General features: G+C 38.3%; 4 protein-coding genes across 7 annotated transcripts; 1 reads left to right on the plus strand and 3 right to left on the minus strand.

Moving 5' to 3' along the window:
• Positions 1-1,684: 1,684 nt before the first annotated feature.
• On the minus strand, positions 1,685-73,469 carry dtx1 (deltex 1, E3 ubiquitin ligase). Of its 2 annotated transcripts, none has more exons than XM_038283382.1 (9): positions 72,931-73,469; positions 32,925-33,669; positions 17,187-17,248; positions 16,845-16,976; positions 8,002-8,063; positions 7,700-7,858; positions 5,853-6,014; positions 4,945-5,034; positions 1,685-3,354 (listed from the first exon to the last, which is right to left on the minus strand). In XM_038283382.1, exons 1-9 carry the CDS (start codon positions 73,187-73,189, stop codon positions 3,130-3,132), a joined length of 1,896 nt encoding a protein of 631 aa, XP_038139310.1. In that variant the 5' UTR covers positions 73,190-73,469; the 3' UTR covers positions 1,685-3,129. The 2 variants fall into 2 exon arrangements, with proteins under 2 accessions (XP_038139310.1, XP_038139301.1); XM_038283373.1 differs by having other exon boundaries at positions 16,845-17,006.
• Positions 73,470-84,726: 11,257 nt separating this feature from the next.
• slc20a1a (solute carrier family 20 member 1a) lies at positions 84,727-96,580 on the minus strand. 2 transcript variants are annotated; one of them, XM_038283403.1, is made up of 12 exons: positions 96,456-96,580; positions 94,499-94,625; positions 94,019-94,386; positions 93,795-93,935; positions 93,616-93,701; positions 90,057-90,153; positions 89,068-89,187; positions 87,867-88,061; positions 87,264-87,735; positions 87,005-87,190; positions 86,832-86,916; positions 84,727-85,398 (listed from the first exon to the last, which is right to left on the minus strand). In XM_038283403.1, the coding sequence occupies exons 3-12, from the start codon at positions 94,365-94,367 to the stop codon at positions 85,243-85,245; spliced, it is 1,887 nt and encodes a 628-aa protein (XP_038139331.1). In that variant the 5' UTR covers positions 94,368-94,386; positions 94,499-94,625; positions 96,456-96,580; the 3' UTR covers positions 84,727-85,242. The 2 variants fall into 2 exon arrangements, with proteins under 2 accessions (XP_038139331.1, XP_038139322.1); XM_038283394.1 differs by having other exon boundaries at positions 94,019-94,389.
• Positions 96,581-104,727: 8,147 nt separating this feature from the next.
• On the minus strand, positions 104,728-108,867 carry vgll4l (vestigial like 4 like). Its single transcript, XM_038283415.1, has 5 exons — positions 108,698-108,867; positions 107,131-107,254; positions 106,801-107,044; positions 106,164-106,245; positions 104,728-106,015 (listed from the first exon to the last, which is right to left on the minus strand). Exons 1-5 carry the CDS (start codon positions 108,762-108,764, stop codon positions 105,726-105,728), a joined length of 807 nt encoding a protein of 268 aa, XP_038139343.1. The 5' UTR covers positions 108,765-108,867; the 3' UTR covers positions 104,728-105,725.
• Positions 108,868-114,131: 5,264 nt separating this feature from the next.
• On the plus strand, positions 114,132-129,848 carry syn1 (synapsin I). 2 transcript variants are annotated; one of them, XM_038283425.1, is made up of 14 exons: positions 114,132-114,398; positions 114,607-115,072; positions 116,657-116,714; positions 118,805-118,896; positions 118,983-119,139; positions 119,225-119,314; positions 121,542-121,604; positions 121,698-121,840; positions 121,941-122,015; positions 122,102-122,204; positions 122,611-122,760; positions 124,018-124,087; positions 124,199-124,688; positions 129,182-129,425. In XM_038283425.1, the coding sequence occupies exons 2-14, from the start codon at positions 114,744-114,746 to the stop codon at positions 129,315-129,317; spliced, it is 1,956 nt and encodes a 651-aa protein (XP_038139353.1). In that variant the 5' UTR covers positions 114,132-114,398; positions 114,607-114,743; the 3' UTR covers positions 129,318-129,425. The 2 variants fall into 2 exon arrangements, with proteins under 2 accessions (XP_038139353.1, XP_038139362.1); XM_038283434.1 differs by having other exon boundaries at positions 114,133-114,398; positions 129,220-129,848.
• Positions 129,849-144,179: the final 14,331 nt, after the last annotated feature.

Below are 144,179 nucleotides of genomic sequence, written 5' to 3' on the forward strand. Positions count from 1 at the left end.
TGTAAAGCCAGCTGTTCTGTAACAGCATTAGAGGTTTGTTGGGGAACAGTAGAGTACACCCAAACTTTTGCAGTGGGGCACTGATCAATCTGCCATCCTCTGCACAAATTTAAGACATGATTGGTCAGCTAAACAGACAGGCTGGGCAAGGAGTCATGGTAACTGGAGAACTAGCAGAGATCCAATGTTCAGAAGAAAGAAAATGTTCCCGGAAAAATGAGTCTGGCCTTTCTGGAAGTGACATGAGGCGAACCAATAAGAGATTCTCAAGATGGTCTGTTTAAAGTTTGTCATGTATTGAAATATATTTTGTTTTTTGTGTTATGAGCTTGATCCAAGTGCAAATCTGCAACATATGTTTAACTGAACTAGGTGACCCGTTTCAGGATGTGGGAGTCGTTTCTCCGCTGTTGATGAAACAAAGCTGCAGCACCAGTTGATGCTTCTGAGAACCACTAGTTTTTAACATAACCCCCACTAATAGGAAACGTAAAAAAAAAAAAAAGGCTTTGTTAGAACAGACCCATTTATGCACAATCTGTGGCAGTGAGTTTTTTTTCTCCTGATGCATTAGATTTAATTAAAGCAACACTGTGTAACTTTTAGGCACTGGGGGGGGGGGATCTGTAACTTCAAGGTTAGGCACCCCTGAAAAAAACTGGCAGCCCTGACAGGGGTCTGCAACCTTTCAAATCCAAACAACAATTTTGCCAAATGTCAGACAGAGTAAAGGTCGTTTAGAGTCACAAATATTTTCTAAACATTTATTAAAACCAGACTTGTTAAATATGTGACATAGAAAACCTGTTGCCAAACAACCAACAATTTATTTGTATATTTAGCTTCAACAATAAGGAAAAAATTAAACTTTTCATAAAGATAAAGCATCTAAAAACACTATTTCTGACTCTTTCAATGCAAATTTGTTGTGAGAATGTAATCAACAATTCTTATAAATAGATAAAAAGGTTCTTAGACAGGAAGTTGTTCTCATACTGCATTAGCTGCTAATTTAGATAATTTTAAGCCACTAATAAAAGCCATTACGAAAGTTATAAAGAGCCACTTGTGCCTCTGGGGCAGCAGGTTGAGAAGCCATGGAGTTTAGGGATGCACGATATTGGGATTTTGGCCGATATCCGATATTTTAAAACTCATGTAGCCGGTAACCGATATCGATATTAAAGCTGGAAAAAAATAAGTAGTCATTGAAAATAGCAGTTTTGTTATCCATTTCTGACACTTTGAAAAATAATATACTCAAATATATTTTCATATGCTGATATCAAATTGATTTTTAAAAACGCGGTATCGATCTATTTTACTTTCAAAATCTCGTGAAATTTCATCGTTCTGTTACAAACTCGTGATATTTGCAAATTCTTGTGAGATTTTTTTAGTAAAATAGATCGATACCGCGTCAATATATCAACATATAAAAATATGGCAAAATTTCGTGAATTTTCGGGGGATTTCGTAACATAACGATGACATATAGCAATATTTCATTAGTAAAAGAGATTGATATGGTGTTTTTAAATGGCAATATATCAGCATATGAAGATATTGTGATATTTTAATGTATCAATATTTTTTCCCTCGTCGTTAGAAGTTTTTAAGTCTGTAAAAAATAAGTTTTTGAGGAAGAAGAAGAAGTAGTATTTTTAATTTTTTTTTAGACTTTAGAAACTCAGAAGCTGATCAAATATCGGGTTAAATATCGGTGGGGTGGCTGATGTCCGATATTCAGTTTTAAGGCCGATACAGGCTGATACCGATAGGGGGCCGATTATATCGTGCATCCCTAACGGAGTTACTTGTAAAATCAACATTTAGCAGTCCAAAATAAATTCTCATCAGAGAACCAAAGATATGTTTGATCAGGTAAGTGTCATATGTTTTGTTGCAACTTTCAGCTTAGCTTAAAAGGGAGCTCAGGCTCATGTAAAGCGGTGCTCTGGATCACATGACTCATTGGGCAAGATATCCTACCCTCTCATATTACATGGGGGAGTTTTTAAAAATGGCAGCATGCATCAATACCCTCCAAGTGCGCTGATGCATGTCTAATTTGTCTTAAAGGAGCTAATGCTTGGGTCAAAAGTTACAAAGTGTTGCTTTTACATCACCATGAACACAGCATCGGCAAAGGGAAACAAGGTGGTGATACCCATCATGCTGTGGGTATGAAATTTCCCCATAAAAAGTCCCCACAGAAAATGTATACGATCATGGCAGAGATTTTTCTAGGATAAAAACTTAAAAAGGCCTTAAAGACTTTCAATAAATCTGTATTTTAATGTGTTAGGGTGGCCTAGTCAAAGTCAGAGTAATATCCATTGAAGAAAAACTGCCAACAAAAGTATTTCAATGATTTGACTGATGCTCAATGCGTAAAGTTGGTAAAAATATACCTCAGAGATTTATAGAATTTCCCAAAAAAATGTCTGTTGTTAATAAGTTGTTCAAAAACATCCTAAAAACCTTTATTTCTCCCATTAAACCAACTCTGACTTCTTTGAGTGAGTGCATCACATAAAAGCCTGAAAGAAAAAAAATACTCAGTTTGATGTTACTAGTAGACAAAGGGGTGTGAATACTTTTGTAGGTGTTGGATTTGTAACAGGGCAATTATTAATTGTAAAATAAAAATGTCACAGTAAAATGATCCCATATGCTAACAACTGATCCTCTGTCTCTTCACCCTGTCGAAGCACTTTGCTCATCATCCATAATGCAGCATTAGTCGGGATCATGCATTCAAGAGCTTCACCTTTAAATGATGTCTGATCTGGACCCTGACTATTCAACGCTGAATGTTTAGAGGTTTTCATTTAAAAAGGAGATGACACAAAATGCAGCTTGCAACATGAGTATAAAATGACCCTCACATCCTCATCCCTGTCAGAAGGAGAGGGCGCTCATCGTGGACTCAAGGCATAGATCAAGAGACAGCTGGGTGGAGATCAAACACAAATCAGAACCATTGGCTTCTGCTTCTATTGCTCTCATTCAGCCACTTCTGAAGAATGTTTCAGCTTGTTAGTGATTAAGGAGTTGTGGCTGATCATGCACTCTATTCACTGAAGGATGCTGGACTTAGTTGCTGGTTGCAAGTCTGGCTGGCCATCAGTCCTTCAGATTGTCTTCTCCCACACCCTGAGCCGACAGCTCCGTCAAGACATTGTCCAAGTAATTGGGGTCAGGATAGCCGTGGCCGGTCAGGTTGGAGCCAAACTCTGTCTTGTGGTGAATCTCGTTCCACACGACCGTATCGGACTCTCCTGTGGTGCTGGATGTGCCAATGGTGAAGATAAGGCGCCGGTCCCAAGCCATGATGAGCAGCTTTAGGACCTGGAGATTAAGAAAAGAGAGGAACAGTTGTTTAAATCATTTACTGGACAAAAACGGTAAGAAAACACTGGGTGGAGAATGAAAGATTAACTTAGTAATCATCTGAAGACTGAAATTAGACCACTTTATGCTCTAAAGATATTAACTGCAGCGTGAATAAAAGACTGAATGAAAAGCAGTTTATTTCAATTTTGACAGACAACAATAAAAAAGTCAACTTCAAACAAATAAACAACCAAATACACACAAAAAAAAAGACTGGTTAACAAACTACATTCATCTGAACATAAATAGAAACAAAACCCTCCAACCAAATAAACCTGTCGGCATATACAGCAAGAGAACTGACATTGATTAATATAAATAGTCTGAAAAGGGGTATGAAGAAGTAAAACTTATTTTTCATACCCCGTCTCCCTCTAAACTTCTGTGTTTTTTATCCAATATTCACACAAAAAAGATGCAAGAGCAACCACTAATAAATGAAAAATATATACATTTTTTAATTAATTAACATATTGGGCATAAAAACCACCTTTCATTATTTTTCAGTACTAATGAGGTTTAAAACATAAGTCAGGGAAACCACTAAAGTTGTAAGAAGCTTAGAAAGAAAATTAATTTCCCAAAGAGTTAGATTGGCTGTTAAATTAAGGTACAACAACATGGAGTTAAACTATAAAAATAATGGTAATTTCTTTCTCACTTATTGCATATTTTACAATTTTTGTTTCTTTCATACCTTTTGAGATGTGAGAGGAAGATGTCTGCATGAGACAATCATGTTCTACCTTCTGTGGTCATATTTGGTGTTCATTCAGATTACTAAATTCAAGAGTTTGATGTGAGCAGATAACTGGAAGCTTAACATATTACATAACTGATTTTCTAATCCCTTTTAGATTCAAATTCTCTCTGTTGATTGATTTTAAATCAAGTAATTTTCTTAAAAACAAAACAACACATTTTAATTTATTTATTCTATCTAGCTATCACCTCACTTTTCAGGGAAAACAGCTTGAATTACTCTTAGTAAAGCCAATCAGGCTAATTCTGCTAAGCTATAGGATGCTAAAGAAAGTTTAAATGCTAGACCCACACATTACTGTGAAAATGCAAAAAAAAACTAAGAGCACAGCTGTGTCTAAATTTATTCATTCACAGAAATGCTTTCTGAGGACAGCAGTTGCAGTAGATCAATACCTGATACACAACAACATCAAACACATAATTTGAAAATTAAATATTAGACATAATGTTGGATATTGCAGTTGCTTATCTTTTCTTAATGTACGGTATTATTAAGATGCACATGTAATAATTTGCACAATACATCTTAAAATAACTAAAACACAAATTTTCTGCAATTCTAACGTGTAAGATTCTATTTATAGATTCCAATTAATTTGGAGAGAGACTCTCCTGTAAAAACTTTTGAAGCATTCAGAAATAGTTTGAAACCAAATATCCTAAAATCTGCATTGGTACATCAGTGACTTGTAAAAGTGTTGATTGAATATTGATCACAAAGTGTCCTAGGTGCATCTCTGCACAGCTTGTTTGCTTCCTGCGACTGAACATGGAGCTCACCCTCCTGCCTTTCTCGTTGTCGGGGAGGTAGCAGTGTCGAGGGAAGCCTCTGGCACTGAACTTCTTGCCCGGGTTGGGGTGCTCATTTGTCTGTCGGAAAAAAACACAGAACAAAAACAAAGCATTTTTAAACACCGTCTTTAGATCAAATACAGCTGAACCGTTCTGGAAATGTCCACAGCACCCACAGGACAAGCTTTATAATGAACACTATTTAGAAGAACCATTGAGAGAAATTATATAGCAACTAGACTAATCAATTATCCTGTTTCAGGAAGGATCCTGATGAGGACAAAAATATGATGAAGTCTGATTGACTATAACTGTATCACCCAAAGATGCTCCCCTAAACTTGATTATATTCATATTTGGAGAATTTAATTGTTCTTTTCTTACTAATTTCTTTTGACAATGATGCTGCTGTTATACAAAATATATTTTGCAGCAGCTGACCGTCAAGTTCTACATCCATTAAAAGCTAACGAGCTGCAGAAAGCAGAGTGAGGAACAAAGGGCACTAAGCAGCGTCACTGCTAGTGATGAATTGTGCTGCTATGCTGACCAGCGTGATCATGACCTCAGGTATTCTGACCCTGGGGAGACTAGAGCTTCTCTGTTGGTGGAAAAAAGGTCATTTTATTGTCTACATTCATGCTAATCTCAGCAGTCAGGATAATATATGTTTTCAGCTCTGAGTAAGACTGTACAGGGCCAAAAGATAACCCCCACCCACAGTCTGAGACTGCTGTGTCTGTCTTGACAGCAAACTTCACCCTTTAAGTATCAGTCTGTGGAAATTAAGCAGATAAGCAGATCTAGAGAGCCCAGAGGTTTAGATGGGGAGGCGCAGTGGATCGATGCAGAGACAGATGGCTGTGGTGGATTTGGTGAAATGAGACGGATCTCACCTGGATCCCAGCGGGGATGTCATACACGATGCGGATGGTTTTGCAGTCTGAGTAGCCGGGCAGAGAGTGAGGGATGACGTGATACTCCATCTTCCCAGGCGGCTGGGTGCCTGTTTTCTCCCCATAGATGGATTTGCATGTTGGACACTGCAGACTTCCATCCTGCTTAAAAAAACAACAACAAATAAATAAACCCAAACAAGTGGATCATGTTAATTACACAGTCACAAAACAATGGCTGCCACTAGCGCCACATTTAACGACTGAAACTAAACTATTAAAACAGCCAAGCACTCAAAATTATATTTCTGATGGAAAAAAACAAAATCACTAAGTCTGTATTTACAGTTGGCTTATTTTGTTTGGTTTGAGAGAGGATGGCATGGCATCATACAGCTGGACTTGTCTTTTTTTTTTTTTTTTCATTTTGCACCCCCTCCCCCACCTGTTGCTGAACAGTGTGTGTAAGAAGACTACTCCACTTACAGCTAAGCTGACTGAGCCTGTCTGACTACAGGCTGGGTACCAGAGCAAGTGGGTGAACTAATTATTCAGTTTATATCAGTGGATTATATTCAACACATGAACCAACATTTTACACTTTAAGCATCTTTACATGGAAAACTACAACCAAATTCCAGTGATAACAGCCTGAAAGGATGACTTGCAGATTTACTTTTCTAACCATTTTTCAGACTCTTAAACTAATTTTAATATCATACAAACATAGAGAATAAACACAAAATGCCTTTTTGGAACCGGGCCATTCATTAATCTTCTACTGCACTCAGTTTAATGTTCCATGCTAAAAATCATACATCATTTCCTGATAGTTATGGTAATAAAATGGCCCCAAAATGAGTTGGTAAATTTCTCATTTTCAACATCATCATAAAAAAACATGTTTGCACAAAAAGAAAACATCTCAGCTCTGCTAAACCCTCCAATCAATGAATTCATTTTACTTTTCTATCAGAATGTGATAATAGATCTAAAGTTTAATTGGAATAAATCCATTACTGTGTTTACAGCTAGTTTATTGTACAAATATATGAAAAACAATATCATTAACTAAATTCAAGAACACTGTCAGGAAGACTTTCCTTTAAGAAATACACTTTTAGCATTACTGCCTTCATGCAGTAGAGGTAAGAAATGTCTCAATAAACAAAATAGAAAAAAACACTTTGTGTCGTCTTTTGTTATCTTTTAGCCTACTTCGTGTTGTTAGACTGGTTCTTTTGGAGAGTTTTCGCTTCTAGAAGTCTTGTTAAAATAAACAAACAAAATTCATTATTTAAAAGCTGTTTTTCTTTATTTCTTGGGTCATTAAGTATTTTTATAACAGTGCTCTACAAAAGAAGAGACCCTTAATATACCTTTATAATATTTTTTTTTAAAACGAAGGGCCAAAAACCAGTGAATCCATGTTGATGGTTTGGAGCTTTGATAGACTAAGTACTTAGCATATCTAAATAATAATTTGTGAAAGCCATTTTAAATGTTGTGATACAAAACTGTCCACTTGCTGCTTGTTAGCTGCACATATATTTCTAGATTAAATTAGAAAATCAGATCATAGCTTGCTGAATGTCTTTCATCTGCAAAAGTAAGAGCAACGTTAGCATTTTTAGAGTCAAATTGAAGTAGCGTAGTTTACAGTGCTTTAATTAAACCCCAAGGTGACAGGACTGATCTGATGGGAGTACTTTAGATCCCTCCTGCAGGTTCGAGGCCTGATCATTTACCAGTGTCAGGAGTTCTAGTCAAGCTGTAAGATATCGGAAGGTTTTATGCGAGCCCGGAGCGACATCATAACAACGTCTGGCTGTCAAGCTTTTACCCACCTTATTGCCATTGTTGTACATGGCCACCAGGCACAGCAGATGGTACATGTGACCACATTTGCCAAGTTTGCCCACCAGCTCTGGCTTGATGCCTTTGTGCTGCAGGACGCCTTCATAGCCCGACGACATCGCCAGCCTCTCCATGCAGATGGTGCAGTCCTGGAACAGCCAAGCAGAGATACTTCAGCTGCCATGACTGTGAATGTCTGAGTCTTTCACACCCAGTTAGGATGCTGAATAGTAACAGATTGCATCTGTTGGTGAATACAAAACTTTTTCAGCTTTTTCGTTCCAGTCCTTACCTCATCTGGCAGGACTTTGATCTTTTCTGTGTATCTTCGAACCACATCTTCTGGGTTTTTCCCTGGTTATGAAACAAAAAAGAAATAGATGATCATCAAAGAACATTAGTCGATACTTAAAGCCTTTAGATAAGTTTAGTGTTATTGCAGTTACATGTAATCTTGTTAAAAAAGTATTTTCTTTTTAATAAGCAAAAACATAATTATTGGAGTACAAATTTCCCAATAGACTATATCTATGCTAAAATAAAAAATGGGTTATGTTATGAAGTTTGTCTATTGATAGAGTGCGGTATGATATAGAGAAAACAGGGAATTGTTAAGTTATCACTTATGTCGACCTTTACCAATAAAATATATTTTGAACTATCTTTCGTTCAAGGATTCAAATAATTTATATTTCCATTTCCCAGGTTAAGGTGGGAGGAAATCTGTTACCATGTTCCCAGAAGAGCTAAATAAAATGTATTTAAAATGGTTATCATTGGAATTTCATCCCCATTCTGCATGACTTTTAGTTACCAGAAAAATACATCGGACATTAAAGGGACTTTTAGAGTCTATCTGAATATGCAAAGAGGGAATGCTGAACACTTGAAAGCTCAGTATAACATGGCTTTAAGGTTTTTTTTCTTAGCAATTAATCAAAAGTTCATAACTACATTTTTTTTAATCAAAACAATACTTGTGAGTGCCTAGAATAAACATAAAATTTTACTGAATAAAAAGAAGTCCTGTTTATTAATAAATATGTTATATGTTTTGGTGGGTCCAAAATACATTTAAATATTTACTTCTAGTTGGCATCCAAACATCGATATGAAAGGATTTCACATAAATAAGACCAGTAGGATGAAGTCACATATCATAACTCAGATGTTGCTAGATCCTAGTAGCTCAGTAATGGAGGTGAGAAATCGCTTCTTCACAAACATACAAAACATGGGTGAATATTGGTGAGGCTTCTGGTAGGATTAATATATTTATTAATGATGTGTGAGTCTGTTACACCCTAATATTACCTGGCTGTTATTTGTCAGAACAAATGTTTTCCCAAGTAGTTTATTTAATTAGGACAGTTCCTCTGTCCTGCAATACAGTTATCATCTTCATTATGTACGTGGCAAAGATTTGGAAATGGAATGGGAGCGTTCTTGATCTAAGAACATAGTGGAATATTTCGATAAGGCTGGGGCCTTGTATGTCTCCTCATCTGCAAAGGTGTATGATGTAATGATGTGATGATGTGTCAGACTGGAGTTGTATAAAAAGTTTCTTTAACTGTGAATGGTGGCCACTTCACGAGATGTGAGCCCGGCGGGTAGGTGCTGCCTTCTGTTAGCCTCGTGAGACCATTCTGATCTCGCGAGCTTTCAAGATTTCATTCGCTAATCAGTCTGGAGACTCTCTGTTAAAGAAAATGTGGAGCCGTTCACCAAACGAACGTCCAATCAGCGTTGGCTTTGAGGGGGGTTGAGGTGTGACGCAACGAGAAGCGCGACAGTTAAGTCTAAAGAACATGGTGGCTTCAGCCGATGAAACTAGCGTTAGCGTGGCTATCGAGCAAGTTTTATCGGAATTACAGAGTATTTCTTCACTGAAAGAAGAGCAAAACACTGCTCTGGAGGCTTTTCTAAGAGGAAAAGATGTTTTTGCTCTTGTCCTGACTGGTTTCGGCAAGAGTTTGATCTATCAATTGGCTCCTCTTCGTCGTCGCTCTGTTAGTACGTCATATGCTTCGTTGATCTGATTGGTTTATTTGGCCCGTCTATCACCAACATAGGCCAATCAGCTAACCAGTATTTTCGCCCCTTCCCAAAATTACTTCTACGGAAGGTTTCCAGATGGATATGCGGAGCAAATCCATCTGGCGGAGTCAGGTTAGCCTTCTGTAACCCTAAGCAACTTCTCTGGTCTGAGTAAGATTATAATTTTATCAAAATCTGTTGTTATGTCTCATAGGGTTGTCACGATACTAAACTTTTCAACTCGATACCGATACTAAGTAAAATATTCGATACTCAATGTCATTTTCGTTACCAGAAGGATAAAAACAAAGACTCCAAAATTCAACAGAAATTTTTTCATTAATAAACAAAATACAATAAATAGATAAATAAATACAATAAACAGTATTTTGAGGTTGTATGCTGTGCACAATATTAAGCAAGCTTGATAAAAAACTTACAAGATTAAAATTAAGTGTTCCTTCCATGGCTATGCTTTGCACACATAACAATGACACTAGCCAAACCGGTTAAAAAACAAAAATAATTCTTAGCAGCTGCACCTGTTACAGAAAAAAGTCTGAAACCGAAAAGTGCACAGAATAATTCAATCACACAGTGTTCTGAAAGTGCATTTTCCTCTAATCAGCGCATAAGATGAATGACTGTTTAGGTGCCACTGGTGGTAGCACTGTATTGATACTTTTGAAAATTAGTATTGTATCCGGATACAACGTTTCAGTATCGATACTTTTTTGAGTATCGACACTTTTGACAACCCTAATGTCTCATGGTTATTTATACATAATTAGGTGTTATTTAAAGAGTTTGTCCAGAGTGATACAAAAATCCAAACATTTTGCTAAATTTCTCTTGGTCATCTGCAGCTAGGTTGGTCTTACTGTATCTTCAGCTTCTCTATCAGGTTCCCTTCTAGACTTAGGTCTGAGAGCCTCATGGAATAGGTTCATTTCAATTCTGTTTAACCATTTGCGTTTACTTTGCACCATGTAGCAAATCAATATCCTGATATGATGATATTACAAGACTCAATGAATCTTATCCTAATAAGGCTGAGGCTAAAAATGACACAGCTACTGTACATTTTAAATAATCTTTTTCAAAGATTTGAAAGATACAAGACACTAATCAGTGACAGACTCTTCTGTTGACCCATATCATTCTAAAAAATGTCAATAGTCCTATGTCTTCAGTATGAGGTACCAAACAGGGACCAGGGCCAGTTTTACAGTGGCATTGGCCCCTGCCTATCCCCATCTAGAACCACACAGGTCTATTATCACAATGCTTAATGTCTTTCCCACCAACTATTTTCTCCACTTTTCCTTCTATGAAAGAATATGAAATTATTTGTTAAAGTTTTTATATCTTAAAAGAGAACGCTAATACAAGTGTAACACAATGAAATGTAAACTTATCTTTATGATAAGAATATATGAACATGCATATGTGCTTTACGAGTGTTACTGCACATGCATTAGTGTTGAAGAAGAAAAGGTCACCTTCAAAAGGGCACATAACAAACAGCCATTCCATACACTTGATAATCCATGTGTGCAACCAGGCTAGCATGGCTGAGAGCGCACACTCAGCTTACACCCCTAATACGCTTATAGGCAACCTCTCTACCCCATGAGGCTTTGTTTGTTGATTTGAGGCCCAGCCAGTGAGCAAAAGCAGCGGCAGCAGTTGAAAGGGACCGAAAAGCTACGGTGCAGCGGAAGCAAGGAATAGGGAGAGAAAACAGAAAGAGGAGAAAGATATACTGTGGGTCCATGCATAAAGGATATTACACAACTGGGACGGCTTAATTAGTCAGATTAGAAACCTTCCAGACTTTTTTCTTCCCTGCTCTGAGTGAGAATAATGAAGCTTATCTCAAGGCCGCCACCTAGTTTACATAGGTTATATGATTACACAAAGGGTGGGAAATCTATGAAAAATTACCTACTTTCCATCCTAAAAAATAACCTTCACAACATCTTTTATTTTCAATATTATCAGTGGTAACCTAGATTAGTGTTGCAAAGTGGTAGAGTAATAATAGGGACTGAGAAGGCAAATATTAAAGAATAAACTAGGGATGCACGATATAATCGGCCCCCTATCGGTATCGGCCTGTATCGGCCTTAAAACTGAATATCGGACATCGGCCACCCCACCGATATTTAACCCGATATTTGATCAGCTTCTGAGTTTCTAAAGTCTAAAAAAAAAAAAAAAAAAAAAAAATACTACTTCTTCTTCTTCCTCAAAAAAATCTTTTTTACAGACTTAAAAACTTCTAAAGACGAGGGAAAAAATATTGATACATTAAAATATCACAATATCTTCATATGCTGATATATTGCCATTTAAAAAAAAACCATATCAATCTCTTTTACTAATGAAATATTGCTATATGTCATCGTTATGCTACAAAATCCCCCGAAAATCCATGAAATTTTGCCATATTTTTATATGTTGATATATTGATGCGGTATCGATCTATTTTACTAACAAAATCTCACAAGAATTTGCAAAATATCACGAGAGTTTGTAACAGAACGATCAAATAGATCGATACCGCGTTTTTAAAAATCAATTTGATATCAGCATATGAAAATATATTTGAGTATATTATTTTTCAAAGTGTCAGAAATGGATAACAAAACTGCTATTTTCAATGACTACTTATTTTTGTCCAGCTTTAACATCGCTATCGACATCGGTTATCGGCTACATGAGTTTTAAAATATCGGCATATCGGATATCAGCCAAAATCCCAATATCGTGCATCCCTAGAATAAACAGATCAACAAGACGTTCTAGATTGTTTGTTGCATGGAATATTACTTTGATGTCTTCTTTGTGAACTGTTGCAAAGGTGGCATTCATGATGACCGAAACGCAAAAGTTAGCTTCTAGCATTAAGATAAATAGAGGAGGGTTGGTCTGTACAAGCAGCTGAAGAACAAAAAAAAATAAATTTCCCAGCTTTAAAAAAATCTGTCAACCCTTTGATTTTTATTCAATAAGGAAATTTAAATGGAAATGAACTTTTTTTTTATATTACTGCTGGTATTTTGACTCAATTATCCACAGCACAGGGGGCTTGGGTGTAATTAAAGGCAATAACGATTCCTAAGTTGTGCTGATAGCCTGAGGAAACACTGACAATAAATCAGCATGCACAGAAGCAGGTTACCTCTCTCAAGGGAGACAGCTCTTATTAATACATCTGTGTGTTGCCGGCTATATTATGCCAAGTTTTCTGCCTGTTAAAATGCTCTATACTATCCAGTTCCTATATATCTGATCATTAATCAGACACCTCAATCCTATTATAGCTTCTTTTTCAGCATCGGCTCTTGTCTGACCTAAAATCTGTCTGTAGCTGCCAGTACAGCATGTAGTTTGTGCTTCAGCCACAAACACACACAGCTTGAAATTTGGCAGAAGGCACTTCTGTGTTATAGGGATCTTGCAGATCTGGCAAGACTCCAGCTGCCTTGCAAGGTTATGTAATGGATCTCCAGACTGAAGAAAATATCTGGTTATAAAATTGTCTGTTTTTTGTTATTGAAATACCCCTAGAGGTAACATTACATTTACAAGTAACTTCTGTTTTGATTTGGGTTTATTTATCTGGGACCACTTAGACTTGGATCCTAATAAAGAGAATTGATAAACTCTCACTTCTTCCTCAACCTTCTATCAGACACTGAGTGCCGGAAGGTTTTGGGTCAAAGCTGCCTGATATTTAGAATTGTTCAGAATAAAACCAACTAGACTAGACTTAGACTTAGACTTCTTTATTTGTCATTTTGTATGCACAGGGTGCATACAGAACGAAATTGCGTTACATACAGCTTATGAACGTTGCATTGATATTTCACAATGGCACGAGTTATAGAAAAATACAAAAAGTGCAGCAGTGGTCAAAGTGTGAACAGTGCAGAGGATAAGAGACAGTGTGCAAGTTGCAGTGGTTCAGTGCAAAATGGCATTTGTGCAAAAAATGCGTTATTGAAAAATACAATGAGATGAACAATTTAAAGGGCTAAAAGTTAAAAGTTCAGCAGCATTTGATGCCCGATAATGTGCAATAGGTGCAGAGTTCGGATTGTGGATCAAAGGTTCAACAGTCTGATGGCAGTGGGGAAGAAGCTGTTGCACAACCTGGTGGATCTGCAGCGGATGCTGCGGAACCTCTTTCCAGAGGGCAGCAGGGAGAACAGTCCATGGTGGGGGTGTGAGGGGTCTTTGATGATATTACGGGCTCGGGACACACAGCGCTGTGATGAAATGTCCTTAATGGAGGGAAGAGGAGCCCCAATGATTCCTTCCGCTGTCCTCACCACCCTCCTCACATTCTTCCAGTCAGAAGCTCTGCAGCCTCCACACCACAGAGAGAGACAGCTGGTCAGAACGCTCTCTATGGTGCTTCTGTAGAAGGTTGTGAGGATGGGCGGGGGCAGGCGGGCTCTCCTCATCCTCCGCAGAAAGTACAAGCGCTTCTGTGCCCTCTTCACTAGAGATGAAGTGTTTACAGTCCAGGTGAGGTTGTCCGTGATGTGCACCCCCAGGAACTTTGTGCTGCTGACCACCTCCACAGCTGAGCTGTTGATGAGCAGTGGAGCATGGTGGGGGCGGTTTTTCCTGAAGTCGACGATGATCTCCTTCGTCTTCTCCACGTTCAGGATCAGACTGTTTTCACTGCACCAGTCCACCAGCTGCTCCACCTCCTCTCTGTAGTCCCGGTCGTTGTCGTCCCTGATGAGGCCCACCACCGTGGTGTCGTCCGCAAACTTCACGATGTAGTGTAGCTATAGTTGGATAAAAGTGATGCTGAGAATGATACTGCCACCACCATGTTTCACTGTGGGTCTCTTGGCCCAAATGGTTTTGGAAATGTTTAAAAATCTAATAACTGATGATCTTCTTTACTTTAACAATGTTAATGTAATGTTATGGTTGGTTTATATTCCAACCCCGACGGATAACTTTTTGCAATGAGAGGATTAAGATCTTTTGTAAACAACACAGAGACTATTACAGGTGATGGTCATAAAATTAGAATATCATGAAAAAGTAGATTGATTTCAGTAATTCCATTTAAAAAGTGAAACTTGTATATTATATTCATACATTACATACAAACTCATATATTTCAGATGTTTATTTTGTTTAATTTTGATGATTACAAATGACAACAAATGAAAATCTCAAATTCATCATATCAGAAAATTAGAATATTACTGAAGACCAATAAAAACAAAGGATTTATAGAAATGTTGGCCAACTGAAAAGTATGAACATGAAAAGTATGAGCATGTACAGCACTCAGTATTTAGTTGGGCCTCCTTTGGCCTGTATTACTGCAGCAATGCGGCGTGGCATGGAGTCGATCAGTCTGTGGCACTGCTCAGGTGTTATGATAGCCAAGGTTGCTCTAATAGTGGCTTTTAGCTCTTCTGAATTGTTGGGTCTGGTGTATTGCATCTTCTTCTTCACAATACCCCATAGATTTTCTATGGGGTTAAGGTCAGGAGAGTTTGCTGGCCAATTAAGAACAGGGATACCATGGTCCTTCAACCAGGTACTGGTAGCTTTGGCACTGTGTGCAGGTGCCAAGTCCTGTTGGAAAATGAAATCTGCATCTCCAAAAAGTTGATCAGCTGCAGGAAGCATGAAGTGCTCTAAAACTTCCTGGTATGTGGCTGCGTTGACCCTGGACCTCAGAAAACACAATGGACCAACACCAGCAGATGACATGGCACCCCAAACCATCACTGACTGTGGAAACTTTACACTGGACTTCAAGCAACGTGGATGAAGTGCCTCTCTTCTTTTCCTCCAGACTCTGGGACCTTGATTTCCAAAGGAAATGCAAAATTTACTTTCATCAGAGAACATGACTTTGGACCACTCACCAGCAGTCCAGTCCTGTTTCTCTTTAGCCCAGGCAAGACGCTTCTGACGCTGTCTGTGGTTCAAGAGTGGCTTGACACAAGGAATGCGACAGCAGAAACCCATGTCTTTCATACGTCTGTGTGTGGTGGTTCTTGAAGCACTCACTCCAGCTGCAGTCCACTCTTTGTGAATCTCCCCCACATTTTTGAATGGGTTTTGTTTCACAATCCTCTCCAGGGTGCGGTTATCTCTCTTGCTTGTACACTTTTTTCGACCACATCTTTTCCTTCCCTTCGCCTCTCTATTAATGTGCTTGGACACTGAGCTCTGTGAACAGCCAGCCTCTTTAGCGATGACCTTTTGTGTCTTGCCCTCCTTGTGCAAGGTGTCGATGGTCGTCTTTTGGACAACTGTCAAGTCAGCAGTCTTCCCCATGATTGTGTAGCCTATAGAACTAGACTGAAAGACCATTTAAAGGCTTTTGCAGGTGGTTTGAGTTAATTAGCTGATTAGAGTGTGGCACCAGGGGCCATCAATTTTGAACCTTTTCACAATATTCTAATTTTCTGATATGATGAATTTGAGATTTTCATTTGTTGTCATTTGTAATCATCAAAATTAAACAAAATAAACATCTGAAATATATGAGTTTGTATGTAATGTATGAATATAATATACAAGTTTCACTTTTTAAATGGAATTACTGAAATCAATCTACTTTTTCATGATATTCTAATTTTATGACCAGCACCTGTATTTCAAATTAGAGATAAAATTGAGCAAATGTTATTTAAATCTGACATGGACAGCTGGGTTATTTTTCAGGTTATTCAGATCTGCTATAACTCACAGCCATTATGAACTCATGAAGAGTGAATGCTCACACTGAAAAAGAAGGAATTAGGCATTAAAATTTGATTATAATAAATAGGTTTGTTCCATGCAGATCCTGCATGAAAACTTTCAACAGTTTATATGAGAGGATGGGATGAAGGATAAACAACAGATTCCTAGACAGCTGATGCAGAAACACTGTGCTAAACTTGGCAGGACACTCTCAGCCGAGTGTCAGTAGCTCTGCTACTTTTTTCCCCACACATTGCTAGCAAACTAAAAAAATCCCAAATTGGTGCAACCTTAAATCATTTGCCTTCATGAGACAACCCCCACCCCCCACCCCTCCTCTTCTCTCAGACTCACCTCTCTTCAGATGCTTCTTCTTGGTTTTGCGCCGCATGCCATTGATCCCTGGCACAGGCTTCATGTCGCTCTTGTTGATGGGTGGCGGGTGCAGTATAGGCTTTGGAGCTCGAGTCAGGCAAACCGGCAGACCTGCAGCGCACATCAGGATACCTGTCATACCTGATACATATGTACACACGTAAACACAGAGAAGAGTGGAAGAAGAACAGTGATAGTCAATCATTTTCTTCTGAACGATTATCTATAGATAGCAAATTAGGGTAGAAATTATACATTTTAGTGAAAATACCTTAACTAGCTTGTTCTGTATTATATGCCTTAAGAGCAGTAATTTCTAACCTGCTAGTGCTGGATGCACAGGTCCAGAGCCAGTCAGGTTTTTCACTGGTAAAGCAGGAACACTAGAGGGGGGAAGATATATAAAGAAAAAAAATAAGTTGCAAAAATGAATAATCTTGCTTATAGTAAATGGACCAGATAGAGCAAAACAGAAAAAAATAGAAAGTAACAAACTGTTCTCCTCTGCAACCCACTATGATTACTGAAGTTAAAATGTCATGCTCTTCAGCAGACAGAGCTGAAATGTGTTGAGGCGACTTGACCCATGTACAAAGCACTGCAGCAGGGCCTGATTCCTGATGACATTTGGAAAGCTTGGACTTTGTGGCGAACACAGACAACAGTTCACTTACACACATTTCAAAGAGCGGACAAAAGCCAGCTGTGTATTAATAGCACAGCATCCAGTGGCTCTTTACGGGGGGGAGGGACACCTTCATACAAACAGCATCACCCTGCAGAGCAGAGCTCAGGAACTTCAATCAGCTCTTCTGATACAAAACACAACTCTGTGCAGCAGAACAACTGATGCCAGAGCTTCAAACAATAAACGCCTCTTGAAGATTTGATAACCTCTGAGTACATTAAGAGATTTTTATTATAACCATTCAAACTTTAGAATAAAAGTCTCACAAAACCTGATTCAAATGTGAAACAATTACACACAGCTATACCAAAAAAGCTATTTTCAAAAATCTCACTTTAAAAAAGAGCCAACCCCCAAAGCTCCTTTTTTGGCCAAGAAAGCACAACCATGGTACATTGTAATTTGAACATTGTTTACTAAACAAGATGCAGAGAATTTTAAGCGGAATCTGGAACCGGTTCTGCAGTCACATAAATTTTTTTTATACTATTTCCTAAATTGTAATACCATTTTTTACTGGTAATACAATATAGGAGAAATTATAGTAGTATACTTCATGTGGCCTCTTTTTGTTTTATTCCAATGTTTTCATTTAGAAATGTTTCCAAAGCAAATAAAGTGTTAATAATTCTCTAATAATGCTATATGTGTCGCTGTAAGTTTTTTACACTATAGTAATTGTATTAGGGGCCTCTCTGGGCCCCTATCAGTCATGGGTCCCTACATTTCTCCTTATTCTTCCCCTTTTAGGTACTAATGTGTACTATACCTTGTAATTATTGACAGGCTGCATTCATAGTGATCAACTATCATTTGTTTTAAAGCAACACTGAATAATTTTTAGTCACTAGCAGCACTAGATCTGGAACTTCTAGTTTAAGACTCCCTCAAAGACACCGGTAACACTGCACTGTCGCAAAATTAAACAGTCTCCCATCCTGTTTTTTAATCTAATAGCAGACCACTTTTGACCAGCAGACTGACAAGTCATAGAGTTTCTTGTAAAGACAAGGATATATTTACCCCTCTGGATTAAATTCCTGCATCAGAGAACCAAAAATATGTCGGATTAGATTAGTGTTATGTCTCATTTTATGCCTAGAAAAAACGTTTACTTTAGCTTTGATGCTTAGTAGAAGGTCAGACTGACATAAGGGGGCACTCTGCGCCAAATTCCTCATTCAGTGGCGAATCCAACCATCTGAAGTTTCATAGAGAAGTCTTTTAAAGAAGGGCTCTGATAGCTACCTATTGCTGTAAATGTATCTACAAAACTGGGATCAAAATTTGCGCAGTTTTGCTTTAAAGTTAATGAATTTAATGTTTGTGTGGTCCAACACAACAACAAAGAAAAGGTAAAAACATCTTTTGAACCAACATTTATCGAGGTAGAAAAATCCTGTTTTGCAAGCAATACAATATATTTTTTGGATTTAGGACGGTTGTTACCTGACTCACCACATTCTGGTTACAAAAGAGGACCAGAGACGGTGGAGGCATACAAAGGAAAGAGTTGGCTTTCTCACGTTAACAAAACCTCTATTGTGAGGTCACAGCTATATATTGTAGGGTAACAAGGGGCAGGGTTAGGTGAAAATTAGTGTAGGCCCCACTAGGTCCACACTGACCTGACCTCCAGGTTTTGTGAGCTGGATAGACAGTCATGATGCCCATTGATCTCAGTGAATCTTACATTCCAAAGTTTTTTAACCATAAACAGGCCTTTGAATCTTGATACCATTCGACCATGGACTGTCTGAGAGCATTAGCCCTCCAGTTCTCCAGGAGAGCATAAATTCCCATCAGCAGTCTGCTTTGATAGAAGTAAAAGCCTTTGTTCCTGTGCCAGGGCATGACCTTGAGTGAGTTTAATGCAAAAAAAAAAAAAAAAAGCTAGACCCAAGGCCTGGATGATAAGCTCCTACTGTATTGCACCTCTGTATCAGATCAATAGGAGAAGACTTCAGTTTCAGATTTCTATCCCATTACAACCACAAATTTTAATGCATTTATTTCGGATTTTACAATTAAAGTTTAAATCTAAACCGTGATATAAAAATGAAACCGCACAAGTAAGAAAAAGAACCTCACAAAATACAGCATGGTTACCAAAATGGCATGCTCAAATTAAATCATATTAAGTATGTAAGATAGTCAGGTTACAGGACACCAACAGAGTGTATGTCTCTCTCCATCCTCGAGAAAACCATTTATGGAAAAAAAAGGGAAACACTTTGTATATCTTAGCACGAATTCAAATATAGAGGTTTGTTCAAGGTTAACAACAAACAACATCCTGAAAAACAAAGAAAAGAAAACACACCTGGAACAAAGATTTAGATGCATTTCAATTAGGGTTAGAAACTAACAGCAACAACCATAGCTATTGCAATTATCCAATCATTCATTTACATGACACATGTTATGCATGCAATTAATTTAATACGAACCCGAGAGCAGCATAATATAACCATGTGCACTACCGCAATCTGTATTCAATTACTCAGGTCTTTTTTTAGGACCTGAATGTCTGGCAAAAAAAAAAAGAAAAAATGAATTTCAAAAGTTTAATTTTAGAATTAAAAGTAAAAAGCGCGTTCACGAGTCTACGGAAACCGCGGCAGACCAAACCAGACGAAAGTGCGCATTCAGCTCGGCAAAGAACTCATGCTCTTCCTCAACACTGAAGTCCTCAGACATTTTTCTTTCGTTGTTTCTTTCTTTGGACAGGTAAACAGCACATTTCTTCTTCTACGCTTGCAGAGCAGACGCTGAATGCGCACTTTCGTCTGGTTTGGTCTGCCGCGGTTTCCGTAGACTCGTGAACGCGCTTTTAGGAAATCCTATACACTACTGTTTATGCTCTAAAAACATTCTAAATGACTTCGTTTCGAGTAAATTCTGGATGCTACCCACTCAGGACACTTGGAATACATTGGACGAGCAGTATGGAGGAATATTGACACGTTTTATGTGGACTTTTATGGACCTTTCTGCCTCGGGCGCCACAGACCTCTGACCTTTGAATGTCAGCAGACAGCAAGAAGCCTCCCAGATCTCCAGATGCATTTGAGATATCAAAAAAGTACTCCAGAGTGTTGTTCAGCATGGGGGTGAGTAGAAAATGAAGGCTAATCATGTTCTGGGTGTACTATTCCTTTAAGGTGTAGGTGGACAGCAAAGTCTTGTCCAGACAACGTAGCCCATTTGTGTTGAGCAATGCGTCTGTGGACTGTCGGGCTTACTACATCACAGTCAGTTGCGCTCATTGGTCAGAGCGTTGGCCAATAGGCACAGAGAGCGGCTTGAAAAACAACTGGTTGTTCTCATCAGCAATCTTCTGATGTCTCATTCATCGGGGCCAGACTAAATAGCACATTTCATCTCCCTGTTAGTTTGGTTTACAAGGCTGAGTTCAGTTTCACATGATGAAATACATTTTCATTTAGTTTTAAAATACAGTTTAAATTAGGTAAAATCCACTTTTAAACCAATATATTTAGGTTAAAATTTTGCATATACAGATTCACTATGGGCAATTCAAATTCAGTTTTTGTATTATTAAAATTTCTGATGGCACGAGTTTCTGCAAAAAGGAACTGGGCATTTCTCAGGGCAGGTGTATAGAGGTAAAAGTGTTGGCAAACCTGAAAGAAAATCTGTTAAAAGGCAGCAAAAGACTAAAAGCATGGTTTATGCTCGTCTGCGAGGGGAAGTTACGTAATTTTCTGCGTCCAAACACCCGTGCAGACAGAATTTCCACACCGCGCACCTAGGAGAACTTATAACTACGCGGACAGATCCGTGTCTGAAAACATGGCGAGCAAGCAGCAGCTCCTATTGGCGCAGGTTCAAAAAATGCAAACATAGGCCTCCCATGATTTAGCCCATAAATATCACCACTGTCAATAGATTGTGGAAAAATTCCAAACGTAAACCCAATTTAAAATCTGCAACGAGAACTGAAAAATAAATACATATGCAGACATTTTTAGAATGGTGATATCAATTTACTTAAAATTTACAGCTATAAACTACTTTGTGTTGATCTTTTAGAGGAAATCTCCCCCAATACAGTGAAGCTACTTTGTAAAAAAAAGAAAAAAAGAAAAAAAAAAGGTCTTTAGAACCATAAATGTCAGGATGCAGCAGCAGAGGAGCGCTTTGAGACCGTGAGATTTTATAACAGGGAGTGATTTCACACCTTAAACCGCAACAGAGGGATTAACATCTGCGCTCAACTACAGTGTGCGTGTGGTGAAAAAAAAACCAGCCCAAAACATCAAGTCGATACTTCACGACATGCAGCCGCCCTTCACTCAATAAAAGTATCAGCTTGATTGAGAGCTCAGCCATGTTTGTTTCAGTGCGGTGGAAAATGTGCCGGGTAAAGGAAGGACAGACTAGCAGTAAATTTCCTTGGTAAGGTCGATGATGTAAAGCAACAAATAAACAACAAAGCAACAAAAAAAATGCTTCTGCCCAGTAGAACATTTCCTCCATCGCTTCAACACACCTACAAGGAAACCAAATGAAAACACATTGGACAGCATGCCTCAGTTTATGAGTGCATGTATAATTCATGGTGTCCAAGGAGCACCGTGATCAAACGGATAATTTACACCAGAGGAAGGAATGGGACAGCACACCAAAGGAACCTTTAGGAGCATGTGCTGCTCATACATTTTGTTCCAGCTCAAAGCCCAGAGTGCAGAAGATTTATCAAGCATTGGAAACACAGCTCAGCTTTTGATGGAAATGCTGTTTCATCTTATAGTTTTTCCAGTTCTAGTAAGGACGATGCCCATCATAATAAATGCATCAATAAAACAACAGATTAGTTCTATCTCCTAAAGACGGGGGGGAAATGCCCTTAACATCGTTTATTTTCAACCTCTGCAAGGATTTATTCTGAACTTGTAAACTATTTCTCATCCATCATAAGATATTGAACAATTTATGTTTGATATAACCCATCAATCATTTATAGAAACTGTTCTTCTACAAAAGCTGAATCTTAAATCAGCCAAGCTGCCAGCAGCTGCAATCCTTCATGTCACTCTGCTCCTTTTCCCTCACCTGTTTACTTTATATAAACAAGTGTCCACCTCTGGAGGCAGTGACCCTGTCCATCACAGCTGCACCTGAAGTTATCCTCTCAGACAGGAAAAATGGTGCCTGGACCTGCATGACTTACAGTTTTTAACTGTAAAGTTTTTGTATTTACTTATATGCTCCTTTAAAAGCAACCAAGAAGCAGTGGGACTTTTTTAAAACTATCTTTTGCATCTGCAGCCTGCTTCATGTCAGCAGTAGATTCACAAAGCAAACAAAAACATGCCCTGTAAAATCTATAAGATGCAACCTTAGATAAGATTTGTACTGGTTTGTAAGGCAGGCAGCAGTTTTTCCCCCCTTCAACCACAAACCGTTGCAGAGGTCATAGAAGAAGCAGAGAATAATATTTCCTTGATGAAAGCAACAGGCCCTGATAAGTCAATGAACCAAAGAATCTCGTTTGAAGACGTTTTATAATATGCAGCTGCCGTTTCCAAACGAAGAAAATGAAACTAAATAACTGTGGTCTAAGGTGGAAATGCACCAGACTGCCAAATTATAGTATTTTATTGTCATATGGACTGATCTGATTGGAATAAAGAAGCATTAGGCTTCAAGATATTATTAGTGTCTTTTTTTTATTATTAATTAATAGAAATGTTTTCTATAATCGAAGCTGTTATTTTTATAATTCGCTTTACAAAGGGATCCTTTTAAAGTTATGGAAGGAGTGAGTCAGGTATAATAAACGTCTAAGACCAAATTTATCAAAACTCTCTGTGGTTTCTCATGCATAGAAGAGAATGAAGCAAAACTGTATTAGCATCCCCTTTTTTACATTATTTATTAATACATTTTTTTATATTTTACATAAATCTGAAACAATATTCTGAGTTTGATTACAGATATCTCCAAACCTTTTTTCTTTTCAGGATTTTCAGGAACTTCTTTCAGGATTATTTCTGCACTGCTTATATCTCCCAACTTGCTCTGTATGCTGTTTGTACTTCCCCTAACGAAAAAATATGGTGGCTACTGTCTTAATTTTGTTTCTCATTGCATTTGGGCTTGTATCCATCTTTAAAACCCTATCTTTTGAACCCTAGCCATAATAAAAATACAGATGAATTTATTGAAATGATATATAGTCTCGGGTTTTATCCGATGATCACAAAACCTACCAGGATTACCCAGCACAGTTCAACATTAATAGATAATATTTTTTACAATGATTCGGAAGACACTACTATGAGTGGTTTACTCGTATGTGACATAACTGACCACCTACCAGTTTTTGCAGCAATAGATGGTGAGAATGTTATAGAGCAAAATGAATATTGTATATATATAAGAAAAAAAATCAGAACAATTAATTGCAGACTTAAGAGAGGATTTACTAAGACAAAATTGGAGTGAGGTTTATGAAGAAGAAAACGTAGATAATGCATATAGCATATTTCTTAATAAATTCAGTATGTTGTATGACAAGCATTGCCCATTAAAAAGAATAACTATGAAAATAAATAAAAAAGAAAATGTATGGATGTCAAAGGGGCTTATTAATGCTTGCAAAAAGAAAAATGTGCTATATAAGGAATATATTAAGGCGAAAACAATCGATGCTGAAAACAGGTATAAAAAATATAAAAATAAACTCACAAGTATTCTAAGAAGCTGCAGAAAAAAATATTTTAGCTCCAAATTGGAAAAGAACAAGGATAACACAAAAGGATTATGGGCAGTTTTAAATACAATTATTAAAAAAGGGAAGAAAGCACATTCTTATCCAAATTACTTTATCCATGAGAATACAACAATAACTGATACTAAATGTATTGCTAATGAATTTAACAAGTTTTTTGTAAATGTGGGTTCCACTTTGGCGGATGAAATCAAAGATGATGATGAGACAGAAGCTGAAGCTATTAAAAATGTGGAAATAAATAAAAATTCAATGTTTTTGAATGCAATAGAAGAGGAAGAGATATTAAAAATTGTGCATGAACTTAAGCCAAAAACCTCTGCAGATTCTAATAATATTGACATGGAATCTATAAAAAATTGATAAGAGTAATTGTAAAACCACTGAGGTATGTGTTTAATTTATCCTTCCAAACTGGAGTATTTCCACAAGAAATGAAAACTGCCAAAGTGGTTCCACTATATAAAGCTGGCGAAAAAAATTGTTTTACAAATTACCGTCCTGTGAGCATTTTATCACAATTTTCAAAGATCTTGGAGAAGTTATTTATTAAAAGATTGAATAGTTTCATTGACAAACATGATCTATTAGCAGAGAGTCAGTATGGTTTTAGGGTAGGTAGATCTACATCATTAGCTCTACTTGATTTGGTAGAAGAAATTACAGAATGTGTGGATAATAAGAAATGTGCCATAGGTGTATTTTTGGATTTTAGTAAAGCATTTGACACCATTAAACATAACTTACTCATCAAAAAAATGGAGCGATATGGAATTAGAGGCATAGTGTTATCATGGATTAAAAGCTATATGGATCACAGAAAGCAGTTTGTTCAATTAAATGAAATAAGATCAGACCTACTAGAAATAAAGAGTGGGGTACCGCAAGGCTCGGTGCTGGGACCGATTTTGTTTTTAATGTATACAAATGACTTGAACAACATCCTGAACATGAAAATTGTATCATTTGCAGATGATACAAATGTATTTGCATCTGGTGAAAATCTTAAACAGATACTTGCATTAGTCACACAAGAATTAATGAAAATAAAGAGATGGTGTAATATAAATAAACTATCGTTAAATTTGAAAAAAACTAAGTTCATGATATTTGGAAACATTTAAAAAAGTAGTGAAATAAAGTTAAGTATTGATGATGTACAATTAGGATTAGTTGATGAAATAAAATTTTTAGGTGTCATTTTAGATAATAAAATTAGTTGGAAGGGACATATACAGCACATCCGGTCAAAGCTGGCCAGATGTTTGGCTGTTATAAATAAAGCCCGGCATCTTCTGACCAAACAAGCTTTAAACACATTAGATTTCTCATTGTTTCAGCCCTATTTAACCTATTGTGTTGAAGTGTGGGGCCACACTTACAAAACAAACATTCAACCACTGATTATTATGCAGAAGAAAGCAATACGAGTAACGAATAACAAACATTATAGAGATCACACTCACTGCTTATTCCTAGATTCAAGAGTTCTTAAATTTGTAGACCTGATCGATTTCAAAACTGCTCAAATTCTTTATAAAGCAAGAAATAAATTACTTCCTGCACACATACAAAAATTGTTTACAGATAGAGATGGAAAATATAATCTAAGAGGAAAATTACATTTCAAAACTAAGTGTGTTCGAACAACAAAAAGAACCTTCAGTTTATCAGTTAGTGGAGTGAAGCTCTGGAACAGCTTGCCTGAAAACATTAAACATTGTAAAAGCATCCAGCAATTCAAAAAACAATATAAGAAAAGTATTTTTGATGAATACAAAAAAGAATAATACACAAAAAGTTATACTGTTTGTCTTACTGTAATCGTCCTTTACCACCATGACTTATGTAACTGAGGGGTAGGGTTTAATAAGCTTATGCTTCATCCTGCTCCTTTTTGAAACATACTGTATGTTTAGGTAGCATTCTATGCAAACATTGTAAAATCATGTCATGTTTCAAAATAAATGAAATGAAATGAAAAATGAAAAAAAAAAAAAAAAAGAAAAAAAAAAAAGAATACAAGTAAAAAGGTGCACCTTGGCTGAAAAGCACTTATCCAAGTGAAGAGGGATTTATAACAGTTAAGAGAACTTATAAAATGAGGAGAAATTACTTTGCAAAGAGAGAATGAACATCTTCTGTGTCATCACCTTTTTCTAATGTACCTTTTTATTTTCTCTTCGGGGTTAAAACTACAGTATAACCTACTCTCAGGAAATGGAAGATATTTCAGTAACAGTTAAAAGTACAGGTCTTTGAGCATGGGATCATTGTTGAGTTAGCTTTTTTGCCTCACTTTACCGATTTTGAATGGAGTTTCAAACAGGCGGGTCTAAAATGCATCACTGCTTGATTTAAAATGAAAGTTTGTCACAAAGGATGGATTAAAATAAAGGAAAGTTTTCAACAAAAAAAAAAAACAAGCCAATGAACCAAAATGTATTGTTATAATTTGCTGTACAAGTTGCTTAGATTTGAACAGATTGTTGAATTAAATCAAGTCTAGTTCTTATCCATTTTTAGTTTTAAAAATAAATCCTTTAAGAATCCCATTTAAAATGCACCTAATAAATCCAAATCTAACAATTCCCACACTTAATGATCAAAAGGCTGTTTGACTGCGTACGATACCACGCATCATGTTGTGAACAGGCGCAGAGCTTTAGCGTTTCCTCTGTAATTATGCTGCTGTGGCATTTCAGGGAACGTTGGGTAAACCACATAAAACCTTTTCACCATTGTATTTTTTAAGCTGCTAAAACAACTTACTTCACTTCCTGACTTGTATTCACCTCTGATTTTCTGTCACCGCATTCCCACTTTACAGGATCAGAAAATAATGTATCAGTTAGCCCAAAGAGCATTACACAGGATTGTAATTTTAAGGCCTTTTGTTTTGGTGGTCATTCAAAATAAATGCATTTAAATGGCAACGTCAATAGCTTCATTGCTGGTGTTTTAATGTCACATTAATTAAAGTCCCTGGCAGGGGGCAGGGTATATAGGTCGTTTTCTCTGTTCTTTACAGTGTGGTCCGTTCTCTCCTGAGGGATTCTTCAGCTTTCTTTCAGGGTCTAATTGGATTTCATCCTTCATTAGACAAACTGCATTAAGCCAGGTTAAAAAAAAAAATGCTGACAAAGATCTAAAATCCACTCATCTGCTTATCATGCACTATAAAATTATGGATCTAATTTAATCAAATACAGTATTGATGCAGGAAGCAGCAGGTAGAGACAGACCCTTTTTTCTGCAGCAATCAAGTTGGCTGTGCAAAGATGCATGTCACAGTGCAACTCACACAGCGTGAACGAGAGAAACACTGACACCAGCAAATTCAAAATTGCATCAGTTTGGCCCACATAAGCTCTCATGGTTTATTTATTTTCTATAATACTAATTTTCATGCTAGTAGGGAGCATCAGAACAAAGCTCTATGGAAAATAATAATCTGTGCACACATTTGAAGACCTTCAGGTCAGCTTCCAGACAAGCCTTTCTATCTTTAGGACCTCCTGAGCAAAACCAACCTGTTGTTTAATATATATTTTTTTGCTTTTCAGTAAAATTAGAGGCTTTCTCTCTTTGTTGTGCTTATTTTCTCATCAAAAGAACAAAGCTGACACAGAACCTGAATCTGTTAAACAAAAGAGGAAGTGGTTTGCCCTAAGTGATAAGTGAAAAAAACAAACAAAAAAAACAAACAAAAAACAGATCGTGTGAACCAGCTTGACTGCTCATGCTACCACAAAGCAACCGATTTCTGCTGTTTTTGCTTTTCTTTTTTCTGTTAAACTTCAACGTTTAAAAGTAACACAAGCCTGTCTGAAACCAATAACCTGTTTGACAACATGAAGTAGGGCGAAATATCTAAAAACAAAAACAGTCCATCATGTTCACAGGCCTGATAATCAAATACACACCTTGTTTTGTTTGTTTATTAATGGGATCCTCATGAGCGCAACAAGCTGTCACTATTCTTCCTGGAGTCCGAAAACAGAAAAAAATTTGAATAAAAATACGGATAAAAACTTGTGATCGAGCATTGTTTACAATTTTATAAAAAAAAATTCCACTTTCAAAGAATTAAAGCACTTTTTATACATTTTCTATTTTCTTTGACGCTCATTCCATTGTAATACAGAATTGAATATTTTGGTTTTTATTTCCTGTACTATTTTGTCTATTAATGTTTTCCATGCATGCATTGCTCTGTACATAAACATGCTCTTAACACTTTTGTTTTTGCTTTTGGTAAATTCAGCTGGAAAAATGTTGGAAATCTTTGGAACGCCAGGGAAAGATGCTGAGTCATTATGTACATATAGAGAGAAAATGGGAAGTTGAAAAAGTACCATTCCATCATCTCCGTCTAAAGCACATTTTGAAGGACCACATCAGAAAACCTTGATGAAACAGCCAAAATTACTGTAGGAAAAAGTTTTTAAGCATGCTTGAGGTGGTTTTCAGCTTTTGCAAATAAAGGGTTAATGCACAAAACAGGAAATGGGAACTATTTTTGTTTAATCAGCTCTGATGAGATTTTACCTCACATGACTGATCAGCTGTTTCTGCTGTCACCAGATATTCCTATTGCACATGTAAAAATGGCTGGAAGCAACATCAAGATGCACCACAGGAAGAACAACTTCCCAACTGTAACACATTCATTAAGACTTTCCTCGATTACTGATCTGTGGTCAGTGCTGGATTGCAGCCTCCAACTCCTGTTTATTAAAGCCAGGTTGAACGACATATAATGAAGTAACGTTTTGCGATTCTTGGTTAATTTGCTTTAGACCAAATAGAAAGACTGCAAATTCGCATATCCTTCTTTTAGAGCTTTAATAATCCACTTAAAATTTCCATTTCAATTGGATGGAAACGGGGCCCCTTAGTGAAAACCTCTGCAGGCCAAAGTGAACAAATGATCATCCCTCGTTTGCCAAAAGAAGGTCTTTCCTGTGAAGGTGTGTATTATGGTACATTTCAGACCTATTTCACAAAACCAACATAAGGAATTAAGTCTGGATTTCTTGGTCCAATTAAGCCAAAACTCCATTGACCCCTTAACCTCTCAAAACCTAAGGGGTCTGTTTGAAAACGACCCGCTTTAAAGCGTTTACAATTAATAACTCAGAACGCATGAAAATTGCACTGGTAAAATGTTTACCAGTATTGACATGTTAGAAATCGTTGGAAAGCTTAGATTCTCCACAATTCATCCACCAAGTTCATTTTATGGAAATAGCGAGCACCAAAGCACAATTAAGAGATATAACAAGATGTCAAAATATACCATGACATGACAAAGCAGCCACAACAAGCAGGCATGTCTTTATTACTGCCGTTCAAAAAATACCTATTTTCGAGAATAAAAAAGACCTATTTTCGAGAATAAAAAACAACTTTGAGTCGTGTTTGAACTGATGCAGCTTAGGCTGTGTTTTACTCACCCCATTTGCATGTATACATTCAGAAACTAGAAGGTGTAAGCTTTGAAATAATGTATCAAACGTAATTTGGGCTTACAGTTACTAAGTTATTTGCTTTTCCATTTGGGTATGCAAAATAGCTGAGAGTTTCCCCAAATGAGGTGGATGTTAAGAGGTTTTAATAACCACAGTCATTCTGTACAGCTAGACTCCTCCCAACCAGACTAACAGCCAGTGTAATTCAATCCCGCCGCCTTATCCGCTCAGTCAGAGGTGCCACTGATCAGAAAACAATGAGTTCTGTCAGTTAATCCGTTATTTTATGTGCAGGTTATGGTATTATTTTTTTTTAACAAACAACACTGAAAACCACAATAAATATTGTTACATAGTCATATACCTTCATTGTTTTACCGCTATCGTAGTAGCCTATACCACTAAGTTTATAATTTCCTACGTTGAGACTGTTCAATGCATTTTGCACATAAATGTTCCAAGTTTGATAGAACAGCTTTATAATATATAATAGACTACTGCTGTGTTGAAGGGGTAAGAGAAATACCTATGTTTAAAATTTTCTCCACAAGTAAATCCACGACCTGTGCAGATGTGTTCTTAAACAAAGAATACAAGGAGTAAAATGATTATTTTTTAAAATTCATTAAGGGTAAAGAATGCATCTTTTATTCCAGTATTAACAGATTCTGAGTCACCACCACTGAAGCATACTTGTCAGACGTTGGCTGTCCAGTTTTAATGGAAACCAATGGGTTTGCACAAACCAGCAGATGGTGCCACCTCTAATATTTGTGCGTGTGAGATTGATTCTTACAGCACCCAACCCCCATCCTCTTTACAACCTCTGACCAGTTGTTTTATGACATGCTGAATAAAAATCAATACGTAAACTGCAGCTGCCACCGTCAGTCATGCCAACATTTATGACAGTGTTCTCTTACAAAAAAAAAAAAAAAATGCATATAAAGATTATTGTAGTCATTTGTTTTAATGAAGATGATATAAAGGTATGTTTAAAAGTAGCACGGCTGCCTTTTTGCTACCAAAGCAGCAAATGTAACTTGTATAAACAAACCACAGTGTGCCAAATACCTTTCCTGCACCCAACAACAGTTAAATTAGGGCGTAGGCGAGTGAAAGAAATCTGATGTTTTAGGTTCTGTGTGGGTTCCCCTGTTATCTGTGTGTAGCACACACTTGTGGGAACGTGCGCTGGGAGTTTGTGTTTCACCCTGTGCCTGCGTGTGATTGCAAGCTCTCATGTCCTGCTGCGCGTATGTTAACCACACTCATCCTGTACGTCGAGCCACTCGCCTGGGAACCGATCTGCTCCGCCTCACGCTCAATACCACCCCCACCCCCATCTGTCTTCTCTCTCTCTCTATCACTGTGGATCTCACTATTTCTGAGCTGTGAGGTGAAGAATTTACATTTCACCTACAACTCTGCACGACTGAGCTTTAAGTAAGTTCTGAAAGTATGTTAGAGATGGAAGCACTCCCTCAGTGTTTAAGTGACCTGAATCAGCCAGCAGAAAGTGAAAGTATTTGAGCCCACAATGTTGACAGGATTTTATTCAGCCAAGAACTTTGTGTACCCCCCCCCCCCCCACACACACACACACACACAAAGAATAAAACTGAGTTAATAATAAGAGAGAGTTTAGTGTTATGGACATTGAATATCAGACATGGCATAAGAAAGTTTTGTTTTTCAATAAATCACAGAGGCTGAAACCAGCACTGAGTAGAGAGCAGCTCCTCTAAGTAATATTACCGAACCTAATATTCAATTTAATTCAACTCAATTTATTTATATACCACCAATTCACAACACATTTCATCTCAAGGCACTTTACAGAGAGAATTCAACCAGATCATCCAGTCAAATTGATTCAAAGTTTTCTATCTAAGGAAAACCTGCAGATTGCATCGACTCATTGACTCGAAAGCAATCCCTCACATCAAGCATGCTTGTAGCTACATCTTAGTTCAGCATTTTAGGGGCAAGTAGATCTTCCTCATTACCTCAAAAAATCAGCTTTGCTTTACATTCCTTTTATGGCTCAAGGTACATTACCTCTGTGGATTGTTTCTAAGCTTTATTTTTTCAAAATAAAAAATTTATAGTAATTTTTATCTTAAATATCAAGTTTTAATGCAACATTGCTAAAAGAAAACAAAATGGAAAAATACAGATTATGAAAATTAGTTCAGGGTAAACCGTAGTCTCTTTTTCTAGTTTCTAAACATGGTTCTGTTGTTATATTTATCATGGCAAACCTACTGCAATATGGCAGATGGCAATGTATCAGTTTTTTCAGGCATTTAGTCAAAAGGCGCTTCTATTTCTCAATGTTTTGGTTCATTGTGATGGGAAAAAAAATGGGATCAGGGATGAGTACCTCTTAGAACGTGAACAAACATCCTTTTACTTGATTCTTTCTCTCTGAACTGCACTGAGGTCAGCACCATGCTGGCGCTCTGATTTTCCCTTGATCCATTATTCATTCTTCCCCACTGGAGCTCTGCCTTCATGGCAAACAGGCTTCCAAAGCTACACCAGAGCCTTCTTCACACTTTACCCATCAGACAGTTTGTGTACATCCCCAACAAAACAATGGACCATCAAACAAAGATGCTAATAAAAACACACTGACATTCTCCTCCACAACATGCAGTGTCAGACTCCTTAGCTTCCAAGCGACTTAACAACCAGAGCGGACCCTGATAGCAACAAATTAGTTCAAAGCAGAATGATCTAGAAAAGCTGCAGTATTTCACGCCTACTGGGGCCAACATAAGCTCATTATGGAGCAGACACACACGCAGGCAAGGGGAGGAAGGACTCTGGCGTACAGAAAACACGACTAAGCTGAAGGTTTTTTTATTCTTCTACAGATCCATTGATCAGCATGTAAAAGAATGGTCATAAATCAGCAGAGGAGGAAGAGAAAAGAATAAGAGAACTACAGAAGAATCTGACAGATTCAGCGTAAAGCTTTGTGAGGCAAACATGCTTTTCATTTTTTTTATTTTTTTTATATCCAATCAATGTTCAAGTTTTGCCGAGGTTCAGCTGAATCTGAGCTTTGTGCTGAGGCAGTAAGACATACTTTAGATGATCTGAACAAGTGAACAAGCAAACATCATTACCCGGGTGGGATGGCTCCTCGAGTGGTCCCCATGGAAATTCGCTGGGTACCTGGCCGGTTCAGATTGTTCTGTCCATTGATGGTGAGCGCGTGGTGACCGTGGGAGGATGAAAGTGATGGCATTACCGGAGAACAGGGGAAGTTGGCAGAAAGCGGCGACTGCACCTGTTCAGCTTTAGGCTGCCCATTTCCCACACTTATGTTATTGTGGTTGGTGCCTGAAGAGCCGGACGTTGGGGACCACAGGGAGGTTCCAGCAAAGGTGTTGCTCTGCCGCACTCCGCTAAGGGTTCCCGTGGTGCCTGAGTTGCCAGTCGTTCCTCCATAGAGCTTTCGCCGCTGAGAGGCTAAAATGGCATTAGAGGCCGCTCTTGTACTGTTCACCAAGATGCACTGCTGGCATGAACAAGGTTGACCAGAGCTTGCGCCCACAGGCCATGACTGGGACTTGGGAATGGAGCCCATGATGAGTGGGTACGCAAGGTCCATTCGTCTACGAAGGCGCCGCTTGCGCTGACTCTGCCGGTTGGTCTGGCACATGCTATTGAAATCGATGAGGTAGCAGAAGCCCAAAGAGGTCAGGTCCAGCCAAGGGTGCTGCTTCTCATAGGCGTTCTGGATGGTCACACAGATCTCCATGTCATACGGTGTCCATGAGCCATTGTCGTTCTCCCACTCCCAAACCACACCTTTCCCTGGGGCTGATGACGGGTCGTAAAAGTTCCTCTGCACAGGCCTCATGGTGCCTACAGGGAAAGAACAGCAAGAAATACAGTATGAAAAGCTTGCTTAACTGTTAAATATAAAGGTTAAGACTGTCGCTTTAACATTTCAGTTTTTAGTTATTTACTTCTTCAATTAACGTGCTTCTCTGAAAGGTGATGCTGTTTCATTGTTTATTTTTCTTTTGAAACAATGTGAGGGGAGTGTCAGGGTTCAGCTGGAGTACAGGTAGAGAGAAGATCCGCTTGTCACATATTTTGTTTTGGTCTACAGATGGTGTACAATTACCTCCCTATTTATAAAATGTTGTGTTTTACTCAACTAAAGCAGATTTAAAAAAATATGAATGTTTAGAGCACACCATACACTGAAGGAACAGAGGGCCAACATTTGTCTGCTGCCCCGAGGGGAGTTCTATTAGTGGTGGACAAACTGATTAAATTCTTTACTCTCATAAAGCTGCCACTTCATGTATAAGTGTGAGCGTGGCCTTAGAGAAAAATAGACGTCATAACTGAAATCCCAACACCACAAATTTGCACTTTTTTCTGCATCACGTCACTGTGGAAGGGGACTTTGGGACGGGGCGGCTTTGTACCCCTGCCGATGGGCACTCACTCCCACCTCCATTATAACACAATTACCATAGTCCCACAGGAAATCAGGATACCTCAGCCTATCCATCTACGCACCACACATGAGCAAAGGTATTCAGGCAATCCTGCAGAAAGAGTCACCTCTTTCCTCCACTGGTTAATTTAACAGCTAAATGCACAGTCCTGCACAAGGGGAGAGTCTCAGCAGTAATGGAGTAACGAGAGTGTTTTTGCAGAAAGAATTAGTTTATGCCTAACATGGGTGAAGGAGGGCAGCGGCACACCACATCAGCAGAAACACTGACTCTGACCTTGACTGGGTCCCAGTCTGTTGCAAAAAAATTTCGGTTTCCTGGCTAATTTCAGTCTGAGCTGTGTGCTCACAGATGACTAGTCAGCCAGCTGCCTGCATCTCTCACAGCTTCAACAAGTCATCCATGTACAAATATCTAGGCGAGCAGCACCAATGCATGAACATCACTTACTGTTTTATTTTCTTTTTCTCAGAAGAAAAGCAAAATTAACAATCCCCTGTAAAACATTTCAAACTGACCCCCCCAAAAATAATAACTTAAAAGTCACGGCCTACTGTCTGTAGAAGAGGAAGGCTCTGTAATGTTCCTGTTCCTCTCTGTGGCTTTTTTTTTTTACAGATGTATTGCATGCAAAATGGCAAGTATGGCTGTGAGCTTGTAGCAAAAACAAAGAGCTGAACAGGTGTTGTGCAAATGTCCTTAATAAGAGAACAGGTGCAGGTGTTTATTCCCCGAGACAATGACAGATTTAATCATTTTGAAATTCTGTTTAGGCTTCAGCTCAACTAAAAGAAATGCATAATATCCACATGACCATATTATGTGGTTGATTTATAATGTGCAACATTTTCTCTGTGCTCTTAAAAACAGGAAGCAAAGAGCTTTGGTTTGCATCTACGTACTTAAATATATAAATTCAAGGATTTTAAAGAAGTATTTGCACCACTCTGTCTGTCACGGTTCCTAAATGATTAAGCAAAGAAATTAAAAAGTTAGAAGTGGGGCATATTTTAAATTATGGATTGTCTCTGTTTCAAGAGACATGGTCAAAACCTTACATCCTCAAAAGTCAAAATCTGGCTAAATATTTGAACACTGGTCCTGTGTAAACCAGTAGACCTATTTTTAATTAACTGGTTTACCGGCACAAGCCAATTACTTCAGGATAGGTGATAAATCTTGAGCTTTTTTCCAGTGAAAGATTAGTGCAAATTCTTGTCACACGAAGCAGCATAATTGCAGATCCTTCCCTTCCAACAACTGCTCCTAACAAGCTCAATATATTGATCACATCCCTGCTCTTATATATCAGCATTTTCATTTGTGTTGTAGTCTTTTGATGTTTTTTGTTCAACACACACTTATACCTGCACATCCTTCTCAGTTGCACATTTTATTCGATTCACGTATGACAGGGTCAATCAATTTAAAGTCTTTTTTTTTCTAACTTTAAACTTTTCCAGTAATTTCTACCGATAGACCAGAATTTACCCATTGTGTTACAGGTTATTGTTTTTTGATTGATTGCCCTCAACATCCTTAACTTTGCACCATTGGTGATTGTCCGATGATTTGCTGTTGAAGGCAATTTAATGGTTGCAGAGTTTCTTAAATCCTTGAACTTTTTATTTTCGATAACATTTTTATATCAACACATACATATGTCAACCCTTATCACATCTCACAATTCACATCTTAATTTCTGATTTTTATAGATCATTTTAGACCTTTCACTTACATCAGGCATACAGGCTGTCTATTCCAGCTCCGCTAACAGTTATCCAGGGGTTATTGATGGAAAAAATAACAAAAAGAAACCCCAAAAACGACAAATAAAGATACATTTCCTTCAGATAGACATTAGCCCCATTAAGAATCCTTTTTTTTTTTTTTTTTTTTTTACAAACTTTATTAGTCAACCTTTTCTTAATCCAGTAAATACTGTTTTTTCCCAGTTTGTTTTAAATTTACCTAGACCTATTGAGAATTATTAGGTGCAGTGCTAAAAAGACAGGTTCTACTGAAAACCAACAACTTTGCAAAGAGGAAAAATCTGAGCCATAAGTGTTTAGCTGTTATTATACAATCAGATTTTTTTTTTTTTGCCTTGTTTTGGCAAATATTATGAAACTGCAAATGGTCCCCAGGCAGGACTTTGGACACCTCCTCTGCTCTAGGACATCCAGTTTTCTTCTCTTTAAATTGGTCTGTGTGCTTTAAGTTACTAAAAATTCTTCCACCTCTTTTGGACTATGAATAAGAAAAAGCAAACTTGAAGAGAGCGGCTCTCATTGTGATCAGAACTGCCAAATAATGATTGATATTAATTATAAAGATTATACAAAGGTCTTACATAATGCTTCTGACAAATGATGAGGGAAAGACGTTTGGCTACACACGGCTTGGCAGCCAATCAGGAGCCCAAAATGTCATAGAAAATAGTTAATTTAGAAAATATTACACTTGTTACAGTTTATTTATTTAAAAAATACAAAGTTTACAACACATTGATCTATACAGTGAACTCAGTGTGGTGGAAAAATAAGCTGACAAAGGAAAGCAGAGCCACTGTATATTAAACACAAGCTTAACCACATCTTCCTATGATTGTTATTTTGGTTATATCCTTTGCCTCTCCCCAACACAAATAAATATATTTTTGATTTTTTTTTTTCCTGCACAAGAAAGAAGCAAAAACAAAATCCTGCAAATTTGTTTTATTCTTTGTTAGAGAGAGAAACATCTAGCAGTACCTTTCAGCCCTTTAGATCACTGGCTGTTTAAACAGCCATACCTGTGGAGCACTGATTAAACATATCCAGCAGTTGTACAAACACTCCAGGGCTTAGATATAAATTCATTAATCAGGCATGAAAACTATTAAAAGGCAGCAGGAGACTTCACCTGTATTCTAATAAAACAAAAAGTATGTGAAAGAATGAAAGACTAGAGAGGGAGTCCACAAATAATAAGCAGGCAGAGCTTTGGGTGGAGGATCAAATTATATAAAATCATAAATGATCAATATGTGTTGATGACAGGCATGACGATTCCAGTTGTGCTAATTCAACGATTGCCCATTGTGGTTCTTGTTATTCCCTTTTTTGAACAAGGTCTACTTTTCATCTTTTATCTTCATATATGGTTTAGCTTGAAAACATTTATTTTATGCAGCACCAAAATGTTGTTGTTATTACAGTCTGACGGTTAGAACCAAGCAAAAACATTTATTAAATGTCAGCTATATTTTACTTTAATCAACATTGACTTTTAGCCACTATGGACCACTAGACTAATAACTTTAGTGCCCCTGAAATTGAAGCAGTCTCCCTCCATGTTTTGGAATCTGATAGCAGACCACTTTGGACAAGCAGATTGAGAAGTCATTGAGTTCCTTGTAAAGACAAGGCTACATTCACCCCTCTAGATTACATCTTACATCAGATACCCAAAAATATACCTGATCAAGTGCTATTTTCATTTTGTTGCTTAACAAGAACTTTAAGCTTAGATTTGTCTCATGTTTACCGGGAGAACAGACTGTTGTAAAACCAATGCTCTAGGTCATATAACTCAGTAAAAAATCTTATCTGACTCTTTGAAGTTAGAGAGGCAAGTTTTTAAGAAGAACAGCCTGCACTGAGCATTGATAGAAATGATGTTATACCTCAAACTAAGCAAATACTTGGGTCACAAGCTATGTGATATAGCTTTAAAGGGCATTGCTAATACTTTCTCAATCAAAGTAATTAATTTGCAAAACATTATACATCCACAAAACATCTAGCGAGCTCCAGAGTAAAGGTATTAATTTTATTGAAAAAACTAATACAGTAACTAGACAAATGTCATTGACAGATTGAAGGGCCAAAACATAGAAAAATGTACTTCCAGTTGGAATGCTAATGTTGGTACTAAAGGATTCCGCACCAGTAGAAATATTTATAAAATGTTGAATCTACTTCTACTAAGGCTGAAGTAGATTAAATAATACTACTCCAGCGTTAATATCTAGGTGTTCTTTATTGTATGTCTCGTGCCTTGTGTGTTGGTTGTGCTGTTCTTTTGACATCTCTTTGCAGGGGATGAAGCAGACTGAAAATGTTTTATCATTATTTCCCTTTTATCTCCATTTTCTTTCATCTTTTCTCCTTTTTTTCTGTTTTTCCTCTTCTGTTCTACTTACATTGCAGTGCCCATATAATCTGTAAAACTCCTTGCATAATTATAAGAAAGCAATTTATATGCATGAAACCATTGGAACACTATGGCAATAGCCGTACTGCTCCACTTGTAAAAGTAAAATTTGTTGGGCTCTTTTTGGCATTAAGACAATTATTCTTATTGCCACATTGCCAGACAGGACTCTGTTAGAAAAAAAAAAAGATAAAGGAAGTTGAAGTGACTTGGAGCGCAGGAGTTGCCAGCTACTATTAGTTTCTTGAAACAGCTGAAAAATGGCTTATCTGTGTTACATTTCTCAGATTCAAGCCTAATTACAAAAAAAGAAGCACGAGGGTCAACATTGTTCACCTAACCAAGGATTTGGGTGTTGCTCCCAATTTTAGCAAGCAAAGGGGCTTGCAAGCCATGCAGAGGTTTGGTTCCCCACATCCTTCTGGACATGCAAGATCAATTTTAGCATTAGCATACCTGTCAACAGACTGGCAGAAAGTGCAATTGAAGGGGAAATGAGGAGGTAAACTTGTAGGAATCTTCTTCAAGTCGGAAACATGACAAAAAACAATTTATCAAGTAATTACATAATTTTCCATGTTTGGAAAATTGTGATAAAGTAGTGATTTGGATTTCATTAAAAACACATCTGTTGCAATATTGGTACCATAATCACCTATCTATCAGTTGGTATTGGTAGAAATTTAATGTAGAAAGAAAGAACATACACAAACGACACAGCAACACTGATCGACCATGTCATAAACCACAGAGTGATGCTAAGAGAGGCTGAACTGAGACCTATCTCAGCACATTTACAGAGGCGTCACTCATTTTGACATTCTGTCAAGAATATGAGTAAACCCATTTCTGCCTCCAGTACTGTAATCAGGAACTTTCTACATCAGCACTTTCACCTGTAACATTTTACACGAGGTTGATCTACATGGGATAGAGGACTGAGAAGTGCCAAGGTGAGCAATTCTAATCGTGGTTCACCAGTTAGAAAAGCCTAACTAGTCCCTGGTTAGGCCTTTAAAAGTTTTCTCAAATAATGCCAGTAGAGGCAAATGCATGGAAAAAGAAATATATTTTAGTACTGCCTCTACATATCTCTCATAAATTGATTATGAAGAAAATCAAAGTGTTAAAGAGGATTCAGGTTGATTACAAGAGATCAGAAAGAGCTTATAGTTTTATGATTTCTTTTTCATTAGAGAATTTTTATTACATCAGCATTTATGTTAATTACATGGGAAAACACAATTTTTTTGCAAAATGGTTCTGATGAAATCATCCAATCTGTAAAAGATGATACTTAAAAATGGCTACTGATAAGGAACATTGGCTAATATACAGTTTACATAATGCTACCTTATAGAGTCAGTAATAGGACCTTATATACTTCCTCTAAGTAAAAAATAATTCATAAACATGCATCCACAACTTGGCTGGTCATTGCTCTTGAAACATTTTCAGTGTGATAAGTGCAAACTTAAAAATGCAATCATGCGATTGTGATGATGTGTTAGGAGAAAGAGTTTTTAAGCAGCTAACATGAAGGCTGAACTAAATACAGCTGTTTACACTTTCAAAAGTCTTTGATAATCTTACAAAATTCACATCTAAGACGTAAAGGTCTGCATTCTATAGGTAAGAAAGTGCAAATTTAACAAATCCCAAAAGTGAGAGTTAAGACGTACTCGGATGTATCTATTGTCATGTTTATGTAACCCAGGCATAAAAAACCTGGTTTAACTAATAGATTCGATTTATGTTAAATGATTTCTCCATAAAAATTATTATTATTATTTTGATCACATTTTCATTTCTTTTTGTAGTTGATTTTTTGTTTCATTATTATTTTTTCATTTTTATATTAAGAAAATCACTTGAAAATGTCATGTAACGTCACTCAGCTTAACCAAGCAGAGTTGATGGACATATGTAGCAGCCAATAAAATTTCACATTCAGCCACTGTGTCTGCGCGCTACCTACCTACTTCCTTTTCCGTCTGAAGCCGAGCACAGAAAGACCACTCAAAAGTTCTTTAAAAAAAAACGTAATGAGTACAGGAGTTAAATAAGTCCAGTGCCATTTTGGACTAGAGAAGATAAGTGCTGCAACGGCAGCGGACAAGCCTTTTGACCGCGCTGGGATTGAGCTGTGACATCACACTGCTGCAGTGTATATGCAAATCGGTCAAGTCTTTTGATGTATGGTCAAGATCTGTGGAGAAGAATCTGTAAGATGGCGAGCCAACCCGATAGAGCCGTGGAACCAGAGTCTACACACACTTGCAACGAGCAGATGGACCATCTGCTGTGGTAGGACTGTATCAAGCAACCTGCATGGATACTTGTTGAACTCAGAGACAGGATTAAGGAGTGCACTCCATTAGACAGACTCATTTACCAATTAAAAGGGAACAAACCCTAGGGTAAACACAGACAATGTTGATTCAAAAGGTGCCTTTCTGTTTAGATTTTTTTCTTTTGTATGCCAATATCTGTAATTACCTTTTATGTCGACAAGTTCTACTAAACTACAGTTCATATTTGAAACCCTTTCGTGTGTGTGCTTTTATTATGGCTGTTTGAGTCGAATTCAGTTAATTCAGTCGAGCTCTGTTCGGACCTAGTTTAATAAAACATTCGATAACTCATAGGTGGGTTTACATTTACATCTTACTGGAAGGCAGTCTAAAAACTGCTGATATGAGAGTTTTAGTGGGAGATACAAGAGGCCACAATAACACAGCAGTCCCAGGGCCATATGTGGAAAGTTTAATCCACAAAAATTCATTTTGAAACTTCTGCCACCTATTATATCCGGTAGTTTAGTGCTATGTAAACACAGCACTTCCCCCCACCCAACTAAAAATTCTGCTGATGTTCTCCCAGTGACCCCTCCTGCTCTTCCTAACAGGAAACCGAGCAAGAGTGGCCACTTCCTGTCTGACCTTCTGTGCCTTCGGCAGCCATCTTTCCTGTCTGACTTATCTCTCTCACGCTCGTGATGTCCTCCAGCCATCCTAGCCCCCCCAACAAGAGCACCGTCTTCCTCCACATGAGGGATGGCTGTGTGATGTATTGCTACAATCAAACCTCGCCACAGGACTTTCACCCGACTGTCACACCACACCAGGCGGGTTCAAGCTAGGCTCAATTGGCCTTTCACATCTTAGCTGGAGCAGAAAAAAGAAGCCATTCCAGTTCTCATTCTTAATAGCTTTGTTTTTGCCTGCAAGTGAGGGAATTAGTCTTTGAAAGGCAAGGACACGCATCATTAAATTGCAACATCCTTGACTGCCCTTAGAAGTACTACTGCAGGGGAAGTAAACAGCTTGGGAAAATGATACTTTAAAGATGATAATATTGGATGCTTTTACATCAGATGTACAATTACTGCTCATTCTGAGAGTGAATATGCAGCCTGGACTCAGGAGGTCATTCATGCTTAAAGCAGAAATCCGATTCTCCTTTTCTTCCACAGTTCCTCCACATTTATCTTAGCAATATCAATTGCAGTTTTAAAAGCAGGTCCACATGTGAACTACTGTACTTTTCCTTTCCCTGAGAACAGCACCAGACTCTTCCTTCTGTACTCATCATCTGCTGCTGATACCAGCTTTTCCCCGTTCAGTCTACTCTGGATCCCGACCAAGGCTGTCACGCTGAGCCATTCCTCACATTTTCCACTCCGTCACTCCCTGGACCCCATCCCGCTCTCACACATACAACGCTCAGCCTTTGGACAGAGATGAGAGATCTCCGTCACATAGAACATCACCTTATATCCATTGCTCTGGGCCGCTCTAATGCTGCTGCACATGGATCAAGCTCTACCATAAATCCTTATAATTGACAAACCTCTCCCACGTCCCCGCGTTCCCGTTGATCGTATTAAAACAGTCTGCTGCATTTTCCAATGAACTACAAGCAGGGTTAATGACAGGTTCAGCATCATACTGTATGTCTCAACAGTTTTTATAATGATAACTGAAGTAAGAAAATGTTAGCATTAAACAGCTTTTACAAGTCCACAAAGGACGAAGAAAACTCTTTAATTCAACTGGTGCAAAATGTGTAAGCTTTTCAGAATTTATTGCATTTAGGTATAAAATAAATTGTGTCAGTACTAAACATTTCATGGTCAATAATAATTGGCAATGTGGAAAAAATTGTGCACAATTTCAGGCTCGCCATGGAAATCAAATAACATGGTGGGTGCATGCCGACATTCAGTGGACAAAAGTTACCAGCCAAAAGTTGTCAGTTGGAGGTATCAACTTTGATTTAGGGTTAAATCATTTTGCCAAAAATTAAAACTACATTGTTTTTGCAGAGATTTTTATGTACATTTTTCTCTGCACCATCCAAAAGCATGTAGATGTTTCACTCCAGGGTTTCCTTGTTTTGATGACCTTGAAATCTTCCCTGTTCAGAGTCCATTGTTGCAGGACTTTACAGTTACTGTTGCCTAGAATGGTGCTTACTTTTAGCTTGCTTCCATGCATGGTTCTGCACACTATGTGCAACTCTCCTCCCCTCTGTGAGGCGAAAAGCCCACTTTAAGTATATTACTGCTGCTCACACGGCAAGATAATCATGATGATTTCTGCCCTGATGTCCCCCTTCCAAGAAGCCCCGATTTTCAGGGAGATAATCCTGCCATGTGTGTTTTTTTATTTAAAGGGTGATGGGTCTGTTCTGAATGTTGGGGATGCTCCAAACATTTTTCAATAAAATCTAAGAGATGAATATTGTGGCCTATGGCTGCTTTTCAGAGGATGCTTTTCCCTCTTAGTTCTTCAAAATAACACAAATTAATGATGCAGAAAAAGACATTTACACCATTTCATACTACTACTACAGTTTAGGGGAATACCTTCCTGTTCCAATGTCACTGGACACTAGTGCACAAAGCAAGGTCTATTAGAAGATTGATGAGCAAGTTTTGCTGAGGATGAACTTGACCTCAACTGAAAAGGACACCTTTGAGAGTCATTAAGGTTGGAAAGTGTGAGCCAGGCCCTTTAATCCAACATTACTGCCCAATTTCACTAATGTGTTTCAAAAAGAATAGTCAAATTCTCATAACCAACAATTCAAATGGCCACCACTCCCCTCTCAGGGGAATGGCGGCCTAGTGGTTAGGGCATAGAGCATGGAATCCTGAGGTTCTGAGTTCGAGCACCACTCCCATAGCCTGCCACTCTTGGTCCCTGAGCAAGACGCTTAACCCCTGAATGCTTCCCGGGCGCCGCACAATGGCAGCCCACTGCTCCCCAAAGGGATTGTTTAAATGCAGAGGTAAAGAGGGGAGTGGCTGCCTAGTGGTTAGGGCATAGGGCTTGGAATTCTGAGGTGGTGAGTTCAAAACCCACTTCCACACACTCTGGGTTTCTGAGCAAGACCATACTCCACCAAAAGCTGCATTACAAACTCTAGACATTTGATTTGCTAGCAGCTAGCTGTATTACCTTCCAGGGAGCCTTCTAACCTAGTACCACACATACTAATATGTTTAAGCTTTCTTTATAAAATTATGACAAACTTTATTTCAATAAGAGTTTAAACACCACTGTGTATTTGTTTTTTTTCTGATCTGTTGATCACAGTAAACGGCAAAAATAGGACAAAGCATTCCCTTAAAAAAAAAAAAGATCTAAGTCTTATGCCAGGTGTTCGTTTTAACAGCTAACAACCACTTCCACAGTGCATGACCTAGAACTCACCGAATGTTAGTAAATGTCTTGTTTGACTTTTCCCACATATGTAGCATAAAGTCACATTTTCACTTGCCCTGTTCTCCCAAGTGCGTACATAGTAGCTATTTGGATGAGTTTCACAAACTTTGAACTTAGTCAAGAGTATTAAGTGACGTATTTCACATGAAGTTAAATTATTTTTGTAAATACAATATTTTATTTTGAATGATGGTTGTTGTGAATTTATTCCATATTTGTGAAAGGTTCACTTTTTGAAAATGATTTCAGCTCGAATCCCCATTTCCTAACACATTATGTTTTATGTACATATTAACACATTATGCTGGACTTGTTTAGAGAACAGCACATGACAGTTCCAAACATTGGATAACACAATGTGTAAAATTGCACAACATTATTAAATCGTCCCGTTGGTGAGCATTGGATGTACTACAGTGTACTTCATGAGTTTGGTCTCTGGCTTGCAGCATCTCATCAGAGTTCTCTTTTGCATTACATAAAGAGATCAGACGTCAACAACTAGAAAGCAAAAATACCTAATGACTCTTAAAAACCTTGAAGCCTGAAAAAGGAACAAACAGACTCTTTCGCAATGGGCACATACCACAGCAGACAGGATAAAAAACCTTAACATGGCAGTGTTGGTGGTTAAGCAAGACAAGTGCAAACCAACGAAACAAATAAAATGGATTGCCCTTTAATTTACTGCTTTCAGTAAGGTTATGTTATGAAACATGTAAATCAGATAATCTGAATTTGTCTATAATTCAAGACACTATAAAAAAAATTAGTAGTAATGCAGAACTATATTTTTGTGTTTAACTGTACTGAGGTATAATATATTTATTATTTATTATTGTGTTTTAGCTCTATCTCAGGGCTTGAAAAAGATGTGTTTTAAATAAGACATTTTGCCATCTTTGTTTACACCTGAGAATTAAGGTCTGCTCCACTGAGAACTTTTTAATTCCTTTTGTCATAGAGTTTACCACTGAACAAACAGTGAGCAGTCTTATATAATAACATAGTACTTGCAGTCCGACTACACATTTTTGGAAAGAAACCAAATATAAATCGGAAAAGTGAAAAGGACATGAAACTGAAAATAGGACAAGCAGCCAGAGAGGAACAATCGAGTCAAAATTTAGGTCCGACATTGAATTGGAACATAGAGTTTCTATCATCTGCACATAAAGTCCAATGAAGAGTCAGGTTTCATATTAAGGTTATAAAAGCTGAGCTCATCCTGGGTTTTTATGAGCTTATCCTTTATTAAAAACAATGTCAGCTAAATAACTGCTGTGGATTATTTTTGATTACCTTTTAATGAAATGAACAGATACAGAAAAAACAAATTAGATAACTATTTTGTGTTGCTACTATTTCCAAAACTAAGCTTTGCTATAAAATTTATGTTATTTTTTGTTTAGTTTTTTACTTCGCATTCAGTTTAATAAATGCTCTTAAGAGATTATCTTTCTCCTCAAAATATCCCCTTTAGGAATTAACACTAAAATTCTAATGATCCCCATTATGATGCTTCAATGCACCGTTGAGGAGTATCTAAGCCACACTGGCAACAACTCCATGACTCACTACTGGCAACCACTCGGGGTTGCTTGTATCATAACATGATTTGCCCCACAAGTTCGTTCTAGTGTGAGTCAAGGAAAGTTAACTTTTGACCTGTAAACTATTATTGTTCAGAAAATCCCCCAAGTACTTCTGTAAGAATAACACACACACTATCACAGTATTGTCAAGCGGAAGGGAAATGGAACATGTTATTGAAGTGATTTAGCAAATAAAAGCTGAAAAGTGAAGAAAAAAAACAAACATTTGTAATTATTTTGTTAAAACCAACCTTGCACTGCAGTTTCCCAACCGGATCTTTGAGATCCATCTCCAGTGCTAGACTCGTTGGTAAGCATTTGAATGCATTCTGTTTGCAAATCTTGCAACTATGAAAGGGATCTAGGTCTAAACTTTAACTTGGCCATTTAAAGACACATATAAGCTCTAAAATCAACCTTTCCTCTCTAGGCCTGACTGTGTGTGGAGGGACACTGTCTACCTATAAGGTGAACCTTTAAAGTAGTTTAATGCCTCAAACAGGTTTTTGTTCTGTTTTTTTTTTTTCCTTGCACTTAATCTTAAGCTTAATCATCCTTTCAACTTTTGCCACCCTCTCTGGCCCTATCTTTGCACCATTATATGAAAGTGAAATGTATTATTTTCCACCTTTTTAATACTGGCCAAAAGGTATAGTGTAGTTGTTAACTATAGCCAACAAGAGCAACTCTTAAATGAAGGTCAGATTTGTGGAAGGGGAGATTTGTGGAGTTCTGTACTAATGGTTGGGCTGACCTCCTTTTATCCCACTTGAACTCTTCCAAAGGTACTGGTTGTCTCTTGGGCGCTTCTATATTTAAAGGGAAAATGAAACATTCAACCAAAGTAACTTAATTCACGAGATTGTTTCTTACTATTATCAATAATTATATTACAAATGTAAGCTTTGTTTTATACTTTTCTGCAAGGGTGCCGCCATGTTGTACTACCTCAAACGGTGATGTCAAGGGGTTGATCAACGCTAGATCTAGCAATTGTATACATTGGATATACTAATGATAGATCACAACTATAAAACATTTAAAACATTTGGTATGATGGAAGAGGAAAGAACACTAAAGCATCTAAATCACATTGGTTCTGCTTTTGGAGCCCATTCACCGTGTAATTCGAGCCATAGGAAGGAGAGTGTTTTGGAGCCAGGGTTCTGACTATCCCTGCTACCCCACCAATGTAGAGATTATGACATCAATATTCAAAGTACTGCAACATGGCAGCAACTCAAAAAAATAAAATATAAATAAATAAATAGATATGATGACAAGGAAAGGACTCAGAGAGTGCAGAACTCCACCAAGCATTAAACTCTACCTCAAGTTTGACTTACATCTATAGCCAAAACTTGGCCATTATCTGCATCATTACCAAATTTAAATGGATTGTTCCTTTGATGAGGTGCACCAAGGCCATTTCTTGGCCCCGATACTGATACCTGATACCTGGCGGTGCAGTATAAGCTAATACAATACAATACTAATACCATCTGTATGAAATTGATGTGTGTGTGTATATATGAAGAATTGTATATACTTGGATGTAAAAAAAAATACCCTCATGGCTTTTTCAAGCTGATGCCTACCTTTGTGAAGGAGGAAAAAGACTAATACAAATTTAATCCAGTAGAACTTTTTATTGCCTACCTGTAATGCATGACAATAGTTGAATAAACTTTTGGCCCTCAGAATGGTATCAGTGCCCTATTTGTCGATACTCACCGATACCCCAATACTGATATCGGTATCGGTGCAACACTACATAAAACCCATTCATAATTTTTACATTGATTCTGCTAATAAACCAACAATGTTCCCTTTTCTTGTGTTTTTGTCTTCAGTAAAATACTTCTAGACTTTATGAGTTCAATTCTGAGACTGTCAATAGTGCTGCCACCCTTTGGTTTAGAGAGGAACTGCTTGTTCAGCCAAATATCCGTATCTCACAATGTTAGAGAATCTTAAAAATAAAATTGAATGGATTGTGCTTGCAGCTCTAATAAACATTTTATTATACTCCATCCATAAATTTTCCAGTTATCCTGTACAAAGACAGACAGATACACATACAAACTCTCCTAAAAACATAACATCCTTCTTAGAGGTATCAACAGCTGCACAATATATTAAACTATAATGAACAAACATTGCACTCGCAATACTGTGACTCTGATATCTCTGTAGTACTCTGAGTCATTATATACCAATGCAAACCTACTTTTCTTTTATAGTTGTGCCAATGAAACAATGTAAACAGAAGAGCGAAAGTTTTGAACCATAAAATTTCAACACTATTCGTGAGCATGTGAAACTTGCTGGCAAGTACATTTACCGGCCCATAAATTTTGCATCCCTGGCTGTACAACTCTATCATCTGAGTGATCATTAGTGAGGTAATGCCAAGGTGTTTGACCTCTGTTGCCTTTACTTTTCCTCAAAGACAAAAAACTGTTTTTACATTTATGCGTTTTGTTTAATGGCATCGTCTTTGACATCGTACTCATATGTATAACAAGAACATATATGGAGCTTCTGCACTAAATATGGACTAATAGAACAAAGACATCAGCTTACATTAGATGATTACATCCTGCTAGATTGACAGTTTCAAAATCACTAAACTGTACAGTCAGGTGATCAAATGAAATTAATTTAGGGTAATGAAATAAAAGGGGGCCAATATACTAGTGTGAAAAAATAATCTGATTTGTATTTATAAAAACATTTTAGATAAGATATAATCTCCCAGCAGCTTCCAATAATGCACTACTTTGTGTTGGTTGTACACCAGTTTCTTTAGTAACAAAAAACATTTTGCCACAGTACCCACTTTAGGGGTGACAGTGACATTGGATGTAGGGGTTTGCCCTGAAATCGAAGGATTAACGGTTTAAGCCTCCGACTTTCATTGTCGTTGTGTCCTTGGGCAAGACACATCACCTGCATTGTTTACTGATGGTGGTCAGAGGGCCCGGTGGCGCCAGTGTATGGCAGCCCTGCTTCTGTCAGTGAGCCCCAGGGCAGCTGTGGCTACAATGTAGCTTGCCACCATCAGTGTATGAGTGTGTGTGTGAATGGGTGAATGAATGTAGTGTAAAGCGCTGTCTCCTGACCTGAAAAAAGGTGCTATATAAGTACATACCATTTACCATTTACCATTTAAACACTGAAAAACAATTTCTAGCAAACATTTAGTGGATAAATGATGATGATCAAATGAGCCATAGGTAGAAGAAAATCTCTGTTTAATAAAATGGGTGTAAAATCTAGGTGCAGAGAAAAAAAAAGTAAATTATTTGCATTATTCCCAACCCTCATGATTTTCTTCATATAAATAGCAAATGCATGATTAATATGTTAATACATTCTTCAGAATGGAGGACAATAAATCATTAAAGCATGTTTGATGTTTTCACATATCTCCCTGGAGCACATCTTTAAAAAAGAAGACTTTCATCTCAGGAAATAGGGGCCTTCGCAAACAATAAACCCAAGGTGGTCATTAGGGCTGAAGGTGAACATTTTCCTTGGCCAAACAATGCCACAAACGGTTATAAAAAATGAGATATTACCTGGATATGATGACAGGGGATTTCCTATATTTAAATTAGTGTATTGCAGAGCCTTTAAAAGTGAAATATCTTTCCCAATTTAAACATCTGTTGTCATACCTGTACAGCAAAGTCCCGGAGATCCGTAAAAGCATTATCTGCTCATTAGGCAGCGTGCAGAGATCAGAGAACACCCTAATGAGCGTGAAAAGCTGGTATTAAGCTGTGTTAGCAGAACTGGTTCCTAATATCTAAGTACTTCAGCCGCTCTTACAAAAAAGAGAGAAAACTAAACCTTTTTATATCCTGATTCATTGGTTTCATTTTTCCAGGATGCACCTACTCGTAGTCTATAGTCATGAACAGTGACTCGGATTTTCTGAAGCATCTTAATATCTGTGTCTGCAAAAGTGATGGATGAATAAAAGTGTCTGCAGATGAAGGAGAAAGGAGGGAGGAGAGGAAGAGGGGAAAGGTCAGAAGGGAAAAGGCTGAAAGGGATGGAATGGAGATGGAACATGGCCTGGAGACAGAAAAAATAAAATAAGTACAAAAGAAGAAGGGAAGAAGAATCTGATGAGAGATGCTTATCAGCCGACCATGGGTGTGCTGGGGGTAGGGACCTCTTCAAAAGTAAACACTGCAGTAAAAATTCGACCAACTTACAGTTTCGCTGCAAGTAAGACAAAGTGGTCAAGAAAAGCAAACTGACTCCCACAGCAACCGTTCTCTTCCTCAGCACACCCAGCTCTCCTACACCCTGGCAAGGGGAGCTGAAAAGATTGTGTGCTTATGCAGCATTTACACTGAGGCTACGCTAAAAGTGAGTGGATAAAAGTAAAAAAAAAAAAAACTTCACAAAATTAAGTTAGAGGCCTGTCCACCTGCCAGCTCCCGCACTGCAGCAGCCGCAGACCCTGAGACAACCTTTACTATGTAACAACGCTGCGGCCGTCCTCGACTGAGGACTTTTTGACTCTCTCTTGGTAACTTGCAGCCTGCTGTATGAGCAAAACATGAGAAGTGTTACATTGAAGTGGCCGAGCTTTGGCACTAAACTTCCTCCCTCTCACACCACTTCAGCTCTGCTGTGTCCAGCGGGAACCTTGTTAGCGCTGTCAAGTTGTTGGGACAAAGAAAACAGGAGACACAACTCCAGGCACTATTTACTTCGCACAAAATCTGCAGCCTTAGCTTCACATGTCAAGGCAGCACAGGCAGAGAAAGCTGACAGGGCTCCAGTAAATAAGATTTCTGGTTTGCAAAGGAAGCAATTTAACAAGAAAAGCTAGATCCTGCTCTGGTAATTTTTCAGGCATAGACAGCCCACATATAGCTTAGAAAATAGCAAACCTTAAAACACTGAGCCTTTGGGGACAGGGGGCTTTAGAAGGATCTGAAAACAGACTTTTTATACCTGAAATCCTTCTGTATTAGTAATCGATGCCAACCCCTTTAGAAGAGTTATTGTCCCTCAGCAACAACTAAATCTTTCATCCAGGCATCAGTTTGCAATGAACACAGAGAAGCCAAGTATTACTGAACCACAGATGAAATAAAAACATGAAAGTCCTTTTGACAATTTTTAAAATAACTCTCAGGAATATGCTCCCAGATTTTTTTTGTGAGGGAGATATTAACACAATGAGGATAAATGCCTGTGCAAATGAGGAGAAACTGCAGTAACCGGAGCCTGCTGTCAGCTCAATATTTCCTTTAAAAGTGCCAGCTTTCACCAAATGTATTAAAGGATGATAGCTTACAGCCAGGAGACCTGAGCTGATAAAGCAATTTATACATGCAAATTCAGGACTTGTGCAAGTAAAAAAAAACAAAGAAAAGGATGTAAAAATGTTCTACACATTTCTATGTACAACATTTTTGAAAAAACCGACATATGCTATTTCTAATCAACCTTATGTACTGGCTAAATGTCATAAGCCTATGACTTGGCAAGAAAACAAGTAAAAAAAGATAATGTTGTCTAAGGCAAAAAAAAATATATATATATATATGAAATCAAGTCAAAGCCAAATTATTTAGCACAACCAAATGATGTCAACATTACCAAGAAGCCGAAATTCACCTTCTTTTTATTTCTTTTGCTCTCTTGTGCAAGGATTGTGAGGTTGGGTGGTGGTTTTGAGGACTCAAATGCAGAGAGGAGTAGGCTCAGATGAGTTTGTGATGAGTTCATGAAAGCCCAAGGGGAACAAAGGCAAAAATCCGAAATCCAAAAAAACATGAAAACCAAACAAAAACCAATAAACTTCAGGTTAAATACTAGAAGGAAGCAAGAGACTAGAAAGCAATGAAACAACTTTAATAACACAAGAAACCAGCACTGAGTGATGGCTCTGCTGCTCTTTTAAGCCAGCACTATGATGAGAAAGATTTTCTTCACCTGTGTAGGCTACCCAGGTTCTCCACAAAGATCCTCTCCAGTAGAGATGCACACACAGGAAACCTGACACGGAGTTCAGTAAACATTACCAGGTAATTGTGAACTTCAAAATGGATGTCGGGAAAGATGAGGGGTTCCTTCTTATCTCATCTGGATTAAAAGTGTTAATTGAGTTTTTTAGAAAAATAAGCCCAACTTCAGCCAAGAAAACAAAGTACACTGGGAGACACGGAGAAGGCCACAGCAGGGCAACAACCCAGCAGCAGAACCACTATTTCTGCCTTCTTGATAGGAGGAATAGGAGGAGCACTGCCAGAAACTTACAAATTGACCTCGAGCAGGCCACAAATGTTTTTGTGTCTGCACAAACTTTTATGGTGGCATTCCCTCGGAGGTACTCACAGCCCTCCATGTGCTCACCAGAGGTAGCATGACTGCCATTAGGTACCAAGATGAGATCCTCAGACCCCATATAAGACCATATGCTGGTGTGGTTGGCTAGGTTCCTCCTAATGCAGAACAATTCTAGACATCATGTGGCTAGAGGTGTCAGCAGTTCCTGCAAGATGAAGCTATGGACTGGCCCGCACGTTCCCCAGACCTGAATCCAAATGAGCACATCTGGGGCATTCATGTCTCAATCTAGCCACCAACGTCCCATTACACCATAGACTGTCCTGGAGTGGGAGGATGCTGTAGTCCAGGTCTGGGAGGAGATCCCTCAGGAGACCATTCGCCACATCATCAGGAGCATGCCCAGGTGTTGCAAGGAGGTCATACAGGCACCTGGATCAGCCTATAATGTAATTTTTCCACTTATTTTCCTTACATTTGATTTCCATTGATGGTGTTTGTGTGAGTTTGTTGTCAGCACATTTAACTTTTGTACAGAATAAAGTATTCAATGAGAATATTTCATCATTCAGATCTAAGAAGTTTTATTTACATGTTCCCTTTTTTTCTTTTGAGCAGTGTGTATTCCTTATTGGAAAGAAAGTACATAAGCCTTATCCTATCTATTGTTGAGCATGTAATTAGGTTTAGTTACATTGTAAAATGTTGGCATTTGATTAAACTCTCATCACGATTTAAAACTTCTATCAGTTATTCTTTCCCTCAACCTCTAGTGCAAATAAGACTTTGATGCATTCTAGTGCTTGATGACAGACAGCCATCTTACCTCACATTCCCAACAGCAACGCTCATTCCTCCATTTAGATGGAGAAGGTGACGCATACACCTTTTACTCCCCATACCTTCACGCAGTGCAGTTTTCCATGGCGACGCCATATTTCACGCCAGGCTTCACACCATGACAATAGACTCTACCGTCTGCTCAGCTGAAACCTGACAAATGGGCCGAATCACACTGGGAGAGAGTTTGAGGAAAAAGGTCACGCTGTTCTCCGTCAAATGACCTCTGCTGCACGACACATTCAACACATCTCTATAGAGAACTATTTGGTCCAAAATGAGATTCTAAAAAACACCTTATCTCTGGACATCAGGTTTCTGACTCACTGCTTTAGTCACATAACCAAATACAGGTCTAACGCACGGCCTACTCAACACTCATAGCTCACAAAATATGTTAAGTGGGTGGGTTTTTTTCTCCCCCCAAGCAACAGTCATTTATAACAAATTACCAAAAAAAAAAAGAAGAAAAAAACCTTGGACTATGGAAAGGGAGTATGACTCACTGAGAAGAACAACACACAGTAAAGAGATTGCTGAGATGGGCTTTTATAATCCACTTCGTGGCTGTCAGAAATGCTCCAGTGTTATCAGAGGAAACGTCTGGCCACATTAACACAAACTGTCCCTGTGCCAGACGACAGTGGTCAGCTCTGATCAGCAGTAAAGTGGACAAGGTGTGAGAGCGTTGAGAGGCTGTCAAAGCACTTCAACTGCTTAAAGAGGAGAAGGATTCAACTATTTCACCTCAACCAGGCTGCGCTTTCTCAAGGACTTTTTCTTTACATCTAAAAATCAAGCCCAGTACCCTTTCTCCACAGATTTACAACTTTAATCACATTTCTACAGTTCAGACTTTAAACATAATACAAGTATAGGCTTTCCTTTTCTTAGGAAATCAGATATTTTTACAATATGTCTGTTGCTTACTTAATGTAATCCCTTTGATTTTAACAAGAGGGTAGTTTTAGCTGAGGTCAAATAATTGAACTTTAGGGTTAAAAGCATTAATCAGGCTGACCACACTGGGTTCACCACGCTCTGACTTTAGGTGTATGAACACATGCAGAGCTGCTCACTTCAGGTATCCGTGAATCAGAAGTCTTCGATTGCGCTGAGATGGCAAAGGAGGAAACCCAGGCAACTTAAATATTTAACGTGTTAAAACTGAGCCCTAAAAATTAAGTTGGTGTCGTATGAATATTAAAAGAAAGTATGTTTTTTTATGGCTGCATCACTTCAAGGAGATTTCGCACCCTCAAGGTCCCAACAGTCGGAAGATATATGCATAATTCAAAAAGGAGCAATGATTAATGATTCATTTATGAAATTCTAAGGCGTAGTTATTACTCTAGAGCAGATACGGGTCAACTCATTTAATTTGGATTAAACAAAAAGGTGTGGCAGAAAAGAAAGATCTATAACTATCCCCCCCATTTTCTTACTGCTGGTTTCGAAGAAGCAAGAGAAAAAATGAAGCATATTTAGCTTAAAGAGGAAGGACACTTGTAAGCTTTGATTCTAACGAGCTACAGCAGAGCTGCATCAAGAATCGCATGGAGAGAGAACAACTCTTTTCACAGATACCAGGAAGGCTCCTGTAAGCACAGCTTCCCTTTCTTTCATACATGCAAATTGTAAAATGTTGGCAGCCTTTTTGGAGTCTAATATTCAAGGTAAGAATAAACACTTAAAGCTGCAACAGGATGCTAATATTTTGCAGGTCCTAGTAGTAAATATGGCCACTGATGATTCAGTTCAATTTAATTCAGTTTTTTTTTTGCGCACTGTACAAAGTCAAATAAACCAATTCATCCAGAGAGAGATGTTAAAAGTTTTCTGTTTGGGAAGAGATGGTGGAAAAGCAGCAACGCCACATTGACTGGTAGGAAACAAAAATCAACAATCTGCTTCACATTGATGCACAGCTGCAGCACACCAGGTACGGTACACGTAGTGCGGGTTAGCACTGTGAGCAGCACATCTTGACACTTCTGAGACAATTCTCTCGATTATGATTGATTGTTTCAAACTGGCAGCGGTACATCCATCTCCTAAGCTGAACATAGCGTCAGCTAAAAATAAAAATATTTAAAAAACAGGTTTTCATAAAAATTACCTACAGTGTTTTTCTCTATCCCATAGTGACATTATGCTGGCTCCATATAGGGTTGCCAGCACCCTGAAAAAAAAAAAAAAGAAGGGACTTCATGTGCGTGCCAGCTGACCCGATTGCCTTTTCCCCTCCTGGCGTGGTGATTTTTTTTTAGCCCTCCTTTGGATGTGAAATTTTTTTTTTCATTACTTGACTCAAATCTGCATTGAATTAGATGCATATCTGTGAGTGACATGAACACATGGAAAACGAATTATTATCCAGCAATTCACTTTAATACAAAATAACAAACTTTGCTGAATAAAATAAGCATCTTACACATAAGCCTGTCTTGCTCAACTTCAAACTGTAAAAATTTATATAAAACAATAAATAAAAAGTGCACATTTTTGGTGCAACAGCAAACTTGTGCAAACCAGTAAACATATTTGTGCCTTAAATGCAATGACTGTAGGCTACAGTTTTAAAACAGAAAAAAATTAATTAGCTCAATGCCACATTATGTGGCGATAGCCTGCTTTTTTTTCACTGGTATTCCCTGTGAGCTCTTGCAGTAGTGAGGAGTTGTTTGTCTTTAAGTGCTTCAGAGTAAAACACTGAGCAAGAAAGTTCATAATTGAGGCTGACAATGAGCTCAGCTTTAATTAATTCAGTGGAACTTTTGTTCCACACATCAGTCCATTTGTTCTTCGTTAAGGAGGAAATCCTCTCCACAAAACCAGTGGAAGATGGGATGCTGTGGACAAAGGACACAGCAGCTTGGGAAGGTCAGCTGCCTGAAAAATCTCTCTGCTGTAACTTTGGACTGCCAGGATTCCTTTTCCTTAGTGAGGTGCTCCAGAAGACTGTTTGCAGTTACACCATCTGCATACAGATCATCCATGGACATGCTAAGACTGCTCTGTTGTCTCCTGCCATATTCTAAGTGAGCAACACTTAGCTATACCAATGGGATGAGTGTATTCTGGATCATTACATATATGTTGTCAGCTCATTGGTCACAATGAAGGACAGGGCCCAGAAACAAGTTTACCGTAAGTTTTGTATCTGACGTGCCCTTGTTCTTCATTGTCCATTTGCTTTTTTTAAACTTTTTACTCTCACAGTAGAATGGGACAAAATGTGTTCCTTTTCCACTAAATACGGGACAGGTACTTCTATTTCTAAATATGGATCAATTCTGTTTTTCAAGAGACGGTTGGCAAAGCTAGCTCCATATAATATAATTCATCTTTGTTAATTTTACAGCAAGGCTGGAAAAAGATATTCTAATGTGGCTGTTTAGATAGATGTATAGATAGGCAGACATTGTGTTAATAATAAAAACTGAACTTTATTGATCTCAAATTGGAGAAATTTACCTCTGCATTTAACCCATCCCCTTGGGGAGCAGTGAGCTGCCATTGTGCGGCGCCCGGGGAGCCATCAGGGGTTAAGGGTCTTGCTCAGGAACCCAGAGTGGAGGCAGTGGGGATCGACTGGGTACTCGCAACCTTCTCAGAGCACAAGCACACTGATCTAACCCACTAGGCCCACACTAGCTAAACTTATTTATTTTTAATGTTTCCATTACTTAGCTTTATGTATGAGATTTATTTATTGCTTCAATTTGAAAAACAAAGAAACTGCCAAGCCTAACACTGTAAATGGTCAATTAACCAGAGATAAAAACCTCCGACACTAAACAAAGAGCTGACCAGTAGTAGGACAAAGATAAAAGAAACAAAATAACTAAAACAACACCTCTTTTTTTATCACAATGTGATAAATAAAAATGCTGTTTTGGCATTCATAAAGATTTGATGGCTTCAGACATTTAACAATTCCTGAAAGACTATCCAATCACAATGTTCGCTTTCTTTCAAATTAAGAAATGTCCCCCTGACTGAAAAGAATTGATGCAAAACAGACTGGGGGCTAATGGCAGGAACTCTGATGCACAGCTGCTATAAGCCTTGAATTCATTTGCGGACATGCTAGGGTACTGTATGTGCACAACTCTCCCTAAGAGCTGCAGGCTGCCAGAACCACCTGCCACCCTTCCCCACCTCACAAGCAACTGAAGGATGTTCCTCCTGTTGGCCATTCTCTGGGTTTGGCCTCCTACCAAGAGCCGTGATTTAGAAGTGCTTACAGGTGACACGAAGAAAGGAGGAGAGGAGGATGGGAGCACATCGCATTGATATTCCAGCCAATGCTCAGCCAAGACACAATCAGAATAAGTGATATTTCTTGTATGGAGCTGAGCCATGCTTTGCCACAAACATTCTTCCCATTTTTGGCATCTCTCCAGACTGTTTTTGACCTTGCTGTCAGAAAAAAAAGTCAACACCAAAAAGTCTTGCACCAGGTTTGAGGATTGAAAGTGTTCTGAACAATGGTGCAATATATACATAAGGACTTTTTAATTGCATAGCCTCAGTCAGGTAATGTCTGATGGAGTAAAAGAGACTTTAAACACATTTTAGACTTGCCTAACAGTGCGTAAATACATACAAAAATAAAGTCTATTCAGTTTACCCTAATTAAAGCAATTGGCAACGCGGCACTGTTGAAAAATGAAACAGACTCCTTCAGTGTTTTAGAATCTGATAGTTGCTTGTATTTTCAAGGCCTTGTTCACCCCTCTGTATTAAATCTGACATTAGAAAACCAAAACCATTTCTCAACCAGTAAGTTTCATATCTGTTTTGTTGCCCAACAGCAGTGTTTAAGTAAGTTAGCTTTTGTGTTTAAGGGGAGCTCAGACTGCTGTGAAGAAGTGCTTTGGGTCACATGACTCATTCAGACACAGATTGCATGCAGCATCACCAAGTGTGGATTAACCTGAAAATTAATTTGATATGTCTCTCAATTTAAGCTAATTTTTGGATTAAAAGTTAAACAATGTTGCTTCAAACAATAACTCAACTAACTAAAGAAAAATATTATTAACCCTGTCCCAAAAGTCTCAAAAGCAAAACAAAAACATTAGAACGCTTTAAAATACACAATTTTAATTGCACTGGTTGTTTTAAGCAAGCACTTCTCGAGTTTTTAGACTTAGACTCAACTTTATTTATGCCTTGGAATTACTCCTTAGGGGAAATTCTGGTTACAGTAGCTGATATAGAGTACAAAGAGTTAAAGCAAGATGCCATTAAAGATAAAAATTCAAAGGACAATATAAAAAGAGTGTACCGGTAAATAGTACAAAAAATAGCATAAAAAAAAAAAAAGTTGTGATTTCCTGGAATATGTTTTCCCTAAATAAAAAAAAATATCTGCACTGTAGAGAGCTAAAGGAAGACTACATAGTACTTGACTTGGCTTATTGCACTTGTACTGCAGAGATGTACTGACCTTATAAATCTGTAAAAATTATACAGACTACACAGTAGTTGGGAGGTGTTATTGCACGGTGAGAGAGAAGAATATTGTATGAGTTACAATAGGTAATGTTTTGCATAAGATTTCCAAGAAAGGAGGTGCTGACCCTTGTCCCTGCTTCCTATCACCTCCTCCTTCCCCCAAGTGAGGAGTTGTACAGGTTGATGGCCTGGGGAACAATGGAATTCCCCAAACCATCGATTTATAATAATTTAGGAATAGAAGTAAATTGTCTGAATACATAAATAACTTTATTACAAAAAATACAATGAAGAATACATACAAACATTATCTATGACATTTATAATTATTTTGGATGTTGGATGATATAATTTAGTGCTTAAAGCTACAGTGTGTAATTTTCAGCGACATCTAACGTCCAGACTGCAGACCGCAGCAACATGAACATCTCCCCCCCACCGCTTCTCCCCCCCAACAGTACGGCGAGCGTTACGGGACAAAATGTCTTCCACGACGTCCGCATCACCTACCTTCTCAAGTAATGAGGTTTGTTTACATAGATAATTTTACAGATAGTATTTCATTAGTCTGTGTGTTCAGTACCGTCTCAGTTCATCTCTCTCAACTTGCCGTAGTTACTTTCGAGCGTAATGGGCGATCTCGCAATCGCTAGTTTGTTGGCTCTGTGCTGCCGTAGCGCAAAGATGTCTGCCTCCATGGCTGCGAGACCCGCTCCTATGTAATTATAAATAACGAATTCTAAGGCAACGCAAATATTAAGGTTAAGAGGCTGAGCTTGATGATAAATAACATAGTTATGTATAATATATTACATTTCTGACTGTATATCCCTGTAATTATTACACACTGTAGCTTTAAGCCTGAAAAAGGGGTATGAGGAAGTGAAAGTTATTTAATCATAACCCTAAACCATCCTTTAGTCCTTAACAATCAACAATCAACTATTTAAATTATGAGTCCATTCTACTCTAGAAGTCCAGAAAATTCTCATAGAATAATAGGTTTTATTCATTAGAAAAAAAGGCCTTTCTCACTATTCCTACATATAAATAAAAATTAGATTTTTCATACTAGAAGTCTTTTTTTAAATGGCTTTTAGTCAAACATAAACTTTGATTTATCACAACACAAATAATTGCTGTTAACAGGTGTAGTGCAGAGAAAATAGTACATTACAATTAATTACATTATATATAATTTCTACTCTGGCATAGTTGCTTTAAATAACTTTTCAAATGAGCAAACAACCACAGTGATTTTCTAAAAACTAAGATAGAAAACCCAAACTATGGATGTAAAACAAAACACAGTCTATAGAAAATGATTTGCCATTTACCATTATTCATTTAGATGGGTTTATGTTCACTATATTTAATTACATTATGCAAAAGCTGCTCTGACCCAAGTTAGACGGTCTTCACAGGATTGATTTACAAGAATGTGAGGATACTTTAAGATGCAGCCTCAACGCTCGTTTGCTCAACAAGGAATCAGCCAATAAATGGAAGCAGGAGATGGAGGAGAGTTTACCCAGACAATGCTTTGATAATGCCTTTGATAATCCCGGCTTTCTGGCAGCAGCAGCCCGAGCCAGACTCCAAGCTCTGATCTGAGCGACCTCCCAGACAAGCCTGATAAGGAACGCAGCACAGTGAGGAGCTTTAAAGCAGCTCCCTTGATGGAAAAGTAAGATATCCACTTTAGAAGTTAAAAGTGGCGACTTGCTGGATTAGGTGTTCAAACGTGATGTGAAGGGACAATTCTACGACCAAATCTAAACGGAGCCCGAGGCCGCCTGCAGCTGCAGAGACCATACTCATCACAGTAATGCAATAAAGATGCAGAGTGAAAAACAGAGCAAGGCACCCCGACCCTGAAAACCAGGTCAGCTTTAAACTCAACAACCGTCTGGCTCTTGTTTTATAAACAGCCAGACAACAGGATTATTAAACACACTGCAAGGGAGCAAAATTTGTGGTTCCATTAATTACAGCATTTGTTCACGATGTGGATGCAGCCAAGAAGCCACAGTCCATCGCACTATCACCACCCTGTTGGACTTTTTTAGTGAGGTTGTTTTTTCCTGAATAGCTGTGTGAGCTTTGTGCCTGATTTAAGGAAACCTTCACCTGCAAAGAATCCCAAAAATGTCTTCAGCATTCCAAAAAATATTTTTCCAAATGTTTTCAGGATCATCAGGATACTCTTTTGTAGACATAAGATTAACCTTTTTATTCTATTCATGGCTCTGTTTGAAAGTATTTATTGTTTTCTTCACGCTTAAGCAGAGATCGGAACTCTTGGAACTTTTTAAACCCCTGAATGATAAATGAAAACAACCATAGAGTAACTTGACTTTGTAACATTTTCCTGATTGAAATATAAAAATGACTACATTTCTCATCTGTTTTCAATTTGTTAAAGTAAAAAACAAGGTTTAAGAATCAGGGCATTTCCCACTGAAAAAAAGTAATGCAACCGTTTTTTGCATTTACTTAATTATATTCAGTTACTTTAACACAATTGTTTCAGGTTAGCAGGGTAGGACATAAAACAATTGTATTTAAGTAACGAAATATGATTAAGTAAATGCCAAAAGCGGTTGCATTATTTTTAGGGCAGTGTGTTTTGAGCGGTCCAGCTTCAAGTGTCCAGAGCGGCGGATGCTGGCTTAAAAAATCTAAACATTTGCAGTTGGATGCTGAGTGTCAACCAATCAAAGCTGATCCAGGAGCTGTACGGGTCACAGATATGCAATCCGTAATCACTTCTGCGGAACTTTCAGCATAATGCTATGAAAAATGAATGTATTTAAAGAGGTTAAACTCCAATTGTTTTAAAAAGATAGGAGAATGGATTTTTATGTAGAAGGAAAAGAGAGAGCTCTGATCATTATAACTCCACTAAAACATTCTCTTACTGAACTGTGGAGAAAAAGATTACAAGACCTGCCAGCGAAAAATATTGGATTTAATAATCTGGTACCACAAATCTAAAAAAGAAAGGGGCTTCATATTCACTTTCAGCTGTTAGGACAGCAGCTGGAAATATCCGATAACCTCGCTGGCATCAGGGCGTTTATCATGTCATCATCCATGCTAATAAGGCCAAGAATCTCTCTCCCAGAGCATCAAGCATCAAACTTTGAGCGTCCAGATTCCAGAGTGTCTGAATTCAAAATGCACAAGTGTCCAAGTTGAGGTGTTAGACACCTTAAAACTTATTGGTGTGAATGCACAATTTGCCTACTTCATGTTGTCAGACAGGTGTATTTAACAGATGTGGAAGGGGCAATTATGCTTTGTCAAAGCGCTGTACTGGTGCACCAAATGATTTCATTGGATCTCTTTCGTTTTACCAGATTTAAAAAGTTGTCTTTTCGAAACCTGTGTTTTAAAGCAACTGTTTAAATGAAAAAAAGCTATTTTAAGTGTCCAGCACTGACTATGAATCATAAAACATCAACTGATGATTTACAATTTGATTTAAATAACTCAACTAAATATTTTGTGTTTCAGTTTGAGAGTTCTACAGTTAGAAAAATAGAAGATATATTCTTATATGTATAAATACTCGAGGCACCAGTTTATTTTAGAGTCGTTTGAAGAATCATGCCAGTGTTTGTGGCAGTAATCATCCGTCCACCGTCACACTCTACAAAGAACATGTTTGATCAGATAGCCAACAACAAATATCAATAAATATGGCTTGATTAAAATAAAATTAAAAGGGAAACCATTAGTGGATGTTTTACAGCTACAAGGCTAAAGCTCTCTCCGGTGATTCATTCCCTCCCACCAGTCTGTCACTTCGCATCAGGAAACCGTTCCACTTCTCCCCATGTTCCTCTTCACTCTTCACCTCTGCAGGCTCCTCCCTTCATCTCCCTTTCCTGCAGACATCCAAATGGAATTCAGCCAGCAGCTTGTGGTCATAATGGGCCCCTGAGAAGGGTAACACCTCGGCACCACCCTGGTATTTAATATGATGGTTTAAATAGAGATAAATGTATCTAATATGTATGCCTTTTTTGGTCCTCAGAAGAACAGACAGGTAATGAAACCTGCCCCCCCATGTAAAAGACAGAAAGGATCTACTGCGTAATTAAATCCCCTGACATTTTTCAGATTAAACATAGAATCATCCATTGGTGGAAAAGTAGCTTAAACTCCAAACTACTTCCATCCTGTGTTTATCAATAAATGCAGGATGACTGATAGTAACTGCTTCATTTTGACTCTAACCAGAAGATTATTAGACCTAACCCGATTTAAAAGATTTATAAATTACTGCAGGTTGTCCAACGGCAGTGTCTAATTTCACTTGCGCCGCTTCGTTGTAGGTAAAGCCCTCTAGCATGTCCGGCACCAGGCTACATGTGATCCAAATTAGCCAATGAGCTGCTGTCGGTCTGGGTTGCTGCTGCTGCTACTTTTAGACTCAGCAGGTAAACCTGTGGCAAGAAGGGCGATGGGAAAGAAGTAGATGATGAGAAAAAGAGAACAGAGAAAGTGTGGACTGCTGGAAGAACTGCGGTGAACTAGTGACAGAAAAGTGAAATGGTGCTCAAAGATGACCCTGCACATTTAGAGGATGTTTGGCTCAACCTGCTGCTGTGAAGCAGGATTCTCCACCATGAACATAATTAAAAAAAATATGGATCCAGGCTAAAAATGAGCACCTTGAAATGTGCTTGAGAATGGCTTTGTCTCCATTCAAACCCAGATTTAAAGCCTTGCAGGGCAGCATAAAGCCCACTGCTCTCATTAAGCCATGAAAAAGAAAGAAAAAAAATAAACGGTCAGTTCAGGTGATTTATAAAACATGTGAATCAGGAAACTGTCTATATACCAAACTGAATGATTGTTGTTCTCTACTTAAAAAAAAAAAATTTCAACGAAAAAACTATTATTCTATTATATCTATTATTTATTTATTTTTTTGTTTTTTAAAGTCAATGTATAAGATAAATGCATAAACACGTAATTTTATTTCAGTGTTAAATTCTGTTTAAAGTAACAGATTATTATTAAAAATGTCTCCGGACCTTTACTGGTTCATGATTTTCTTTTTCGGTCCCCGCTGATTTTTATTTGGTTACCCCTGGTATATGTATTCCAAAAAGTGATTGATCGGAATTTAAGTACTCTTAGTCTCATCTGTCACTCTTTATTCACAGATATCTTTTCACACAAAATGAGACAAAAAACAACAACAAAAAAGTAAGATAAGTTAGGAGACAAAACAAAAATAAAAATTCTGAACAGAAGTGTGTAATGAGCAGAGGTTATATTGGTTTGAAGCTAGAATGAAATGCATGTAAGCCAGTTATTATAAATAATATATATATAATAAACTAAAGTTGTAAATAATAAAAATTTTATAATCAACCGGTCAATATAGACTATAAGAAATGCCACTACTTGCAGAGTTTAAACATATGAACCACCAGAATGTACCTGATTGCCCTTTTTTCTTTAGTTCAGTTAAAAGCAGAACAAATTTTATAGAAGTTCATTTTCTCACGGATTAAAAGCTGCTGTCTATCACAGGAAATGTAACAGCATTTCTCCTTATCTATTGTAGAAAACAAAACAAATATTAGCATCTGTCAGACTTCAAAGAAATCCAGAAAAGTATACTAGGCTGGATAAATCTGACCGGTTCATCTCTACGGTTACACCCTTAGGATCACTTTTGAAAAAAATGACAATTATCATGAGAATTAAAAGTTCTATTTTATTTTATTAGACAGGAACTACCTAAGCCTTAGAAAACTTTTCCTTGCAATACTGGCCAGTCTATCTTTGTTTTCTATATGATGTACCACTATAAGACGTTACTAATTATGTCTAAATAAAAATTTGAATTACAAAAAAGAGAACTAAAAATTCTGAAAGTAAACAGCCTCAGTTGTATTTTATTAAATTCTCTGTAACCAAAGAAAAAAAAAAACGTACACATCATCCTTTACAGCACAAACCATTTAAAAGAAATGATAAACGTACTGCAATCACACCAAACACCCAATGGTCTGCTTCTATTTCTAGTAGGTTTCCTTATGTCTCTGTACATAAGAGCAGACTTTGAAGTCTACACTCGCGGCTCAGTTTCACTTTCTTCTGATGCTGATGGGATTTCACAGTCAGAGCTGACATACACCCTATCTCACCTTTCTCACGTACATAACAGGAATCCTTTTCACAGCTTCCTCCCACAGACCACCAAAACTGTTCCCACACATACATACTCCATACTGAGCAACAAAGGAGAGAAAAAAGAACAAATTCACTGCATTTCAATGATATGCATCCTTTTCAGTGCACAGGTAGAACGGAATACCCGACCAACAGATAACCCCTAATGAGGTCTCTGTCTTCTGCTGTTTTTGCTCTGCAATTAGCCAGAGAGGGCAGTTAGCTGTAGGTAATGAGCCAAAGGAGAGAAAAGGAGGCTCTCAAGCCTCAGCAACCAAAACAAACAAAGCCCCGGCATGACAGAGGTTTATCTCTGCAGACACACATTGGTCTTCTTGTAATAATGAGCACCTCGAAATAGAAAAAAATAAAAAATAAAAAAATAAGCTTTCTGCAAAGACTCACCACAGAGAGATACATCCAACACTTTGCATAAACATGATCAGATTTTGTCACGTTGCCGCCACAAAGCTCAGCACTGAGATTTTCTCTGATGGATTGGCAAAAAGCAACATATCATTGTGCGGCAAAATAAAAAACTATGCATGATTTTTTAAATATTTCTATAAAAGGAGACCCAGAAAGTGCTGTGGGCGTCCGTGCCTTTTGAATGACAAGCATAATGGAAAAACAACACTGCATGTTAAAACATGGCGGTGGCAGCATTATGCTGTGGTGGTTCTTTTTGACTGTAACCAAGGAAGCTGCTTAAGGCTGCTACACACTACAAGGATTTTTTTCGCGCCCCAACAGAAAATGATGTGATTTTGTCCCATCAGCCCATGCTCCACCTCTGGACTCATGGCTTACTTACCACTCGCTCACAGCCTCTCACCTACTTGGATCTATTACTGCTCATTCACGTCAAAGTAAATCGCCTGTGATTTTTTTTTTTTTTTGATTTTGATATACTCTAATAATCCCAGAGGGAAATTACTTCTCTGCATTTAACCCATCCCCTTGGGGAGCAGTGAGCTGCCATTGTGAGGCGCCCGGGGAGCAGTGTGAGGTTAAGGGTCTTGCTCAGGGACCCAGAGTGGCAGTCTGTGGGAGTGGGGGATCGAACTCACAATCTTAGGATTGAAAGCCCTATGCCCTAACCACTAGGCTGCCACTTGGTTACCTTTTCAGGAAATCCCGCCAATTGAGACAGCACTGTTTTCTTGCTGGTGTGGGTAGTAACATTAGTAAAGCATCTTTAGGTTAAATTAGTTTCCTAGAAAGTAAGCAGTACTCTAATTGGACAGTAGGGGTGTGCAAAATAATCGTCATGACGATGCATCGCGATTCTAATTTTTGTGATCTACTGCATCGATTCTTGATTTTAAAAAATGAAAAAATAAAATACATGAATGGTTGGCGCACATCAGCCAAACCAAGTGAAATACAACTTCCAGTCCAGCAGATGTCGCTGCGGATGTGTTGACGCCCGCTGCTTTGTGTCACAAGCATTTCTGGCCGGGGATACTGCGACGAGTCATATGAAATAAAACATGGAGGACACTATGAAAATTCGCCCTGCGGTTCCATCACATTTCAAGTCTGATGTTTGGATGCATTTTGGCTTTAAAAAAAAAGGAGGTAAAAAGAAATTGATATGATGCACGTAATTTGCAAGAGTCATACATTTGAATGTTTTCATTTCATTGGTTTAAAGGACCAATGAGGCCATGTAAAAGGCACTGATTATCCTTATTTTGGTATTTTAAGTTTTATGAATCCTAAGATCTTTTTGTCAGTGTGTCCACGCCAGTAATAGTAATATTTGTGTCCAGTATTTGTTTTCATGGCAACACCTCCAAAAGTCGTTTCAATAAATACAGCTATGTATGAATTCAGTTGCTTTCAGTTATGTATCAATTGAAGACACTATCCAGATCACACCCAGCCAGTCAGCCATTGGTAATGGCTGTATCTTTTTCTTACAGTGTTCAGTGAAAATATCGCAACGCATCGCGATGCATCGCATTATTTCAGGTATCGTGATACATCGTGATAGAATCGCATCGTGGCATGTGAATCGTGATTCGAATCAAATCATGACTTCTTTGCCAATACCCACCCCTATTGGACAGATGGGCGTGTTTAGGTTGGGAAGGTGGAATTCCCCAATATGTCAAACTTTGTAGTCGTGCAGTACAACTCTGGTGGCTAAAGCAGTTGAAAATGGTACTTCTGCTCACTTGCAGGCTTTACTCTATAAATGATCCTATTGATGTCAACTAACATGTCAACAATGTTTTTTTTTCTCGTTCTTGCAACCCCAAGAAAAATAAAGTATGCCTTGCTTCTTGTGGAGTATGTGGCAGCCTTCAGAGGTAATGTAAGGGTGGATAAAGCAAAGCAACAAAGACTTAAAATGCTGCCCAAGCTACAAAGGAATGGTTTAGATCAAAGAATGTGCGTATGTTAAAATGGCCTAGTCAAAGCTCAAACCTAAATCGTTTGAGTAATCTGGGGAAAGACTTGAAAATTGCTGCTCTATGACTGCTCATCTAAATCTTCTTAAAGTTGATAACGTGAACAAAGTACTTACAGCTGAAATTGACATTAAAAGCACTTTGGGAAGGTAATGAATCAAAATGAGTTCAAAAACATGTCAAACATTTGTGGTTTTTAAATGTTAAAATTCAAAAATGTATAAATTCTTCCTATTTCAAGTATTTTGCTCCTTTGTTGCTTCCAATAAAATATATTCTGCAATTATTATGAAACATGACAAAATCTAAGAAGCAAAAATACTTTAATTCTACGTTTAGCTAAACATTTTAGTCACTCTATTGGTAAATATTAAACTTGAATTCTCACTTAAACTCATGGGACAACAAAGCAGGCAAATAATCAGGATACAAATTAAATTGTCCAATGTCGGTGGAAAAGATCATCCCCGGTTAACATGTGCTGCATTTCAATTTCTGTTCCCTATAAAGCAAATTTTGTCTTCCAGTAAAAAGGTCACAACAAGCCTGAACACACATGTAGATGAGCTGATCAGTGCCTCCTCCCCATAATAAAACGACAAGATATTGAAGATGTGAGCTCTTAAAAAAAACAACCAGCAGGATCAACGGAAGGACGTCCATTCTACCGCCCCGGGGGTGTTTGTGTATGACAGAACAAGCCCGTTAGTTTCACCAAGGGAGCTGTGTAGTGAAAGGGGATCTGTTCACAGCAGTGTTCAGATTTCAGACGTGCATCTGGGGAGAACAGATCGATCCTGATTGGCCAGCAGCCAGCCGTCGCCTTCAAACAAAGACTGGCCCAACCAAAGCTCTGGCACCAGGATTTATCCGCTGCAGCTGAAGTGGAATGCATATTAAACATACACATTTAGAATAATAACCAATGAGAGGGACCCTCCTGCATCATCTGTGGTGGCTTCGCCGTCATCATAACGCTCTGATTAAAGGGAGTGCGCTTTGACCTAAACCTCCCCCATCTCATTAGATGGAGTTAGTGTGCCTGGTTGCTGCCCACAGGAGATCCTCCCAAACCCACAGGAGAGCTGAGTATCACTGCACAGCTCTCTGGGACAGGATACAAACCCACACAAACATACACAGGATCCTGTTAAATTGTCACACTCATACATAGAGAACGACATCTCCTCTTCCAGTTCCTGCTAAAACTGCCCTCAGAGGATGAGATCATGGGCCCTGGGATACGCTGTAAGCCTGCAACCAGTAAAGAGGCAACAAATAAAGCAGACATCAAAGTAAAAATGACGCCTTGCAATCTGGCGACACAAGCCATTTCAATACACTGCATTCAACACAGATTTAAGAAGCATGCAAGCTTCTCTGTATCAAAGATGATGTCCTGGCTGAAGGTTGTGCACATTTAGAAACTGGAGGTAAATGTTTTAGAGGATCGCTCCTTGTCAGGCTGCACTGTGACACTTTTATCCCAGACAGAGGTGAAGGCAGCGCGCTGAACAACAGAAAGAGCAGAGATAAACGTCAGGCCCAGTTCTTACTCTCTGGTAATGGCTGACAAAGTGTTTACTGGCTCATCTCACAGCCAGTCAAACTCAGGCGCTCTATCGGAGGGGAAAACATCAACGAGAAGGTTTAGAAACTAAACCCGACATCGTCTGAGAGCATTCCAGGATTGAAAGGACTCAAGGAAAACCATCTGCACTCACTTCCACATGTTTTATTTAAATGGAATGGGGGGAAAAAAGCTGTATTTACTATGAATCACTATAATCATTCCATAACTAATTCAACATAATACAGATTGACTTGAGAAGGTTTTCACACCCCTTCAGTGTATGTTGGATTTCATTCACCAGATTGGAGTAGTGTACATATAAATGTGACAAGGTAGAAAATAGGTTCATTGTTTTAAAATCTCAGCAAACAATCGCACCACCTAAGGGTGAACCTGTTGAACAAAAGCATCCCAATAGTATAATGCTGCCAGTACCATGCTTCAAGCTGGAGTCGGTAAAATTATTTTGTTTTATGCATGAAGGTTTACAGTTTAATCAGACCAGAGTACTTTCTTCCACACGTTTCCTTGAAATTCTAAAGGTTTTCTTTCAATAATGGCTATCTTCTTCCCCTGCAGTGAATAGCTGTCCATTCAAGGTGAGCTGCTGCTCCTCCAGAGTCACATGGGCCTCCTAGCAGCTTGTTAAAAATCATAAGCCTTTATGAGCATTGTGAATTTAAATGGACGGCCATGTTGGCAGCTTTGAGGTTGTGCAACACTATTTTCAGATCATACAATTCAGATGTTATTAAAGAAAAGAGGTTTTATAAAAAATTTCACAAGAAAGATTTTAGATTTAACTAAAAAGTGTATGAATATTTCTGCAGGGGTTTTATACTCATCAGCATTTCCACATGTGTTCAAAAACTGACAACATAACAAAATAATACATTCTCATCTAATAAAATTCAACCGGAGTGAAAATATTCTGTATATTTTCAGTGATTGCTTGCAGAACACCTTAGCAGCCACGCATCTTATGCGATAAGTCAAAGCCCTTACTAAATTATAGCCGTGCTTCTGTTCTGCCTCTATTCCAACATAATAAAGCACCTGCAAATTAACCACAGCAAACCCATTAAAGGTGACACAGCGCAGTTCCATGCACTGTAGGGTCACCTTCTACAGATCCCATGTGTATGTCTGTGAGCCATGTGACGCTTTCATGTTACATAACGGCCACAAAAGAGAGAGGAAAACCAAGATCTCACAGCCAAAGACTGAAAAGTGACATGTGTCGTCCACATTCAATAGAGCTTCAAAGATATTTCGCTCATGGATAACTGGTTTCTAACTGATCGAAAAAACACCCCTGTATAAAACTGTTTCTTGTTAAATAAGAAAATAAAAGTTAGGACTACTAAAAAAAGGCATTATTCTCCCCCATTTTTTAAAGTGGGGTTCTGTTTAAAGGGCTTTAACAGTATCTTAACTGCTGAAGCTAACTTTGCTTTCACATTTTTGTATAAATAATAATTAGTTGGTTTCAAAAAATCCAACTAATTATTATTGTCAGATCATTGCAGTGGTTGTGCAAAGACAACTTTAAACCTTTAAATCATCTCAATGATTTCATTAGGTGGTTATTTTACGCTAATTTGCAAAGGAAATGGATGCAAGAGGTGGAGCACTCCAAGTGACCTTCCTGTGTGAAACACATTCTGAGAACAGAAAATAGAGCGACTATCTGATGGAAAAGTTAGGTGTAAAAACACACAAAAAAAAATTTCACTCAGGCTCATTCCTGACAAATACCTCCCCTACATTGATTTTAGAAAATTAAACCATACGCACAGGAGGTTTTTTAAAATGTTCTCCACGTCAACCCACAGAATTATGCCACTCATCTTTTTTTTTATTTTAAACTTGTCAGTCAATCACAATCCTTCAAAAACAACCACAACTTTTTAAAACAATTAATGGATCAAGAATAAGAAAAATGCAATCAAAATGTGGCTGAAGCACCTCTAACGAAATCCAATTTTTAACTCCACCGTACGGCCCAGCATAAACAATGTTCACACATGTGTGACAAAGTGAAGAGATATTTATCACAGACCGTGATGTGCTGGAAAGTAATTTTGTTCTTTTCATGTACAGGTTTGTAACTCTCCACTTCAGCCAGACGTTTTTAGAATCATTAGTTTTAAGGGATGGATAATACTGTAAATAAAAATGTGTAATTTATCCTAGATATCCTGCTACGTGTGGACAAGGCCTCAGAGTGCTACTGTGTCTCCTTTTCCTAACAGACAGTTTATCTGCATTTTTCAGTACATGTTTCCCACAAGAAGAAGATTGAAAGCACACTTCCACTTCCCTCAATTATTATTAGCTTTCTCATTATTAACCACATTATTGAAATGTGCCTCACTAAAATTTTTTGTCACCATGTTTACGTCAGAAGGAAGTTAAAATGTGGCTCAGTTAATTTATTGTCTGAAACTGAAACTGCTTTTTTTGTTTTAAAAATTTAACAAAAATAACCTCCAAGCATTTGCAAAATTTTCACTTAACCCTTTAAAGCCAATTGTATCATATTTAATACATACGTTTTTGAGACCTCTACATTATCAGTGTTATATTTTTATTCTTGAAAATCCTGACTTACACAATAAGATGCATGTAGTGAACAGAAAACATTTAAAAGATTAGAGAGGAAAGCCTCATGTATCAAATTTAATGCAAAAGAATTATCCAATTTAAATTGTACAAAATGTATTTTTTTGTCAGAAAGTTCAATGAGAACTCTAATAAAAAAAAAAGAATGCTGTCAATTATTATTTTATAGGGTTCAGGCTTTAAAGGGGTAGGATTTTAAAAAAAGGTAAAACTTCCTGCGTACAGTACTTTCACATATTTGCAACTGTAAATATGTAATGCAGTTCTATAAAATGAGAATGGACATAAAGGCAATAACTTAAAGAGGAAACAGGCTGTTGTCTCTTGCTGACCTTTGTCAAGGTCACTTCCATTCAAAACATGAAAACATCGTAACTAGACTTTAACCACCTTAATGCTTCCTTTTGCTTCTGTTTTCACCTGTAGTTTTGCAGCTTTTTTTACACCAACCCCCACCATGAATTAATCAAAGACACCAGGAAAAGCTCTAGAGAGAAAGAAGTTTTCTTCCGCTGTGTGGAGCAGCTTTTATGGATCAGAAAATAAAGGAATGCTGCCTTGTGGTTCTTATTATGGTTTCTCTGTTTTAACGATAAAAGTGGTGTGAAGTTTAGAAAGAAGCAAAGAATAAGTGTTATAAAGTGTAAATCTTTGTGTCAATACTGTAATACATCATTTTCACTCGAGGTTACCATAGCGTGGCAATTTCCTTCTATTTAAGACATGAAGCTACTATTACAGTGTTTTGAAAAAGTATTTGCATGTACATTTCTTCAGTTTGTGTTTTTAAGGACAAGAAAGAAAAGGAGCAAAAAAAAGGGAAATTCCAAGGTGAAAACTGCTGATGACAAAAAAAGAGAAAGAAAACTAAAGTCCATCTAACATTTACCTCAAAACGTTGACAAAGACGTAAGACTAGAAAAAAAAATGTGGATATACTAGAACAAAAGTGGATTTTTTTTTTTTTGGATGGATGGATGGATGGATGGATGGATGGATGGATGGATGGATGGATGGATGGATGGATGGATGGATGGATGGATGGATGGATGGATGGATGGATGGATGGATGGATGGATGGATTGTTTTTCTGCTACATCCATCCTTTAACAAATCTTGTTTGTTTTTTAAAAACATTCTCATACTGACATAATGGTGATGTGGTGATGATATGTTGCTCTTTTGTTGGTTCAGGGTCAATAAAAGACAGAATGGATCTGCGCCCTAACAGAAAATCCTGAAACAGAATCTCCAGCCACCATTTTTGACCAGATCCAAAGCACATGATGAAGCCCATTTCTGACTGCCTAAATGAAGCTTTTGGAGGCCTTCAGTCAAAGTTAAGAAATAAATCAATTTAAGGCGCTGTGATATGATCTTAAAGGGGCCCTAATTATCTTAATTGTGGCTGAAATACAATATATGAGCCATAACTCCCATTTCTATGAAAAGCTGACTGCCAGTGATCGCAAATGTTTAACGGAAGTTGCTACTATCAAGAGTGGAACACGCTTTAGATACAGGAGAGAATTATTCACATTTGGTTTGGTTTGCTGGTTACAAAAAACAATAAGGGGCCAATTCATTTCCACTCTACTCTTCTATCTCGGGTTATGTCATCTGTACTCTCCGTCATCTCAGGCAAGTCATCTCTGCCCACAGAAAGGAGGATTACCCGCCGCTTACCTGTGTCCTGTCGAAACTGGTGCATGGACTGGAGGTCGATGATGTAAGGGGAGAGCTGGGCATCCACCTGCCCCAGAACCACGCTTCCCCTGGCATCCCCCTTCAGTACGTTCTCGATGTGGTGGCACACTGCCGCACTGTACGGCCTCCAGCGCCCGTGTTCATTCATCCACTCCCAGACCACCACCCGGGCCAGGTTCTGAGGTGGGTACCCCACTCCGTTCATGGGCACCAGGAGCCCCGATCCCGGGCGAGCCATCTCTCTTGGTGGTGTCTGCTGGTGGGAACGTCTCCTGCTAGATCACCACTGAGACCACTACCCCGTCAGTCAGCTCACACACAAGAACATCTTCTTGGAGCAGCAAGCGAAAATAGCTTGAATCAGCAGTTATCTCATGCTGCTTTCAGCCGATCAGCTCAAATGAAGTCATCTTCTGCAGGTTTCTTTCTGACAGGTAGCAATCTAATGAAGCAACATCAACCTCTATGTTGTCTTGTTTGAATTGGCAGATTCTGATAATGATGATAATGATGAGGATGAGGATAAGGATTGAGGATCCCAAGGAGAACTGCAGCAGGTGAAGAGGAGAAAATCACTAAACAAAAGACAGAGAACAAGCATATTCTTAAAAAAAAAGATGTTTACAGTTTCTGCAGAAAGTGGAAAAAATCTAATCTCGAAATGCTTTAGCCTTGTTTCCGTCTGGCTATTCTGATTTCTTACAATAATCTTTGTGCAAGTCTGTGTCAGCAGCAGAATAATAATAACACATCAGATGTGTAGATGGGCAATGTGAGGACACGGCTGAACAGAGCAGGTATTATTTGATTATATTCTGGATGGTATCTTACAGACAGATCTGAAACCCCCCCCCCCCCCCCCAAAAAAAAACCAATAACAAAAACACATGCAATATCTCGATTAACTGTCAGTAGCAATAAAAACAGAGGTTTCAAAGCGATGTTACAGATACAGACCTGTAGGCAGCAGCAGCTGTGTTCCCACAGATCTGTCAGGTAAGAGGCTGCATCTTGCGGAAAAGGATGGAAGACCGACAGCGATGCGAGGGGGATGAATGAAAAAAAAAAACGAGGTGCAAAGCCTCCGACACACACACACCTTTTTTGTTACAGTCGTATCCTTATATTTAAAGTCCTGCAAAGTGTCCTGCAAACGCTGAGGTTCCGCCGTGGAAAGAGTGTTCCGCCGCTGCGCAGCCGTGCAAAGGCTCCCAGATCACAGCAGCTTGTTGGTGCGCTGCTCTCTGCTCACTCAATGCATGCCCCAATTGTGCGGTTTGCAGAGCAAGAGGTGCAGAGAAAAGCCGCTCCGCAACTGGGAAGGAAGGACGGAGGGACGGCTCCTTTCCCTCTGTGTGACACTGACAAACAGACGCACTTTACGCAAAGTAAAGCGCAAAGTAAAGTCCAACAGCAGAGCGCACATGTATGCATTGATGTTAGGGCAGCTCGGTTTGTCAATTAACACAGAAAAAACAAACTAAAAGTTATGACTTCCGGTATCCGGTTTCAAAATAAATGCTATAAAGACACGCTTATAACTTATTTGAAGGGGATTGGACATGTATAAGCTTTTGCTTCTTCCATCCCCTTTTCAAGCCATGCATATGTATTGTTTGTCATTATATGTATTTTAAAATGTGTGCAGGTTTTAAATAAACTTTTTTATATGAAATGAACTTGGTTAAAGGGACATAAAGTGGCGCGCAGGCGTCATAAATAAATGCTTTAAACTAGGCAGACTTTATTTTAATGCCCCCCTTTCCATCCATGTTATTTATAAATTGAAATTTGAAACCTGACAAATTTATTTTATTTTACTAATAAAAGTTAATCCACATTTCACATCGCATAGTTTGATGTTAAAACGACTTGGTTCTATTTCAAAATAAGTCATGGGAAATATATTTAACAGTCAATTACTATACTATTTTCTTTATTTTTATTGTCGTATTTAAACGTTATTACAAGGATCTACTAGATGCTCTCATCCTATCCAATGCAAATGACATTGTTTAGGTAGTAGTACCAGGAAATCACCAATAAGTGTCAGCATTGGGGAGCTAACACATACAGGTGCTGGTCATAAAATTAGAATATCATGAAAAAGTAGATTGATTTCAGTAATTCCATTTAAAAAGTGTAACTTGTATATTATATTCATACATTACATACAAACTCATATATTTCAGATGTTTATTTTGTTTAATTTTGATGATTACAAATGACAACAAATGAAAATCTCAAATTCATCATATCAGAAAATTAGAATATTGTGAAAAGGTTCAAAATTGATGGCCCCTGGTGCCACACTCTAATCAGCTAATTAACTCAAACCACCTGCAAAAGCCTTTAAATGGTCTTTCAGTCTAGTTCTATAGGCTACACAATCATGGGGAAGACTGCTGACTTGACAGTTGTCCAAAAGACGACCATCGACACCTTGCACAAGGAGGGCAAGACACAAAAGGTCATCGCTAAAGAGGCTGGCTGTTCACAGAGCTCAGTGTCCAAGCACATTAATAGAGAGGCGAAGGGAAGGAAAAGATGTGGTCGAAAAAAGTGTACAAGCAAGAGAGATAACCGCACCCTGGAGAGGATTGTGAAACAAAACCCATTCAAAAATGTGGGGGAGATTCACAAAGAGTGGACTGCAGCTGGAGTGAGTGCTTCAAGAACCACCACACACAGACGTATGAAAGACATGGGTTTCTGCTGTCGCATTCCTTGTGTCAAGCCACTCTTGAACCACAGACAGCGTCAGAAGCGTCTTGCCTGGGCTAAAGAGAAACAGGACTGGACTGCTGGTGAGTGGTCCAAAGTCATGTTCTCTGATGAAAGTAAATTTTGCATTTCCTTTGGAAATCAAAGTCCCAGAGTCTGGAGGAAAAGAAGAGAGGCACTTCATCCACGTTGCTTGAAGTCCAGTGTAAAGTTTCCACAGTCAGTGATGGTTTGGGGTGCCATGTCATCTGCTGGTGTTGGTCCATTGTGTTTTCTGAGGTCCAGGGTCAACGCAGCCACATACCAGGAAGTTTTAGAGCACTTCATGCTTCCTGCAGCTGACCAACTTTTTGGAGATGCAGATTTCATTTTCCAACAGGACTTGGCACCTGCACACAGTGCCAAAGCTACCAGTACCTGGTTGAAGGACCATGGTATCCCTGTTCTTAATTGGCCAGCAAACTCTCCTGACCTTAACCCCATAGAAAATCTATGGGGTATTGTGAAGAAGAAGATGCAATACACCAGACCCAACAATTCAGAAGAGCTAAAAGCCACTATTAGAGCAACCTGGGCTATCATAACACCTGAGCAGTGCCACAGACTGATCGACTCCATGCCACGCCGCATTGCTGCAGTAATACAGGCCAAAGGAGGCCCAACTAAATACTGAGTGCTGTACATGCTCATACTTTTCATGTTCATACTTTTCAGTTGGCCAACATTTCTATAAATCCTTTGTTTTTATTGGTCTTCAGTAATATTCTAATTTTCTGATATGATGAATTTGAGATTTTCATTTGTTGTCATTTGTAATCATCAAAATTAAACAAAATAAACATCTGAAATATATGAGTTTGTATGTAATGTATGAATATAATATACAAGTTTCACTTTTTAAATGGAATTACTGAAATCAATCTACTTTTTCATGATATTCTAATTTTATGACCAGCACCTGTAGATAAGCTATTATTAAATAATTTGATCCTTATGTTTGAACCTATGTTTATTTCCTAATCTGCTCAGACAGGGAAGGAAAACTGAATGGGGTGAAATTGAATTATTGTTCCCCCTGAAAACAATATTCATACCTGTGATTAAGTATAGAAACAAGAAGACAAACATGAATCCTTCAAATTTACCAAGACCTTTTAGAAACAACCCGACAGTAAATAATAATAAATAGCAGAGCTTACTGAGGAAACCAGTTAGAGTGTGAGGAGCATGGGATGATCTTCATCCTTATAGTATCTCAGGCCTCCATCTCAGCAGAAACAAACTTGCCATGACAGCATCTTCACCATCTTTGGGAGAAACAATAAAATGCATAAGATGAAAGACAACTGTTTGAGAATTGAATTTACTTGGTTTGTTCCTGAAATTTTATTTCATATTTATAGAATGTGTAGCCCTATATTATATTTTTAATTAATATGCATTTTATGTTTTGTTTAAATCTCCAATTACATTTACAGATGCTTGATACTTTTCATGAGGAAAACTCCTCAATAATGTGCCTTTGGCTCTGATAATAGCAGGTTCAAAGCTGTCGGATGGCTGTGCATGTGTGGATCTTTCCTTCTGGATGTGTGGACCTTGCCTTCTGCATGTGTGGATCTTGTCCTGATTAGTGTTGGAGGCAATAACACTACAATTTTATTTCCTGATCACTCAGTCCTACTCTGAGCAACTACAAGATGGACCCAAAAAAAACAAAACAAATCCACAGGAAAATCCTGTAAAAAAAAGAAAAAAGAAAAATGGCCTGACTGTGGCTGCTGTGGAGTTTAAGAGCATGGAGGATTTGCTGCAGGTTTTAAAGACCAGTCAACCCAGTAATTGTAGACTTTTTATTTTAATTTGGTTTGTTATTAGAGGGAAAATACCAGGCCAGGGGCTCTTAGGACCAACAGGTACATTTGGATGGAGTGAATGTTTTTTATCAGTGAATGAGAGTAGACTTGTAAGAAAACACTGACCATTGACCAAATCTTGACCATTTCTGTGCACCTTGTTAAGTTATAGCAGAGGAGCTGAAACATAAGATGTATGACAAGATTTATTTCAAGCTTTCAAGATTTTAAAAAAGCAAGGAACTGCATCAATGGTGATGTGGAGAGAGTGGCTTTATGCTAAGAACTGCACTTAGTCAGCTTTTGTCTGTATGCTCTTAACCTTCTTTATCATTATGAACAAGATTACCCTGATTTGTTTCAAAAATCTTTTTTGAATAAAATTCATTTTTGTATTGCCATTACATTGTCACAAGTATAAAGCAATGAAACCCATCCCCTTGGGGAGCAGTGTGCTGCTATTATGTGGAACACAGGGAGCAGTGTGGGGTTAAGGGCCTTGTTCAGGGACCCAGACTGGCAGCCTGTGGGTGTGGGGCTTGAACTCAGAACCTCTGGATACCAAGCACAATGCCCTGACCACTAGGCCACCACTCGGCTACTTGATCTCACACAGAAAATATTTACCTCTGCATTTAACCAATCCCCTTGGGAAGCAGTGAGGAGTTGAGGGTCTTGCTCAGGGACCCAGAGGGCAGGCTGTGGGGATCGAATCAGGTACTTGCAACCTTCTCAGAGCACACTAAGCCAACACTTCCCCTTAGGTGGGATGAGGTGGAATGTCATCATTTTAAGTATTTTCAGTTGTTGATATGTTCAATATTACTGTAATTTTAGAGACCACATCATTTTAACAGAACCTGTTAACTCAAAATCCCCTGTGTGTCACTTAAAATAACTCTTTCTCTCTCCTTCTGGAATGTGATGCAAAAAAAGAAGTTATCTTGCTTGGAGACTTAAATATTAGCTGGCTTGACAAATCACTTCGGAGACAGTTAAAACTACTATTAACAAATTTTAACTTTTCTTAATTAATTAAAGGCGCAGTAGACTAATTAACTCCTCTAAAACATGCATATATCTTGTCTTTTCTAACAAGTGTGTGAGAATTCAAAAGAGATTCAATATGACAGGTCTGTCTGACCATAACCTTATTCTGTTCTCTAGAAATTGTTCTAAATATAGATTCACTTGTTCTAAAAAAAAAAATCAATATCAGAACTGTTGAAAGTACCAGGGTGGGAGGGTCCAAACACAAGCCTTAGCTTCCTAACGATAGTGAAATATGTATCATTCGTTAAGCCCTTTGCCCTGTATGTAGTACCAATCGACTATATTTTTCACTGTTTACTGCTTTTAATTTTATTTTTTTCCATTTAATTGCTCCATCTGTTTATGCTGCTCATAGCCATGGTGGCTTACTGTTTTAATTGTTGTCACTGTTCTTTTATTGATATTATTGTTTTATGTTGTTTACCTAACCTGCTGAAGGGAATACAGCTGGAAATGAGCCATGGCATATTTTTATGTACATTTATATGCATTTTCCCTTAATAAATAAAGTCAAACGCATTTATGTTTTGTTCTTCCCCATCTGCCTTTATGGTCCTTTTTTATCTTATTGTGAGGCTTTTATCTTTTTTAATTTTAGATCTGTTAATGGTAAAACACAACCATTTAATTTCTTTTTGGGATTAATAAAGTAATTTTGAATTGAATTAAAGCTTTAACCTATCCAGTCTCTCAAATTAATAATGAAAACAGAAAAATAAATAATCATCTCAACTACAGTAACCTCTGGACCATCTGCCTGTTATTTCTAAATACTTGAGAAAATTGTTTCCTCCCATCTTCTCTCCCTCCATCTTCTAACTTATAATAATCTTTCTGAACAAATCGAATACAGTTTCTGCCCATAAAAACAAACGGCCTTCTGATGAAAACAGACTCAGATCTTCTCCAGCCTGGCTAAAATTAAAGACTGGTTCACCTCTAACTTCTTGAAGCTAATTTGCAACAAAACAGAAATCCTCCTGGTAGGAACCACACCAGTTCTATATAACCACGAAAAAAAAAAAGAACAAACACCATATTAACTACCAGTATTGCTAGAATTGTTGTTTTCATTTTGTCTTATTATTATCATTATTTTTGTTTTGCAGTTTGGAATATTTTGCTACATAAAATTCTTAAATAAAATTCTCCTTTTGCTCTGACTATTCCAATCTAATGGTAAACTTTCACATCTATATGGTACATAAACTGTTTTTATTGATACTAATTTGAATGCTGTTGATCTGTATGCAGATATGTGTAGTTGGCCTTTTTTTTATTAAACACAATTATGTAAAAAGATACAATCCTCAGGTGGCGTCTAAATGCAATTAGTCACTTCAGATCTTAAATATGATTAACTATAAGAAAGCCAGTTCATGTTTATTCTGTTTCATCTGCGAGTTATTGGTGCTTAAATATATATAAACAGGAGAATTTGAATTTTCAGAACAAATGATCTGATTTATTTTAATAATTGCCGTTAAAAACACTGCTGGATACATCGTTTGAGGTTTAAAAAAAAAAAAAAAAAGATATATTAGATTTAAAAGCAGAATCATGAATGACTGATAGTATTTTTCAAATAATAAACCCTGAATTAACATTCAGCTGAAACCCTTCCTGTATCTTTATGGAATTGCAGATAAACCTAACCACTGCAGCACATCCCAGCGTATTGCAAATCCACTAAAACCAGCTGCTGGCATAGAAATACATATATATATATTTTTTATTTCTCAGCTGCCATTACAGCTGTAACTTCAATCCCCTGCAGAGCTATGTTGAGGCATTATTTCCTATTAAAATTATTTGTTAAATGTAGACTAACAGTAACACTGATTTAGCTCATAAACAGTCTGAATATTCTTTAGTTACACATTAGAAACATCCCTTATTGTTGTTTTGAAAATATTTGAAATATATAATTATCATATGGTTATAAAGTTGTTATTTAAAAAGATGAATGTGTTTTAACCTAATTTCAAGTGTTAAATTCTGAAAGGAGTGTCTTTGTATTGTTCTGAAAGATCTGTGCATAAATTGATTTATTTTATTTAATTTACTTAGTTAAAAACTATTGATTATTTATTTCAACCTGCCGTTATTGTAAATGGCCACTCTTTGGCTTCATATTGTGAGGAAAACTCCAGTGTGTTGCTTGGTTACATGAATGGATCAGTGAGCTGAAACATATTCTTTCTTTTGTCCACAAAAACAAACGTTAACGTTAGAAAACAGCGCCACCGCGTGGAATAATTGTGTCAGTGGACAGCGCACGTAAAAAGCAAACTAATATATGATTGATGCCACAACTTGTCTTGGATTTGGTTTGTTTAATATAATTTAAGTTACTGAGATATCGCGAGAACAGAGAAAGAAAGAAAAAACGAAAAAGAGACAGAATGGGGCAGAAACATAAGCTTAAAAACCAAACTATAGTATTTATTATTTAAACAAAACAACATCTAAAGCCACAGCTTTTGGGTTGTGTTTTTCTGCTGTGGAACTTTGTAAATTAATGTCAAATAAATTTGTAAGTTTTTGTACTGACATTGCTGCAATTTAAGAGGAAATGCCTAAAAATATATCTCATTTAGGATGATTAGGGTTTAAAAACACATCAAAATGGTTTATTTGACAATGTTCTTCCGACTTTTTAGTCCAAACATTTTAAGCCTTGGCGAGAGTCTCAAGCATAGAGCCAGAGGTCATTGTTTAAGGAAACATCACCATATTTGGGAGAACATACCATTAAATACTATTTATTAAGATATGTCTACCTTTGGATCCAGGATCAAAGCAATGAGAAAACATCTACAGAAAGAACAAATGTATTTCTTTAAAAAGTGAATACATTTATAAATTGGGACCTGAAATTTACTCCATTTCCATTTTATGCATTATTTTTCACTTCTGCGTCAAGATCCCTGCACAACCCCTCTTCTTTATAAACAGGAGGAAACCAAGCTGTTCTAATGAGTGGTTTCTAAAGAAGCAACATTTCCAGCCTGCTATCTAAAACAATCTTCCTCTCTTATCCATGCAGAGTCATGGTTGGGCTGGTACCTATCTCCAGTTGTTTTCGGGGTCCACACCCTGGACAGACCACCAGTCCATCATATGGTCAACAACAGAAGCACACAAAAAACAACCGCCAACAAACTCAACCTAACCTGTATAGGATGAAGTCACGGTACCTGGAGATAAAGCCTCCATCTTGACCATTTCGTTGTAAAGCAGCTTTGCTAACATTTACATCACTGTGTATTCCTACACAGATACACATGCAGATTTCTTTTTTTTTTTTTTATGTAATCCAGGCCAAGTTCAATGTAAAACACGAATGGGGAGATAAGTGAGCTGCCATAACTGTCGCTCTGACATAAATGGAGAGTAGTATACACAACATAAAAAATAAGGTATTAAAAATTCAGTCAATCATTCAGTATTTACATCTATAATGAGCGTCAATCTGCTCAAGTTTTGGAGTTAATAGCAATTAGAGAAAGATGACAGCCATGCATTTTAATCTGAATGGTTTTGAATACCTGCCAGTTAATAAAATGAGTACAAATATTTCTTAAAGTTTGACACTGGTTATAGAGTAAATTTTACATTAATTGCATGGAACCAAATGTTATCTGAAAAAGAGTTATATTTTACTCTGTATGTTTTAAAGTAACACTTGTTTATTTTACAGTGTGGGAGAAAAAGTTATTGGTACATCGTCAGCATCATTTTAACACCCCTGCTATTCAATAAGAAACAGCTGAAAATATTCCATATTTAACCACCAGCTGCGGCTAAAAGTTTAAACACCACCCACGCCTAAACCTGATCTGAGTTTGGAGGACAGTCATTATCTAGATAATATCAAAAACCAGGTAAATACAAGTGGCTGAGGATTACATTATGTCTTTTCCGATGCTTTTCCAGATTTTTGTATTTCTATTTTTGAGTTTGATTTCACATCATTTAGTTTGATTGAACTATTTAGAGAAAGTAAATAAGAATAATAAAGCATATAAGGTCGTACTCGTACTCGTACTCGTCGTCTCCCGCTTTATCCGGAACCGGGTAGCGGGGGCAGAAGACTAAGCAGAGACTCCCAGACTTCCCTCTCCGCAGACACCTCCTCCAGCTCTGTTGGGGGAAGCCCTAGGCGCTCCCAGGCCAGCCGAGAGACATAGTCTCTCCAGCGTGTCCTGGGCCGTCCCCTGGGCCTCCCCCCGGTGGGACATGCCTGGAACACCTCCCGAGGGAGGCGTCCAGGGGGCATCCGAAGAAGATGTCCGAGCCACCTCAACTGACTCCTCTCGATGTGGAGGAGAACCGGCTCTACACTGAGCCTCTCCCGAATGACCGAGCTCCTCACCCTATCTCTAAGGGAGAGCCCAGCCACCCTGCGGAGAAAGCTCATTTCAGCCGCTTGTATCCGGGATCTCGTTCTTTCGGTCATGATCCAAATTTCATGACCATAGGTGAGGGTAGGAACGTAGACCGACCGGTAAATTGAGAGCTTTGCCTTTTCGCTCAGCTCTCTCTTCACCAGGACAGACCGGTGCAGCGTCCGCATTATTGCAGCAGCCGCACCGATTCGTCTATCGATCTCCCGCTCCATTGTTCCCTCACTCGTGAACAGGACCCCAAGATACTTGAACTCCTCCACTTGAGGCAAGGACTCCCCTCCAACCCGAAGGGGACATGCCACCTTTTTCCGGTCGAGAACTATGGCCTCGGATTTGGAGGAGCTGATTCTCATCCCAGCCGCTTCACACTCGGCTGCGAACCGCCCCAGCGCACGCTGTAGGTCTTGGCAGGAGGGAGCCAGCAGAACTACATCATCCGCAAAAAGCAGGGACGAGATCCGCTGGTCCCCGAACCAGACCCCCTCCGGTCCTTGGCTGCACCTAGAAATCCTGTCCATAAAAGTTATGAACAGGACCGGTGACAGAGGGCAGCCCTGTCGGAGTCCAAGATGCACCGGGAACAGGTCCGACTTAATGCCGGCAATGCGAACCAGGCTCCTGCTCCGCTTGTACAGAGAATGGATGGCCCCTAATAAAGGGCCCCCGACTCCATACTCCTGGAGCACCCCCCACAGGGCAGCACGAGGGACACGGTCGAATGCCTTCTCCAAGTCCACAAAACACATGTGGACTGGTTGGGCAAACTCCCATGAACCCTCAAGCACCCTGCAGAGGGTGTAGAGCTGGTCCACCGTTCCACGGCCAGGACGAAAACCACACTGCTCCTCCTGCAGCCGAGGTTCGACAATCAGCCGGACTCTTCTCTCCAGCACCCTGGCATAGGCCTTTCCGGGGAGGCTGAGAAGTGTGATTCCCCGATAGTTGGAACACACCCTCCGGTCCCCCTTCTTGTGGAGGGGAACCACCACCCCAGTCTGCCTCCTTGAACCGCCACCTTAACGTGGTGGAGGGGTTTCAGTGCCTGGGTGATCCCAGAGGCTACGTTGTCGGGGGCTAAATGCCCCTGGAAGGGTCTCCCAAGGCAAACAGGCTCTGGGTGACAGGTCAGACGAAGAGCGGTTCAAAAACCCTTATGACGAGGACTCAAACGAGGCACGTGACGTCGCCCGGTACGGCGGAGCCGGGACACCACCCTGGAGCCAGGCCTGGGGTTGGGGTTCGTTGGCGAGCGCCTGGTGGTCGGGTTCTTCCTCGCGGGACCCGGCCGGGCCCAGCCCGAAGGAGCGACGCGAGGCCATCCCCCAGTGGGCCCACCACCTGCAGGGGGAACCATGAGGGACCGGTGCAAAGAGGATTGGGCGGCAGCCAGAGGCGGAGACCTCGGCGACCTGATCCGCGGGCGCTTAAACTGGCTCTGGGGACGTGGAATGTCACCGCATATAAGGTCATTGTTGGGTTAAGGCCAGCCAGAAAGGCAGGTCATGCAACTATAAAACCAAATCCAGCTTTTACTCATATGCGACGCTGATAATGAAACAGAGTTTAGGGGCCTTTGTTTGGTCAGTGTGAATGAACTGCATGTGAGCAATGATGCATAACAGGAAAAGCAGGAAATCCTTTTATCAAAGCATTTGTAAGTCATTACAGTAGTAATTTGTTTGCATCACCTTGTGGGAGAGTAAGAAAAAGGTCAAAAGTTAGTTGAATTGTAAAGTCACATATTCAACTTTTATTTGAAATGATATCAAACGAATACAACGAATACAGAAAAAACATCTATACATATGTGTAAAAACTATAATAAACACACAAAAGCAAACCTCATACAACTACATTAAAAAAGTCAATAGTTTCTTTGCAAAAATCCTGACATACATACTTTGAAATCCTTTCACAGGTTCATTTAAATATTCCCAATAATGTCAGTTCCATTCAAGGTATTAACCTCTGCACACTCTTTTTTTTTCAGGATGATTTGAATAATACAAACTGTCTTTATACAAATATACAGGAGGATATACTGTACATGATCACAGTCATTTGGACATTTGAACAGTGTTACTAGAATCTGCCATCCTTGAAAACATTCCTATGAGTTCAATCATTGACTTAAAATGAAATTACGCTGAATGAAACATCAATCATTAGTAGGGACAACATGGGACAGTTTTTAACAAGTTTTTTAAAAAGTTGTTGGAAAACAATATGATAAGGTGGAGTGGGAATCACAGAATAACATATATGAAGAGGGCCATAATGGCAGCACTGATGAGGCCAGAGATGGGAACAGTGACGAACCAGGCGATGAAGATATTCCTGAACAGAAGCCAGTCAACTGATTTCCGGGAGCGCAGCCATCCCACAGCCACCACCGATCCCACCTGTGTGCATGAGAGAGATACTGGATATAAATTCTTTTATTTTGATGTGATGGAGCAACAAAAGGTAGTAAAGAGTTATGAAACATGAGGAAAATATTTTTTTCTTTCCTTTTTAAAAAATCTGAACCTCAATTTTTGAATAGAACTGAATTTGATCTGAGTTCCTTAAATAACATTCAGCTCATCTGGCTGCATTTAAAGGTCAAATAAGCTATAGACATGATGTTGGCAGTATTATACTGTGGGGATATTTTTCTTTTTCGATTAAAAACAGGCAAGCAGATTAGGGTCAGTACGAAGATAGATACATTTATTAAAGATAAACGTATTTTTTTTAAAGAAGAAAACCTTTTTGAGAAGAGAAGAAAATAAATGGGGGCTCCCATCCAAGCAGGACACACCCAGAACACATAGTAAGAGTTCAAATAAAACTGTTTATATCAAAGAATACTTGGGTTAGAATGGCCAAATCAAAGTCCAGACATAAATCAGCTTTTAAATCAAGACCTAAAATTCACCAATGCTCTCCGTTCAAGTAGAGATACTTTTTCTTTTTAATACACCAAAAGTGCATTTGCATGAACCATAATAACACAATGAGAGCAAGTAATTTACATATTACCCGAAGCAGAATTGAGTTTTAGAACGAAGCGATTGAAAGGACTCACCATAATAGTAAAATGCAGGTGTCTTCTATAAGAGTTTACCACAAGACTACAATTAGAGGCTGAGTGAGAAACAGCCAATCAGACGTCAGGGTTTGTGAGAGTTGCTCTAGTCCTGCCTCCTTGGATTTGATGGATGTGTGACAGTTTAAATTAATTCATAATGTGCTTCAGGAAAATGAATTTATTGATTCATGAAACAATTCGTAAAATAATATTTACTTTTAAAAAAAATCACTATATTTAACTGGGATCCATATTATTAGTTATATATTTATTCATTCAATTCTGTATTTATTTACAGTTACAGAATGAATAGAAAAGAATTCAACTTTATTGTTGTTACACTGTCACAAGTACAAAGCATCAAAATTAACTCTGCATTTAAGCCATCCCCTTGCAGAGCAGTGGGCTTCCATTGTGCGGCACCCGGGGAGCAGTCTTTGGTTAAGGGTCTTGCTCAGGGACCCAGAGTGGCAGTCCTTGAACTAGGAACCTCTGGGATCCAAGTGCAATGGCCTAAAAACTAGGCCACCACTCCCCTCAATAAATGAATGATGCTTATAAAGAAATATTTCATAAGGTATTCATTTATTGAACCACGGCACGGGTCACCCTCCATAATAATATAAAGAAAAAAATCAAGAAGTATTAACACGTTTGCAAGGCTAAGTTATATCACTGACGTAGTTATCCCTAATATAACATGCTCAGAACTGATCTCTTTATCTTTTTGTGATAAAACCTCAGAGATTTTAGCTTTATTACCTTGCAATGTGTCGTGCTGACAGGAAGACCAATATTAGATGCGACAACAACTGTGACAGCTGAAGCCAGCTCGATGCTAAATCCACTACAGGAAAAAAGGAGAAGTTCATTTTAGTTTTACAACCTGATAAATCATCACTTCTGCTAAGAATGACTTTAGCTGTGAAGCATACCTCGATGGTGTAATGGGGGTCAGGTCTTTGCCCATGGTCTGGATCACCCTACGACCCCAAACCCAAAGTCCAGCACAGATTCCTACTCCACCGTACAGGAGCAACCAAATGGGCGTGGGAGCGTTCGACACCACAGACCCGCTCTCATAGAGAAGCCAAAGCGCCACTAGTGGGCCAATAGCATTGCTAGAGATAGGAATGAAAGGTAAATCATAAAAAAGATAATATATCAGTACAGTGCTGAGAATAAAATGCCTACCTTACGTCATTTCCCCCATGAGCAAAAGAGCCAAAGCAAGCGGTGAGAATCTGCAAAAATTGGAAAAGCAAAGAAACAGCAGGTTGATCAATCTCCAGCTCGTCTTCCTCCACAGCAGAGGCCCTGACTGCCTCCTGAGTCACGCTCCCATCCGGGAAAGAACTACCACTGGTCATTGCTGAGTTGTAGCTGCTGTAACTGTCCACGCGAGGTCGTCTCTGAAGGCCTCCTTCCACATCTTTGTATTTAGGATCACCTTGGATACCGTATATAGCCATGGTGTAGGATGTGTAGCTGTTGTTCCTCCGCATGGGCCGCTCCTCTGTGTCGCTGTCACCGATGCAGTCCCCAACCTTGGCCTTGTGGAGCTTATGCAGCAGGTCTTTGTAAAGGCCAGAGTCCTTGTGGATGGTGTGGGAGCGTCCACTGTGGGGATCGGTGATTGTCATATGGCCCACAGAGCCATTCAGACCTGTGGAAAAAATCTCACTTTTAATTTTATTTGGTTTACAGCTCAGTCAGTGCCACTTATAGTGTTATTAGACATTCATATATTTGTTAAAAGCTTTTATCATTTCGAGCACCAGATAAATCATTTCTCACCATTAGAAATTTCAAGATCTTTGGCATCTATCTCGCTGTTTAGATCAGCCTCCTCAGAGCCTCCGAGTTTAAAGGCCACCTTCTGACTTTCTGGAGGGTTCTGCAGGTCAGGTGGGGTTTGGGGTTGTTCTGCTGGAGGTTTACTGGAGTTCCTCTCCATTAATGGAGTCTCACAGGGAGCAGCAGCTGTTTCACCTGAGATATATGACATCAAAAAAATCAAACAACTTTGTTATTGTCTAGCAGAGAGTTATATTGAAGTAGAATTTACTGCTTCATTTATAGAGTATGTCATCAACACCAAACAAATGCTGCTCCAAAGCTGAACAAACCAATTCCCTTTCCCATAAATCATATTGTTAATGATTTATGAGATTTTATGCAATTGACCAACACAAAGTTGTGCATACTTTGAATAAGTGCAGCTGTACAGTAGTATGCAGCATTTCTCCAAAATCTTCACACATCTAGAGAGTAAAACATTTGCAATTTTTCTTGCAATATTCTTAAATGCTTTGACATTGAAAATGATCACTTACTATAATGCCTGACAGTAGAATAAATCAACTTAGTGCCAAACATAGTAAAGTGCATCATTATTCTCATCCAGCAGGAGCATCTTCATCCATGTTTCCTCTGTTTCCTAATAGCAACAAAACTACCTGATTCCCCCACCCAAGACAGGAATCTCTGCATCTCTTCTAATTCTCTCTTAGCCCAGTCTTTCAGCAAATCTAGTGGTTATGTCCTCTTTCCAGGATTAAGAAGAGCTCTCTAATGTGTTCAATGACTCTGTTATTTTACTAAAAAAAACAAAAACTTTTTTTATTCTTAAATGTTGTAACAAACCACTGCAGCCTTCACACATAAAAGTGAATTTATACTGATATTAAAAGGCAATTCCCTAATAAGGGGGCTTTGAAAGGTACTGGATTAAATGCATGATTTAGATTTATTTTACTAAATTTAAATACCATGCATCTTTTTCTTTTTATTAAATAGCTTTGTGCTAGGTTGTGTTGGTGTATAGATACATTAATAGTAAAATAAAATAAGGGTTTTGAGTTGCAATGTGGGCAAAATGTGAGAAAGTTGAGTGGATATGATTATTTTCACAAGAAACTCTAGATTCTACTCAGTAGTTTAGTTTTATGTTCCATTTTGTTTGCCTTGGGTTACTGAAACTGTTCCAGATACTTACGTTCAATTTTCTTCTTGAGGCGTGGACAGACCACAAACCAAACAACAAGCGCTGTGATGACGGCACAGCCCACTGCGATGCATAGTGTGCCCCACCATGGCACCCTGTCGAAGCCAAGCACTAACAGAAAAAGGGGACATGCTTAAAAAAAACACTCTCAAAATGAGCACAAACAGAACATTTTCCCCTATTTCCTTTTAGGATTTTATGCCCTGAAATAGAAATATAACATTTATGAACCAAACCCTGCTACTGCTGCAATCACTTTAGCAGAAGGATGTCATATAATCTTCTCCTTCCTGTGTGACCAGTTAGTCATGTAACTTGTATAAACGCTAAAAGTTTTCTTAAAGGTCTGCTCCTCCACTGTCAGACGGGCTTTCTGTTTCAGGACAACTGTATCAGTCAAAGAGCACGCTTCTCTAATCTGATACTAAGGAAGAGGCCAGTCTTGCAGCATAGTGATAAAGGGTTGCTGTCAGTTTCTTATTTAGAAAACTCATGTGGAGGGTCTTTTTGCTGTTTGAAAGTGAAGTAAATAAGTTTATTCTTTTATATATATATGTTTTTTGCTTTTTGGGGTCTAGATTATAAACAAGCTGGACAAACATTATGGGTGTAACATATCTCTTTCTTTCACACTAAGTCGGGTGGCCTCAGACGGCGTTAACCATAGGCCTGCAGGCAGATAACCTCATTTTTAGGTCAGAAAAATGAAACAGAACTTCCAAATTTCTAAAAGATAACTGCATCAACCCTCTACGTAACATGTGAAAACATGGGGCGTAATTATACACCCATCCCCACCGCGGAGCGCAGCCTTCACTTAGACTTAGACTTAGTTAGTCTTGTCTAAAGATCTATTTATTAGCAAATTTTAATGTCATTCATCCTTAATTATCAGCTATACATGAGATTTTCTTCAGCTCATGTTTATTTTTATAGTTTTAGTAAGATCCTCTGGTTTGTTGTGTCAATGTGATACTCACGTGGAGCTCCTGTGAACATGATGGAGAAGAGGTTGATGCCCATAGTGATAGCATAGAAGACAGGAAGGGCTCTCAGACCGTTTGGAACGGGGTTAGACTGTGGAAAAGAGACTTTTCTGGATTGTTTGGGACTTAATCATTTTCTTAAAAGGAAATGGGCATGAAAACTTTTAGCACATTCAGTTGAGTGAAAAATCAAAGTAAAATTTTGTTACTGAAAAGTTTGTTTCTTGTTTTCTTCTTGGCTTTTAGATTAGAATGTACTCTGATAAGGTGCATATACGTATATCAGAGCATTCTAAATCTTAGATCTTAGTGATGTCAACCTAGCCAAAAGGTTTTTTTTTTTTTTTTTCTCAGGATCATGTAAACAAATGAGACAGAGAATGCCTCTATAAAATCTTAGTCAATTGGAAATCAACCGAACTTTCACAAACGCATGGCACAGCATAGGAGAGCCAGTAGCTCTCGGCAAGATTCAGCTGTACACTTCCACCTCAAGAAGAAAGTAAACACCTTTAAAGACCAAAATGTTCAGATTTTGGACATAGAGGACAGATGGTTTGAAAGAGGGGCCAAGAAAGCCATCACTGAACAGAGGGGGATGATTGAGGTTTCAGCTTGACAGCATTTAAAATTCAGTCATGGAACTCATCTGAAAGAAATTACATCAGCGCTCCCATTATGATTCAAAAGGCCAATAACAGCCTATGCAAAACAAAAGGCTCCAACAATCCAGAAGAACAAGGGGTGGCTATTTTATTAGCATCTGACTTGGAATGTGTGCAGGAGGATGAACCTCCATGCTACTTAAAAACATAAGCACCCCAACTAGAGACTGATCTGGTGTGAGCCAACAGTACTGAAAAAGACTCCTGGATAGGTGTCGAAATGTCTTCAAAACAACTGAGAGAAATTCCGGATCGTAAATTAGATTGAAGTTGATTGGTTGTGGTAGAGACCTTAAATCCACCTTTACCTTAGATTAGATTAGATTCAACTTTATTGTCATTACACAGGTACAGGTACAAGGCAACGAAATGCAGTTTAGCTTACTCCTGTTAAGCCTGCTTTATGCTAAGAAACAGACCGTCTGTTTGTGTGTCGCAGTTAACGCAGATATACCCCGCCTTCCGCAGACACCTCCCCAAAATTGTAGGTGACCACAGACAGTGCCACAGACAGGAGGCCTCTGATTGGTCAAATATACATCTGCGCTAAATTATGCGTATTTCCTGTTTGGTTCCTTAATGGCAGAAACACTGGCTGTAGTGTCGTACAGAACGCTTGGCACACATCAGACACTATCCTAGACACCATGCAGGACGCTAGTTTGTAGCTCTATGCGACAGCCTGTTGGTTTGCACCTAAAGCCAAAACACACAGCGCCACGGCCAATCTTTCGGGAACACTCATTGGTGAACTGTGTGTCGTCAGACGGCGAACAAGCACCTCAAACCAACACCCACAATCCTAGCTAGTTTGTGATTGTCTCTCTTGTGTTGTTGCGTGCACTAACATAGTGCAGACCACGCTTCAAAGTTTGGCATAAATCAAAAATATCTGCGTCGTACCTTCAACAAGTTCACTGCGACACACTGCTGCAGGAGTATACACAGCCCTTTACAGGAACAAGATAAAGTTGTTGTAAAAAAGTTGGGTGGCTTAAGTGGATCTAAACATTCACTTATTTAAAGCAGAAGTTTAAACTGTCAACATTGGTGAAAAAAGTAGAACAACAACCAAAGATGCAGGGTCAATGGATGGGAACAGATTTTGTTTGTGGACATTAGTGAAAAACACAACAGACTTAAGTCTAATTAGTGTTTTTATGTTTTAAAAAGACTGCCATTATGTTGGCACTAAGAAACTTTAGTATTTTAAGGCGGTACTTTCAACAAAAAAAAGTGTGTTTGTACTTGAATCCATTTGTAAAATTGTAAAACTAGCAAAATGTGGATATTGTTGTAATAACTGACATGTATTATACTGTTAGTAAGTTCATACACTTTAAATGAGTCATCACCTGGAAATCTGACTTTTTCATGTTAGAGCAAGAACATTTAATTTATATTTGGGTCCTCCCCCTTGATTTATATCAGTAAAGGAAGGAAGTGTGTGGGGGACTAATACTAGCCTGTCTCACCCTCATCTCTGTTCCAAATAAAGGGGCGACTCTATCCTTTAGGGATTCACCTGCAGGCAGTTGGTGTGTTTCTGCTTGTTTAACTATTGACCTACTGTGGAATCAATGATAAACGAACCATGACTAACTGCTAACGTTGCTAACAACACATCCACATGAACGTGCACACATACAAGTCAAACTTTTGTGCGTACCCTCGCGAGAAAAAAAAGGAGAATGAAAAGGGATTTGAATGAGCAGTTTTTATTTATTTTTTTCTCCTAAAAATGATTGAAGACAAATTTAAAGAGAATTTTGGGAGACTTGCATATGGAGTGAATGTTGGTCCATTATTGTTGCAAGCCAGGATCAGGTTTTATGAATGATAAATTTTAAATATTAATAAAAAAAAAAGAATTTAACAAAACGGCAAGGCTATTCTCAAAATTTTTTTTCTTTTTTTTATTAAGAAGTTTTATTCCGTTTCATTTCCGTTTTTTTTTTTTTTTTTTATACAAATTTCCATTCACTAAAGTTGTTCTTTGCTTGCAACAATAATGCAACAAAAGTCACTTCATATGTCTATAAAAATACCAGGTTATGTCTCCTTTACCATGATCAAACCATGTTTGCAAATGGAGATAACTATCTAATGATACACAAATAAATTGTGCAAATTAAAGCTTAACGCCAGTTAAGCGGATATAACTACCTTTTAAAGTCAACATTTTGGATTTTTTTTGCCAACAAAATTGTGATTTGACCAATCCTGGCCTGAGGGGACCTCATTATTTACTTTTTTTTTAAAGTGGAATTTAAAAATCCCATTCTTTATCCAGAGTCAATGGATTAGAACAGATACATAAATCTATGTAACCTGTATTTCAAAAATGACTGCCAGAGTAGGAGCACTTGGTAGCTTTAGTAATTAAGGATGTACTGCCAAGAAAATGTAATTCCAGAGTGTTGCAGTATCAGAGTAATGATGCTCAATCATGTACTCTGAATCTGTATAAAGGATTTCATCATGTAAAGAAATGATTAAATACCAACCACATAAGAAACTTTTGATAAAATTCAGCATTTAAAAGCTGTAATTTAAAAGCCTTTAGCTACGCAGCTCCTTGTGCGTGTAATTTTTTTTACAAAGAAACTGGAAGTTGACTGAGTTTTTATCTTTAAATGCTTTCAAGTTGAAAGTGAAAGAACTTGAAGCAGCCTCAATTATCTGTAATTGTTTTACTTGATATATTTTTTTATGTACCAATCATTTAATTTAATATATCTCTGTTTATTATCTAACTTTGCTGCCTCTTGGGCAGGACTTTTTAAATCTCAATGTGATTTATTTCCTGGTTAAATACAGTTTAAATAAAAAAAAAAAATCTTTTCACAAAAGTAAAGTTTGTTAATTTACTTTTTCAAATCACTTACCTTGTTCAGGATGAATTTGCGGACGAAATAGAAGAGGATTCCCGACATGATTCCAGACAGAACGGGCGACAGGAACCAGGAGGCCACTTCAAACAGAACATTTCACATACAATCTAATTACTAACTCATCCCTGCGCTTCTATCTTTGTTGGAATGCTTGGAAGATAGAGTTTATTTACCAATGCGTAGTAGTTCCATCCATTTGACCCCTTGATGGCCTCTGGCTACCAATGAAAAGCCAATTGTGGCTCCAACAATGCAGTGGGTTCCAGAGATGGGGAGCTTCAGGAACGATGCAGCCAGCTGCCACACAGCAGAGCCTGTGATACAAAAACATCAACTGAACTTTTGTTCACAGCCTAAAAAGACTCACTTAAAAAATAAAATCCGTCTGAATGCTTACCACACATGGCGCTTATCGATCCCGCCATCAGCACTTGTTCTGAGCCGTTGTACATTTGCACGTCGATGATCCCCTTTCGGATAGTCTCACTGACCTTTGCCCCCAGCAACACTGAGCCCACCGTTTCAAAGATGGTGGCCAGGATGCAGGCCTGCCGCAGGGTGACCACTCCAGAGCCCACCGCTGTACCAAAGGAGTTGGCGACATCATTGGCTCCGACGGAGAAGGCCAGGATGAAGGCGATGATGAATCCGGTCACCAAAAGCCAAAGGTAACCCGACATGTCTGATTGGGAGGCCATAGCTGCAGTGGTGGCAGCAGCCAGCGTTGCTAGTGTAGCAGTATCCATCAGTACTTTCAATGTTATTCTACTAAAAAAACAACAACACACCACCTTATTCGTTGTTTGATAGCAACCTCTGAGGTAGTACGTGGTAATAAACAATACAAAATAACCACTAAGGTTCAGAACACACAAACCTATTAGCTGATAATTGAATAAACCTATTGCTAGCTGGGTATGCAGGGTTTCTCTGTGAGGCTCATTATATAATAACCCTGAATGGAAATGGGAGAAGAGTCCATTTTGATCCTCAGATGATTCACGCTGCGGGGACACATAAATAGACGAGTTAGTGGGCGCTGTCCCATTGACAAGCAAACACCAGGCTGAGTTACACATTAACAAGAACAAACAACCCAACAAAAAACAAGTGACACGCATCATTTAGCTCAGCATGCGTGATTTACTCAATTATGGCAGGGGGAAGTTAATTTTGCCCTTTAAAAAAAAAAAAAAGATAAATGTAGGAGACCTTAAAAACAACATTACATTAGAGTGTGTCAGAGCAAGCTATAGCGCAGCGCAGAAACAACAGAATTAGAGACGCATCAATTGGTCTGTCCTGACTGATACAGATTTCTGGTGATCTGTTTGGTCTGACCTGCCAGTTTAAATTTTTTTTTTTTAAACACTGTTATGGGAAAAAACAAACAAAAAAAAAACCAGAAAAATATGGTGGCAGATTTGAATTACATTACACATTTATCTTCATCAGCATATTTCACTCCATTTTCGGAATTACAAATCTACTTCCATTAATGTGCATCAGACATGATATTTAGTAAAGTTCAAAGAACTGCACCAAAGCACACCTTTGAGAATGCGTTACAGGCCGAAAATAACTGGAGCTCTAAGTTTTATTACATTTAATAAAGGTTATTTTTCCCCAAAAAATATATAGAAATGAGCACCTGCTAATCAAGCACCTGATCTGATAAAAACAATAATAAAAACTCCAAATCCAGAACTCGAACGTACTTAAAGGAGCATTTTTGTGCAAAATATAACAGTGCCTATTCCTAACAACCCCAAGGTGTCTAATTTGCCAAAAAAGGGAAGAAAAAAACATTAATCAATAAAAATAAAGGAAGAAAGCTCACATTTTGTTTACTCAAAGATGGCTGTCACATCTTGCTATACCAATCAACTTTATTGTGTAAAAAATAAAGCTTCACCATACCTATTTATTAGGAGGCATGTACGTAAATACATTTGAAATACAACAAAAAATGAAAAAAGGTCCACTTTAAATTGCCAGAAATATAAATAAGTAAACAAAGACCAAATCATTATGCATACGAAGATGAGACCCCATTGGGAAACCAAACTCTGAAAAACCTCAGAGCATTTCAACTTTGGGTGCATCCATATCCAAGTTTAGCAGAAATAAATATTGCATGTTTAAACTCATAACAGGGTTATAGATTCAAAAAGAGTCATTTCATAGTTCAACGTTTGAAGCCTGGGATTTAGTCAACGAATTAAGCAGTAAATACATAAACAAATCTGTTTTGTTTTGCTATTCCTTTTTGTAGACACACTTTTCGGTGTTTTTTAAGCACATTGATGATAAAGCTCTGTCAAATGGCTAACACTGAATATTTGTTTATGGTGCCATATCGAAGAAATTGATAGGAATTTAATGTAGAAGCAACTCAAACAGAAGATTTCTGATGTGTCTCTGACCCAGACATTTTTATATCAGTGAATGTGAAGCCTATATAGTATAATATACCAATATAATATAAGTGAGGCCTATATAATATAATATACCAATACAAGTGAGGCCTATATTTTTACTTTCTCTCATCCAGCAGCTGCACATTTGGATCTGAATTCCTTTAGACTATGATATGCATGTTTCATATCAAATATAGATGAATAAAGAAAGAATTTAATAAAATTATACTGATAAACAAATATTCATAAATAATAAACAACTAATACTTCTTATAATTTGCTGTAGACAACATGAGAAGTTGGTAGTTTTAACCCAACCTGGTATGTTAATCTTCTTAGTTGCTCTTGCATAATTCAAAGTGACGAAACAAAAAAGAAAAACAACCAATAAAGTTATAAAATAGTGACACTTACGTAACGTTTCCTTCTGTGTGTGGGTGTCCCTCAGAGGGCCACTGTCTGTCAGCTATGATCAACACTAACAGTTAGAGGATGATGGGTGGTGGGGCCCCTGCTGGAGCCTGCTTTATATACTGAGACAAGCAGGGGGAAAACACGCCTTTTCTCTCCGGTCATGGGACAGCAGCGGAGCGGGAGATAATGTTTAACTAGTTTGTTGACAGGGTGCAGAGTAATTGCAGCTGTCCCCTAATTATGTTGTCTTATTTTATCCTCAAATTATGTTCTACTCCTACAGCCCATAAAAGAGAGTATTAACTATTGTTTTGGATAATCTGATCTATTTTTCAAATTAGATCATTCTAAGTTTTAAATAATGATGTGCTTTTATACAACCATATGTAATACATCACAACGTTAAAATGTGAACACAGTAAGCTGCACTCTGGGGACACCTGGTGGCCGAATTTGGCAAAACAGGCAACCAACCCTGGAAAACCTTGATTGGGCCTGGAACCAAAAGCATATTAAAATAAAGGTAATTGTTTCTGGTAAATCCCACTTACACCTTGGTTTTGCCTGCCTGTTGCATATTCAGAACTAATGTTTTAATCTAATTAAGACAGTTCCTCTGTCTGGATATACAGGTATAATCTTCATTTTATACGTGGCAAAGATTTAGGAATGAAAAGAGAGCGGTATCCTTCAGCTATGAACAAAGTGTAATATTTGGATAAGGCTGGAGTCATTGATATCTAATCATCTGCTAACATATATGATGTGAAATAAGATGATGTGGCAGACTGCAGATGTATAAAATGCCTTTTTAACTGTTAATCGGGGCCACTTCCTGAGAGGTAAGCAGCTGCCTTCTGTACATTCTAAGCAATTTCTCTGATCTGAGTAAGATTACAATTTATTTTACAATCTGTTGTCACGCCTCCTGGTTATTTAATACATTTAAGTTATGAAGCGTTAGAGTTTGTCCCGAGTTATCACTTTTCAGGGAAAAGAACCGGAGAGATGGCGCTTCAAGGTGCATACACAGAGCCTATCCACCAGTTCTCATTTTAACACTCTACATTTTATGGGTTTTACAGAAGGTAAAGCAGGCTCATTTATATTGCACATTTTGGTTGCAGGGCAAATTATATAACTGTACATGAGGAAAAAAATAAAAGTATATTAGGGTGACATAATGGTAGCAAATCTAATTAAACAGAATCTTAATAAATACTTATAATAAGAGTATTTTACTAAAATAAGTATGTATGTATATTAATTTCTTATAAAGAAAGTATCATTTATTATTGCATGAAAAATAGGAAATATTAAACGAAGTGAAATTGTCTGTCTTATAATGGAGTATAGCATTTCAGCGCTAAGTTTGGAAGGACAGGCTGCTTTTATTAACCTTTCAAGCATGCAGATAATTGTTATTTACCTGATATTAGTCGATTAATAAATTTCAGCAGTGCAATTTAAATGTGACTCATACACAGAAACAAACATGAGGAATTAGGAGCTATGAACTTATGACTAAATCATGACACATAAAAATCATTCTATAAACAAAGATCCTAAGAGACAAGGAACGCTGACAAAAAATGTTCAGGAAGTCCCCTGAAGTTGGATTGGATTCAGATCGAATATACTTTGTTGATCCCAAGCTGGGAAATTACAGTGAGTGCAGCAGCAAACCAAGAAACATACACACACCCCACACCTACAAACACACCCACATACAGTCCAGTGTCACAGACAGGGGACTATTGTGATAACTGAGAAAGAGGGGACTTTTGTTTAAAAAAACATCCATCCATCCATCCATCCATCCATCCATCCATCCATCCATCCATCCATCCATCCATCCATCCATCCATCCATCCATCCATCCATCCATCCATCCATCCATCCATCCATCCATCCATCCATCACGCTTATCCCAAGCATGTTCGCAAGGTTTGCTGGTGCCTATCTCCAGCTGTCTACGGGCGAGAGGCGGGGTACACCCTGAAAAGGTTGCGATTCCATCACAGGTTTTGAAAAACCAAATATAAAATATACCTTTAACACAAGTTACTCTAATATAACTGAAATCAAAATCTTTGTTATTGTTAAAGAAATTGCCAAGAGGGGACCGGGATTTTTGAGCGTTGCATACATATCAAAGTGGGGACCTCCTCCTAATAACTACTAATAAACCACTAAGTAAAAATGATAAGAAGAGATAAACATCTAAATGATAAATTTGACCTTAAATTAGGTAATACCTTTTTTGGAAGAAAATATCTCCTCTGGTTTCAAAGGGAAAGAATACTCCAGAATACTTGCTGTTTTTCTCTCCTTGAAGTAATAGCCGTAGAACAGTTTAAAAAATAAACAATGTATTTTGATGATTTAAAATTTGCTTTTGATCTTGTCAAATGTTCTACTTTAGAGATAGATAGCTTTAGAAATTACACTAGAAACCAATGACTTAATATGCTTTGATACATAATTCCATAAAATCAACCATTGGGTATTCATTTTTTGTTTGTTTACTTGTTTTTTTATATAATTATATAATTATAAAAAAAGGCAAAAGGCTTTCTGGCTAAATATTTTATTTTCCTCTAAAAAAACAAGTACAAAAAAATAAAAATGACTAAAACTAACCCAAACCTTTCAGTTGCACAAGGTTCCGACTGGCTCCCTTTGGGACGACAGAGGTCCCCTGCTAGCTGATATAGTATGACACAATACCCCATCGAGAAACTATAGAGCAATATACAGTACACACTCTAGATTGGGTGATATGTTTTACTACTTCAGGACAGATTTCTTTTAAAAATATACTCTAAAAAAGACACAAACACGCATAAATAGCAATAAAAGCTGAAAAATATTCCCATTTACAGAAAGCATTTAACTATAAATTCAGCACTAAATAGAGCCAGTATAATAACCAGCATAGTGAGGTTGAGCTCTTAAGTAAAGAAGCCGAATATTTCTCCAATCTCAACTTTAAAATCCAATATGGCTGCTTTAGCTTTCAAACATGCAGCTCCATGCATGCTCCCTTACAAGAAAACATTTAGGATGCAGTGGTCACTGCGTGCTCTGTATTGGTCGACATGCTTTTTATTTATTTTTAAAGTAGAAATATATAAAGGACTATTATTTGAAGAGAAGCTGAAGTGGTGCTTTGTTGATAATAGTTCAAACATCACTGAATAAATAACTTTCTAGTTTTTTGACTTGGAACGTAAAAATGGTAAAGCTGGTTCTGATCCATGTTTCTTCTTCGGAGCTATATACCACCAGCCATAACTTTTCGCTCCTTTTCAGTTTATAGTTCCCAGAAATTTCTCCACAACATTTTTCTTTTTTTTAAGTTTCTCTTTAAAAGACACACCAGCATGCTTAAACGATTTAGCACGCTATTTCACTTGCCATGTTTACCTTAACAACAGAAGAGACAACCCAACTACCATCAGTTTTACTTGTACCAACTTTGTAAACCATATGTTTATGGGATTTTAAATGTTTTTAGTTTTTCTCACTTCTGTTATTTACGGTAAATACAGTTAAAGAATACCACAGGCTTCTTGTCTCTACTTGCAAAGAGAATGCTGAAACGGAGAATGATAAATCCCCGAAAACACTGCAGGTTAATGAGGACTGCTACACTGGCTTCCTTACATTTAAATCCTGTATGTCTTATTTGCTCAGAATCAGTAGTGAACTCAGCATTACTATGAAATTAAACATAATTTGAGCAATTACACCCATTTAAATATAAGATGAGGCCCAGAAAATAAATGATCTAACAATAAGTTTGACAACAGAATCCTGACATCATAATTATGCTTTACTTTCAGTTAAAAATGAAAATTCTTGGAGGCGTTAAAGAGAAAAAACTGCAGTTTGTTTACACATACTATACTTTATTAACAGTAAAAAAAAAACAACAAAAAACAAATGTATAAGGCTGCTGGTTTAGTTGTTCTGCTCTAAAGTATTGTTGGTCCCACCCAGTCACCCCTTTAAAAATGTTCTAACTGATATTGTTAACAAGAATTGTTAACTTCAAACTCCACAAAACTTGGTTCCTAGATTAAAAACTATAAAAATAAAAGTTAGATCTGAAGATTACATAAACATACGTTAAAATACGAGACGATACAGTTACAGACGATGTTACTAATCAACCTGTTACTCAAGTCGCTCTTTCTGAGAACCCCCCAGAGGGGTGTTTAACGTCAGCAGTGCTGACACCAACCCTCAATGCTCGGATGCCTCTGAATATGCTGATCATTTCCTCCTTTATTACTCATTTATTTTGTGCTTGGCGAGTTCTGCACTGCATGTGTGACGTGTGTAGAGAAGTGCTCACTATGTGGAATACGTTCACCTTTGTGTAGGAAGCCACCTGCATTGAAAAACGGAAAAAACAAGAAGGACCAAGGGGAAATGAAGAGGTGGCATTATTTAGAAATATTAAGTCCGTACCAAACCTTCCAAGCAGATCAACCTTTCATACATGCCGTTAAGGGTCCTGCAAAGGTGCTATTGGTTGTTAACTTTTTCTTATTGTTTTATTTAACTTTTTTTTTAAGTCTACAAAGGCCTCACATGGTTAGAGAACATTTGTCAGCATCAACATTACAAAGATGTATACTAAATCTGGAAATTGTTGATAAAAGAAAACAAGTGTTACAGTTTTAAGGTGTTTATTTTGTAGTAACAATCTCTCTTATTGGTCTTTTTTCACTATTCTGATCATGTATTATCTTTTTTTTTTGTCCTATTCTCATTTTGTTTCATCTGTTCATTTATTCAGAGTTTCTTAACTTAAGCTGTGTCTGAACATCTGCCTTAATGTTACACTATTTTATATGAGTATCCGAATGTTGAGCAGATGGAAAAGTAGTGGACTTAAAGTTTCCCACAATGCACCTTGACAGGCATTGTGCATGTCACTACCCGCAAACTATGCACAGACAGATGTACATCCGGTTGCCCATAAATACTCTGGTACTAAAACTAATTACTTCTATCCTTAACTCACAAAGAATGCTAATGCAAATCTTTAAAAAGTTTTATAAATGTTGTGAGACAATTTTTATGATTTTTACATTTTTTTTGTTAAACTGCTTCTCTGACATCATAATCGGACATGCTCCGGGCAGTCCGGCAAAATATGGTTAAACCGTGTTTATCTGCATTTTAGTTGTTTCTTTCTTTAGATTCCGCAATATTTACCATAAGGTTAACACGAAATGAAAACATAAAACGACATAAAAAGACTAGATGTATGTTTAAATCCAAAGCCGAAAAAAGTTAGCCACTGGAAGTAGCGTAGGATCCCATTTCCGGTGCAGAGACAAGTGATAAAGCAGAAAGAATTTTAAGGCATTTATTTTCTCAGGAAATACATTATTAACCTTTAACACATTATATTTAGTACCTTTTAGTACTATTTTTGGGGAGGTATTTTTTTAGGTATTTTTAACAAAATAAAATCGAGGAAGACCCGGATGTATACCTGGATGCACATGCACAAATCAGCTGATAGCGCATGCGCAGAATGGATCATGCTTCCGGGAAGGATCAGGTAGTGACAGTGCATCCATGGTCACTAGACCAGTGGATATATATCCCAAAAGGCTTTGCAATACCTCTCTTCACAAAGCATCATGGGATTTGTTCTGGGGCAGGGAGAGAACAGAAATGGCGCAGGCACCATGCCGGGAGCAGAAATCGGTTAACTGATTTCACTATAAAGTCTTCTATATTGTCCCCGCTCTATATTCCCTCTTTAGGCTGTCTCCGAAGGTCAACAGTAACCCCTCCGTGACAAAATGGAGCAGGGACTATATGCTGCATTCAGTTGACTGATCATTCAGACAAATGACCGCTACTTTTTGCCTCCTGTAGATCTGTTGGTTTTTTATCTTCTTCACTGTCAGACACTAATTTAAAATGGCATAAACCCCTATATAATGCTCTACATAGCAGGCTAGAGCGGATGTTCGGACACAGCCTTCACCATGCCTTAGTCCCCTAATCAGCTTAATAATTTACACCTTATCTTGTTCTACTTCAATCTTGCACTAACCTGTCTCTATATAGTTCTGTTTCCATTCACCCCATATGGGACAATATTCATTACCAAGCCTTCCTTATTCAATATTCTAAGTTTCTCCCTAAATTAAAAACTTCGTCCATCTGTCTCTCTTTCTGTGGCTCCACTTAAAAAAAAACTCCTCCTAACAACATGGTCAAGTTTTAAAACAGTATTCCAGCTTTAAAGATTTCATGGAGCACATGGCGCTTTGCTTAAATAATCTGTGCTAACGAGAGATGAGCGGGTGGGGTATGGTCACTTTCATAAATTAATTCCCCTGGCTGAGTATTTATTTTAGCTGTCAGTTTAATTTGGATTCTTATGCATAGACTTAAAAGAAGAAGGATGGTTCAGTGAATGTAACTTTTTTTATGTGCCTTATTTATTTATTGCTATCCATTGTCCCCTTTCAAGATGTCTGTCCCACATTACCAGACCATAACCGGGATCTCTTTTTGATCTTAAAATTAGTTGAAGCTCTACATACTGGACATTGTGCAGAGACTAAAAATAGCCTATTTAAACATCTTATATGGAATGATTTCTGGTATATAGAGTTTTAAAATGTGAATTTTCAGACTAAACAGTTGATTAGGTTAAGGATCCAAATCTAATATGGCTTTTGGTTTTGATGTCCCAGCCAAAGATTATTGTCTTTCCCCCTTCTGATCACCAGTGACAAAAGATGTTTGAAAAAAAAAAAACAATGAAAAGTTTGGTGCAACATGTCAGGAACTTCAAACATACAGACAAAGTAACAATGGAGGGATTTTATGATTTTATGAAAAGGATGTTTGTGTGTAATAATGGTCCACTCGAAGTCTAGGCCTTATATCAAGCACTTCAACAAGACATGAGATATTCCCTTTTCACAGATTTGCTCCATTTAAATTGGCCGAGTGGGATCCGTTTCTTAAAGAAGGGTTGCTGGTAAATTCAGTCTCTAAATAGTCAAAGCTGGTAGAGACTATCCAAAAAAACAAACATGCAAAAAATGCTCCAACAAAGAATTAAACCAGGACATAAACAAACAGATGATATCTGGTTGAGTTTATTCTACCACTTTGAGATAATGCAAAACTTAAAAAAACAAAAAAAGATGAATATTTTTGCAAGCAACAGCAGAAAGATACAACAGATCAGGAAAAGATGACGACTTTTATCAGCCCCTGGCAGTTTAAAGCAACATTCCTATCCTGAACTTAAATGAATAGATTTGTCAGGGGGATAATTTTCCATGAATGGTTCACCATAAGCAGCAGCCCGCTATCTTAATCTGTTAACCACTCAGAATTATAAAAAGTTTCTTTATCCCAGACAACTTTCTCTGATTACTGGAACACAAAGTTTCACAAAATCTTCCATTTACCGTCATCATAAAACATTTATGTTCTCATGAGATTAGAGCTTTACTGTTTGGCATTTACGAAGAGATTACTGATTTGTTGATGACGATTTATCAAACAAAAATTCAGGAATTTTCCCAGAATGGTGAAGCTGATTTTTCTTACAGTAAGAGATTTTTTTAATACCTGTTTGCATGAGTTAAATGCTGTTTTCTGTCATTTATGAAGGATTAGGGATTACAGTTAGCAGCGACTCTCCCTCACTCAACAATGTGGATTTGTTGTACAGCTGCATGAGAAGTGTTTCTCTTCACATTCTCATCGTATGCTGCCCTGTAGACTTTAAGGTGTACTCAGAATATACTTCGCTTCACTCATTGTTACACTGGCATGCTTGTGGAAAAACCTCCTTTTTATGTGGGAAATCCAGAAATGTTACTGTATTTGTAGGTAAGAGTTCATCCGTCTTCTTGTTATGCATCAAACAATGTTAGCTTTCTCTTTCATTTCCCTGTTAAAAACACCCATCTCCAAACAGTCGTTTTCTATAGAACTGAATATGGCTGTTTCTGTCGTTATACAACATGAGTCATTTGTAAAACTGGCTGTTTAAGTTCTACCCAAATGCCTGCAGGTGGCATCACAGCTCCTATTGGGGTTACGCTGGCTGAATATGTTGAAATACCAGTTTGTGAGTCACTGAGGGAAGGTAATCTTCCAAAGTTTGGTTAAAATTCTGCTCCCATATGTGTGAACTTGCCCTAGGCGCCCTTTGGTGTAAATGTTAAAACATAAAAATATGATTGTTTTTTTCATTTGTTTATTTTTGTAAAGATGCCACTGTAAGAATATTCTTTGCTCAAATTATAACCCCAAGAAGTTCAAAATATTAGAACCCTCAATGCACTTTTTTAAAAGCATGTATTTTCAGAAATAAAGTCTTTGGAATTTTCTACTCAGAGTCTCCAATCTTTTACAAAATTAAACAAGCTAGGACATGCAAATAAGGAACAACAGAGCATGACTTGTTGTCATGCTCAGGCCTATCAGCCCAACCCTTTATTCCCCTCCTAACCTCCCTCCTATCCCTTGCCAAACAGGATCTGTAGGATCTGAGAGAGAGTCATATTCTCAGGACACAGGAATGTCAGAGCGCCTGCTGGGACATGCTCCCTACATCCTCTCAAACTTACTGGAAAAAGAGTCCAGATTTTCCAGGTTGCTCAGAATTCTGTTTGTTAGATACAGTCCGCAGGCCAGGTGTGCTGTATGTCTACACTGAGTCCCTGATGTCAATCTTAGATCTCTATGATCTCAATTTTTAAGAAGTCCACAATTTCACATTTCCACTTTTCCCTTAAGACTTGTTATTGATTCAAAAGAAGAGAACTTAAAAACATACATATTTTTTCATTTTATTTTGTATAAAAGTCATTAAAAACTCAGACTTGTGTTAGAAAGCAGACAAGTCATGAAGACAAAAGGCCCAGGAATATAAATACAAGGAACTCGTACAATTCCCGCAGTCTGCTAGGAATGGCACAAATCAAAGGAAATGTAAAGGATTATCCCCTACACCATCTATTATTATCATTTCTCAGATACTTTTGTAGAAATGTAACAAAACAAGATTTTTCCCGCTCAATGCTACATTTGTTAATTGGTTGTGAACCGCACTAGTAACCGGGACGACTGGTTTTCCCCTGTTACATGGACTAGTTCTGAATACTAGCGCTGGGTCATTTTCCTGTTGCATGGACAGGGAAAACAGTTTGCACTGAAATGTGATGAAAAAGTTCAGTTTTTTTTAATGGATGCAATGCCATTTTAGTTAACGGACCAGTGGCTAGAAGTCAGCGATGACTCTCTGTGGGACTGGTTGGGGCTTTGGCTGTAGGTGGGAGAGAGAGTGATGCTGGGACTGCTGGGAGGTGTAGAGGAACAGGAAGAGGACTTGGATTGGAGCTGCAGCCACTTGTCCTCTCCTAGCGCCTTGGCAAAGTGGTCATCCACGGACACGCTGATGGAGAGTTCCTTGGCACGGGCTTGCTGGTAGTTGGCCCCCAGGCTCCTCTGGAAATGCTCCTCAAGGACGTGATCATAGTTGCAATTGGAATCTGTTGGGAAAAAAAGGAAGCGTACATGAGACAAGGCAAATACACACCTCCGTGAGTCAGAAAGAGTCTGTTCGGGAGTGAGATGTTTAGTCTATGATTCGAGTGTGACGAATTGGGAGTGACAGTCTAGTGAGAGTTATAGACTGACCTGAGGAATGGCTTTTGCGGACCTCAGGTCTGGAAGAAGGGTTTTTTACTGAAGGCACACAGGTGATCACAGATGGACGCATCTATAGAAACAAAAAGAAGTAGGTCAACCATTAAATAGGTGTAGTTCATTTGGATTATTTGAATCTTTAATCAGTAGAATTGCTGCCTGGATCTGAGTATGGATTAACTACGGCAGTAGGGTGCAGAGTTTAACCTGGAATCAACATAAAAGTGATTAAACTGGTTGGGTTTGCTCCTGATGTCAGCTCACTCCCACTGTGATGGCATAAACAGTTCAGAAAGAAAGCAGTCTGTTTGGTCTTGTTGATGGCGTTCCTCCCTCCATTGCTTACATTTTCTCCCTGAATCCGGCTGGATTGCATTGCTCAGGCAAGCTTAGGCCTGTGTACACTCCTGCTAAATAGATTCACTGACTAAAGACTCTAGATGTACCCCTGCTCTGGGTTAGCCTTGAGCTATACTGACACTACAAAGGGACATCAGAAATGCAATGTTTCCAAAGTGATTACCCCCCCCAAAATTCCTTTACTTCTCTCAAAGATTTGCAAGCACTCCCTGTTAGGAAAAGCTGAAGCAATCCAAATTTGGGAGAATAAAGAAGTGAACTCAAGTACCTGGATCTTACTGCCAGCTGAGCCAGAAATCTTTTCCTCTGCATTTTCAGGCTCTTTCCTTGGTTTTTTGATCAGTGCCAGAGGTTCCTCACTGACTGGCGTGTAATACACATAGGCAGGCAAAGGGCTTGTTGGGCTCGGTGTTGGGCACTGTGGAGATGATGGACTCTGCTGGTTACTGAAGACTGCAGGCATGGGTCCTGGTCTCTGGGCCATTTTGCTCCTGTTGATTGCCCGCTCTCGTCTAAAACAGATAGAGTCGTCAATGTGAATTCTTTATATTAGGAAAACGTTATTTATGTTTGAACACATAAAAGTGTTTTTACAAACCTTTCCTCCAAAGTCAAGCCTTTCTCGTAGCCGCGCTTGCGTTTAATCGGAAACACAGCTGGAGCTCGAGTTCGTTCGTTCGCCATATGTCTGTATCGGTCTTCTCCTCTGTGATGAGGTTGACCTATAAAACAAATGAGAAAGCCAGACTATCAGAAATGTTTACACAATATGATGATGGTATCCTGATTTATACAATATGATGATGATGATATCATTATTTACTAAGGGACAGTCACCAATCATTCATCATAAGTTACCCGCCATAATTGTATCCATTAAAAAACGTTAAGCACTAATGGATGAGTAACAGTTGTTTTCATCCCATGACATCAACCTACATGACTGCTAGTCGTGGGAAATTTTTTTTTCCACCGTTAATGATAAGCTCCGTTAAGTGGTAGAACTCGATCTACCTGATCAGTAAGACTTCACAGCTGATTCAATGCTAACGGTAAATGTTGTTTTTCTGCAATGTTGGCATCCAGCCTAGTCACACGCTCCCAGGGACTTGATCAACACAGGTTTTTTTTTTCTTGAATTAGTGAGGTTAACATCTGAATGGTTCCAGCTGTAATTTGACTGGCACTTACTAGTTAAAGGACACGAGCTGAGGTTTGCACCAATGAACTGAATAAAAGGAAAGGCAACAGCTGCATCTAACTCCAAAAAGAGCACAATGGAGATACTAAAAGACAAATCAATGGGCTATTAAGTCAAAGAGTTTGAGATGGAAAGTCATGCATATTGTCAAAACGCCAACGTTACTTAAAAATGCGATCATACTGTGCCTCATTGTAAGAGTGGATGCTCTCTCAACACTTGCACATCCACATTCACTACACGACTAAAGGTTTGTTTGCAGAACAATAACTACTGCATTCTGAAACAGTAGGTGATTATCTGTTTTGCAGTGCAGGACTAGAAAAAAGGAGGTCAGCACCATTACTTAGACACTTCAGTTCGCATTAGCTATTGCATAAACATTCCACTACCTGTGTGTTACTCCTTCACAGTTTGCCGTTGTGTAGGGGGAGCAGGTATAACCACACCTATGCTGATTTTCTAACGCCTCAGGCATGGGTATTTTTTTCTTATTAGCACATATGTGCTGCATGACCTTCTGTTTTGTTGAATCCAACAAGGTTTTGCATAAGTTCAAAGAAAAAACACATTTAATAATACGTGTGTTGACATTCTAAAAGGAATTTATAAAGTGTCCCTGATTTGTTTTGTTAAAATAAAAAGACTTAATTGATGCATTGGCATTAATCAAACAATATATATTCTTAAGGTGTATTTGATGAGGTACTTGTTGATTTTCATCTTGAATTTGGTCAGATTTGTTTTCTTATCAATCACTGTTTACAAAAACACCACTGACGAGCAAAACCATTTAAAAGAATAAAACAATTAGAATACTTTGTCACATTATGAAATAGACACATGTCAACAGATATCGCTGAAATGAATAAGCTGTTCATGTAAATTGTTTCGTACAAAATAAATGTATTTTTGAAAATAAAGCAACAGAATGAAATAAAGGGAAAGTGTTCCCCAAGCTCACCCTCTAAAATGTAGACCTTGAAGCCACTGCTCATCCTGGTAATATACTGGAAATTAGCCACAGCCATGGCTCCTTGACTTTGTCTGACTGAAGACAAGCACTCGCTGGAACAATCTGATCCTCAGCTATGGATTGTATTGGAAAGGTAATGAGATTCAGGCTCTGCGCTCAGGCAGGTAAAGTGTCAGGTGCAGATTGCCTCAACTTGTGACTCATGGCTGTGCTCAGATTGGCTGTTCCCTGGACCAATGAGGAGGCCCCATTCATTCACTCCATTGTAACAGTGTTTTAGGCGCAATGTTCTCACAGGTAAACTTGTTTTAAAGGTGGAAAGTTGAGTATTTAAATGTCAAGGGGCTGAGCTTCTCCTCTCATATCTCCCTTCTGATTTTCCCTAAAATGATAAAAAAAACTCAGTACTTTTCAGGGACAATTTTCTTTTTAAGATAGTTTTCAGATTCCTACCAGTGTGGTCCTCTAGGTGAAATATGCCTTTTGTTTTTCCTCCATGGAAATCAGAGCCTAGCCCACCCCTCTCCTTTCATCCCTCCTCCACCCCCCTCATCTGAAATCTCACCAGACTGCATTTTTCCGTGTGTTTAGCCCACCCTGGCTCTAGTCATTCCACTAGCCTGCCCATACACGCTAGCAGCTGTACTCTGAGCCCGCCTCACCTATAATCCAAAGGCTTTTGTTAAAGGCTGGACAAAGACTCCTAAGTTCTGAAAGTACTACAGGCATGAGAACAATCTTATCTGTAGACAGTATGACATTGACTGTATGGGAAACAACCCTCACTGTGCAGCTGCACTGTGAGTCAGCAACTATTTATTCATACAGGGGAACATTACCCCAAAAATTTAAGCACTGTTGAGGCCCTTGCTTAAAATATGTCTGTGAACAATACACTGGGTCTAATTTCAGCACAACAGTGCCCTCTTATGTCATGCATAGCAGAGGCAAGACTTACAGCAATGGCATTTTATTAATAAGAGGACGAGCAAGTTTGAGCTTTAACGAATGCTCCAATAAACTGCATTGCACACTGATCTAACAGATCATCTGTTAGAAAGAAATTATAATAGCTTGTTAATATTTTCATACTTTTCTAAATCACTTTAAATGATCATTAACAGCATTTATGTGAGAGGTAAACAGCATTAAAGACAACAGCCATGACTGTTAGAATGACGATCGGAAATTTGAATAAAGTTTAAAGAGATGAATAAAGCATTACAAAATCATGGTGCTGTAAAAAAAAAAGTGGATGAAGTGGGAATAAACAGTTGATTTTTACTCTGGCACATGTTATTCCATTTTTATTTTACTGAAAATAATAAGTTAATAAAAAGTACTTAGCAAACTAATGTATTATATTACTATAATAAATAGGCAGGCCTATTGTTAGTGTAAATTCCCTTTTTTTAATGTTTCTGATCATCTTTTAACAACTGGTCAACTACCTTTTAAAGGCTGAGGGCTACTTCATGAGTAATGAGTCATAGAAAAGGCTATCAATACTGACCTTTGAACTGGAAGAGTTAGCATTGACATAAACTTTAAACACAGTAAACATATTTTTATTTTGTTTAATTTAAATTTTTTAGATATTGTCATTTTGAAATCTCTATAAATGCTTCAATTCTCTATATGATTACTATGATGACATGCTCTATAAATGATTAAAAAAGAACAATGAAATAAAAAAAAAAAAAAAAAAAAAATATATATATATATATATATATATATATATATATATATATATATATATATATATATATATATATATACACACAGAAGCTATATACACACAGTAGACTGTGCGTTAATGTAACGCAGAATCCTGATTGGGGGAGAGAAACATTGTCCAGTGTCATGGGCGGGTCTTGGCCTTGTTGATAAGGCCGGTAGCAGATGGGAAAAAACTGTTTTTGTGACGGGAGGTTCTGGTCCTGATGGACCGCAGCCTCCTGCCAAACAGAAGTGTCTGAAATAATCTGTGACTGGGGTGCGAGGGATCAGCCACAATCTTCCCTGCACGCCTCAGAGTCCTGGAGGCGTGCAGCTCCTGGAGAGATGGGAGGTTGCAGCCAATCACCTTCTCTGCAGACTGGATGACACGCTGCAGTCTGCTCTTGTCCTTAGCTGTGGCACCAGCGTACCAGATAGTGATGGAGGAAGTGAGGATGGACTCAATGATGGAGGAGTAGAACTGCACCATCATTGTCCTGGGCAGGTTGAATTTCTTCAGCTGCCGCAGGAAGTACATCCTCTGCTGGGCTTTTTTGGTGAGGGAGTCAGGGAGTCAGCTCCCACTTTAGGTCCTGGGAGATGATAGTTCCCAGGAAGCGGAAAGACTCCACAGTGTCAATGGTGGAGTCACAGAGGGTGATGGGGGTAGCAGGGGCTGTGCTCTTTCTGAAGTCCACAACTAACTCCACTGTTTTTAGAGCGTTGAGCTCCAGGTTGTTCTCCCTGCACCAGGTCACCAGATGGTCAGCCTCCCACCTGTAGGCGGACTCGTCTCCATCGGAGATCAGTCTGATGAGAGTGGTGTCGTCCGCGAACTTCAGGAGCTTGACAGACTGATGACTGGAGGTGCAGCTGTTGGTGTACAGGGAGAAGAGCAGAGGAGAAAGAACACAGCCCTGGGGGGGAACCAGTGCTGATGAGCTGTGAGTCAGAGAACTGTGTTCCCAGCTTTACATGCTGCTTCCTTTCCGACAGGAAGTCTGTGATCCACCTGCAGGTGGAGTCAGGCACATTCAGCTGGGAGAGCTTCTCCTGGAGCAGAGCTGGGATGATTGTGTTGAAGGCCGAGCTGAAGTCCACAAACAGGATCCTGGCGTAGGTTCCTGCGGAGTCCAGGTGCTGGAGAATGTGGTGAAGGGCCAGGTTGACAGCGTAATCTACAGACCTGTTGGCTCTGTGGGCAAATTGGAAGGGGTCCAGGAGGGGGTCCATGATTTCTTTCAGGTGTGACAGCACAAGACGCTCAAAGGACTTCATGACCACAGAGGTCAAGGCGACGGGTCTAAAGTCATTAAGTCCTGTGGTCCTTGGCTTCTTGGGGACAGGGATGATGGTGGAGGATTTAAAGCAGGCTGGCACGTGACATGTCGCCAGTGAGGTGTTAAAAATGTCTGTGAACATTGGAGACAGCTGGTCAGCACAGAGCTTCAAAGTGGATGGAGTGACAGAATCTGGTCCAGCAGCTTTCCGGGGGTTCTGTTTTTTGAAGAGTTTGTTTACATCTCTCTCTTTTATGGAAAGAGTTTTCACTGAGGAGGAGGAGGTGGAGGGGATCTGTTGGGTGGTGTTGTGGGGGGTGGATGCATGACTGTCCCTTTGTCTGTCGAAACGACAGTAGAAGTTGTTCAGGTCGTTGGCTAACTGTCGGTCATTCATGGAGTGGGGGGCTTTAGGCTTGTAATTTGTTATTGGACTAAGCCCTTTCCAGACAGAAGCAGAGTCGTTGGCAGAAAAATGGTTTTGCAGCTTCTCAGAATACAGTCGTTTAGCCTCTTTCACCACCTTGCTAAACTTGTATTTTGCATCTTTGAATCTGCATTTATCTCTGCTCCTGAAGGCCTCTTCCTTGTCCAACCTTAGTCTTCTGAGTTTGCCAGTGAACCAGGGTTTGTCATTATTGTAACTCACCCTGGTTCGTGATGGAATACAGCAGTCTTCACAGAAGCTGATGTATGATGTCACAGCCTCTGTGAACTCATCCAGACTGTTGGTAGCAGCCCTGAAGACGTCCCAGTCAGTAGAACCCATACACGCCTGAAGATCCTCCACAGCCTCACTGGTCCAACTCTTTGATTTCCTCACCACAGGTTTGCAGAGCTTTAGTTTCTGTCTGTAAGCAGGAATCAGGTGGACCATGACGTGGTCTGATTGGCAGTGCAGCACGGGGGACAGCATGATAAGCATCCCTGATGGTGGTGTAACAGTGATCCAGAATGTTACCCTCTCTGGTCAGACATTTAATAAACTGTCTGTATTTATGAAGATCATGACTGAGGTTACCTTTATCAAAGTCACCAAGGACAATAACTAAGGAGTCCGGGTTGCTCCGCTCCACACTCAGTATCTGGTCTCCGAGCGTGCGCTGTGCGTCCTGCACGTTTGCATGCGGCGCGATGTAGACATCGACCAGAATGAATGAAATTCATTTTCCTCCTCTATATTAAAAAGTATATTCTTTTACCTTTTTCTTCAAATATATTTAAGTTTGTGCTACATTTCATGTCTATTCATTTCATGCCACAAAGCCATTCCACAGCTACACACACACATACTTCTACTCCAGAGGAGATCCAAACCCCAGAAATAAAAAGAATGGGATCTGTAAAATGCAGTATGAAAAAACAGCATGTTGTAATACTCAATCTGAAAAAGATAATTTTGAAAAAATAAGATATGAAAGAAAATAGTAGGAAACAGTAGAAACTTTTTTTGATTTAGAAAGATTTTAAGGTTTTATTTCTGGATTATATATTTTGTTTTCAAATTTCCATTTACAAAACTTGTTCTTTGCTCAGAACATAATAATAATAAAGATAATAATAAAGACAAACAGAATAAAGATTAAACATTTTGCCCTTTTTAAGAGCTACTTAAAAATGTTAACTTTGCAATATCTGTAACTAAAACCTGTAGGGCATTTATCAATTTTGGTTTAATGTGTCAGGCTAAAATTATAAGAAGCCCCCATCTGGTCACTCTGGATACACCCATGTGATGGACTAGTTAGGATTCACAAGTCAACAAACCAATGCATAAACAAACAGCATTTTTTTTTCTCTTATGAGCAGGGGACAAGCTCTACATTGATTCTCTAAGGTGTTAATAATTCAGGAGAGAAACGCAGAGGGAGTGCCTGTTTCCCTTATGATCACTGTGCAGTTTCCATGATAGAACATATAGCACTCCCAGAAGGGGGTGGTGGCTGAGAGGGAGAGTCTGGGTTCATCACCAACAGATGGCACATCTCTAAAAATTGATTAAATAGAAAATCAAAAGCTTCTTCTTCTTCACTGGCCAATGAATGGATGGTGTTTTGTTGGCCCCTGCGGGATCCCTATGAATCTACCAGCATCAGCTGACTGATGTGTGTCAGAGATCTACGACCCTCTCCTCTCATCAGCACCACCCTCATTACCCATCACTTTGCTCCGTCAAAAGTACATCAACACCACGACACAGGAAGTCTGTTAATGTCCTGCTTAATTAACTGGACCAATCAGGAGATGAGTTATAAATGGATTTGTTATAAATAATCTAGAGTGAATAAGTAATCACGTTCCTATGGAAACTGTTGTAATTTTAAGTGCAATCTGATTCATAAAATTAGGTAAAATGTGTATATTTTTTGATAGCTTGGCTTTATTTTTTTAAACAGCCCCGGAAATGAGCTCCTGCAGCCTGCGTTACCTTGACAACCGTCCAGCCTCCTCTCCCTCAGGATGACTGGGAGTGACGCAGGGCAGACGGAAAAAACAGGGTCTTGAAGGGAAGCAGGGGATGCTGGAAGGACTTTATCCTGAATTTATTTCTCCGTTTTGAGATCGGATGCACGGCCTGGCCCTGCGCCCAGAGAACATGCCCGTTACCTGTGGGAAGGCTTTTCCTGGGACCGATCAGTAGGAAACCATCGCCTCATCCTTGGGGCGGATCAGTTTGGACACATTCCAAGGTAGGTCCAGAAATACCTTGATGTCTATTTAAATTACACACATTTATTATGAGAACATCATTTGAACGAGGGATTTAAATTAGGCATATTTCATGTGCAAATCTGCAAGGCTCCATTTATTTGCTTTAGCAGTCACGATTCCCTACTATGTTGATTTTTTAATTTAAATTATTATCCAATTTATAAAACTCGACTTTATTCCCTTTAGGTGACGTTGGTTCCTGTTTCTGTTGATGGGAAACTAGTCCAGATATTTATTTTTCTCACCGAACACCAAGTTCTGAATCTCTAGGTGGGATTTTTTTTTTGGACCCCGTTTCTCCGTCATTTGATCAAATCTCCATCATGAATTACCTGCGTCGCCGCCTCTCGGACAGCAATTTCATGTCCAATCTGCCCAATGGCTACATGGGCGACCTCCAACGCCCTGAGCCGCCGCAGCAAAGCCCCGCAGTGTCGCCCGGGCCGGCGGAGAGGCGCCAGCCCCCGGCCCAGCAGCAGCAGCAGCAGCAGCAGGCTGCAGGTGGGGGCTCCGGTTTCTTCTCCTCCTTATCCAACGCTGTCAAACAGACCACAGCCGCTGCAGCGGCAACTCTATCCGAGGCGGCGGATCGGGCTGGCGTCTCCAGTCACGGCAAGATCCTCCTGGTTATCGACGACCAGCAGACCGACTGGTAAGGCTGGAGCGCGGACCTGCGGCGCAGCGGCCCGTCTAGACAGGGAATGTGTGCCATGCAGACCAGACCCACTTTGGGTTGCAGGTGCATTAAAACTGGAAGGTCACAGGATGCAGGTGATGCTGATAAATGCACCTTATGTTCACAATGACAAAGCTGCATCATGCACGCACAAAAAGCTCTGCATCATCAAATGCAGACAGACTTCAATCCCCTTGAACCAATTCTTAATCACATCAGCAATCTCCAGTGCATTTTATTTACACATAACCGAGAAATGGACAGAATCAGATACTTTTTTCACATCCACAGGGTATGTGCATTTGTATTAATCCCTTTTTACCCTAATACCCCTAAATAAAGTCCAATTCAACAAGCTGTCTTCGAAAGTCCCCTAATAATTATAGTGACTGCTTTTCCAATTGTGCAAACGAGAACGGTAGCTAATAAATAACAAATAGCACATCAGACTAATAAGGGAGAAATCCATAGTCCAAAATAAAAAAGAGTTTTGAAAAAAAATACCACCTAAACACGGTTATCTGGTGAGAGGAGCATTAATCACATAACCTGCCAAGAGGCCCATACTACTTCAAAAGAAGCTGCAGAGCTCAGGTGTAGGAATCTTTTTGATGGGGAAACTATTAGTCATATTCTACTGCTAGGAGCCATTTTACGGATGAGTGGCAATGAGAAAAGAAGATAATCAACTTTAATCTGCAGGATCTTTGTGCAAAAACAAGCAATTTGGCTTTGGTTTTCCGTTGATTACATCATAGTCACTTTACAAACAATCACACTGTGTAAAAATGCAAACTTTAAGGGGTAAACGGGGGTAAGCACTAAAAGAAAAGAACCTAGAAAATATTTTGAGTTGCACACAAAGTATGAGTGGACACATGCTCTGGTTAGATAAAGTAAAACCTTTTGGAGGTATGTATGCAACAGTCCCGAGAGGAAAACCTGTTCAAAGCTGCAAGACTCTTGAGACTGGGATGGATGTTCAGCACAACAACCCTAAACATACATCCAGAGCTGCTTAGATCAAGGTATATACATGTTTTAGATAAAAACAAAAATGCATATGGGATTAAAATAAAAAGTGTTTTTATTATTAGCTCAGGAAGGCTGGATGCAGATGCATGCCATACTTTTCAGCTTCTTGATTTACAAAACAAAACATGCATTGTGTTACCTTTAATTCACAATTATCCACTCCTTTGTGTCGATTGTAGATAAAATCCCAGCACAGTAGATTAAAGTTTGTGTTTGCAATTTAGCAATATGTGTAAATGTTTTTGCTGGGCTTTGTGAAATGCTATTTTCCCAAATTGAATGACACCTTATGTGTGACTCCACAGTCAAAATGAGTCACTATCACATTTAAATTTTAGTTTTTTTTTTGACAAACTGAAGCTGAACTCTCAGTTCCAATTCAAAGTGTCACCAGTTTAAATGTGTTAAAGACAAATTTGCTCAATTTCAAAATGTCCTGCTTGAGCTGGAGGAATTACCATCTGTTAAATATCGGAATACTTGAACTGTTTCCTATGATTCACCTCCTTTTTCCCCCTCATTCAGGGTGAAGGTCTTTAGAGGAAGAAAGATCCACGGTGAATTTGACATCAAGGTAGAACAGGTAGGTTTTACACCCTGTTTGCTTTTACTTCTGCAGGAGAAAAAACCTACAAAATAAATTAAAACACACGTGGTCACGATTTAAGAACTTCTGCATATTATTCGATGGTTTCTTCAATGAAATAGATGCTTGCTTTTTTTCATGAGATCAAAACGGGTTTGTGTTTCCTGATAAATGATGCCGCCTCTGATCTTTGTATGTCAAAACAGAAATAGGCCTCCTAGTGTATAGTTTGTTGCTCTTGGCAGATAAAAGCTCCAGCATTATTAATGAGCTGCCGTGTTCACAGAGAGGCTGGAATAATAAATCTCTCAGGGTCTGTTTCACTTTTGCGTAAGAGCAATACTCACCACTGCTTCAATGTTCAGAAAAATTCTTCTTTATTTGAACCACTAGTAATAAAAAGTCGTTGACCGAACCAGTAACTCACCAGTTATTGTGGGTGATCAATCGGGAGTAATTTTTCTCTAATTTGGAGCAGAAATATGTTGCCCGATAGTGTTTCTGGGTACAGTTTAAAGGCTTATTTATAGCTGCTATGAGCAGAAAACTCCCCAAATGTTTTCATGATGATCTTCTCTGCTTCAGGCATTTTTAGCCGTGTGTATTTTGGTCCCTTTTTCTCTTAACTCTGACATAAGGTTCCTACCCTAATCCAGAACTTTTTGCATTTTGTTACGCTACAAACATACTTTATTGGGATTTTATGTGATAATTGAAAGTGAAAAAAAGAAGAAAACCAACAAAGAAACAAAGAATTTGCTTTCAGTTGCCCTCTAGAATGAGCTATTGATGCCTATAGAGATGCCTATACCAAATCTGTGTGGGAACGTCTCCAACAGCTTTACATTTATAGAGATTGACGTTTCATATTTTGTAAATTTTTATTCAGATAAGACTAGAGAGTTTTTTTAAAGATCAATCTTCAGGCCTAGATTATCATCTGTATGTGAGGTCTGGACTTTGACCATTCTATCCAAGTCATTTTTTTCTATTCTATTAATAAAGTAAAAGGTTGTCTATATAAGGAAACCCAGACGACTGCATCGATTTACTGAGTTTGCAGCAATCACTGACAACAATACTTGTCCACTGATGGTAAACATTTTGCTTCTTATTATAGACTTTGCAGTAATCCCTCACTTTAAATATGTGCAGCAACATTCTACAAATTATTTTCCCCCTTAAAAAGATATAATTTGATAGGGTGGTCTGAAAATACAAAGCAAAGCTTTCCATGTTAAAGAAAATATGCAGCCACTTGCAGGTTTTCTCCAATTATTTTTCTGTATTTTCATCTTCTGTCCTACTTTGACCTGCTTTCCTATTCCTGCTGAAGAACCCATTCCCTTAGCATAATGCAGCCATCATCATGTGCCATTGCAGGCATGTCGTGTTCAGGTTGATGTGTTGTGTTAGCTTGTTTTCACACACTGAGTTTTGTAAATATGCCAAAAACTTACATAAAGCTCTTTTCTGATCGGGTCCTTTTTCCATATGTTTGCCATATTACAGAGCTCACTGGATGTGAAACAAGAGCTTCCTTATTAAAACAAATAATTTTTCTTCCCTCTATTCCATAAAGACTTGACATAGCTGTACCATCATTGTATTATCCTACCTTATTTGTGGATTTCTACAGCTCTGCCAAGGTTAACATGGGGTCTTTTGATAATTTTGCAGATGTGTGTTTCCTTGTTCTTAGGATGCACTAAACAGGAGTCAGTGATCTGACCTGTCTGCTGTGTTTTTTGGTCTTCACAACAGTATTTATTCACTCATGTATTCCAGATCTCAGATTTTTGTTTGTAAAATATAAGATATAAATTTAATCTTTTCTCGATTTCTTATGTGCTTCTTTTTGTTATTCTATAACTGACTGATAGCTGACTTGAGCAGTTGTAATGTGACAAAATGGGGAAAAAATGTAATATTCTTGCAGTGTATGAGATTTAAAAAAAGTTTCAATAACTAAAATCTGGTAATTAGTCTTCCTGGCTAAGTGTTGAGCTAATATTTATGTTCATCTACCTTGATCATGTAATTTCAGATAGTTTAGGAGAGTTTCACTTCGATGTCTTTCATTACAGGCAGAATTCTCAGAGATCAACCTGGTGGCCAATGCCAATGGCACCTACAACGTCGACCTTGATGCCATCAGGAATGGGCACAAGGTTACTAAGTAAGTCCTTTTTAGTTGGGGGGTACCAAGCTGCTCGTCTTGTGATGTTCAGTGTTTTAATAATTTCCTTGTGTCTTTTGTAACAGGTCATTTAAGCCAGACTTTGTGCTGATCAGACAGCACGCTTTCAGCATGGACAGGAATGGAGACCATCGCAACATGGTGATTGGACTGCAGTACGCCGGACTGCCAAGTGTTAACACTCTGCACTCTGTCTATAACTTCTGTGACAAACCATGGGTGGTAAGTAGTCTTTTCAAGCCACAGCAAACAGATCCCAGATCTATAGTCAGCTAGAGTGGCATCTGAAGGTGAAATTCTCCCTTAGTTTGCTCAGATGTCAAGACTCCACAAGCAGCTGGGCCCAGATGAGTTCCCACTGATTGAGCAGGTTTATTATCCAAATCATAAGGAAATGGTGAGTTCTTTGAAATCTACTCCATATATTTAACACTATTTAATTTCTTTTTGGGATCAAGAAATATTTTTTTTTGAAGAATTTAATAATGGGCTCATAATGGGTCACATATTCAGGTTTAATTCATGTTTGGATTAAAATAGCAGCTTAGGTCAGTCTAACTTTGCGATGCTTGTTTATATAGTTTTGGTGTCTTGCTTGCAGAGGCAGAGTTTCTGATAATTGGGTTGCCGAGTCATTGTCAGGAGCATTGCACTGATATTGCTGCTGCAGAGCAGTCATCTGCAGCCGACCCCTGCAGTCCAAGGCTGACAGAACTGGGCTGGCTTTCAAGTCATCAGAAGGACTGTGTCTCTCTCATTTTCCTGAAACAATTGATGTTTTAATCATTACAAATGATTTACTATAAAAAAAAAAGAATAATACTGTTTTCTTTAAAATCTGTTGAAAAGCAATAAAATCAAAGGAAAGCTTCTTTTAAATCCCACTTGAAATCTCCCAGACAAAATATTATATAGTGGCGTGCAGAAATGTTATCCCCTCTTGGCGTTTTTCCTGTTTTGTTGCCTCATTACTCTTACTAAGTACATTTCTCTATATACAAAATAAAAGAGCAGCAGACACTCTTAAAACATGAGCTATTACTTCTATTCCCAGACCGCTGTTATTAAACCATTCTATAACACTCAGACTGTGAGTTCTGCTGCATGTCGTTTCTCGAATAATTGAAGATTTGGTTGATCGTTCTGCAAATAACTGCTATACATTTTTTTAAAAGTACATCTCATCAATTGTTTGTTAACAAAAAATTCAAATCAGTCAATCCCCTGGCACCCATTCACTGCATTTAGCAGTTAGAACAGGACTTTTGGATGTTCAAACTGACCTGCTTTGATTTCCTTGCACAACCATCTCCTGTGTTTATAGCAGACAATCTGAAAATGTAAGGAAATTCCAGGGACCTACGGTTTAGTTGATAAAAAGGTCTTGTTTGTGACACAAGTCAAAAGTAAACAGGCAAACAGTTTTAGATGGTACAAAGACAAGAGGAGCTCATTACAACCATGGCTGGTGGAATTCCATCGGAGAAAACAACACATTGAACCTGGAGGTGAAACGGCTAGAGCGGTAGAAGGCCACGTCGGATGCTACTCCTACCGCCCATAAAAGCAAACTGATGCTTTCAAAACAAACCTTTGGAAACGTTTTTTTCAGTTCTACAGTTAAATTTTTAGATTGGATCATGTAGGAGTGACCCCATCCTAAACCTCTGCATGTTTACCACTGCCGGTCTTCACATGGTTTATCCTCGACAAGTTCTCTTTCAGTAAGAATGCTTTCTAGGTTCCAGCCTACTAAAGACTGAAAAAAGTAATGTTAGAGCAGCATATTTGAATAGTAGTAGAATAAAATAGGCTCAAAAAGGATAGAATTCAGCATTTTTTTGAGTCTAACTAAAAGAAAAATAAGGTGTTTATTTAGTGAGAGGATGACAGCATAGCATCAATGGTGATTGGTGGAAACAATCAGAGATTACCTTATCTGTGCTTTTTTCTTCTTGTTCTTCTTGATCAGAGCAATTCTGGAGCAAAACTGCCTCCAAACAGAGAAAAGACAGATCTGAAAAATGCTGTCTGGTCTTAAATGTTTTGATTTTAGGTGCAATTTCGTGCTAAAATAATGAACACCATACTGTTATTTTAGACAGTTAGGCATAATTCTAACAAAAGCCTAACTTGATTATTGCTGCTGATATTTTCCATCCATTTATGACCAACGCTCAGATCGTTATACTCCAACGATCTCCTGTCACCAGATGACAGTTCAGTGTAGCACGGATGGGATGATGGAAACATTTAAAAGATTCATATCAATGATGTTTAGCCTGGAAATCTGGAGTGACTGCTTGATGTCCTCATGTCAACATGGACCAAAATCTCAGAGGACAGTTTTCAGCATTTTATTGAATAAATCAATAGGGAATTAAGGCAGTTCTAAAGACAAAGGAGAGTCCAATGAGGTAAAGTGTACATAATAAAGGAACCAGTGGATGCAGTTTATATTTTAACCCTAAGCTTCATTTCTATTGCTTTCTCTATTATGAACCAATGTGGAACAGATTAGGACTGCAAGCCATTAACTAATACAGTTTTGTAATTGTAAAAAAAATGTTTAAATGGCTTTAAAGTTCTAGATTTTGTTCTTCTTATAATGGTTTATTTTGCAGATCAGCGCCCCTCGGTTCCCTGTCGTTGTGAAGATGGGCCATGCTCACTCAGGAATGGGAAAGGTAGACTGATCAGGGCTTCATTTGAATTTAGAATATATTATTCACAGGGCTTATAAGTGCCATCAAATGAATGTTCTGAACTCTGATAACTAGGTGAAAGTGGACAATCAATATGACTTTCAAGATATTGCTAGCGTTGTGGCACTAACCAAGACTTATGCCACATCCGAGCCTTTCATTGATGCAAAGTATGACGTCCGCATCCAGAAGATCGGTAACAACTACAAGGCTTATATGTGAGTCAGTTTACTGTGTTTAAGCCAAAGCATTTCAGAATTTACTCTCACTCACCTCAATGAGAATGAATCATAAAACAACTACTACTGTGTTTACCAGGAGGACCTCCATTTCTGGCAACTGGAAAACAAACACAGGTTCTTCAATGCTTGAGCAGGTGGCCATGTCAGACAAGTAAGGACGTAACCGTATGCTAATAAAATGCAAAAAGAATATGTCTTTGCAGGATAACAGCATTCCTATTGAACATGTGGTTGCAGGTATAAATTATGGGTGGATTCATGCGCAGATATCTTTGGAGGGTTAGATATCTGTGCTGTGGAGGCTCTGCATGGTAAAGATGGAAAGGACTATATTATAGAGGTACTTTATTGCAGTATGATTGCATTGATTATAGCATTTGTTTTTTATCAGCATTTTGTTTATCATTTTGTTGTTTTTTTTCTTTCCTTTAAGGCTTAATTAGGCAGTTGAAATGGACCTTTAAGTAAAATTAAACAATATTATAACAAAAAAAAATTCTCTTTTAATTTTTTTATGTTTTAAAACAGTAAAAACATCTGTGTGAATGTGCTGCTGCTGAATGCTAGTGTTTAATATCAAAGGTTGCTCTACAAAAAGCCTTGGGGCACAAATAAATGGCTGAGCCCCTTGTGCTTTTCTGAGGCAATGCTATTTCTGTGTTTCCTCTAAATAAGCACAGCCAGGGGGCAAATGAGATCAAGTATCATATTTTTAGTATTAGTTTATCTATGCCGTTTCATTTTAGGTTGATGACTGTTCGATGCCACTGATTGGGGACCAACAGGATGAGGATCGAGTTCAGATTGCAGAACTAGTGGTTTCAAAAATGCAGGAGACTATTCCACGTACTCCCAGTTCTTCCTCAGTCCGGGCTGCAGCAGGACAGCCAGCACAGGTGCGTAGACCGCAGGCTCAACCTCATTCTGCTACTTTCCTTTAATCATTTTATATGTATCTCTTTTTTTTAATGGAAAACGTAGAGAACAGGTATGGCGGTGTGTGTTTGGCTGTAGGAGACCTCATTCTGCAGTATGTTAAAGCATGGTTAGGTGAAAATTAAGCTCTGCAATCTTAAAGCCACCCTTTACTGACTTAAAACCATTAATATCCCTTAACCTCTTCAAATTTATCATGTTACATGAAAAAATAACAATGTTGTTAAATTGGATTGTGTATGCATTGCTGAAAGGTCAAAACGGGACCCGGTTGCAAGTCTTTTTGAACCATTTTCACGAAATCGGACCACGGGGCAGGACGTCGCCATTTTTACAATCAGTCTTGGAGGTACACAACGGAAGGCTGAAATCTTAGGTTTCCTACAAAACCTCCATTGTTAACCTCTTTTCTTTGTTTTTGACAAAAATATAGATCATCAAGAAAACAATGAACAGAGTTTTAACATCCCTACAAACAGCAGTTATTGGTAATTTAAGTAAAAAAGCTTGAAATCAAATTAAAACTTTAAATCAAAATAAAAGAAATGAACAAAAATATTTAAAAAATGTGCCCAAATTAACCAACCTACAGTGCATTTACTTACTTACCATATGGATTGTAAAAATGGTGGCTCTCATCGGGTTTTCTTCCAGGATTGTTCTGTGTTTACCTTCATCCATTTTTTATTAACTGACCAGCCTCCTGTTCACTGCAGAGGAAAATGTGCCACAACCCTGCCTTTTACAGTAAAAAGAATTACATGATTATATGATGTTTCCATTGTTTAATAGAACGCCCGCTTTTACACATCTGGACAATAAAAATGACAGTTTTTCATTCTTTAAGATCCTGTCATCCAAACCTCTGTGGCCTTTACAAAACATCAGTATTTCTTCTCTATTTGAATTACAAACAGCGAGACTCTATAGGTGTGAGGTCATTTTGTAAAGAATATAAGAATAGAACTAAACGGTGTGAAAATAACAATGCATTACCCATTTTAGCTTTGTTCCTAGTAAAATATTTGGACAAAAAAGCTAATTCCTAACTGAGTCATGGCTCCTTCCACTGAACACGTTCTTAATAAGGAATAAAAGTTCACTAATTAAGGAAGTAATGATTATATCCATATTATATTATATGTTATAGCCTTTCTATAATGTATATATTTAGACATTTTGATGGGTCGTTTGTTTGTCGTTTGTTTGATTTGCAGAAAGCAGTTTCTCCTCAGCCTGTCTCACAGCCAAGAGTACCACAGACTCAACAGCGCCCCTCCCCTCAGGGTAATTTATTATAATCTTTTGATATTTATAATTTTTTTTCTTTTAAACATCTAAACCTAAATAGTACCTCAGAATATGAACACTATTAATGGCCTATTTTGTCTCATATAGGTGGTCCCCAACAAAGTCCTCCTACGCAGCAGCGCCCCCAGCCTCAAGGCCAACCTCCTGCACCAACTCAGCCTTCTGCTGCCGGCCTGGGCGCTGCAGAGCCCACTTCCCAGACCAAGGCCAACCAAGGCCCCTCAGCCCAAACCCGAGCTCCAGGTCAGGGCGCTCCTCAGCGAAGCCAGGGAGGCTCCCCTCAAACTCAAAGGCAGCAGTCAGTCTCCCAGCAGCAGAAACCTTCTGGTGGGGGTCCTGGCCAGAAACCTGCAGGCGGGCAGCAACAAAAACCTGCCCCACTCCCTAGGCAGCAGTCACAGGGAGGATCACAGAAGGCCCAGCCGAGCCGCCCCGGGCCACCAACCACAACACAGCCAAGGCCTGCCGCTCAAGGTCAGGGCGGCCCAGGAGGACGCCCCCCTCTGCAGCAAAAGCCACAGCCCCCACAGAAGCCCAGTCAGGACAGCCCAGCTATGGGCGGTTCTCCACAGCTAAAGTAAGCAGCTATCCATGAGAATGCAACACACAACTGGATCAGTTTCATCTCATTTTTACTTTTTCAGTCTCAAAACCGACACCCACTGAATGTTAAACCCTAAGCTTTGCCTGCACTGAGACATGCATGCCACACGTTAAACAGTCTGCTCACAAACAACCAAACATATATGTGCATGTTGTAGTGGTTCTGACATTTGTCATTCTTACAACAGCAGTGTTACAAAATAAAACATAACATTAAAATCGCCTGGTGAGATTGAGAATCAATAAACCAACAGGGAGAAGCTACAAAAAAACTAGGATGGTTTTAAACCAGTGTCCTCAGGGACATATAAGCCAGGCATACACTGTGCAATATTTTCAATCGTTGCACACAGCTACAGCTCACATTGTACGACGAAACTGCAGATTTTAAAAGTTCACAGCTCACGATGTTATGTTCTCACACTGTGGGACCCGACACTCTGACGCGATCTATCTACTCACACCGTACGTCTAAAAACCTCGTTGGACTGAGCGCCGTAGTGAGATGGAGCTACTCAGACTCGTCTATCCGGAAGCCAAACGAGTAAAAAAATGGAAGTGTCGATGCCTCCTGTTAAATATGAAGCTCACTAGAGTAAAACGTGCTGCCTTGGCAATTTGTGCAATTGCCTAAAAAGAAAAGGCGATGCCGTATTTGGGAAAAACATGGCTGAGCGAACGTGGCTACTACGGTCTGTCAATTTTACAGAAAAAACTCCATTTCACTAACCCGCCATGCTTCTGTGTTTTGGTCTAAGAGGAAGAAGAAGAATCCCTGTTTGCACATGAACACTAAGCGATTTGCCCATGACCACCTTATGGCGGCAAACTACATTTCAAACATGTTTGATTTTCTCACGGCCTTCCTGATCGGGAGATGGTAGTGAGAGGCTAATCTCCCCTCATCACCCCCTGTACACTACACAACGCACGACCAAGGTGAAAGTCGGCCCGCTCAAACAACTCCAAATCCGACTGGAGAATCGTCCCGAAAAGGGCAAAAAATCGTACAGTGTATGCCCAGCTTTAAACATTAAATTGCAGTTTGTTTGTTTTTTTTTCAGCTTTTTTAATGTCAGTACACTGTCACAAGTACAGAGCAACCAAATTAACTCTCTGCATTTAACCTAACCCCTTGGGGAACAGTGTGCCGGCATTGTGCGGTGCCCAGGGAGCAGTGTGGGGTTAAGGGTCTTGCTCAGGGACCCAAAGCATCAGTCCGTTGGAGTTGGGCTTGAACTTAAAACCTCAGAATTCCAAGCACAATGCCCTAACTAGTATGCCACATTTCCCTCTACTAGGCCACACTTCCTGCCATTATTAAGTTAATAACTTAATATTTAGCTGGTAAAACATTATTCTACACAACAGTTGCCTAAATTAGTCTAATCCTATGCTGAAAAGTAGACTCTAAAAACCCCATTGTAATTTTTAAAGGTGGCTAAAGTTAATATCAGGAAGTAGGTATTCATCTAAAAAACAAGCAAAAAAGTTATTGGATTTTTTAGCTTTTAAAACCAATGCCTTTCTTTTTTGTATTAGTAAGAAACACAGTGAATAAGATAACAGAATAGAAGCTTAATTCCCTGTTATAAAGCAAAGTGGCAGCTGTATGATAGTTTGTGAATTTACTTTGGAAATTGATACAGAGAAATCCGAGTGACGTTTCTCTGAATCGATATCAGTTCATTTCACCAGTTGTTGTTAAAGTACGGAAAAACTTTCAGGCTCACAGCATAGCCTTCATTACAGTTAAAGTCACATTTAATTGCTAAAAGTCTGTCTTGTTTTAAAGCCGTTTTGAATTTTTCAACTAACCATGACATTTTAAAGACGGTCTCTATTCTTTATTTGCACATTTGGCCAATAATGGCCACTATTAGCACCATTATGGCAAAACAATGATAGTAAAACTTTGCTTTGCCGATTTTGTGCTTATTAAGACATTTTAAACATTTTGTCCTATAAACACAGAAATGTCGTACTAACTATATGTTACATAAATAGTAGGAAACTATTAAAAGTCCAAGTATAAAGTTTTACTCACTTTCAATCTAAGTAGCAGCTACCTTGAACCCTAAAGTCAAAGGAAAACATCCTGTTTGCTGTCAATGCTGGCATTATTTCCAGTGGAAATTTACAATATTCAGATTCTGATTTACAACCTCAATGCTGCTTTGGGCCTCTTTTGTTTTATGCCTCAACATGTTTTAATTATTGAAATGATTGTTTCTGAAATGCTTCCTATGCAAAATAATTACACAAAAAACGGTTTATGACACATGGCAAAGATTCAGAAAATGAAATATTTGCTGTTTCAAAATAATCACTGAAACGGTCAGAAACTTTCTAAAAGGTCTAGAAGGTTTACATGATTTAATTAAACCAAGACAACATCAATATTGTGAACTTTTTTTTTTACTTTGCTGAGCTAAAATTTTAATATAAGCTTCATCCTTAATTTACTTTCACTTTAACATTATTGATGATTACTTTAAGTTACAATAATTAGACACTCTTTTTTTGATTCTGCTTTTTGTTTGCAATTCTGTAAAACACTTTCATGATCAATTCCAGATGAAACACCTCACTGCACATCCAAAAGCCGTCATTCACTATTCATATCATGTCAATGCTGACTTGAAATGATAGTGTAATTCTGAATGACTCAGGAGAAGGAATGACCCATTTTTTCCCCATTTTTTACTGAGACTCCCCTCCTCTTTATCCCTCTCTCTATATACAGGTGCTGGTCATAAAATTAGAATATCATGAAAAAATAGATTGATTTCAGTAATTCCATTTAAAAAGTGAAACTTGTATATTATATTCATACATTACATACAAACTCATATATTTCAGATGTTTATTTTGTTTAATTTTGATGATTACAAATGACAACAAATGAAAATCTCAAATTCATCATATCAGAAAATTAGAATATTACTGAAGACCAATAAAAACAAAGGATTTATAGAAATGTTGGCCAACTGAAAAGTATGAACATGAAAAGTATGAGCATGTACAGCACTCAGTATTTAGTTGGGCCTCCTTTGGCCTGTATTACTGCAGCAATGCGGCGTGGCATGGAGTCGATCAGTCTGTGGCACTGCTCAGGTGTTATGATAGCCCAGGTTGCTCTAATAGTGGCTTTTAGCTCTTCTGAATTGTTGGGTCTGGTGTATTGCATCTTCTTCTTCACAATACCCCATAGATTTTCTATGGGGTTAAGGTCAGGAGAGTTTGCTGGCCAATTAAGAACAGGGATACCATGGTCCTTCAACCAGGTACTGGTAGCTTTGGCACTGTGTGCAGGTGCCAAGTCCTGTTGGAAAATGAAATCTGCATCTCCAAAAAGTTGGTCAGCTGCAGGAAGCATGAAGTGCTCTAAAACTTCCTGGTATGTGGCTGCGTTGACCCTGGACCTCAGAAAACACAATGGACCAACACCAGCAGATGACATGGCACCCCAAACCATCACTGACTGTGGAAACTTTACACTGGACTTCAAGCAACGTGGATGAAGTGCCTCTCTTCTTTTCCTCCAGACTCTGGGACCTTGATTTCCAAAGGAAATGCAAAATTTACTTTCATCAGAGAACATGACTTTGGACCACTCACCAGCAGTCCAGTCCTGTTTCTCTTTAGCCCAGGCAAGACGCTTCTGACGCTGTCTGTGGTTCAAGAGTGGCTTGACACAAGGAATGCGACAGCAGAAACCCATGTCTTTCATACGTCTGTGTGTGGTGGTTCTTGAAGCACTCACTCCAGCTGCAGTCCACTCTTTGTGAATCTCCCCCACATTTTTGAATGGGTTTTGTTTCACAATCCTCTCCAGGGTGCGGTTATCTCTCTTGCTTGTACACTTTTTTCGACCACATCTTTTCCTTCCCTTCGCCTCTCTATTAATGTGCTTGGACACTGAGCTCTGTGAACAGCCAGCCTCTTTAGCGATGACCTTTTGTGTCTTGCCCTCCTTGTGCAAGGTGTCGATGGTCGTCTTTTGGACAACTGTCAAGTCAGCAGTCTTCCCCATGATTGTGTAGCCTATAGAACTAGACTGAAAGACCATTTAAAGGCTTTTGCAGGTGGTTTGAGTTAATTAGCTGATTAGAGTGTGGCACCAGGGGCCATCAATTTTGAACCTTTTCACAATATTCTAATTTTCTGATATGATGAATTTGAGATTTTCATTTGTTGTCATTTGTAATCATCAAAATTAAACAAAATAAACATCTGAAATATATGAGTTTGTATGTAATGTATGAATATAATATACAAGTTTCACTTTTTAAATGGAATTACTGAAATCAATCTACTTTTTCATGATATTCTAATTTTATGACCAGCACCTGTATACATGTTTTTCTCAGCCTCTCTATACTCCAGTCTTCTCATTCCATTGGTTTGCTGCATGACTTTAATAGCCTTTCCTTCTCCTCTATTGCCATTTCCCTCTCTTTTTAGCAAATCCCAGTCTCTTACCAATACCTTCAACATTCCAGAAACCCCAGCGCCCCGAGCCAGCCTTAGCCAGGACGAGGTGAAGGCTGAAACCATACGCAATCTACGCAAATCTTTTGCCAGTCTCTTCTCAGACTGAGCTGGCATCAGATCCTCCCACCCCTCTTTCTTCCTCCGGCTGAGAGAAAAAAAACGCACAGGCAACCTGATGGACACCCATCTCCACCTCCCCGGAAGCGAGCAAGGACCAACAGTATCACCGCTTTATGAGTGTGACATGAAAGCGCACACACCTGACATCCATTTCCCAAACAGACAATATCTATTAGAGTGAACAAAAGGTAGAGTAGAGACGAGTGATGTTATGTTTCAAACATTTCTTGCCTGGCTTAAAGCTTAACTGAGTCATCAGATCAAACCTCACAAATGTCTGTGTATTTGCATGCAACAGTCATTACCTAAAATCAGAAACAAAGCAACACACAATCCTGCTTCCTCGTTTGTCGGTACTGTAAATCCGTCGTGGTGTTTGTGGTTAAAAAAAACTAAAGGACTGTACAAATGTTATTGGGAAAATAGTTGAGCTTTTTTTCCTCTCCTCTTCAGTAAAACCCTGTTTTCCTGAGAACTATTCCAACTTATTCAAAAACAACATTTCCTTTTCCTAAAAAGAACACAAGAAATGGTGGGTAGGTGGGGATTAAAACGATGTAGCAACTTAACCTAAGAGTAAATTCGCTAAAGCAACATTAAAGAGTAGTTTTATTTTATTTCTTCTAAGCTGGGAAGCCAACAGAAATATTATTAGGTGTGGCAGTGGTGCAGCGGAGGGGACGAGCTACGCAGGGTTAACAAAGACATCTGCCGTTATTATTGCTTTAAAGGTTGTTTGAAGTGTTAGATAAACTCACCAATACTTACACCCAGATGTATACGGACTGTACAAGCTGAGAAAACATGAAATAAAATCCTAAAATTAAATAGCTTAAAAATAATAGTAAAACAGCATGAGATTAAAGATTAAGTGTATCACGGTGGCATAAAGATAGTGTTAGAAATAACATTTGAAACACAATGAATGAAAAGAAACTCTTCCTCTTATTGTGGAAGGAGACTACAGATGACATAAGAGAGTCTCTGCACGTTTATTCAGGATCTTGACACGTCTCCTAGAATATAGAGCTAGAATATAGAGCAGATAGGGTTTCATACAAAGATCAAGGTACAAAGAAAGTCAAAGTAAAGGAATCACTAAAATTCAACATCTCTCTCTCTATATATATATATCTTTTTGCTAAGATGCCAGAGAGTAATTGAGTTTTTTAGTGATTTTTCGAAGTAGCACCATATCCCACCTTATCAAATTCTCCGCTACCGCAACCTTCTGCTGGTCACTCTTATACTTTTTACACTTTTATAATTACAATAATCAATGCTTTGTTGTATCTTTTCCTCCCCTGGAATGATACTTTTTACTATTTCATATATTGGCATATATTTCTGTCAATATGGTGCTACTATGAAACCATTGTATTTCTATCAGGGCTATCGTATCCTGAAACCCTTACACAAAACCAGGCTTAGCTGTCACATTGCTATTGATAAGTTGAATTATGTTTTGCCTTTTTGACTGCATACTTGTTGCATTGAATGCTTTCATTTAGGTTTCAGATTTTAGTGTTATCCAGTATTAATGCAGTCACAAAAGTCGAAAGTAGCAAAAATCAAAACTGGTTGATTAGGATAAGAGGCCTGTGAAAAACTACAGGAATAGAACTCAGAAAATGTATGTACAGTATGTGTGCTGGTAATGTATTTTAAAACGTTATGTTACAGAATCTTTTCCCTTTAGACCTGCAAAGCAACAGGGAATCCGATCAATGCATAATTGTCAGTTAAAAAAGGGAATAACTGCAATATAAATGGCATTTATACAAATATATTGTTTTTACCTCTGGTTACCATGGTGTGTTTTGCAATTTATAAGGCAAGCATTATTGTTTTTCTTATTTGCTTTGATTTCTGGGGCCATTTGCAGATTTCCATACCCTTGTCAGGTCCTCATTTTGTGATCCCCTGCCACATTTCCACAACCCCCTAAATAGTTGCTGTATCATGCACTCATGTTCGTCTTATTACTTGTGTTTTAGGACTCAATCAACAGCATGTAGCTAAATGTTTTTGATGTAAAGTATATTTAATCGATTGAAGGTTTAAGGAGAAACACATATAAGAACGGATGGAGATGCAGTCTTAATATTGTGAGAATTTACCACTTGAAAAACTAACTGTCCCAACACCATCTGATTGTACAGTCTCCTTCCACTGCTCCCCACGGCGTTAGCAAACACTATAGATGTGTTCGAGCCGTTTTGACTGCTCATGGTGATGTCTTAGCTGCATGTCGATAGGAGACACCTGTTGCAGTTTCCGGCATATCATTTTGCGGCTTGTAACTGTGTCGTTACATGTAGTGGATTAGTCAGTAAAAGTAGCTTTATAGGTGTCGTGAGTGTGTCGTCACTCTCCCTTTTCTTCCATTCGTTTTTGCTACACATGAATGAAATGCTCTCCACCTTAAGAAAAAAGAAAAAAAAGAAAAGCAAGCCTTACACAGACAAGAGCGTCAGATCAAATGGAGCGGTCTCAGGGATGTCCACTTGATTGTGACTCTTGTGTGTGGCTGAGGGTCTTCCATTTTCAGGCATAATGTGGCTGTTGACAGATGATGAGGGACGTGCATGCTCCCCCCCCCCCCCCCCCCCCCCCCCAAACTGAAATGTTTTGTTATTATGGATACTTTTGCACACATATACAGCAAAAATTTTACTTGAAAACAATGTCGTGCACAAATGTATAAAGTTTGCATCAGGTTTATTTATTGGGGCACTTAATAAAGGAACAGCTCACTATTCTCACTCTGAGGTGAAGCTGAGCTGCAGAGGGGAGCTGCATTGGCAGGTCTGGCAGAGAGGAACACTCTAAACATGTTTTACAGTAAATCTGACTGATTGAAAGGGTTCAGGTTTAAAATGTCACTCCAAACTTGTGTCTGTTTTATAAATCTCAGCAGCTGCTTCCAACACTGCTTCCTATTCTTCTATAGGAGCATACTCAGCCAAGGAATGTTGCTTACATATTATGAGTCTCATCTATACAATAATAAAAGTGAAATCATCTAATGCTTAAAGTTCTTACATGCTTTCTCTAATCACTATGGAAATCCAAGTTGTTTGGGAAAACCAATTCTGTTTCTAGACGCTAAGCATGTCTTCCAAAAATAGTGATTTGCAGTTGGTGAAGAAGTGAGTGATCCAGAATATGAATAAAAAGTGGTTCCCCTGCAGAATGTTCTCCACAATGCCTATGCTTATTGGTCTGTTCATGTTGCCACAGTGACCCCTTGTGCTCAACGGTGCATAAACATTCGAATGTCTAAACCAAATAGATGTGCTGTGAAGAGCTCTGAGCAAAGCAGATTACCACCTGTTCTCCCCCCCGCCGCTATTCGTGCTTGTTGATGTTAGGTGTGCCGGCAATTTCTCCAGTTTTTATTTTTGAAGTGTTTAGATGGCTATTTTTCTTGTTTTTGGCATTGCTTTTGTAAGATCTGTGAGGTTTTTTTTACATAACGGGGCTTGCAATGTTATGCATTAATTGATTCAGGGTATAATTTATAAATTTCACAGCATCTGCACATATTGTTATCTGATTTATCGCCGTCTATCAGCAAGATCAGCAATATGTAAGAGTAAGCCATCATGTTTGACATGGATGGTTATTTTTAAAAATTCACCCTTGGAGGCCTCCTTGCCATTCTGAGACATAAAACATGCCAGATGGACAGAATGAGCGGAGGCGGTAATGCAAAAGAAGTTTTGTTTTGTTTAGGTTTTAGATATTCAGCGTTTTTATTATTTTCCTGTGGCTATATTTGATTTGACTGTGAATGTACTTTTTCTGTTCTTTTCATACAGATGGTTTTATTGTTTACCTATTGCACTGTATAATCATTGTGGGAATATAAAATCATAACAAACATGTGAACGGGTGAAAACAGTCAGCCGATGCCTGCCATATTTAAATCGTTACACCCTAAATGTGAACAAGTGCAAACTTCTGAGGTTTTCTCGTCATTAAAGACAAGATGATGCATCGTATAATTCATGGTGGATTAAATTAAGTGTAAAAAGAAAATAGATGTTATATGCAATATAGCTATATGATGTGAAAAAATACATATGATATTGAAACATGGACGTACCCAATAAAGTCTATGACCAAATACTGACATCTTCTTTGTGGTGGGTTATTTTTTGGTTATTTATGCAAAAGCTGAGCAAGGAGCTGGTGTACCACTAATAATAATCTTCAAAAGAACATGTTATCAACTCCACAGTAAAGAAACTAATAATAAGAGGGTAATTATTACATATATATCAGAAAATTTGTATAACTGACCATATGCACAGGGTTTCCATGATGTGGAAAAGTAACCCAGGCTGAACGAACCTCCAACAACACAAGATCGCTGTAATGGTGAAGATTATGAAGCTTATGCTGTTACCTGAGGTATTTGGTGAAGTATGTTTGCCTTATCATCTATGGAGTGAATTTTGCTCCATTATTGTTGAAAACAAGGAGCACATTATACAAACGGAAAACTGAAAAGAATATGTAAGACCTTTTTGACCATGTATTGGAATCTGCTATATAATGTAGTTTGTTGCAGCATGAATGTCTGCAGCTCTAGGAAACAGTAAGATGAGCATAGAGGGTAACAAAGCACTATAGGATGGGTTCTCAACCCAATGCATAATGCAGGTAGTGGGAGACTAAAATACTCTTATAAAAATGGAAACATCTTGGAAATGTCTCCCACCGCATACTCCTTCAGGGACAGACTACAGCACCTAAAATGCAGAAAGGAGCATTATTGTAGATCCCTCTTCTAACATCATTGTTCCAAACAAACTCAATGAGAGTTTACACCACTGCTGTTATTTCCATTTTAAAAGTTAAAGATGCATAGGGTGCATGCTAGCACACTTATCACCATACCAAGTTGCATTTTTTATTTAAGTATTTTACATTATTTATTGGTGTAGATCTTCCTAAACCATACAGTCTCCTATGTTTATGTTTTGCATTTTTCTTACTTTTATGTTTATCTGTATGGTTCCGTGAACTATGGGACAGTAAAGGATATTCTATTCTATTCAAACTAAAACAGAGCCTGGAAGCTGTCCCCCCCAGGGGTCATTGGCCACAAGTGAGTTACATCCTGCACACTGGACAGGGTATCAGTCTGACTGTTGGAGGAACCTCTAATACCTGGAGAGAACCAACGCATTCATGGGGAGAACATCCAAACTCATTGTAAAAAGACCCCTGGCTGGGATTTCAAAACCAGATCCTTCTTGTTGCAAAGCAATTGTGCTGCATGGTGTAAAGCAAAAGGAAACATGACTAACATAAGAAACAATTCCACCCCAAACTGAATTAGTAGCCCTGTAAACCAGAAAACCATGAAGCTAGCAATATCGAAGCATAGAACTCAGAAAATTCTTTGTTAAATATATGGTTCCCCCTAAATGTAGCTGATTTTCAGCTTCTCTAGCCACCAGGAGTTGGTCAGAATCAGGCCTGTTTACTCTAGCCTCGTGAGACCATCCTGATCTCGCAAGCTTTCAAGGTTTCACTTGCAGATCAGTCTGGAGACTCTCCGTTGAAGAAAATTTGGAGCCATTCACCAAATGAACATCCAATCAGCGTTGGCTTTGGTGCAGGTTGAGGTGTGACGCAACGAGAAGCGCAACAGTTCAGTCTAAAGAACATGGCGGCTTCAGCCGATGAAACTAGCGTTAGCGTGGCTATCGAGCAAGTTTTTTTCGGAATTACAGAGTATTTCTTCATTGAAAGAAGAGCAAAACACTGCTCTGGAGGCTTTTCTCAGAGGAAACGATGTTTTTGCTTTGGTTTATTTGGCCCGTCTATCACCAACATAGGCCAAACAGCTAACCAGCATTTTCGCCCCTTCCCAAAATTACTTCAACGGAAGGTTTCCAGAGGGATATGCGGAGCAAGTCCATCTGGCGGAGTCAGGTTATGTTTACTCTCCTGCAGTCTCTGAAATGATCATCTAGTCAGATGTTTTTCACTTGCACAGCAGTAGTGACACAATGCATCAATGTATGAAAGAGATGCTATCATTGCTGTAACACGTGTGTCATGAAATTCTAAGAAATATTTTGTAACCATTCCTGAGAGCAGTGACACATAGCTCTGAATCTGAAAGAGCTGACTAAAAACAATAGTGTTCTTGATTCATTTAGATGTAAAGAAGATTCACTGTTTATTGGTCAAGTTGGAGCAGAAATTTCACAATATTTTTTCCGGTGGTGGTATTAATTTTTTATGCATCATTGATCTTTTTTTTTTTTTTTTATCTAATCGTCACGAATTTAATTTTAATTGGACCATAGCTTTCTAAATCATCATCTAATCATTTATTAAGCACCTATGGATGAATTATCACCCCAACCTGTTCCAAAAAAAAAAAAAAAAAAAAAAAAAAAAAAACAATCTACTGGACTTTGTTTCCAAGTTTAAAGATGTTTTCGAAGACATTTCGCCATCCAGGAAGATTTTTTTTAAAAAAATTTTCTTTTTCTTTTTTTCCAATTAAAAAAAGCTTTCTGGATGGGAAGTAAAACCTTCTAATTTGGAAACAAAGTCCAGAGGTTTATTATTTTTTTTTATTTTTTACTTTTTTGGAATGATTATGACCTGGATGACTAAGAATCTTCATCAGCACCCCTACCTGTCATCATGAGATACGCCCACAGTGATAACTACAGCAGGTAAGATATTAACAGTTAATACACTAAAAAAGAAAGAAAGCAGAATTTCAAATGTTGCACTGTCGCTTTGAGGCAAAGCAAAGCATTTTAGTAGACAAGAAAGGGTCCTGTACATGGAAAAAAAACACACACCACAGCACACCGCAGTGACATTGAGGTAATAAAAAAACTATGAATAATGAAAGAGGATGAAAACAAAGAAATAAAATTAGATGATTATTAAAAACTCTAACTTAGGATGATGTGCTCAACTTTCTTAGTTTTACTGACAATGCTGGCAGCATGAAGTAGTTTCAAATTCCTTCAGAGACAGTAGTGCTTTAATCCTGTTGATGCTCTTTAGGTGATAGAAGGCTGACTTTATTAATGTAAATGTGTACCTCCCACGTTTTAACTCAAATACCCAGATTTTGGGTCTGCTTGGTAGTTAGGGGTAGGTTTCCCAGTAAAATAACAATATTCAGAGTTTGATTACCTTTTAAACAAAAAGTCATTTTTTTCCAGATAAATTCACATGAACACATTTGTAGTTTAGGAGAGATTGTCTGTTTGGAACAAACATGCTCTTGTGTGGCATTCAATAATGTAGTGTTTCTTAAAGTTAAAAAAACAAAACAAAAACCATGTATGATAACCTTAGAAAATAAACACAGCTTACTACAGGGCTAAATAGCTTCTAATAGTTTAGTTAAAAGCATTAGCACACTCACCACAAGGTGGTGCAGCCTCCTGCAGCACAGAACTATTCTCATTACTTTGGGTCGAAATGTTTATTTTCTTATTTCAAATTAAAAATTTAAAGCACTGATACCATTGCACATCCTTGCCAGATTTCATGAAGGGCTTATTCTGATAAAAAAATAGCCTTATTTGTGATGCTTTGGGGTTTCAGTTGAATTATGTCTCATGAAAAAAATTATTCATTTCCAGGTTGTTTTGACTCAGCTGGTAATCCCATAAATTTGATGAGAGCGACACAGATGAAGGAGATACTAATGAATTTGACGTGGCAAACATATTTGGTAGAACAGTGGCCTGTTTCTAGTTTTATTATGTCAGATGGTATATTTTGGTCTGACTTTCCTTAAGGCTTTAATTCTAAATACAGCAGCTGCAGCTGAGACAGACTAATAGTGCCATGTGCGACAACCCCCCACCCCCCTTCAAACACTCAGATCTCTAGAGCCCTGTTCTGCATAAACCAATGGCACTGTCTATAGACGTAACAAATGCAATACAATTTAGTATTTATCTTTTCCTAATTAGGCATAACAAGTGCTGTTATAACCATCAAATAGATCCAATTCTACGTCTATTATGAGCTTAAATGCAAAGAACTGTGCAAACTATAAGTATATGAATATATATATATGTATATATGCTCACTCTGGAAAGGTCAATGCTTTTTTTGTGCTCCATCTTGCTGCCTTGCATTTTTCATGTAAGACTGTACTGTTCTCTCCTGACAAATACAGGTTTTGTAAGTGAGCGGGATGCTCATCCAACCAGGAGAAATTTTCTCTCCTACTGTCTTATACCAGCACCAGAATGATGACTTTAATATCTTGGCTGAAGACCACAGGGTGTTTGTTTCTAGAGTCTCATGGCTTAGAAAATCCATTCATAAGAGAGTAACACCAGGCAGCGTTGTGTGTAATATTGCTGATACAGATTTCCTGACTTTGCTGGTTACAAACCGAGGGTTCATGGATAATCCCAGCAGTAGTATTTTGTTCTGTTACTTGCGAAGGAGGAGATAGGAGAGGAGGGGTTGGAGGGGGCATCACGACTGTTCCTCAGAGCCAGGATATTTGCAGAGCTGACCCATTTAAATGGCCCAGGGAAACTGTGAGTACAGGTGCATGTGTACGGCTGCAACCGGGATGTTTAACTACATGTATTAAGACTGCATTGGTTCAAAAATAGAAGCGGGTGTCAACACCGATATGCACATATAATTTGATGGGTGACTGGTGCAAACTGCGCAAGTGTTTTTCAGATCATTACCACGTGTTTCATTCAAGCACAGAAGATAACAAACAGCCTTAGTTGTTCTTTCTGGAAGGGACAAAGAGGAGACGTTACATTCTCAACTCTTAAATTGCAGGCTGAAGAGGCTGTTGAAGCTTTTATATGTGGCTTACAGCTCTGCACAATTAGTGCAATCCAGTACTGCTTTGCATTGTGCTGCTGTGTGGTGGTCAGTGAATGATATCCATATTTAGAAGGCCTTCATTGATTCCTCCCCCTCCCCCCCCACCGGGGTACAAAAGATTTTTTGTCTTTCCTGTCTTGAATAGTGGGACCTTAATGACAATCCTGCTTAACAAAACCTCTTCCCGACCTCAATCGGTGTTAGAAAACTGCAAAGTGAGGCTGCTGGCAGCTCTAAACGGACCATTACTGTGTTCTATTTCTATTCTGTTACATAACAATATCATGGTGACAATGCACCAGAGCAAATAACTCACATCACCAGGAGCTCTCAGGAAGAAGCAGGCGCCCCATCTCCTCCGTCTAAGTGTGTTTCCCTTTTAATAAACTTCAACACATGACTGAGTGATTCCTCAGCCAAAATGGCAGATGATGAAGGATGAGAGAAGAGTGTGCAATAAAGATTTAATTAAATCTCACCATGGGATGTCTTACTGGGACTCCAGAGGCCAGGACAGAGGAGTTGGTGTTCTCTACTTTGACCCATTTGCACAAAGAGGAGGACGCAAGAGTAAACCTGCAAGTCTTTCTTTTTATTTTCGATAAAGCTTTCCATCTACTTCAACCTGTCAGTCTCTGCTGGAGATGATCTCATCCGTTAAACACATGTTTGAGTTTATATTTCACACGAGGCCAAACTTTCTTTGCATCCGCCGATCGGTGAAGACGGACGAGTGAATTCATCTCCTGGGCCTCTCTACCTATATGACGTAGATTTAATGGTCTCTATGGATGACTTTCAACAGCCCTTTACTTTATTCCCTTTCAAATCCATCCTGCCTCTTTCGCTCCTACTCAGTGTAGGTTACCATGGATACCACTCCCAACTGGTTTGGCTGGCACATGAATTTGTTTATAAATGTTTCTCTGAGTGGACTGGAATGTTCTTTTCTTCTGTGCAGGAGAAAATCTAATACATTTTTCTTTTCTAACAAATACTAACATAATATATGTGGATTTACCAGTTTATAAATGATCAATTTTAGATAAAGAAGGACACCATTTCTGATTGAATTGATTTACATTATTTTCATAATAACCCTAGAACCTTTCTACAGTTTTTAAAATTAAACTGCATATTTCATTTTGGTTTTTTATAGAAAGATCATTATAAGGCTGTGTATTTGTGTGAAGTGAAGGGAGAGAGGTTTTCATTTTTGATTCTTTTCTTTTACAAATAAAAATGTCCAAAGCAAGAATGTTGTATTTTTTTTTTCAACCATCTTAAAACCTTTTTAATATATATATATATATATATATATATATATATATATATATATATATATATATATATATATATATATATATATATATATATATATATATATATATATATATATATAGGTTCTGGGTTCGATTCCTGGCCCGGGGTCTTTCTGCATGGAGTTTGCATGTTCTCCCTGAGCATGCGTGGGTTCTCTCCGGGTACTCCGGCTTCCTCCCACAATCCAAAAAAACATGACTGTTAGGTTAATTGGCTTCTCTAAATTGTCCTTAGGTGTGAGTGTGTGCACGGTTGTTTGTCTTGTTGCCCTGCGATGGACTGGCGACCTGTCCAGGGTGTATCCCGCCTCTCGCCCATAGACTGCTGGAGATAGGCACCAGCACCCCTCGCGACCCCACTTGGGACAAGCGTGTAAAGAAAATGGATGGATGGATGGATGGATGGATGGATATATATATATATATATATATATATATATATATATATATATATATATATATATATATATATATATATATATATATATATATATATATATATATATTTTTTTTTTTTTTTTTTTTTTTTTTTCAAAAGACATCAAATTAGTAAATTGATTTCTTTGTTATATTTGATCTCTTTGTTATGTTTGAAAAAAAAAAAGGAAACAAACTAGTCCATGCATTTGTTACTTCAAGGCTGGACTATTGTAATTCTTTACTATCAGGAAGTCCACAAACTATAGTTAAAAGCCTTCAGCTGATTCAAAATGCTTCAGCCAGAGTTCTGATGAAAAATTAAAAAGAAAGATCTTATTTTTTCTATTCCAGCTTCTCTTCAATGGCTTCATGTTAAATCCAGAATACAATTTAAAATCCTCATTCTCAAATATATAAAACCTAGATAACAAAACTCCATCTCTTATCAGCAATCTGATTATTCCTTATGTTCCCAACAGAGCACTTTACTTATCATTTCTAAAAGTAAAATGGGAGGCAGATCTTTTACTTATCAGGCTCCTCTCCTGTGGAACCGACTACCAGTTTTAGTCAGTGAGTCAGTGAGGCAGACACCATGTCTGCTTTTAAGGCAAGGCTTAAAACTTTCCTTTTTGATAAAGTTAGAATGTCTCCAGTTATCCTGCGCTACCTCTATAGTTATGCTGCTATAGGCTTAGACTGCTGGAGGACATGGGGGACACTTTCATCATTCTGCTTCGTTCTATCTTTATTCTCCTTTATGTTTGTTTGTACATCTGCTTCTGTTTCCTTGAACCCCAGACAGCCTCGGCAGATGGCCGCTCACACTGAACCTGGTTCTGCTGGAGGTCAATTCCTGTTAAAATGTTTTTTCCTCTCAACTGTTGCTGCATGCCTAATGAGTCAATGCAATCAGCTGGTTTTGCTTAGTTTCTCTAACATGCCTTGAGATAACATGTGTTGTATATGTATGTGCGCTATATAAATGCCTCTTATTGAATTGAATTAAAAGATAGAGGCAGAGAGGTCGTGGATAAGAAGACCTACCATCTGTTTAGAAAAAGGTAGACCTCCAAAAAACAACAAGACACATCTGCCCAATGACTGACCAGCTAAAGAGAGCATTTATCATAGGAGAGGCCAAGAGCTCCATGAGGAATCTGTCAACAGGAAAACAGTTAGCTGCACACTCAAAAAATTCAGGCCTTTGTTGAAAAGCATCAAGAAGAATGTCGTTTAAATATGTAACCAGTCTGGTTTCCCACAAGCAATGCATTGGACACAGCAAATGAGAATGTTATGTCAAATGACACTTAAACTGGACCTTTTGGTGAAAAATGCATAATTCTATTTGGGTACAAGCTAAAACTGCACATCCCATTCATTGCACCACCTGAAACAGTCAAGCTTTTGTCAATCAGGAATAAGGTATCTAGTCTAAAATAAAAGATGCATACAATATCATAATCCTGTTAGAATGGGTCATTTAAGGTCCAGACCTATATCCAAGCAACTATATATCAATATTTGAAAATATCTGCTTAATATTTATTTTGTAATGAGGGCTAAGTCTGAACATTGAAAACAAGTGGAGCCAGGGCTGGAAAGATTTGTAGCTGTATCTTTAATTAAAAAGGTGCATCAAACTATCTACTCAGTAAAGCTGAATATAAATGCATGTAACCCTTTTCCTTTCTTCGACTTCACCAGTATGTGCTACTCTGTGCAGATCTTCTCCCTAAAAAACAACTAATAAAGCACAGAGCAGTTTATGGTTGTGATGTTACAAATGTGGATAGCTGTAGGGGTATAAATATACCTGCAAAACACTGTGACACTGTAAAAACAGTTGTTTGCACATAATCCAGTCTGATCCAGTAGGACTCATAATTACGTCAACGTGGAGCCTGAGGGGCCACAGCTGAGCTTTAAGGAAAATAAATACTTCACGTGGCGGCTTCTAAATCCTGATCAAAGTTCTGAGTGGCGCTCATCCTACATCGACAGCCGCAACTGTCTGAGCCAAGGAAAGTGGACAGAGAGGATTCAATGGTTTAATTTAAAGAGGACTTAATCAGGGTTAGACTAGAATTATGTGGGAGGCTGGGTGTGTCTCCCACTGGGTTTTTGGATTCTCCTCAGCTGGATTTCTGTTCCTTCCTAGTGTGAACCAACTGAATATAGATGTCTGTCGCTATGTGGATCACAGAAAATCATTCATTTATGTGGCGACACAATGGAGTCTAATTCTGGCTTTTTGAAATATTCAGCACTAAATTCTGTTGTAGGAAAGTGAAGCTCTTTTATAATTCTACCTAATGCCTTTTTCATGTTTGCTGTGATATATTATTGAAGTCTAAAATAATGAAAAAGACCTTAGTTACTCTATAACTCTTAAACATTTCATAATTTTACAACCACTAACCTCAATGTATTTCATTAAGTTTCTCTGCCATAGACCACCGCAAAGTAACCCATGCTGCAAATATGGCGTATAATAGCAAATAATTTGCTGCATGTTTTGCTAATATAAATCTAGTAAGTGCGTGTATGGTAACTGTGGAGGAGCTGTACCGTCTCTCAACTTAGGAAGGTCAGTTTCCATCCCCAAATCTGACCGGGGCGAGTGAAAAGAAAAAACTATGGTTAAAAGAAACTGTCAGACATCTCCTATGTAGCTCCATATAATGTAAAACATTTAGCATGATGAAAGATTTCAAGAGAACAGAACTTAACACTTGTCAAATTGTTGTTTAAAATCATTTTGAATAAGTAGTGTGAACTGTTAGTCAGACAAGAAAAAAAAATTGCTTTGAGAATAAAATTTCATTGGCTGAATATTTGTTAATAGGTGTGGCCATTGCTGGTGGTGTCTGTTTAATGAGGGATATTAGGAATAACATCTATGATTGTGTGATCTGATTGGTATATTAAAAATTCTTGCAAAATCTTGCAGTACGGCTATAACACAGGATAATCTGCAAAAAGTTTTAAAGAGTCAGGTCTTTTAGGTTAGCTGAGAAAAAGAAACTAGAACTTTCAATCAACTATCTTATTTAAATGTAATTGAAAAGATTTAGGAGCATAACTGAGAAGTTATTATTTGGTCACAAGAAATGTTTGAAGTAACAGAGACCTAAAATTTTATTTATTTATTTATTTGACATGGACAGTGTACATTAAAAACACTCCTGCAAATGCACCAGAATTAGCCAAAAGGCTATTTTTCATCTGCTGTCCCTGGACAGATCTTAAAATTGTCTACCTAAAAAAAAAACACAACAGTAAGCATTCTACAATGAAAAATACAAATATAAAAAGAAAAGAAAAGTATATTTAATAAAATAAATAAATATGTCTTCTGTTCTAAATAAAAAAAAACAATTATAAAGTAATATATAGTTAAAAACATTATATATAATATTTTAATGTTACTTCATTATATAAAAAGGTTGATTTTGTTGATTTTTCAAGGTAATTTAACAAAAGTATTGAATTCAGTTAACTAACTTGGGTTTGCAATGTAAATTTAATTGGAGATGTGGAAGATTGAACTGGAATAAGAATGAAATGGAAACTCTGGCTTAAATGTGAAATGCAGTGTGTGTTGGAAAGTTAACACATCCAGAACATCCTAATAAAAATGAAAACTTTCAGAAACAATAATGGCTATATGCTGTAGAGTCTTCAAAATTGGTGTCAGACTTGAAGGGAACATGAGTGGAGCTTAATATTGGACAATTGTATGCTACTTTACTTGGATTTCTCACTTTACTTGGATTTTCACTTTATTTGGATTTAGTTTTTACATATGCATAGATACATGTACAGATATATATACAGAAGAGCTATATGTGTATATATTTTATTACTTTTTATCCTTATTTTTTTATCTTTATTATATTGTATAGTTGGATGTGTGTATATATTATATAAAACTGTAACTGGAGCGTGTATCAAAAGTAATTTCCCTCTGGCATTATTAAAGTATTTCTGATTCTGATTCTTACCACATGAATCAAAAACAAATGAATGACTTTGATATTTTAGATGATATGGAAAATTTGTCAATGTAGAGTAGCTATTTAAGACTAAACTTTCCATGCACTGGTTTCTGGTTGTGTGTCCATCCTCTCATTTCTTATGTAATTCCCTCCAGTGGGAATTTAAAACCCAGAAAGTAAATCTACAGCGAATCACTTAATCTAACAGACTTAATAGGAATCTGTGCAAGAACTGAA

Source organism: Cyprinodon tularosa, unplaced genomic scaffold (assembly GCF_016077235.1).
Source record: "Cyprinodon tularosa strain WSP-4 unplaced genomic scaffold, ASM1607723v1 ctg1046, whole genome shotgun sequence".
In the NCBI taxonomy this organism is placed as follows: Eukaryota; Metazoa; Chordata; class Actinopteri; order Cyprinodontiformes; family Cyprinodontidae; genus Cyprinodon; species Cyprinodon tularosa.

Bases quoted from the DNA above. Each gene is read 5' to 3' on its own strand.
- dtx1 (XM_038283373.1), bottom strand. From the start codon at position 73,189: ATGGCTCGCCCGGGATCGGGGCTCCTGGTGCCCATGAACGGAGTGGGG. The intron at 33,670-72,930 runs GTAAGCGGCGGG...CTTTCCCTGTAG, and splicing joins CCAGTTTCGACAGGACACAG to GCACCATGAGGCCTGTGCAG. The intron at 17,007-17,186 runs GTTAGAAATTAC...CATATGTATCAG, and splicing joins TGTGCATCCAGCACTAGCAG to GTATGACAGGTATCCTGATG.
- slc20a1a (XM_038283403.1), bottom strand. From the start codon at position 94,367: ATGGATACTGCTACACTAGCAACGCTGGCTGCTGCCACCACTGCAGCT. The intron at 93,702-93,794 runs GTAAATAAACTC...TTCTGTTTGAAG, and splicing joins GATGGAACTACTACGCATTG to TGGCCTCCTGGTTCCTGTCG. The intron at 86,917-87,004 runs GTATGCTTCACA...TTTTTCCTGTAG, and splicing joins ACCCCCATTACACCATCGAG to TGGATTTAGCATCGAGCTGG.
- vgll4l (XM_038283415.1), bottom strand. From the start codon at position 108,764: ATGGCTGTGGCTAATTTCCAGTATATTACCAGGATGAGCAGTGGCTTC. The intron at 107,045-107,130 runs GTTTGTAAAAAC...TATCTGTTTTAG, and splicing joins GGCTTGACTTTGGAGGAAAG to ACGAGAGCGGGCAATCAACA. The intron at 106,246-106,800 runs GTACTTGAGTTC...TTGTTTCTATAG, and splicing joins CAGCTGGCAGTAAGATCCAG to ATGCGTCCATCTGTGATCAC.
- syn1 (XM_038283425.1), top strand. From the start codon at position 114,744: ATGAATTACCTGCGTCGCCGCCTCTCGGACAGCAATTTCATGTCCAAT. The intron at 115,073-116,656 runs GTAAGGCTGGAG...CCCCTCATTCAG, and splicing joins GACGACCAGCAGACCGACTG to GGTGAAGGTCTTTAGAGGAA. The intron at 118,897-118,982 runs GTAAGTCCTTTT...CTTTTGTAACAG, and splicing joins AATGGGCACAAGGTTACTAA to GTCATTTAAGCCAGACTTTG.